General features: G+C 47.3%; 2 protein-coding genes and 2 long non-coding RNA genes across 4 annotated transcripts; 1 reads left to right on the top strand and 3 right to left on the bottom strand.

Moving 5' to 3' along the window:
* Window positions 1-41476: 41476 nt before the first annotated feature.
* Window positions 41477-59400, bottom strand: LOC148002649 (uncharacterized). Its single transcript, XR_015633557.1, has 2 exons — window positions 58898-59400; window positions 41477-42779 (listed from the first exon to the last, which is right to left on the bottom strand). It is a non-coding gene; the product is annotated as an uncharacterized LOC148002649 (long non-coding RNA).
* LOC120095681 (uncharacterized) lies at window positions 47387-51739 on the top strand. Its single transcript, XR_015633554.1, has 3 exons — window positions 47387-47446; window positions 49501-49603; window positions 50467-51739. It is a non-coding gene; the product is annotated as an uncharacterized LOC120095681 (long non-coding RNA).
* A 10019-nt stretch (window positions 59401-69419) lies between the features above and the next one.
* Tmem44 (transmembrane protein 44) lies at window positions 69420-105120 on the bottom strand. The gene is given in 11 exon segments (NM_001447343.1): window positions 69420-70259; window positions 73173-73205; window positions 84424-84582; window positions 92144-92248; window positions 94755-94904; window positions 96221-96391; window positions 99203-99289; window positions 99461-99627; window positions 100516-100609; window positions 102281-102407; window positions 104881-105120. Coding segments are annotated over 11 exon segments (1428 nt in total). The 5' UTR covers window positions 105108-105120; the 3' UTR covers window positions 69420-70151.
* A 13081-nt stretch (window positions 105121-118201) lies between these two features.
* Window positions 118202-142814, bottom strand: Lsg1 (large 60S subunit nuclear export GTPase 1). Its single transcript, NM_001013421.1, is given in 14 exon segments — window positions 118202-118651; window positions 120989-121162; window positions 121643-121722; window positions 123859-123982; window positions 124727-124870; window positions 124952-125053; window positions 126596-127000; window positions 128720-128896; window positions 130047-130107; window positions 137200-137286; window positions 138341-138427; window positions 138818-138938; window positions 141171-141297; window positions 142701-142814. Coding segments are annotated over 14 exon segments (1968 nt in total). The 5' UTR covers window positions 142800-142814; the 3' UTR covers window positions 118202-118471.
* Window positions 142815-144179: the final 1365 nt, after the last annotated feature.

The raw sequence follows: 144179 nt of genomic DNA, 5'->3' as shown, positions 1-144179 counted from the left end.
AACAGAATTTCACAGCAGAAGTTCAGACCGCAGGAATCTCAATGGACTGTGATTTTGGGGTTCAGCAAGCACCTTCTGGAGGTGTTCCAGTTTTTTATGTCCAGGACAAAGATTTGAACAGAGACTTGCAGTCACAACAGAAGCAGGGATGATTTAAATAAGAGATTGTACGCTTCCAAGGGCAGAAAAGGGCCAGAGCAAAGAGAGACAGAGAGAAAGAGACAGAGAGTAGCAGCAGGTCAGTGGTCCAGCCCAGCGTACAAGGAATTGGGATTGTGATAAAACTCAGATGTTGGGGGTCATTTGAATAGCATGTGCCTTTCTGCTCATTGTCTGTTACATGTAGTTCTACATACAACCACATAAAGAGTGTCTCATCGTAAATCTCCACCCAGGAGTGTGCTTTTTACTATTAAGACAAGCCCTGGGTTGTCTTCCACACAGAAGCGTCCCTGTGTCTTCTCGGGGTGGTATTGGTAGGCTTTTAACCTTCTTGGTCAATTAGGTTTATTTCATTTGCAAATTTTGTAAGGCTCTTCACAGGGCCTTGCCAAGGACCAGCATGGCTGACAGGGGTTCTAAGAAAAGGGGTGTCCAGGAGTGACGGAAAGAAAGACTCGAGTCAAATCGTGGGTCCAAACTGGTGGCCTAGGTTCTGCCGAGATATGGCTTTCCAGATTGCTCTCTGTGTCTGTCTTTCTCTGTGTGTCTGTCTGTGTGTCTGTGTGTCTGTGTGTCTGTGTGTCTGTGTGTCTGTCTCTCTCTCTGTGTGTATGTGTGTGTGTGTGTCTGTGTGTCTGTCACTGTGTGTGTGTATGTGTGTGTGTGTCTCTGTGTGTGTGTGGTGTGTGTGTGTGTCTGTGTGTCTGTCTGTGTGTCTGTCTCTCTCTCTGTGTATGTGTGTGTATGTCTGTGTCTGTCTCTCTCTCTGTGTGTATGTGTGTGTGTCTGTGTGTCTGTGTGTCTGTCTGTGTGTCTGTCTCTCTCTCTCTGTGTATGTGTGTGTGTCTGTGTGTCTGTCTGTGTGTCTGTCTGTGTGTCTGTCTCTCTGTGTGTGTGTATGTGTGTGTGTGTGTGTCTCTGTGTGTGTGTGGTGTGTGTGTGTGTGTGTGTGTTCTGCTCTACTCTGCTCTAGACAAACTTCTTGCTATTCTAAAACTCTCTGGTTGAGACAACTCTCTCTGCTGGTAAAAATTCTAAAAGCTCTCTGCATAGCTCAAGGGTTTTCTGACCAAAAAGTCAGAAAAGCTGCTCTAAAAATCATTGGGTCTTCCAACCGTGTCAGAAAATCCTGTTAAGAAAAAAATTCTCGGAGTGCTGTTTTGCTCTCCAGAGATCTTCAGATAGCTCAGCTTTCGCTAGTGAAAGTTCTAAAGAATTGCCATTGCTAATTCATCTCCTGCAGACCGAAAATCTATGTATCAATTCAGGTTCCCTTCCGATTATCCTATGAATCAGCATCTCATGAGCCCAGCCCTTTGATTCTTAGGAGACAGCGAGCACACATTTTCTTTTAACACTGCAGAAGAATTCAGAGAGCTGCCTGCTTCTGTTACACACAGATGCTAAACTAGTGGAGTGGGACCCAGTTCTGAAGTCACCATTTCTACCACATCAGGGCCTGAACTCCCTGTGTCCCAGGCTGACCTTGAACTCAGGAATCTGCCTGCCTTTGTGTCTTTCTGACAAGCTGGCTCATTCATGCCTGTGCTCCTGTAGATCGTGAAGCCCCTCGTAATTCATATTGATCCTTATATTTTTAGATAACTGAGAAATTATGTATTTTTGAACTCATGTACCTAGAGCTCTTTCCCATAGCCTTAAGGGCTGTCCTGAAGGTCCCAACGTTTACCATTTTGCTGAGCCATTAGCCACACCTTGGCCTTCTGGACTGTTTCTCATTCTCATGGAGTCATTAACATTAAGAGGGAGGACATTCCTCAGAGGAATGTAAAATATGTACATTATTATACAAACAAATCTTACACCCACAGCAGCCATCAACATCCATGGAGGCTCACACCAGGATCTTGTCCGAGGGCCAGGATCCATGTCATAGTCTCTACCAGGGCCACACCGGGCTTGGCAGGGCCTAAAGTCCTGCTTCAACCAGGTTTGGCCACTCTTTCCAGTACTAAAGAGGAAATGTGGAAAGGAGAGAAAGAAGTCATTAGGAAGCACAGATAAAGAATTTCAGTGGCTTTCAAGGGTCTCTGCAACACAATGACATGAATGAAGTCTGGGTTGAAATAAAGATTTGGGTCAAGAGGCATAATTAATCATAAAAATGCATAATTAAGCATAATCAATGAATGCATAATTAAGAAATATTGGATAAAGTGTGGTCTGATTAATCATGACCTCAGTTCTTTTATACGAGCAAGTTTAAAGATGTCTTCTTTTGCTTCACAAGGGGCATAGTAAGATGATTGGTCCTGTCTGGGGAGGTAAGTTCTTCAGGGGGGATAGGTCTAGTCACAGGGACAGTAGACTTAGACTGGTGACTAGAGATTTTTTTTTTCCTGTGCTATGATAACTTCACTGCCAACTTGACTAGATTTAGAGTCATCATAGAAACACTTCAGGTTGTGTCCATCCGGGTGTAGCCAAAAAAGTCTGATCTGAGGAGGGAAGACCATTCTGAATGTGGGTGGTACCATCCCCATTGGCTGTGTGTCCCAGAATGAATAAAAAGAGAAAGTGAAGTTAGGCAATGGTGGCAGTGGCTTGCAAAAACCCCACACAGACCACCAGGAACTGCAACTCCGATGTAAGCACATGAGAGTCTTTATTCAAGCTCAAGCTTGGGCTGCAAACCTTGGTGCAACAGGATAGGAGAGCTACCCCGAGATTGAGGGGAAGAGGGGTTTTAAAGGGAAAAAGCTCAAGCAGGGTTTTCCTTATATGATTGGGTAAGAGGATTATGGGAAGTTGACTTTTTTGGGGGGGGGGGGGAGTTGACTTTTAAGATGATTGGTTTGTTTTAGGTGCCAAGGCTGCAAACAGCTCTGGCCTGGCCATCTGGAGAACATCTGGTTATTAATTAACAGCTGCTGTGAAAGAGGATTGATTAGCACCCTTTGTGGTATTTCTAGGAACAGTGCTACGTGACTCCCATGGGCCATTGCTAGGGTTGCAGCAAGTAAATGGGATCTCCTGGGTGCAGAAAGGAATGCAGAAGGACTGGTGAATCCCAGCAGCTGCAGTTGGTTGGATGTGTTTCACCCTGGGACGTGGGGTTTTTTTATGTTTCTGGTCTCACCCTTAGATCTCTCATAGGGAGTTCCAGTACAGCCAGGGCTACAGAGAAACCCTGTCTTGGAAAATAAGCCATCTTTTTATTTCCTCCTACCTAATAAAGTCTTTGTCCACTTAAAAGTCTACTGCTTCATTCTCGGAATTTGGTGTCCTAAAGCAGCGACCCTTCCTTCTTGGAGCAATGACCATTTTCCCACTGCTAATTTTCTGTGAATCAGTTCTTCTCAGACTAGCTAACTGAAGAGGATTCCGAGGTCACACCCCTGTTGCCCCAACTTGGAATAAAAACCAAATGTACTTCTCGTCTATGTGTGTGTGTGCTCTACCCAAGCACACCCTCTGAATCAAGAGTAGTTTGCCTCATCCAGACACTTTAGTTGGAATGGTGGTTGCTTTTTGCAAGGGCAAACTTATTTCTAAACGAAAGCCAACACAGAATTATACTACCGTGTAAGAGAAAACCAGAGAGGTAGGCAAGCTATAAGTCTTGGCAGCTGCGTGGAGGAGGGAGATGGAGAAAGGGAAGAAAGAAAGCTATGCCGGTTACAAGCATCCACAGGGTGGAAGGGAAATGCACGTGGTGGTCTTATGCGGTCTTGGTCCGGTTAGTTCTTTCTGTCAGTTAAAGAACTGAAAGGCAGAAAAAAAATCTCTAATGCAACAGGTAGCAGTGGAGAAATCTCAGACAGCATCAGACAGAATAGACAGTTGAAGCGAGATTTTTATTGGTGAGGAAACATGCACAGGCATGCAGCAGACACACAGAAAAAGACTTCCTGCTAGACAGAGAGTGGACTCAGGCAAATCCTGTTTCTTAATGGCTGAGGTTGCTATGGTTATTTTTAAGCATCTGCAGAGTTTTCCTCCCCTAATTTTGGGTTGGTCAGTTCGAAGACAGCTAGGATTGTTGACTGTCTCACAACCACCCTGGTTTGGGCTTGAACTTGATGAGCCAACCTATTCAACAGGGCCTTAATTTAACCTGCAGGGCTTTTGTCTCGAGACTGGAGGGTGAAGAAGATGCCAGCCATCTTGGAAAGTCAGAATGTTTATTATCTACCCATGGCCCTTTTCCATCCCTATCTGTGTGTCTACCAGGGAGTCTGTTTAATTCCTAGTCTCTCATCTTAGTACCTTCAAGTGAAAAGAGATGAGACAGATAGGAGAACCTAGGAGAGTGTGCCCAGATTGGCTTAGTAGCCAAGAGAAAAATGGAGAACATAACACTAGTAACACTAGTGCTACAAGGGAAGCTCTGCAAGCATCCACCCAAGGCAGGGAATTCTGGGAAGGACAGGCACATTATCAGGACGTCAGGTGATTCATGTGGTTGGGATTGGACTCCTGGCTACATGATTGATAGGTCTAGCTGGACTAACTATTAAAAGAAGGACAACAGTTTGTACTGTTTTGGGGCAGCTGAGAATGACAGGTCGCCACCCAAAGCCAAAGTGGAGTCTGCCCTGTTGATCTTAAAGAAGTAGCTTTGTGTTGTTGGGATGAAGTGGAAACTTATGTTTTTTTTTTTTTTTTTCTTTTTTTCTGCAAGTCAGTTGTGTTGAACGGTGTTTTGCTGGGACAAACACGAGAAGGATCGTTTCGCTGAAGCAGGCACGGGTGAAAGACTAAAGCGGACGTGTGAAAGGAAGGTTTAGCTGAAGTAGATACAGGTGAAAGGATGCTCTGCTAAAGCAAGCGCGTGGAAGAACCCACGATGGAGTAATGACATCATCATTAGTGAATAATGACACACATGTGTGGTCTGCCTTACACTGTATAGTTGAGCTCCTTTTTCAGTTGAGACTCCATAGAGAGAAATGCACCAACAACAAACAAAACCTTCTGGTGGTGTGCCGCAGCTCCTGCAGACTCCGGCTGACTGGCAGAGAGATATCAGCTGAGACAGGCTCACGTGGAGTTTTGCTAAGTCAGACTGAGTGCTAAGGCAAGACACATGGTGAGTCAAGGCCCGTGGAGGACACAGGACAGTGGAGGAGGCTGAGCTTGGCTTGCTGATACAGGTAGCTGTGTAATGCTTGTTGGTCTCGAATCTTTGCCAAGAACTTTTCCGGAGTTCCTGTTGGCATTGATCCCTCCTGCTGACTCATGCCAAGGTTAAGGCCTGGTTGTTCCTGCTAGGATATGCCACGGCTGCTGACTCGTGTTTGCTATCCCAGCTCTACTGAACTGGACTGCTGGTACACCCATGAAGTGTCTGCGACTGCTATGAACTGAACTGTTGATTTGCAGACCACACAGACAGGAGTTGCTCCAAAGAACCATTTCTAAACAAGTCCACTTCCCCAGTATCCTTTCTTTTCCACTGCCTCTGGTGGGTGATGGGCTAAAAGGGAGGTTAAAGCATTTAAAAACCATCACTAAAAATAAAACAGGGCTTGAAAAAATTAAAGTTATAATGGGACTCAACCAAGCCCAGACACTCCCACCTTTTCATATGGTAATGTATCCCCTGAGAAGGGGCAAAGCTAATGTTTACCTTCCTAGTGCTACTAGGGAAAGGGAGAAGGTCCTCAATGGTCCTAAGGGCCACCATTCAGGGTGACACTAAGAAGCCTCTACTACTTTCATCTTGGGGCCACAGTTTAGAAAAGGAATAAGTTAGGTATCACGTGTGCTGTGCAAATGTGCAGAAGTGGATATGAACAAAGGTTTATTGATTCCAGGTGGGGTTCCGGTGACAGACAGAATGACAGATAGACAGACAGGCAGGATGGTTCCAACAAAGTCCAAGTTAGTGAAGCAATGAGTTTATTAGGCTTGCTTACAAAATGGCGTTGTGGTAGTTGGTTGATCTGCTCTAATCTCCCTGGGGGCAGCAGGACAAGTTCCTTGCTACCGGCTCCATCGTTCTGGACTCCCAAATAAAAGACACACATACGCAGCCTTATATTTAAATATGCCTTGAACAGCTCAATGACTGAGCCACGCCCAAACTTCCATGTGGCTAGCGCCTCCTCTCTGCTACTCCTGAGGTCATTACTGACTGAAATCCATATTCCAGCTTTGTTGCCGTAGACCCTGTTGGGGGCTCCTGGGGCTGCTCTTTCCCAGCTCTTACATGATTGGCTGCCTCTCTCCTACATGATTGGCTGCACTTCTCAGGCCTGGTCTTTCTCCTTTCCCAGCATGCAAGTTCAATCTTTTTCTTCCTCTTCCCTCTGTTCCCTTGCCTGCAAATCCTAAAGTTCCACCTCCGTCTCTCTATCCAGCCACTGGCCACTGGCCACTTTATTTACCAGTTGAAACCAACTGGGGGCAGGGACCCTCAGTGTCTTACACTTGGGATTCTTGTGCAATTTTGGGAACCCAATTAACGTAATACAAGCTTTAACCCAAATCTACAACAAATGGAGATGAGCCCTTCCTTCACTGGATTGTGGGTATTCCCCAAACAGCGTCATCACCACAAAGCCCGTCACATCGTCACATCGTAGATCCTCCTGGAAACTGTGTTGTGGTGTCCTCCTTTCAGTTAACCTCCTACCTTTAAGTACTCTAGCATTTCCCAATAGCACTTGCAGCTGAAGAGGGCCAGACAGAATAATGGCTGGACTCCCGAGTGAGTGGCCCTCCCTTCTCTTTCTACTGGGAAGTATGAATCCGTGGCCATTCCCTTAGACCGAGCCACCTCTGTATTGTTCCTCTCAATCCATTGCCCAGGTTCCTGGACAAGTAGTCACTCTACAGTGTAATAGAGTAACCATTCTATGCCCAGAGGGGTAAAAAGGTCATACCACAACACTCCCCTCCCCGTCCCCATCTCCTTTCCACCTTCTTTCCTCTTCCTTAATATGTTCTCTGAGACTAGGGTGGGGTGATATGCTCACGGTGTTTTTGGTAAGCATTGGGCATCCCTGCCATCTTAACAGTCACCTAAACAGGCTCGAGTCAGTTTAATCAACTCAGCGTCTCTTAATTAGCACCCACCATTCACTGTAAGAGGTTCTCCTACAGACAAGGCAGACAGCAATGCCTCTATGGGCACACTTGCTAGATTTCTGAGAGAGTATAACGAGACCAGAGTTTGACCCTCAACAGACGGGACCGTGTTGATTAGTGAACACAGTGAGGGGCAGCCTCTCTCCCAAGGGAAATTGTAGAGTCTGCAAGAGGAAAAAGCTGGCTGAGACCCTCCGTAGGGCAGAGTGAGGAGCCTGGGAATGGGAAGGTGGCTGCAGCCAGAAGGGGCCTACACGTAGGTGTCTGTTTCTTCTCTCCTTTCTGAAACTGTTTGCCCAGGGTGAGACAAACTACCTCGGAAGGCAGACTGTCTCTACAAACATTCCTTTCTGTGCTTGAGCAATGTCATCTGTGATCTCACAGCAATCTTATTTTGGTTCGTTTTTTCAAGACAGGGTTTCTCTGTGAAACTTTGGCTGTCCTGGAACTCACTCTGTAGACCAGGCTGGCCTCGAACTCAGAAATCGGCCTGCCTCTGCCTCCCAAGTGCTGGGATCAGAGGTGTGCGCCACCTGGGCTAGGAATTCTGTTTTATCACAGAGGCACTCTATCATTAATCAATAAATGTTTAGAAGGGAATTTGACAAGCAAATCAAATCCATTCAATAAAAACAGTTGTAGTTGCTTCTTCGTGGAGCCTATGACTTTTCATGGACAGAATTCTATTCTGGTTTATACGTGAATTCCCTACCTTAAACCCAATCAGAAAGTCGCTGGTTGCACCCAAAACAACCCACACCACTATTGCACTGGTTGGTACCTATTTTCTACCCTCTTGACCGTGTAGCTCACAGGGTCCGTTACAAAGTAGAACTGTTGGCAATTCCTTTCCTTCTGCAGTCTGCATAGTGACTTCCAACCAGTAAAGAGGCAGCTTCTGATATCTCCACATCTGGACATTACTATGTATGATATGTTCAACGGTACGGTCTTCCCATCTAGTTACAGCAAGCGACCAACGGTGGCTGTTATGATTTTGGCATCACTAGCCAGAAAGTCATAAGGAGTTAGCCCACTCCGAGCATGGGGATCTTCCTTAACCAAACTATGGCTTTGGAGCGTGTCTTTTCCTTTTCGAGTGGAGTCCCTTCTTTTAAACTCTAACTACAGTCTTTATTGTTCTTCAGTTGCTTTTCTAAAGCAGAAAGACACCCAGAGGTTAGCATTAAAACACTCATGTAATGAAACCTTTTCATGGAGAGTAGACAGGATCTCTGAAAGCCCTGAATCATCTACTACACGCTAAGATCAGCTGATCTGGGACAGCATCAGCTGAGAAGATGGTAAAGGGGGAAAAAACATTAACAAGGTCGTGCAGAAAATGGAAAGATTCCATTGTGGTATCAACCGTTTCCTCAAAAGAACTATGTCAAAGACAACAGTAAATATTAGAAGCATTATTTTATCCAGTTTTCTATAATTTACGATCATATTCCATGATTTTCCCTGATTTCTTATCCTGGAACACTGCTGTGGGCCTGCAATATGTCCTCCCACCCACGGTGGGCTCTGTGAAGCCATCTTAAGCGCTCTGCCTGGCCCAGGGCCAAGGGAGAGGGAGACCATGCCCTGCTTTGCTCACTGCTCACAGGGGCTCCCTAGAGATCCTGTCAGGGGCTGCAGGTGCTAATACTGCTTTTCCTTCAGTTTTACCTGCTTGCTGGGAGAGACCTGACTTAGTTTAACAGTTTCTATTCCCAGGATGCTTTTCTAAATGACTCTTTTTATTATGTTGTGCATTGGGGTTGGGGGTTCACACCTGCATGGCTGTGCACCATGTGCCTGCAGAGGGCAGAAGAGGGCATTGGATCCCCTGGGACTGGAGTTACAGATGGTTGTGAGCTGCCCTGTGGGTTATGAGAATCTAACCCAGGTCTTCTGGATGAGCAACCAATGCTTTTAACCACTGAGCCATCCCTCCAGCTCTCCAGGAGTAAAAAGTACACAGCTTCCCCGCAGGAGATAACTGTCAGGTCTTTTACAAAACTGTCAGGTCTTTTACAACGTTCACTTTGGAATGACCCAGACAGATCCCTTTGCTTTGTGTTGCCCTTCCCTCCTCCAGATTGTTTTATTGTTTTATAGGCTTGATTTGCACACTAGTGGCCTAAGTCTCTCAGCTCCTTCAGAGCCTCTCCTATCTCATAAACATCAGGTCACGCCAAGAAGCTCACCAAAGCCAAAGCCAGTTTCAAGATCAGGGGTTCTAACAGCTTTACTTCTGGAGAACATTGTCTATCTGGCCCAGTGAACTGGGCATCAGAGAGAGCCTGTCTCATGCTGTGGTGGTTTGAATAAGAGTGGCCCGCATAGACTCATAGACTTGAATGTTTAGTCATCAGAAAGTGGTACTTCTTGAGGATTAGGAGTTGTGGCTTTGTTGAAGTGTGTTTGGCCTTGTTGAAGGAAGTGTGTCACTTGGGGTTGGACTTGGGGGTTCAAATGTTTAAGCCAAGTCTAGTCAGTCTCTCTCTCTCTCTCTCTCTCTCTCTCTCTCTCTCTCTCTCTCTCTCTCTCTCCCCCCTACCTGCCATTTTGGATGTTGAACTCTCAGCGACCTCTCCAGCACCATGTCTGCCTGCCTGCTGCCATGTTTCTCACCCTGATGACAATAGACTAAACCTCTGAACTGTAAGCCAGCCCCCATTAAATGTTTTCCTTAATAAGAGTTACAGTGCTCACGGTGTCTCTTCACAGCAATAGGATATTAATTAAGGCACACACCCAGTCTTTTTAGTGACGTCTATCCCTTCCAGCCCCTGGTATTCATGGAGTTCTCAGCAACTGGTACTCGGATACCACTCATGTTGCAGCCGTCCATCAGAGAGTGACTTTTCTCACACTGTCTCAGTCTGGACAACCTTTGTCTCAATGAAGACGTCGTCATTCAATTACTCGACCTCCCTGCTTCCATAGCACAGGCTGATTCCATCTGCCCCATGACCTACATACAGCCTCCCAAGCCAGACCATGAGAGGCTGTTTCATTTCTTGCTTAAAAGTCCTTTCCGACCCAAGCAGTTCAAAGACAGAATGTTCCCAGACTATTATGGTTTCCTGAACGGGAACGTTATTAAAGTCCCCATGTGCTCACTGAATCAGATTCCTCTTCCTCCGTGATAAAGGTTAGGCCCGCGGCAGGGTCTGTCATTCAGCCTCATTTTCTCTCTCCTTGCTATCTGACTCTTTTCATAGGTCCAGGGGTTTGGACCCCGGAAGGGGCTCCTTACAAGAGATCTAAGATGTATTCATACCCCATTCCCTTCCAGCCAGAAGCAGTGGCAAACCAGGACCTCCATCGCATTCTCTTTTGTCCAATTTTGATGCCAAATCAGAGACTAATATGGAGGGCATCGCCCACACATCTCCTTTCTGTTGTGATTATCCCCTTATACAAGCACGTTTTTGCTAAGCGAAAGTTTGGGCCACAGGTGTATGTCTTATTGTACTAACATGAAATCTTGTCTCATACATGCAGCTGACAGGGACTTCAAGGCACGCTCCAGCATTTCAACTGTCTTCAAGGCGTTTTAGGGTTTTACTGCTGTGAAGAGACACCATGACTATGGCAATCTTATAAAGGGAACCATTTGATTGGGGCTGGCTTACAGTTCAGAGGTTTAGTCCATTATCTTCACAGTGGGAAGCATGACAGTGTGCAGGCAGACATGGTACTGGAGAAGCTATGAGTTCTACATCTCGATCCACAGGCAGCAGAAGAAGGCTGGCTCAATTCTGGACGTAGCTTGAGCATATGTGTGAGACCTCAAAGCCTGTCCCCATAGTGACACACTTCTTCCAACAAGGTCACACCTTCTAATAGTGCCACTCCATGAGGGCCAAGCATTCAAACTCTATTCAAAGTCTATGGGCCTGTACTTATTCAAACCACCATACAAGGTATCCCTATACTGTTACGTGGGTAGGGATGGCAGTGACGGGGGCGGGGGTGTCCCTATAGATCCTCTACCCTTACATGGTTCAGCCTTAGTTACATGTCTCAAAAGCCAAAGCAAAGGCCATGTAATCACTCTACCCAAACTCATGTTTTGTTCTGTAGTGTCCTGTGACCAGGCACCAGTTCGATGCATTAACTATTCTTGAAGAGAAGAGAACAAATGTCTGTTGAGGTAAGGCTTAAACCAAAGCAAGAGATAGCATGCCCAAGAATTCTGGCTTAGGCGTGTTCCTGTCTCCTAGCTGCCCACAGAAGAGTCTCCTCCTGGCTGCCTTCAGATCAAGATGTACAACTCTCCTTCCTGTACCATGTGTGCCCAAATACTGCCACACTGTGATACTGGACTGAACCTCTGAACCTGTAAACCATCCCTAATTAAATATTGTCCTTTATATGAGTTGCCTTGTTCAAGATGTCTCTTCTTAGCAATGGAAACCCTAGCTTAAGACACAGGATTTCAGTCTTTTCTCCTCCTGGGTCGCTCCTGGGGGACGTCTAATATCTCTCTCCCTCTCCCTCTCCCTCTCCCTCTCCCTCTCCCTCTCCCTCTCCCTCTCCCTCTCCCTCTCCCTCTCCCTCTCCCTCTCCTTCTCCCTCTCCCTCTCCTTCTCCCTCTCCTTCTCCCTCTCCCTCTGTCTCTCTCCTTCTCCCTCTCCTTCTCCCTCTCCTTCTCCCTCTCCTTCTCCTTCTCCCTCTCCCTCTCCCTCTCCTTCTCCCTCTCCCTCTCCTTCTCCCTCTCCTTCTCCCTCTCCCTCTCCCTCTGTCTCTCTCCTTCTCCTTCTCCCTCTCCTTCTCCTTCTCCCTCTCCCTCTCCCTCTCCTTCTCCCTCTCCCTCTCCCTCTCCTTCTCCCTCTCCCTCTCCTTCTCCCTCTCCCTCTGTCTCTCTCCTTCTCCTTCTCCCTCTCCCTCCCTCCCTCCCCCATCTCCTCATGTGTTTTTTTTTTTTAATTAGGAGTGTGTATCTGCCTGAGTGAGTTTATGAACACCATGTGTGCAGGTGCCAGTGGAGGCTAAAGTGCATCAGATCCCTTAGACCCAGAGTTGTGAGCCATCTGATGTAGATGCGGAGAACCAAGCCCAAGTCCTCTGCAAGGACAGTTAATACTCTTTGCCACTGAACCATCTCTCCTGCCCAGAATTTCTGATTTCTTGCGGTTCATTGTTTCAATGGTTTGATAAATAAAGGAAGGGTCCTAAGTGTCTCTTTAGGGTGGCCAAGTTTCACCAAGTCATGCTAGAATTTCCCAAGATCACTTGCAGCTGGGGAGGGCAGAAGCTGGGTAGGGTCTCATGACTCATTCCTTCTTCTAAAGAGTGTCAATAGCTCTGTTTACCATTACCACAGACCTATCTACCTCTGTGCTGTTCTGCTCAGCTAATTGGCATGGCCAAGTAGTCTCTACTCCTGGGTATTGATAGGGTGGACATTTTACACCTGCTGAATTGGGGGATTCCACATTACAGCACCTCTGCGTGCAGAGTCAAGCAGGTGACTGGTCCAAAGTGAAGGAGATGTGCACAGAATGAAGGCACAGGCCCTAGGCCCCTATTGGGCTTTTAGTTACCTTATAGCTCAAGTGTTAGAACAGAGTGTAAGTCACAGAGGCAGATGAGTCTTCAGAAGGAGCTTTCTTAGGAAAGAGGCTCATGACCTTGGATGGGAAGTGTGCTATGGCCTTGAAATGGGTTAGTACTCAGAGCAGTGGTTCTCAGGCTTCCTAACACTTCCACCCCTTAATGCAGTTCACGTTGTGGTGGTCCCCCAACCATAAAATTATTTCCCTTGCTGCTTCATAGCTGTAATTTTGCTACCGTTATGAATCATAATGTAAATCTCTGATAGGCACAGGGTCCTAGGTGACTCTTGAGAAGGGATCAAAGTGGCCCCCAGGTTGAGAATCACTGATTCGGAGAGCTCTACGAACATACTAGAGCAGCACAATAGGGCCCTGAAGGGAGGGGGAGCTTTGCCTTCAAAACCCAAGACTAAGTGCTGCCCTAGGAGAAGTGACTCCTGCATATGGCATGACAAGGGCCTGAAGGAACACTTTCAAGATTCCCTCTGGAGCCCTAGGAGCAAAGGGGATTTCTGACATTTAGAGCTGTCCAGGGTGGAGGCAGGCAGTATCACACACATGACACAGTCTGGCCTACTTTATGGGATAAAGGGCAGAGGACATAAATTTACCTTGTAGTTGCACGAGGTTGGGGTGATTGAGCCTGTTTTCTGTTCCCTACTGAAGCCTGCGTGCTCTGTAAGGCTCATGGGTCTCTGTCTTAGGGAGAGACTGGATGGTCTGTCTTGAGTTCTAGGAGAGGAAAAACTAGAGGGCTTGTGATTTAAAAGGGAGGAGACAGTGCTTGTGTCAACACAGTCTCTAAGTACTGCTTCAAATTGTCTTAAACATGATAGGGAATGTGGGGGATTGGGGAGATGGCCCAGCAGGTAAGAGTACTCCTTGCTCTAGCAGAGGGCCTGGGTCTGAGTCCCAACACCCACAGGGTGATTCATAACTGTTTATAACTCCAGTTCCTGGGGCTCTAACACCCTTCTCTGGCCTCCCAGGACAACAAGCACACATATGGGCACTCACACATATACATAAAATAAAGTAAATGAGTATGTCTTACACAGGAACAAGTGAGGGAATTAAGATCAGGAGGCGTCCTGAGCTAAGTGACACCATATCGTGTAGACAGTGGTGTCCTAGTTTACTTTTGTAAATACCATGAACAAACCTGACGTGGTGGCACACGCCTTCAATTCCAGCTCTCGGGAGGCAGAGGCAGAGGGATCTCTATGAGTATGAGGCTAACCTGGTCTACATAGTGAAAGAGTGACTGAGTGGTAAAAACATTTTTCCTATGAAATTACTACAGATGACCTTGCTCAGATTCAACTGAAAGGAGTGTCTGTAGAGACAGCCTGTCTCCCAAGGAAGTCTGTCTGGCCTTGGACAATTTCAGGAAGTAGAGACTGAAGGAGAAAAAGGTGGGCTATGGCTGCCACAATATCCCCGTTCTCAGCCTCCACACTCTGCCCTAGAGTATTTGTAGGTTTGTATTTGTTTGGCCCAGGGAGTGGCACTACTAGGAGGCGTGGCCTTGTTAGAGTAGGTGTGGCCTTGTTGGAATAGGTATGTCACTGTGGGCATGGGCTTAAGACCCTCACCTGTAGCAATAAGTATTAAAAAAGGAATCTATCATCCCACACTAGTGCCGGCCCCAGTATGCCACATGGCATCCGCGGGGTATTTTCATATTATTCAACAAAGCTTCTCATCCGCTAAACTCCCAGGCTCCGTCCTACACTACCTCCGGCTACTCTCTGAGCCCGGCAGCAGCTGCCCTCTTGAAACTCTCTTCCTGCAGACTCTGCTCATATTCCCAGCATCCGCTCCCCATGGTTACAGTCACAACTCCCAGTAACCCATTTAAAAAAAAAAATCAAAACTCAATAAGCTTGTAATTTAGCAACCAGATGTATATCCTAAATACCCATTCCACAAAACGTCCACACAAAGACTCACAACCAATTGATAGTGGTATAAACTGGCCACCTAGATAAGACAAATTGTCCTATAAAATCCCATCCCTTATGAAATATTCCTAACTACCCGGGGCCCCTTAAGGCCACACAGGTCTGGGTGGTCCTTCTCTTCCTCTGTCTTGGTTCTTTTCTTCTTTTTCCTCTCTCCTTACAAAACCCTGTCCCTGCCTTACTCTTTCACTGCCCGGTCACAGATGTTGCATTGTCTTGTGCCTGCTGTTACGTGCATGTAGACATCAACTACACTCAACTACAACCGAACTGCCTGGAAGCCATCTTCCACTAAAGGCCTGCAGATGAAGATGTAGAACTCTCAGCTCCTCCTGCACCATGCCTGCCTGGATGCTGCCATGCTCCTGCCTCGATGATAATGGACTGAACCTCTGAGCCCGTAAGCCAGCCCCAATTAAATGTCCTTTTAAGAGTTGCTTTAGTCATGGTGTCTGTTCACAGCAATGAAACCCTAACTAAGACAGTCACATTAATCAATCAAAAAAAAAAAATGCCTCACATGCTTGCCTCCAGGCCAATCTGATGGAGGCATTTTCTCAGTGGAGGCTTCTTCCCAGACGGCTCTAGCTTGTGTTGAGTTGACAAATACCAGCCCACAAAGGTGGTTTACCAGATTATCCTGAGTTCCTAAGTACTGTTTGAGTCCAGTTGAAGAATGAAAAAAGACTATACTATTGTGGATGTGTGAATGGTACCATCTGTCCTATAGCAGCCACACGGCACAGACTGATAAATGACTTATTCCTAAGAGTAGAAAAGGTGTCACCTATAAACCTCTTGTGGTATGAGGTGGAAATCTCTGGTTTCTTTGGAGACTCGGGTGTGTCATGTGATTTTTTTTTCTTCTGGAAACGATGAGAGGGTGTTTTTACTGAAGCAGACACGTGGGAGAATGTTTTGCTGAGAACAGACACATGGTGTTTTTCTGGAAGCTGCCTGGGAAAAGGGCATGTGATGTTTTGCTAGAGTGTATGCTTGAGAGAACACATGGTGTTTGAAAAGGAATAGATATAACCCAACAGACAGTGGACGATGCTGGATGGTATTGGTACGCCTTACCGTGCTTGGCTCGTCATCGTTTGTGGTGGCTTAGTAGACAGAAATGCACCAGAAAACTTCCGGTGGTGTTCCAGCAGTCTCTTGCTGCTCCCTCCCTCAGACGAGGGCCAGTGGGCAGAGCCTCGAGGTTTCTTCTGGATCAAACTGCTGTTTCTGATTCGTAATTGGTGTTTGTAAGTGGATGGAGCTCCCACTGCTGATTCGTGTGAACTCAACTTCTGATATCCTGACAATGAAGACTGGATTCACGCCAAAGAACGACTTCTACCCAGTCCACTCCCCCTTTTCCCTGTTAGTCTTTCCTTTCCTGTACCCCCAGTGGGTGGGGGGCCAGAAGGGAAGGTAAAGCAGTTAAGAACCCTCATTAAAGTAGGTGTTGAACAGTCTACAGCGCTAAGTCAGGAGCGTGGGATCACATGGGCTTACTAAAATCACATCAGGAAAAATAGGCCTGAGAACCTATCAGACACACCAAGCCCATAAAGAGATCTTCGCACTTAACATCGCATAGGAAATAGTCCCACTAAGCACCTGTCCTCTAACTACCCAGTGTGTGTGACAAGGAACTCATAGACAAAGAGGTCCTACCTACCCAGGGGCCCAGCTCAGTTCAGTGTCTACTGCTGAGCTGGCTTACTTAAACTGCCTTTTGCCCACTTTCCTGTTTGTACTTCTAACCTGCTGCTGTTCATCCTTCTGCCCAGGCCTGGTTCTACCCTTTCTTTCTAAAGCATCCAAGGCACCTCCCTCCAGCCGCTTGACCTGATCCTACAGTTTAACTCTATAATGAGGGCAGCAACTGCGGCCTCCAGCAGACGACCTATCTTATCTCTAGAAACTTGCTATTTGAACCTCTGTCAGCTTCCCGGACTCAAAAACCTCTGGAACGCCTCCACTACTACTGTTTCTAAACTTTTTACAGTCATTCTCTCTCTCTCTCTCTCTCTCTCTCTCTCTCTCTCTCTCTCTCTCACACACACACACACACACACACACACACACACACACACACACACACATTCTCACAAGCACACAGGCATGCTTAGCAATTAAGAGAGAGCTAAAAGAACTTGTGTTTTCCTTGGCAAAGGGTCCTCGAGGAAAGCAAGACCGCTTGGCAGATGACTGCAGAGTGAAACCACGGCACCTTGTGAATTTATCATCATTCAGTATGCTGGCATTGTGGGAAGATGCAGGTGTGTTTGTTTATGATTCTGACAACACAGTCTTGCAGTCTTGAAGCCAGAGAAAGCCCTGGAAAGGCATCAAACCAAGGCTAGTTTTCCTCGCCTTCACAGAAAGGAAGGTGTGTGTCCCCTTCGGGGGGTCAGGGAGAGAAAGCTGGGACTTGGCAGAGCACTTACACTAAGTGCTCCCTGAGGAGCACCGCACTGCCTGGGAGCCTCGAGGATCAACTTTCTCCAGTCTGAACATGTTGCTCAAAGCAAAAAAGCTCTCATTTCCCATGCTTTTCACAATAAGAAGTAACGCCAAGCCCATCAGGGTCTATTTTCCACCTAACCCAACAGCACCCGTATCCGCATCAAAGAAAACGTTGCCAAACAAGATGTATTTAGCACTGATCGGGAGATAAGCCATTTTAATCATTTCAAAACAAACACTGTTTAGTGTTTCTGGTTTCCTTTGCTCATCCAGCAACATTTGAAAAGGTGAGTAGTTAATGTTTACAGCTTCTCTCTCATTTGCTAGGTTTCTATTCATTGGAGATCCCTAGAGGTCAGCCCCTGGGTTTCTTTCAATCTGCATATCATTCTCCAAAGTATGCATGGGAAAAATGAGGACATGGTGTGGACAAGAGAAGAGAAATTACTGAGACCAAATATGCCAGCACAGTTAGCGTTTGCTGTGAAAGACGCTGATATAGCAACAATATTTTTTTTATGTAAAGGCATAATAAAAATTGACTGTTAAAATATCAGTAACTCCTGTTTAAGGAGTAAATGTGTATGGCTTTTCTTCTTTCTGTAGTGTAAATCTACAATTTTCTAGGAATCTTACCAGAAACACCATATGAGTGTGTGAGTGTATGTGAGCGTGTGTATGTGTGTCTCGGTGTATGTGCATGACTGTGTGTGTTATGTGTGTGTGAATGTGTATGAGTGTGTGTGTGTGTGTATGTGTATGTGTGTATGCATGCATAGGTGGGCACACATTGAGAGGTCACGGGACAACCTTAGGCATCAGCCCGCACCCTCCATCTTATTTGAGGCAGGATCTCTTGTTGTTCACCCTGTATCTGAATGGTGAGCTGGCCATGCACCTCTGAGGACTCCTCTTTTTCCCATTGTGTGGTAGGGTGTGTGCTGCTGACCTTACATGGGTACTGGGGGTCTGAACACTTTATCCACTGAGCCATCCGTCCAGGTCCCTGAAGGTCATGTCTTAACCCCACCCTGTGCTACCCTTATGACCCAAGGGGATATATATTGCATGTGTGTGTGTGTGTGTGTGTGTGTGTGTGTGTGTGTGTGTGTGTGAACATAGCATTTATTCTCACCTGATCATAACATAATGGTCATCAAAAGAATATAAAAAAAATGTTTCAGAACGATGCTCCCAGAAGACACCCTTTAAAAGCACAAACTCCATTGCCTTTTCAACTTCTTCCTTCCTTGACCATTTCTAGTTGGACACATTTTGTAACGGAGGGATGTTACCTGCTTTGTAGCATGAACTAACCCCGTTCTTTTCTTTTTAGCTAATTTTTAAGACAGGTCTCGTGTCTCACTAGCCCCTGGCCTAGAACTTGGTATTATAGGCCAGGATGGTCTCAAACTCACAGGTAGTTGCCCCCGTCTCCTGACTGCTGAGATTAAAGGTGTGTGCACTGCTCTTGCCCTTGACTTTGCTTTAGAACAAGGCTCTTGTGTTTCATCTAAGAAGAGGTGCAGGTGCTCATCAAAGCCAACGACACAGCCCTGCACTACAATGTCCACTTGCTCCTAGAGCTGCAGTTGAATCCGAGACCCATTTTGCAGAATCTATAGGTGAGACTGAGGCTTGGCTACTGCCCTCTGTACCTCCTGGCCCATACCACTACAATCCAAGGTAGAACTCACAACTACCATCACCCAAGGTTTAATTTTGTCAGGTTTCAATCTCATCTAAGCCACCTCTAAAGACATTGAGGAGGCAGAGTCTCTTAGAAACTTGTGTGATGAAAGTCCCAAAGCTTTGAAAATCCTGTCCCCCTTTGTTGCTATGGCACTAAAGAGCTCTGAAGAGAACCCCTCCTCCGAGAAGCCCGCAGTCATGCTCTGGGGCTGGCTTTACTCTTCCCTGAGTTCCTGTCAAAGGAGCCCCTGTGGGCTTTCTTGTAGTTTTGTTGTTTTGTTTTGGTCTATTTTTTTGAGACAAGGTTTCTCTGTATAGCCCTGTCTGTCCTGGACCTCACTCTGTAGACCAGGCTGGTCTCGAACTCAGAGACCTGCCTGCCTCTGCCTCCCAAGTGCTGGAATTAAAGGTGTGCGCCCAACTAAGATTCTCTCATTCTACCAGGTGGATTCTGGGGATCAAATATAGGTCATCAAAGCATTGATTTGACCCACACTGAACTCTCACTGGCCCATGATATTCATCTTTCTGAAACTACCTTAATATAATTCATATTCAATTCAATATAGTTATCTTAACTCACATTAACTTTCCTGTAAAGGACATAACTTTGTACTCTTTTACAGCTGAGAAATATTCAGATTTTATTTATATATATATTATATATAATATTGTAGTTGTGGTATATAATATGATACCATAAAATATATTTATTGCATATCATATTAATATAACATAAATATGAATATATCGAGTAATATATTTATATTAATATGATATGATATGATAATGGTGTTATATATTATATATAATATATCTATATTGATATTATTAATATATAATATAGTGATATTTATATATTATCTATTTATATAATAGATTATATTATTGTATTATATATAATATATAGTATTATGATACTATTATATATTATTTTCTTTATCCTTCTCTGTCTGGATTAGGGCTTCAGCCTCTCCCTCCTCCAACATGAGATCTTAAGGATATTTTAAGCCTTCAGATTCCATTCTAGCCCTTAAAGTGTCTTCTCCCTTGGCAGGCTAAACAGATACATATTGTCAACATATCTTCTGTTGATTTCTTTCTGTCTGTCGCTGCCCCTCTACAAGAGTAGAAGGTCAGGGCATTCGGTTTTATGGCGTTTATTTGTGCATTTGTTTGCTTGTTTGCTTGTTTGTTTATATGTATGTGAATACATGGCACAGTGACTGTGTAGAGGTCAGAGAACGACTTGCAGGGGTTGGTTCTTTCTTTCTACCATATTGGTCTTGGGGATTGATCTCAGGAGCGACATCTTGCTGGCCCAGGTCTTAATTTTCTAGGCTGCAAATGCTTGACCACTGGTGCATAGGCATCCAATGCATAAATAAGAAACAGGAATGAAAGGTACTCAGGGCTCATTTGGTGCAAATGTGTCCCTTTACACAGGAGGGCTTCGAGTCCAGAGAGGACACTTGTCTAAAGGAAATCATTAAAAGATTAATAGCTATGATGGTTTAAGTGCCCGGTGCCCCAAGGTCCACCCAGCTCTGGTACACCAAGGTCCATGTGGATAAGAACATCTTACATCCAACCATTAGCTTGTGTGAGGCATGTGTGATTCAGCACTCAGTTTTCTGAAATATACTCTTGTGCTTATATTTGACTCTATTGTTTTTTGGGGTTTTTTTTCTTTTCTTTTTTTTTTTTTTTTTTTTGGAGCTGGGGGCCGAACCCAGGGCCTTGCGCTTGCTAGGCAAGCACTCTACCACTGAGCTAAATCCCAACCCCTGACTCTATTGTTTTTTAATTCTGACATTATGCTATTAAATTACTATCCTGAATTAATAAGTCTGGAAATAATATATTATACAATGGGTTTTTTATTGCTTTCTGTTTTTGACTTTTGTTTTTGTTTTTAACGAATCTCATGTAGTCCGCTGGCTTTGAACTTACCACATAACCAAGATTGGTCTTGAACGCCTAGATTATCCTGCTTCTCTCTCTCTCTCTCTCTCTCTCTCTCTCTCTCTCTCTCTCTCTCTCTCTCTCAAGTGATTACAGGCCTGTGCCATCAAACTGAGCTCTCTCTTCCCGCCTTTAAACAAAGTACTAAAAGGCTGGCCAAAGCACATTTATGTAAGCACCTTTTAAAATGCCTGAGTAAAGCAGTCTATTGAGAACAATTCTATGTGGCGCTCAAGTGTGCAGATGAATGAGACCGGCTAAGGTCTGATCGCCAGGCCCTTGGCACGCACATAGATTAATCTTGAAGTGTCGTTTCATTTCTGATCATCTATCCCCCACCTGCAATGCTGATTTCCATGCTACGCCATGTCATATTCATTTTCTTGGGTTCAGAGTCTTGTTTTCCACCCCAGTTCGTGCTTGTAAATTGCTGCTTTGTGCTTCCAGTCAGAGCCATGCATTCCAGGAGGAGGCAGGAGGAGGCAAGGGTTTTCACAGAACTGACTTTGTTTTGACAGTGATGGTATCGGGCAGAGTGGGAACTGATTACAGCCCAACACCCAGCGCCATTGTGCAGAACAACTATTCATAGCTGGTGGGGGTGGGGGGCACACATGAATGGGAGTCAGACTGAGGTCCGAGAATGTGTGTGGTTATGCAAGGATGGGGGTTTAAGGTCATGCTAAAAGTCAAGTGTTTAAAATATTGGCAGAGGCACAATAACTCTGGGGTCTAATTTTATCCCACACTAGCAACTCTTCCAGGACTGAGAGCGGCTAGAGTTACCACTCAGGACAAAAAGCAGACCAGGCTCCAAATCTGTGTGTGCAAGATGCAGAGACCTTGATCTTTCCCCTTCAATATCGCAGCTACAGAAATCTAAGATAGTATCATTACTATTATTGCTGCGTTTGACCTGGTTGGGGCTTTCACTGACTGGTATGTGTGACTTGATCCAAGCCAGTCACACTCCGCTGTCACACAGAAGGGGGAAAAGACATGGTGAGACAGGTCTCATGTGCTTCTTTCTCCAGGGCCTCCCCATCCGTTTCCTTCTCTGCGAAGTGCTTTCTATGTGCTGTGCTCCTCCTCTGCTCTGTGCTCTCTCTGTGCTGTGCTCCTCCTCTGCTCTGTGCTCCCTCTGTGCTGTGCTCCTCCTCTGCTCTGTGCTCTCTCTGTGCTGTGCTCCTCCTCTGCTCTGTGCTCTCTCTGTGCTGTGCTCCTCCTCTGCTCTGTGCTCTCTCTGTGCCTTGCTCCTCTTCTGCTCTGTGCTCTCTCTGTGCTGTGCTCCTCCTCTGCTCTGTGCTCCCTGTGCTGTGCTCCTCCTCTGCTCTGTGCTCCCTCTGTGCCTTGCTCCTCCTCTGCTCTGTGCTCTCTCTGTGCTGTGCTCCTCTTCTGCTCTGTGCTCTCTCTGTGCTGTGCTCCTCCTCTGCTCTGTGCTCCCTCTGTGCTGTGCTCCTCCTCTGCTCTGTGCTCCCTCTGTGCTGTGCTCCTCCTCTGCTCTGTGCTCTCTCTGTGCTGTGCTCCTCCTCTGCTCTGTGCTCTCTCTGTGCTGGGCTCCTCCTCTGCTCTGTACTCCCTCTGTGCTGTGCTCCTCCTCTGCTCTGTGCTCTCTCTGTGCTGTGCTCCTCCTCTGCTCTGTGCTCTCTTTGTGCTGTGCTCTCTCTGTGTCTCATAGCAGCATCACTGGGTTCCCTGCTCCCCTGACTTCTTAGTGGGCTCAGTTAATGGGAAGCCCTGACAAGAGATTGAGAGATGACACCTTTCTTCTCTCCTGTACCATCCACCCGTCTCCATGAATCCCTGTGTGCTGGCGTTATGTTCTCTGTAAGGCTCTCTGACTTCTCTAAGGAGGCTCCAGCTTTCCCAGGCTCCCATTACACCTCTTCCTCCCTTCCTCTCAGGTTGGTTCCTTAATAAGAACCACAGCTTTGCAAACAACCTCTTCCTCTGGCTTTTACCTTGTAGCTCCCAAACACTTGAACACGTGTCTGTAATGGTTAACTCAACTGCATTTAGAATTATTTAGGAGATTGAGTTACGACTCTGGGTGTGCCGGTGAGGGTGTTTGCAGGAAGGATTAAATGGGCAGGGAAAGGCCCTCCTTGAATGTGGGTAGCAGCATCCTATTTTCTGCTTCTTGGCTCACTGTAACGTGAACTACTCCATTTGGCTTCACCTTCCCTTCCAAGCAGGGATTGACTCCTCTAACACCGTGGTCTAAAATAAAGTCCTTCCTTTAAGTTGTAGCTGTTGTTTGAACAGGGTTAGCCTGGCCTCAAACCCACCATGTAGCCAAGGGTGACCTAAAACCTCTGCCTTTCCCGCGTCTACCTTCCACATGCTGGGTTACAAACACACAACACTATTGTGAGTTCAAGTTGACTTTCTCAGGGTTGTAACAACAACAAACGTGGTTAACACCGAAAACCGGCACTAGAGGTTGATACTCTGGAAGTGTTCAGATGTTCTCGGGCCTTTGGAAGTGGTTTGTTTGTGGGAAGAATTTAGAAGAGTTTGGAGACATTAGTTAGAATGTTCTAGACAGGATTCTATCAACAGAACTCAGTCGAGGAATCTGGTGGAACCTGGAAGTTGAGAACTGTGGTAGAAATGTGAAGAGTGCTGTCTCCTCATGAGCTTTCAGGTCCGTTGGGAAATGGACTTGAGACCATTTGTGTCACCTTCTGGCAAATAACTTCTGGCAAAAAAAACCAAAAAAACAAAATCATTCGATTCATGTCCAGAAACTATGGGAAGCTAGGTTTAACGGTGACAGGTTAATCTGGTAGGAAGAATGTCAAACAGCACAGGGTTCGGGCTCTGAACTGGTAATTGTTGGCTGGTTTTAGTCAGATTCATAGGGAGAGCCTGGAGCAAAATGCAGAGCACAACCATGGGCGTTGAAAGTGTGACTAAAGAATCAGGAACATTGTAAAGAAACCAAGGGCCATCAGGATGGTTCTGTCATCACTCAGGGTGGTGACCTGAGTTCAAAAGCCAGAGAGCTGATTCCTGACCACTGTCCTCTGACTTCCAGATGCGTGCATGCTCATGTGTGCACACGTGCACAAGTGTGCAAGCACGAATGCACACACACACACACACACACACACACACACACACAAAGAGAAAATGATGGCTCCATAGATTAGATACACACAGAGAGAGAGACAGAGACAGAGACAGAGAGACAGAGACACAGAGAGAGAGGCTAGAGAGATTGCTCAATGGTTAAGAGTACTTGTTCTTGGGGTTGGGGATTTAGCTCAGTGGTAGAGCGCTTACCTAGGAAGCGCAAGGCCCTGGGTTCGGTCCCCAGCTCAGAAAAAAAAGAACCAAAAAAAAAAAGAGTACTTGTTCTTGAAGAGAGCAGTGTTTGGTTCCCAGTACCTACATAGTGGCTCTGTAACTCCAGTTTCAAGCACCCTCTTCCAAACTCCGAGAGCACATACATGGTGCACATCCACACATGCAGGTAAAACATTCACACACCTAAAGTAAAAATAAAGAAATCTTAAAATCTGTCTACTTATTTAAAAATAAACAAAACAAAAAAAATTTTTAAAGAACCCAAACACGTTTGGCTGAGCCAATAGGATCAATGCCTAGGGGGCGCTTCTTAAATTGGCCAGATCATTCACCAGCTCCAGGGTCCAAGACTGTAAACACATTAGGAATTTTCCCCTCGAGAAACGAGAACTACCGGTGTACTTTGCTTGCATATATCCCTCTGGGGAACTATTTTTCCAGGCCAACTCCCCACTTACTCATGGAGTACTGTGGTGCAAGTGAGTCTACATGTAGGGTTACGTGGGTCCCACGTCTGCACAAGGCTCGGCTGCTCGGGAAGGCAGAACACAGGAAGTTGACTGGGCTTACCCTACGCTGTAGCTGGGCGGATGTTGGACCGTAGGGCAGCTCCCGGGTGGGGAAGCACAGTCTGAGGCATAGGACAGCCAGAGCTGCCTTGGTTGTCCCTGGTTCTCAGGCTCTTAGGCATCCAGGTGCCCCTCGAAGCCACAGAAGGGCCGAGTGGGGACCCACGGATTGGATCTAGCCTGGGGCCGAGGGGAAAAGAGGGGGAACTCCAGCTGGTTCTGCACAGTCCTTGGCTTGGCAGTGGTAGCGGTGGTGGTGGTGGATGTAGCTGGGAGCGCAGGGAGACCTTCTACAGGAGATTAGACTGCCGCCTTTTAGGCGAAGGCCTTCTCTGTGGCTTTCCACAATGGATCCCGACGAAAATAGGCAGTCCACAGTTTTAAGACATTTATTGTCATGGCAGAAAGTGGATAAGTAAAACCATACCCACTTCTCAGAGTGGGCCTGAGATTAAATACCTTTTGCAGGGAGGAGTGTATGGGAAAGAAAGTTCATTAAGTAAGCATCCAGGCCTTTGGGTACCTCATTAAAACGGAGATCTATCTTGAGCCTACATGATCACATCCTCTACTTGTGGAGGGGCTTGGAGTGTTGCCCTTACATGATTGATGGCCACAAATCTATGGAGGCCTGGTTTCCTGGGAGTCAGGGGAAACACCTACAGGATATCCCTTAGGGTCAGCAGCGTTTCTAGCCTTTGCTCAACCAGGAACCAGGCTGCCTTACTGCTCAAGCTGGTAGCCAGCTGTGACACTGTTGATGTTACTGGGTTTTGCAGGCCTATGATGTGCCTAGTTTGGGGTCAAGGAGGGACGTTTCCACCAAGATTTTTGAGGGAGGCCTGAAAGTTAAGAGTGTTTTGAACGGGTTCCGATTCCTTGCTACAAGACCCTCAGAGGATGGTGTATAAAGCCTCAAGAGAGGCCATGTGGCCTGCCAATGGGCAAATCATGAAGGCACAGCTGTTCCAGTACACTGAAGTGCATCAGGACACCACAGGACTTGAATGCCAGACGTAAGGCTATAGGATTTAATGTTTGTCCTGCTAAGTTTCAGTCTTACCTTGATCCCATCCCTCTCCTGTAACCTCTTCCTCCTTTTTGGAATGTTCGTTTCATGTTTGGAATGTATGTAACTTGTTTTTATTCCATAGGAATTCCATAGCTAAGGGAGTGTGGACTCCGATGTTTGAACAGCTGTTGTAACTATTAAGACTTTGGGACTCTCAGACACGGACTGAATGTGTTATTTTCATTGCGAGAGAGTCAGGCGGTGGTGTGGGTGGGATATGAAGTGAGACCTCGGTTAGTAACTGCCGACCCTATTTTGGGAGGTGGTGAACTATCGAGTATCCTGAGGAAGTAGGTCAGTGAAGAGGGTTGTTGGGAATATATTTCCCATATCCCCGCCCTGTCATGTTCTCTGTTTCCCTCTGCTACGATGTGAGTAGCTGCCCTTTACCACACTGTGCCCCAGTACTGTGAGGTCCTACACCAATGTGAGGGAGTAGGTATATGACCCTGCATTCTCCCCCAACTCCACTGAGACACTTTTTAAAACTGTGTTTTATATCTCTTCAGGGTTTTTCCTCCTGTGTGCTTTCCTCTTGTTTCTTTATGGTCCATGATATCAGCTGAGGTTGTCAGTGAAACAAAGGGAGCATGTGCACACACACACACATACACACACATATGCATACACACATATACACCTACACGCACATACACTCACACACACATACACATATACACATACACACATGTACACACACATACACACATACACACATACACACATATGCACATACACACACTTATGCACATACACACATACACACATATGCACATATGCACATATGCACATATGCACATATGCACATATGCACATACACACATATGCACATACACACATACACACATATACATACACACACATGCACATACATACATATACACATACACACACAGAGACGCACATACACACATATACACACACACACAAACACACATACACACACATATACACATACACACAAACACATACACACATACACATATGCACATACACACATACACACATATACATACACACACATGCACATACATACATATAAACATACACACAAACACATACACACATACACATATGCACATACACACATACACACATATACATACTCACACATGCACATACATACATATAAACATACACACAAACACATACACACACAGAGACACACATACACACATATACACACACACACAAACACACATACACACACATATACACATACACACAAACACATACACACACACACACACACACACACACACACACACACACGTACATTTTAGCCAGCACTTGGGAAACAGAGGGATGCAGATCTCTGAGTTAAGTCTAGCCTGGTCTATATATAGCAAGTTGGAGCTGCACATTAAATTAAGAGCTAATCACCCCACACTGATTCGACCTGCTTGTGAGGTTCAGAATAATTTCCCCAGGTCTATGATTATCAGTGATTTCAAACTGGCCAATGCAACGAGACTTCGTCATCATTCAGGAACCAAAGAGTGACTTTGCAGCATGGTCTGACACGGACCTGGCGTTTGTCTCTCTTCCTGGCACTGTTGATGCTCCATCTGCCAGGATGTTCAAGAGCATCATGGGGATGGGGAAGAAGGGTGACAGAGACACCACATGCTCTCACACTGAGTCAAAGTCACTCTTCCCTCCATTACACTGTCTGTCCCACACTTGGTCACAGTGACACAAAATCAATGACCTCATCAGTACCTGATGCCTACTGGGATTTGTCTGATAAAATCTGGCCTTGTATCTAGAGAGTGCAGGGCCTACTCACACCCAGACCTCTCAGGGGGTCTGGAAAGGTAGAGTGTTTTGCTGCTGTGAAATCTAATCCCACGAGGTCTTAGGCTTCTCCAGTTTCCCACTCAGGATCTGCTTTGTCAAGATTTTGGCTAACTGTGGAAAACTTACAGCTGCCAGAAAGGGCTTATGGATGCAATTTTAGACCAGATTAGGTAAAAAAGTGCACATTAGTAACTCCAAAAGGTTGTTGTTCTGTCGTTTGCTGCTGCTGTTTTTTTTTAAATAATATTTTTATTGATTATTTGGAAATTTCACATAATGTATCTTTTTTTTTCTCTCTTTTTTCTTTTTTTCGGAGCTGGGAACCCAGGGCCTTGCGCTTGCTAGGCAAGCGCTCTACCACTGAGCTAAATCCCCAACCCCACTGTTGTTGTTTTAAGACAGGTTGTTTACAGATACTCTGGCCTTGAACTCACTCTATAGCCCAGGCTGGCTTCAGACTCGCAGCAGTCTTCCCACCACAGTCTCCCAAATGCTAGGATTACAGCCAGGAGTCACCCAGCCTGGCCAACCAGATTTGCTGTGCCTTGCTCGTTTCTGAGGGGAGGGGTTAGGAGGCAGAAAAGGGATGGTTTGAGTTTGTCTCTAAGAAGAAATGATTCTAGGGCCTCAAGGGGACATTAAAGGTCACTCAGACCAGTCCACTGCTTTTGCACCAGAGGTGGGGGTGGAGAGGGAACTCCCTGAAGTCAGAAAGTAAAGTAGGGGTAGAGCCTATGGGGGTCTAAAGCTGAACCTTCATCATCAAAGGAGCATCAAAGGAGCAAGTTGGAAGAGCATCAAATGCCACACCATAGGACCACCATGAACAACGAAGATGTCACACCATAGGGCCACCATGAACAACGAAGATGTCACATTATAGGACCACCATGAACAACGAAGATGTCACACTATAGGACCACCATGAACAACAAAGGAACATGGAGGACAGGGCTTCTGATGATGGAGCCACAGAGGACCCTGGTGCCCTCCATACTGTAACCCAAGACTGCGGAGACATCGTGGCATGGTGTGAGCAAGAGCGAGGAAGCACCCAGGAAAGCTCCCTTCCACTCACACCGACAAGAACCTGCCACACTGGTGAGATCCAGGACCTATAGCCTGGCCCAGGAGGACCAGAGGCCACCTCCTGGGTACACACTCAAGGCCTCCGAGGCCCATGATCAAATCCTGTGGTAAATGCTTGCCTCTGCATAACTTACCTACATCCTCAAGCACAAGCCTATGTTATGGATCACCCCATCGGGGTGATAAACAGTTGTGCTTCCTCCTCTGGTCATCAGGCTGCGAACAAATGATTCTATAACGCGAGGCTCAAAGGATATCTGCACAGAAACACCACCCCCAGCTCCATTCATATCCTCCCTTTAAGGAGTAAGTAACCGTCTCAGTTAAGGTTTCCATTGCTGGGGCTGGGGATTTAGCTCAGTGGTAGAGCGCTTGCCTAGGAAGCGCAAGGCCCTGGGTTCGGTCCCCAGCTCTGAAAAAAAGAACCAAAAAAAAAAAAAAAAAAAAAAAAAGAAAGAAAGATTTCCATTGCTGTGACAAACACCATAACCAGAACCACGTTTGGAGAAAGGGTTTATTTCAGGTCACGCTCCCAGGTCACCCTCCATCTCTATGAGAAGCAGGAACCTGGAGCAGAAGCCTTGGAAGGACGCTGCTCACTGACTTGCTCTCTCCATGGCTTGCTCAGCCCGCTTTCTTATATGTCCCAGGACTACCTGCCTAGGGGTGGCACCGGCCTCAATGGTCTTGGCCTTCTCCATGCATCGTTAACCAGGAGAACCCCACAGGATTGCCTACAGGTCACTCTAATGGGGACATTTTCTCAGTTGAGGTTCCCCTTTCTCACATGATGCCAGCTAGTGTGTCCAGTTATCGAAGGAACCAGTTGTTTGGTCAGCTTTTGTTGCTGTTGTTGTCTTGACGCTGGCTAGAGTCATCAAGGAGGAGTGACCTTGATCGCATTGTCGTAGCATTTTCTCTCCCTCTTACCTTTACCAGGCGCTGTGTTGATTGATGATATGAAAGAACACAGTGCACATGGTGAGTGGGGCCACCCCAGAGCAGGTAGGTGGTCCTGGGTGATATAAGAAAGAGGTTGAGCAAGTGGGACAGCACTCTCCACGGATTCTGCTTCACTACGTACCTCTAGACTCCTACTTTGGCTTCCCCAATGACCAGCTATGTAACCTGTAAACCAGATAACCGCTCCTCCCTCAGTTGCTTTTGGTCCTGGTGTTTTATCACAGCAGTAGATACCCAAACCAAGACAGTGAGCTCTTGTGAGATGAGGGACAGTGGGCATCCACTAGTGCTGAGAGCCCTGGTTAGTGAGGAAACTCAGTAACTTTTCACATAATTCCCATTTCCCAAATATCATCACTCAGGTTTAGTAGTACAAAGACAGCTTGCAGCCCTCTTCCTCATCCCTCCTCCTACATAGCTGGCCATCCAGTTCTATGCCTATAGCGTCTCCCATCCTCCTTCTGGTCCTCTTTCCTTTTCTTGTCACGTGGCACCTGACTCCTAAAGTAGCAGGTTCCTTCCCTTGCAAGTACGCTTCCACTGTGCTAGGTCATTTCTTGAAAAAGCCCGCTGGCCATCTTCGTCCCTCAGTGGATCTAGTCCAGCCCTTTCCTTGGCCCCGAGATGGCTGGCATTCCAGTGACAGTGCTCGATTCTCAGAGCCAAGCTGCCAAGGAGCAATGACGTTCTCCTTGGGTTTGCCATGTACCACGATGTCTGTTATCACCTTTATTGTTCTAGAGGGACAATAATTCAGAAGCACTATTTACATGTTTTTGATAACAACAACAATAATAGCAAGGTCAGAGATGATAACCCAGCCTCTTTTCCATTGTAGAAACGTCCAGCCATTCACCCTATCAATCCTTGGACATAGTCTTTCCTCTCTCAACTCTTCCCTGCTGGGACATGACCTGGGTTTCTGTGTCTAATCTCCAAGATCCTGGGCTGGTACATCACACAGAGGTTTTTTTTTTTTTTTTTCTCCTGGTTACTTCAGGCTATGGGAGATTTTTCTGCCAAGACAATGACATCTGTGTTCTTTCCCACCCTCTTGGAGGAAGAAACATTTCAGGGGCCACCACACCTAAACATCCTGGGTGTGTCGAGAAAAATCTCAGTATTGACAAGAGAGACAGGGTTGGAAAAGAATTGCAGCTGGGCCCTGCATTACTCAAGGCAGGATTGAAATTCGACTAGCCTATGTGCACTTGGTCTCCTGGAGTTTAAAATCTTCAGTGAGATGGATGTTGCCGTGGAGGGCGACTTTAGTGCTTCAGTGATTGGTGACTGACACTGTGACTGGGTGATGGGTGGAGGCCATTGCTATTACCATGTATGGATGGACCTCATCAGCATGTGAGATAATGTGGTAAAATGGAAAGACAGCTCTCCAGAGCCAGCCCGGGGGCTAGCCTGGGCTTTTAGCTCAGGGGGCTAGCCTGGGCTTTCATGATGCTGATCTTCGCTGTTATAATTTGTGCCACCTATGAGATATATTTCTGGGTATGTCTTGGAGGGTGTTTCCAAAGAGGCTTAAGGGAGAAGGAAAGGCCTGCCCTGAATGTACACAACATTATCCATCCCATGAACGAGGGCCTCAGACTAAATATAAAGGGAAAGAGAAGAAAACCAGTGGAGGACCAGCATCTCTCACCCTATGTGTCCTGGTCCATGAAGATGTGAGGAGTGCTAGCCTCATCCTCCTGTCTCCACGACTCTGCTGTGTCTTCCGCACCATGGTGTACTTAAGCTATGAGCCGAAGCAAGTCTTTTTTCCCTATAAGCTGCTTCTTGTTGCACCAGTGAGAGCAGAATAGTGGTATGGCACTGGTGTGGACATGTTTATAAAAGCAAGTTGCTTCTGAAGACTGATGTTTGGTTTTGCTATTCATATAGGATGGCATGTATATGCATGTTTCTAGTGTATGACTTTGGGGGACGCGTTCAAGTCTAGTAAAGAGACTACATTAGGCCAGGGCTCGCCATATGTGAACATAGATTGCTTGGAGATGGGGGTTGGGCTCATTCAATGAAGATTCTGACTCAGGAAATCTAAAGGAGAAAACCAAGATTCTTTGGTTCAGACCTCAGTGTTCTATTTAGCCAGACTACTAGAGTTCGCCACCCTATCCAGTTAATTCTTTTGGCATTGTTTTCCCTTTATAAATTTTGTTTTTGTCCAAACTAAAGTCATAGTACAATACTAGGCAAATGCTCTGCCCTTGTAAATGCCCAGCCTTTAGTTGTTTTATTTTGTTTGTTGTTTTCGAACCAGGTTTTGGGGTTTTGTTTGCTTGTGTTTTGTGTTTTATGTAGCTGAGACTAGTTTTGAACTCACGATTTTCCATCTCTTCTTCCTGAGTGGTGGGTGGACACGTGACACTGTGACAGGCCCTCTCTTAGTCATTTGTTCGTATGTGTAGGTGACGTGTGTACTCGAGTTAGTGTGGAGGTCAGAGGACAACTTGTAGGAACTAATTCTCTCCTTCCACCGTGTGGGTTCTAGGGACTGAGTTCAGGTTGTCATGCTTAGTGACAGGTCCCGTTACCCACTGAACCATAGCAAATGACACCATCTAACAGGTTCCTCAAAGAATTTCACAGTTAGCAATTGTCCTACTGAACGAGGTCATGCTTACATTAAGAGAAATGGAAACACCATGGAAGAGCTTGCCCAAACGGAGAAGATTCCAGCCATCTACACTGTGAACTTCGACCCCCCTCTAGTCTTGTCCACAGGCATCTAGAAATCTGACTGACTAATCTCGGTATCAGGACAAGTCCACCAACCAGGCATTTCAGTTGCATGTCAAGAAGTTATTGAAGTCTCCTTTGGTGGGCATTTCCTTTCTGTTGCTCACTGGCCCTGGTCCTTAACCTAGAGTCTCTCATCTTTTTGGCCTTCCTCACAACGCTGACCCCAAGCTACCAAATCCTGTCTCCTGAGATGCAGCCTGTAAGACCACAAATCACAACTCTTTTCCTTTTAAAGATTTATTTATTTATTTCATGTATATGAGTACACTGTTCAGATAGATTGGAAGAGGTCATCGGATCCCATTACAGATGGTTGTGAGCCACCATGTGGTTGCTGGGAATTGAACTCATGACCTCTGGAAGAGCAATCAGTGCTCTTAACCACTGAGCCATCTCTCCAGCCCCTCTTTTCCTTTTGAACTTGGGTTGATCACTTGTTTCAATGATTGTGTTTTAATTTTAAAAAAGTATTTATTCACTGGGCTTGGGGTATGTGTGTGTGTGTGTGTGTGTGTGTGTGTGTGTGTGTGTGTGTTTGCCTGCATATGTTTTTGTGTACCACGTGCATGCAGGTGCCCTCAGAGGTCAGAAGAGGGTATCAGATCTCCTGGAACTGAGTGACTGGTGGTTGTGAGCCCCCTGATGTGGGTGCTGAGAACTGAACCCAGGTTCCCTGTGAGAGCAGCCCTCACTTCAGTGCTGAGCCTCCTCTCTATCCCTCCATTTCGTTCGTTTATTTGATTGAATCTCCATGCCTTTCTCTCCCCACTGGAACATGAACTCGTGAACTGCACAGTAGCAAGAACGTTGCCTTTTGTTGACGTCTCTCCCCTCAGAACTGCACACTTGTTCCACTATTGTATATTAAAGGAGTGGGTAAACAGAAAAAGAAGATACAGTGAAACCGTTTTTTAAAATAGGGTTTGTTTTCCAACCTGTGTCTAGAACAATGGCTCCTGTGAAGAGGAGTAGCAAGAAGAGCCACTCTTCAACGGGATAGCGTGGCCATCCAGTGGTCTTCAAGACACATGCCCGAGGGGTTGGGGATTTAGCTCAGTGGTAGAGCGCTTGCCTAGCAAGCACAAGGCCCTGGGTTCAGTTCTCAGCTCCAGAAAAAAAAAAAAAAAAAAAAAAAGATGCATGCCTGAGAGGTCGAAGGCAGTGGGAAACTTGCCATGAAGGAGATCGGGACTCAGACATGTACTGGTACCAGGCTTGACCAAGGGGTCTACACCGAAGGAGGGGGTGTCTCCTGCCTGTGAGGAGTGGTTGTCCAGGAAGCACAGAGACGAGGGAGTGTCACCAGTAAGCTCTATACTTGGTCTCCTTGTGCCTTCCTTTCCACATTCAAAAATCTATAGTTTCTGAGTGTGGCTGACAGCTCAGGTTGTTCAGCGTGGCTGAGTACTGACAACAGGGTATCAAATTAAGCTGTAAACCTGAACAAGGACAAAAAATAAACCAACAAACAGGAAGGAAGGAAGGGAGGGAGGGAGGAAGGGAAGAAGGAAGGAAGGAAATCAGACTCTAGGGTGTGATCTGACCCAGTACCTTGCTGATGTTCAAGAAAAGCTGTGCACCTGTGGTCCCTAGAGGCTGCCAGAGAGAAGGGTTCTACAAAAGATCTAGGCCACATTTTCCACTTACCATCCGTCCCTTTTCACTCAGGAAATTTTTATGTGACACTTGGCATACAGATTTATAAGACATAAACAAATCAAATGTTTACTGATAGTAAATCATGAATAATTTATCTAAAAGCTATTCTTTATATACCTATAATTTTCCCACCTATGGAGTTTGAATATGCTTGGCCCAGGGATGGCACTATCAGGAGGTGTGGCCTTGTTGGAGTGGGTGTGGCCTTGTTGAAAGTGGGTGTGGCCTTGGAGTGGGTGTGGCCTTGTTGAAGTGGGTGTGGCCTTGGAGTGGGTGTGGCCTTGTTGGAGTAGGTGTGGCCTTGTTGCAGGAAGTGTGTCTCTGTGGGGGTGGGCAATGAGACCCTCCTCCTAACCACGAGGGAGCCGACCTGCCAGTCTTCTGATTGCTTTTGGAACAAGTTGTCGAACTCCAGCTCCTTCTCCAATGTCACGCCTGCCTAGATGCTGCCATGCTTCCTGCCTTTATGATAATGGACTGAACCCCTGAACCTGTAAGCCAGCCCCAATTAAATGTCCTTTATAAGAGTTGCCTTGGTTATGGTGTCTGCTCACAGCAGCAAAACCCTAACCAAGACAGGAGGACAACATAGATTTGTGTATTCATGAGTTTCATGTGCCTTTTTGCATAAAGACACAGTACACATTAGCAAAGGTATGTTAAGGCCATTATAGAAAGTTCTACCCTGTTCCCTTGCCAAAATTCACTTAATCTTCTTTGTTTAGGACCTCAAGTCAGTGACTCAAACAGCAATAGTTATGGGTTGTTTTTTAAAGACATTCAGTGTCTTTCAACAAAACACAAGATACAAGGAGTTCACACTTATATGCTGAGGAATGATGTCAGTGTGCAGTCCTAATTAAGTTTCTACTGCTATGGTAAACACCATGACCAAAGCAAGCTGAGAGTTTATCTCAGAATATAACTTAGAGTCCATCATGAACGGGAGTCTGGGCGGAAACTCGAGAACCTAGTGGCAGAGGCTGAGGCAGAGGCCACAGAACAACTCTGCTTACGGTCTGCCCCCACCTGCTTTCTTGTACAACCCAGAACCAACTGACCAAGGCTGGCACGGCCCACAGTTGGCTGGGCTCTCCCACATCAATCATTAACCAAGAAAATAGCCCTGCAGACCTGCCTGAGGGCCAACCTGACGGAAGAAATTCTCCTCTTCCCAAATAACTCCAGCTCGTGTCAAAGTGTGTCAAGCTAGCACAGATCTTCTTCAGAATTAGATTTCCCAAAAAAGGACAGAGACCTTTGCACACTAAAAACACTGCCATTTAAAACACACAGTGGTCTCGGGTCTGAGCTGAGATCTCAGGCAGTATCTATTAGTGCACCGTGGCATCGGTGCCGTGCGCCGGGTGCAGCTCGTTTGTTGTCTGTGCAGAGCCAGGGCCACAGAAGCTGTGGGTGAGCTGTTCGCCTCAGCTGTGGGACAGCTTCTAGGCTTACAGACTTGTAGCCACTGTCACCTGAGAGGTATAGCTCACTCTGATAAGGGCAACCGGCTCATCGTCTTTCTGCTCACTAAACTAACTCCCCTTGCTTGATTCTGGGGCCACTGTTACCCCCTGATGGCTACGTGGCTTCCCATGGCCTTCTGTTTCAGTCTCCTCTGCATGAGTCAGCTTCCAAGGTCCCATTAACTTTGAGGCTCTACTAGGATCACATTTCCCAACCTTCGAGGTTGCACTCTGGACGTGGGTACTTTTACACTTGTCGCTTCAAGATTTAACATTCTCCTAGATGCAGCATTGTCACTTAAAGGAGACCTTTGAGCCAATATGCAAAGTCATATGCATAAAGGCATTCACCACAGCCATTCCTATTTTTCCTCCCTTTTCACCCAGAGACAGTGGCAGTGGCAATTTTGCCTCACAGACTGTCCCCCAGAATTCAGGTGGGTTCCAGAGACTGAACCTCTTACTCTGAACTATAAAGGGGAAGGGTCATCCAGTTGGTTTGGTAATCTGCTGAGCAAAAAAGTGAGCAAAGATTTGGCTTCAGGGAGTGACCAAATGATTCCATTAGACAGCTGTGTCTCCTGCTGGAGGGAGGCACAAGTAGAGGCTACTTGGGTGACTAAATCCTGCACTGGGGGAGGGGTTGGGGGATGGCTGCTCCTATCCTGTCTTGCTCTTGCCAGGGGTAGCTTGCAAGCTGACTTAGAAATCACACACAGGGGGGCTGGGGATTTAGCTCAGTGGTAGAGCGCTTACCTAGGAAGCGCAAGGCCCTGGGTTCGGTCCCCAGCTCCGGAAAAAAAAAAAAAAAAGAACCAAAAAAAAAAAAAAAAAGAAATCACACACAGCCAGGAGAGGAGCCACACACTGACATATGCTTGCAGCCTTACCCTAGGGTATGGCAGCTACACAGTACCACGCTGCTGACTTCCCTTTCTAAGAGGGGAGGAAGGACTTCTCATAACCTACTCTTTCTCCAGGAGGTCCCATCTCCTAGTCAACTCCTGACCTACCCTGGCGGAAGCAGGCTACTTCCTCCCCTCTAGGGGATAACTCACCCTGTCAAAGATCATCAAGGAGATCTTGAAGGGAAAAAAATCAGGAACAACCTTATCCATTCATCATAACCCAAAAGATATTAAGGTCTAATCATGCAATGGGCCAATATGCAACCGTTAAACTGGGAACTATATAATTATACAAAGAGTGTATTTCAAAAAAGATGTGGAAACTCCGTTTATAATCATGCCCAGTTTTATTAAACCATAGACATGTAGCTATGAACATATATGTGTGTGGAGAAATGATTGAATGAGATTCATCTAAATGCTAGCAAGTTGTCCCCAAGTGGAGGGATCTCAGGTAAAAGCCCCTCCAAGTTCCACTGTATTACCCAGAGTTTTAAGATGAGCATATGTATCTTCAAGCACTCGGAGCAATAAACTTCCCTTTGTTACCCTTGAACATGCAAAATACTGGGGTTCAGGGCACTGCTGAGTCCTAGAGAAACCCAACTGAGAGCAGCAATGATTCTGCCCAAGATTAGGGTCACCCTGGGCGAGATGACTTCCACAGTAGGTCTTCCTATTTCAAGAGTCAATTCTTAAGACGCCAAATGCTATCTCCATATCAAGACTATTTATAAGAATCATTTCCTTCATGATGAGCTGGAACTTCTACTAAGCACTTGTGTGTTTAGATGACATCACCCCTGACATTTATGAGAAATGATTCCTGCCCTCGATGTTATCAGGGGCTTTAGTACTTGAGTTCCTTATGGCTCTTTGTGTTTAAATCCTATCTGAAGAAGCGGTCATTTGTCAAGGTTTAATTGTTTCCATTATCCTCCCTCCCCTGGGAACGTTACAGACTTCGTTGGGCAGAACTGTTAACGAGTCAAGCAAAGACCACGGAGCATGTCTGCGAACTGCGTGTTCGAGGCTGGCTCTTTGCACATTTTAGCTTCGTTGTCTTGAGCTGGGTGTGTGTGTGTGTGTGTGTGTGTGTGTGTGTGTGTGTGTGTGTGTCTGTGTGTGCGTGTGTGTGTGTGTGTGTGTGTGTGAGTGTGTGTGTGTGTAAGATTTGACTTCTTTATAGGAATTTACTGAGTCAGACTTTCTTCAGGAAATTCTTGCCTCTTATTGTAAGACCCTTGACTGACTGACTGACTGACTGACTGACTGACTGAGCTAACAATGCCCTCACTGCATATCTGCCATGGAGGGACTTTACAGTGAAAACACTTTAGACAAAGTGACTTCATAGCAACATTTAGATTCATGTCTGACTAGATGGCTAAAGAACGTAGCCCAGCCAAGTGAAAGCACAGAAAACATGGTTCCCCCACCCCATGGTTGCCTTGGGAACATGCAATCATTCATCCTTTATGTACATGATTATACATTTTCTTTGATCTCTTCTCAAGGCTGATAGAAAGTGTGCTGGTATGATCCACGCTTCTTTAGACATGTCTACACTCTGTGTCCAGAACAGAAACCCCCTATCTGGAGACAGATGGAAGGCTGTGGAAGACATGGCCCATCTACAAACCACAGACAGACATCTCAGGAGAGACCGACCTTGCTGCCACCTCAGTCTTGGCCATGCCCACTTCTAAAGCTGTGAGAAGATAGCTTTCTGATGATTAAGTAACGAAAAGGCAGGAAGGGAATGGAAGGGAAGGGAAGGGAAGGGAAGGGAAGGGAAGGGAAGGGAAGGGAGGGAAGGGAAGGGAAGGGAAGGGAGGGAAGGGAAGGGAAGGGAAGGGAAGGGAAGGGAAGGGAAGGGAAGGGAAGGGAAGGGAAGGAAGGATAGGTGTGGGGGAGGGGAGGGGAGGATTGAGCCAGCCAATCCCCTGTTTTGCATATTCTTGGAAAGGCCCAAGGGACAGACTGAATAAAGCAAATTACCTTCCCCAGTGTGGAGGGCTTACTTCAATCAGCTGAAAGCCCACTTATACAGAGAGCTGAGCTCAGGTCTGCAACCCCAGTTACATGGGACACTGAGGATCCTAGATTCAAGGTCAGGGTGAGCTACACTAGGAAGAGCACACCTTAACAGAAGAAGAGGGGGAAAGAAGGAAACTCTATGACAGAGCCCTTGCCTAGTTTGCATGACACCCTAGGTTCAACCACAGTAGTGGGGCTGAAGGGGACTCTCCCCTAGTAAGATAGTCTTCTACCTGTCTGCCTCCTGGCCAGGACTTGCTCTCTTTCCTCCTTCAGACACAGAGTAAAACATAATATCCTCTAAGGAGACTCATCCTGAGTGTTTGGGCCCTTGCCAGACTCCAGCATCTCTAAACTAATTCAGAACAATAGATAGATACAGGTGTATAGAATCTTCTTGTCTGTTAAAAACCAAACTTTTGGGGTTGGGGATTTAGCTCAGCGGTAGAGCGCTTGCTTAGCGAGCGCAAGGCCCTGGGTTCAGTCCCCAGCTCCGAAAAAAGAAAGAAAAAAAAAAAAACAAACTTTTTTGAGTCAGTGTTTCTCTGTGGCCCTGACTGTCCTGGAACTCACTCTGTAGACCAGGTTGGCCCCAAACTCACAGAAATTCACCTGCCTCTGCCTCCTGAATGCTGGGATTAAAGGTGTATGCCACCTCTTCAGCCAAAAAATATAAGACACACACATTTATCTTGTGTGTGTGTGTGTGTGTGTGTGTGTGTGCGCGCGTGCGCACGTGCGCGGGTCACAGTACACATATGGCAGTTAGAGGACAACCTGTGGGAGTAGGGTTTCTCCTCCCACCACGTGGATCCCAGGGATCTAACAACTCAGGCTCAGTGACGATGCCTTAACTCACTCAGGTATCTTACTGGCCTTGGTTTTGTTCTCCTGAAGACTCTGACTAATAGAAGGGCGGTAGCATGGGCACATAGCATGGGCACAACGCTTGCATACATGGGGTCCTGAGTCGGGTTCCCAGTACAGCAGGAAATCACTAAGGAAACAACTATAAAAAAAAAAGTCAAATCTCATTCACACGCACATGCACACACACACACACACACACACACACACACACACACACACACACACACACCAGCTCAAGAGAACACAGCTAAAAGGGACAAAGAGCCAGCATGGTGACACAGACCTCTAATCCCCACACGTGGGAGGTAGAGGCAGAAGGATCCAAAATGCAAGGTCAGACTTGACTATGGAGTGAGTTTAAGGCCAGTCTGGGCCGCATGAGACCTTGCCTCAAAAATAAAAACAAAAGCAGAAGGAAAGAATGAGCAGTCATTAAAGAGAAGGATAGATAGTCTTAGACATGGAGAAAATATAGATTGGAAGATATGGGAATGAAATGAGAAAGAGTCCAGTGTTCTACTCTGGTTATACCTGCGCAGAAGGAGGAGGAAGAGAAGGAAGAAGAGGAGGGGGAGGAGTGGGAGGGGGAGGGGGAGGAGGAGGAGGGGGATGAGGAGGAGGAGGGAGAGCAGAGCATGTCTGATGAATGAGAAAGTTATAAACACATTGACAAGTTCCTGCCGTCTGCATGTGCCCCCCACAATCCAGGTGTCCCCCACAATTCACAACCTCCAGGTGGGTATGATAGCTCACGCCTGTAATCGCAGCATTTGGGAGGCAGAGGCAGGAAGACTGATGCAAGTTGCAGGCCAGGCAAGGTTATGTAGTGAGACCATATTTCAAGAACGGCACAAAAGGAGGCTGAGTGGTGAAAGGGTCTGCGCACTGATCTTACAGAGTCCTGAGTTCAGTTCCCAGCACTCACACGTTAGGGGGAGGGCGTGGTGGTAACTCCAGTTCCAGAGGATCCAACACCCATTTCTGGATTCACATATGTGTACACATCCACGCCGAAACATACCACCCCCCCCCCATGATTTAAAAACCCAAAACAACCCAAGGTAAATTCTAACCTCCAAGGTGATGCTATGAGAGTCGAAGTGATGAATTAGTATGTTATGAGTTAGGAGAGTATTCAGAGCTTTTGAGAGGCCCTCCGGAGAGCTGTAGGCCACATGAGTGTACAGTAAGAAGCTACTTGTCATCACTGTCAATGAACCAGGAAATGGTCTTCACCAGACAGAGAGAACTTTGACCTTAGACTTGCCAACTTCCAGAACTGCAAGAATTAAATTCACAGTTAACGAGTCACCTAGTTTATGGTGTTTTATTGTAGCAGACTGAATACACTGGGATATGAAAGAAACTAAGGGCTTACTCCTGGAGGCCAGTCTCCAGCTTTAGGAGTCTGAGACAGGAAGGTCTTGAGTTCAAGGTCAGCCTAGGATTGATAGAGACCGCTGTCTTTGTTTGTTTAAGACAAGGTCTCACTATTTAGCTCTGGCTGTCCTGGAACTTTCTATGTAGACTACAATGTAGGCTTGGTTTTGAACTCATAGAGATGCGCCTGTCTCGGCCTCCTAAGTGCTGGGATTAAAGAGGCATGTTCTACTCTGACATTTAATGTTACCACAACATTCTACCATGACTGGCACAAAAATAGGTAATACTTTAAAAATATGTACTTTATATCTCTGTATCTATCTATCTGCTTTCTATCTGTCTGTGTATGTATACATGCACACAAGTGCTGCCCATGAGGCCAGAAGAAGGCATTGGGTCCCTGAAGCTAGAGTTGCGTGCCGTTGTGAGCCACCTGACTTAGGGCTAGAATCTGAAGCCTGGTCCTCTGCAGGTATACCAAAGGATCTTAACCACTAGGCCATCTCGCTAGCCTTGTAATAATCTTTCTAAAGATCCAAGTATAGTGATGTATGTCTATAGTCTATAACTTGGGAGGCTCAGGCAAGAGAATTGCTACAAGTTTCGGACCAGCAGGAGCTAACAGCAAATTCTAATCTGCCAGGGCTGTCTAGGAAAATCCTATCTCAAGAAACAAACAAAAAACCCAACAACAGCAAACAAACAAACAAACAAAACCACAAGGCAAGAGGGATCAGTTTTAATCACAGTCATCTCTTGCAACACACGGAATCAAAATTTTTACAATGGATAAGAAAATATGGATAATTTCAAAGCTCTTTGCCACCTTTGACTCTTCTATGCTCAGAGAGTCATAGTAGGCAATTTCTTGGCTGTTTCCAAATATTTTTTTCTTCCTGAGATTTTTTCCCCCTAACCTCAACCTCTTCTGAGTGCATGACTACAGGCATGTAGCTCTAAACTGTCTTAAAGCTGTCTTCATATCTAAGAATTGCAATAATTACTCATATATATATATATATCTTATTTATTTATTATTTTATGTGTCTGTTTTGTCTGCATGTATGGGAATGCACTACATAATATATGGCCATTTCCCATGAAGATCAGAAGGAATCAGATCTCCAGGAACTAGAGCTACAAGTGGTTTGAGTTGCCATGTGGGAGCTGGGAATCAAAGCAGGTCCTCTAGAAAAGCAGCCAGCACTTTTAACTGGTAAGCAACAGTCCAGCCCAGAATGCATAGTTTTAATTTTAAAAATTGTATATGCTTGTGGGCAGCATGAATGTGTCCCTTGTGGAGGTCAGAGGACTGTAGATACATTTTTTAGGGGTTTGCTATACCAGTTTAGCCCGTTCTAACTCCCAAATAAGTGACACAGAGGCCCATTAAGTTTATTAGCAAGCTTTAAGCACTGTGACTGGCAGGTTCTAAGCTATTTTAACTCTCTAAGCCACCTACATCCCAGCCCCAGGCACTGTTTTACTTGCAAGTTGAGTCACACCCTGGCTTGCCTTGCTTTATATGTCCTCATGGTGAATTCCTTGGTGACCTGTTCATTGGGACTGCTCCTGGATCATCTGCCTCATGGTCACCTCTTCTCTCCCTTCTTCGTGATTCTTCTCCTCCCTCTCTCTCCCTGGGACCCCTGATGGGGCAGTCTAGCCTTGTTATCTCCTCTGCCCAGTCTTTGGCTGGTCAGCCTTTTATTAACCAATCACGAGTAATTTGAGATCATTTTTTGCACCACTTTGAGACAGGAGAGTCTTCAATATCCATGACAATGCCAGTGTCCAGACTGTAAGTAGATCTCTGGGCACAGAAATCAGCATCGGACTACACAGTACTCCAGAGCCTCCTCCAACAGACGAGAGCCTACAGGATCCAGTTCTTTCCTCCCACCATGTGTGATCTTTGGTCATTAGGCTTGGAAGCAATGCCATCTCACCAGCTCCAGAGTTGTATTTTCAGCAGAATTTCACAGGCCTGGGGGTCCTTCCATGCCACTCCTCTTTGACAGCCACTTTCTGTTGTTGTAAAAATATAAAAAATAAAAAAGTAAGGTTGTCTTTTATCCCTGCTAGATCCGACACCGTGGTGCCCCCAAGATACCTGCTGGATGTCTTAATTCTCAGTCAGCAAAGCCTGTCACCTGCTCTGATCCATCACCTATCACACTGCCAGAGGCCTCTCTCTGAGCCTGGCAGCAATCTCTCTACCTATCTAGTTCCCAAGGCAGGTTTCCATCCTTGGGACACACATCCCAACTCCATGGTGGCCCAGACCAGCCGCCCCACACTCCATTACACTTAAATCTACACATGAAAGAACACACAACACAATAACCTTTGGCCCATTTGATGAGATATAATTGCCCACCTACACATACAAAGCCCAATACACATCCATCCCTTAAGAACATTCGTAACAACCTGTAAAGGTACAGTGTGGAATCTTAACGTCACCCACCATATTGTCCTGCCACGGCTTCTCTCCCTCTCCCTCCTGTCTCTTCCTCCTTTCCGTTCCAGTCCCCTCCTCTTCCTTCAAACTTTTCTCCCACCCATCCTTCCTTCTTGTCCAATGACAGGCTTCCTTCTATCTTGCACCTGCCTCACCTGTGACATCATCCCACATTTCACCCTTTTTTGTCCAATTTTAAAAAAAACAAACCTCTTCTCTCAAATATAAGCTGAGCACAACTATTATCACTTTGTAATTAAAAGCATAAAATATGCCTAACACCTAGTCCAACACTCTATCAGTTAAACAGAACATTTACCTATCCATTACAGCTTAACAAAGGGTTAAATATTTATATTATACCTTTGCTAGCTTGTATACTATCTGATAACTATCCAATAAAATATGTACTTTCAGAGTTAAGCAGCCTGATAGGCTATGAGACTATATCCAGTCTTGAACTCCATCAGAAATCTGAGAATGACCAAATATCTCTACACATAGAAAGCCTAACACGGCTTCTAGAACAGAGAGGTTGTAGAGACAAATCTCTACCAGCACAGTCTCCTGTTAGCAACATGTGAGTGCAAGTCTTCAGCCTTCTGGCCCAAAATCAACTGACAGACTCTTGAAATGCAGATTTTGAAGGGCCGATCACCCTGTCTTGGCAGGGTTTATCACCCAACTATTCTGCATAATTTGTCCTTTTCTGGACAGCATTTGTCTGCAGATGAAACAAGCAGTTTCTGCCCAGGGGCTGCCTAGCCACAAAGTATTGCCTCACCTGGAGTTAGAGATGCCCAACTTCCTCATTAAATCCGCCAAAGGGGAACTGTTAGGAGTAGATATGTCTCAACAAAAGATAAATAACTTTAAATCTCAAATTTTGTGGATTTCTGACGGTTTTGAAAAACATCTATCTATATAAGGTAACTGAACTGTTGTCTTTGTATCTTAAAAGTATCTTGAAAGTTCTCTCACAAAGTCACAGCCATGAATTTGCTATTTGGCCCTTAACTCACAGGTGCAATCAACTCAGAAGTTCGTAATGACACCATTAGGACTGGCTCTAAACCTTGTACTTTTAAACTCTTTTAACAAATAATTTCTATATCAAAACAAAGATATGATTTTAGCTTAGTTACCAAATGAGATTGTGACTGTACAACTCAATCTAGCTAATTCCTCCCTGTTAAATTACAACCATTTCTAAATTCCTCATACAAACAACTTTACAATAACCACTTTCAGCCCCCCCAGGAGATTGGGGCGACGACTCCTCCATAACTTCTTCAAGCTGTACATGGGCGTTGAGATATCCTTGGGGGTAGGGGGGAGGAAGAATGAAGCAAATGCTATAGCGGGATTTGTCCTGACTGGACCCAGCTGAAAGTCCTTGAGACCAGGAATCCAAGTAGGCACATTCTGCAAAATACAGCTCTCAAGACAAAAATTTAGAATCGAGGTATCTTTTTGTTTGATTATCCTGAATCTAATTTTTCAGGTGGTCTACCTCTATCAAATCTGATCAGTATGACTCTGTAATGTTTCCAGAGCCTAATCACACTTTTTGAAAACAAAAGACAAAATCTTTCTCCCAAAATACTGTGTTCCTTAGTCTGTAACCAGAAAAGCTTGTATCTTGCACTCTTTCCCAGAGTAATAATATAACCATAAAACTCAAAGTCACACCCATTATGAAGATTAAACAATTTGTTAAAAAAAGGAAGTAAGCTAAACAATGAACCTGATAGGCTTTTGTACTGTATGATATCAGGAAATGAACCCAAAATTCCCATGGAGCCCACATTTAGAGAATCCAAGCTTCCTGTTGTGGTAAATATCAAAAGTAACCACAAACCCTCGCTAGCCGGCATCAACAAGCCATATGGCCTTTAGCCGGGTTATTTGTAAAACAAACTAAACACCTTCTATCAACTCTAATACCAATAAGCAACGTATCAAACCAGGTCTTTAGCCCAAAATATATCCATTTGTTAAGCTCTCTACCCGGAGCCACAGATTTTTCTTTAACCTTAATAACTTCTATAATATATGTCTGCATTCACTCTGCCTGGTGTTACAGACATTTATCACAACTCTCTACTTGGAGTTAGTGACTAATTTTTCCCTAAGTTCTGAACCGTGGATGAAAATCACCACCTGATTCAGGTAATCTCTTTACTCTCTCCTTAAAAAAAAAACTTAAATGACCTTCTAATAATACCTGCAATTAAGAAGTAGCTTGTCTAACTAGGATTTCAACCCAAAATTCTCGTGGAGCCCACATTAGAAGGAATATGAGTATCCTGAAAGACTTTCTTAACAACTTTCTTTAAAAAGCAGCTTTTAATCTATAACTCTGATCTGCCATTACTTATCACACAGCAGGGGACCTACAGCCAGCACAGTTTGCTTTTGTGTTTGTTTAAAGTTCCCATGCTAGAGACATCATGTGACTCAACATGGCGCTGTCCTCCTTTTAGAAAATAAAACTTTCTCTCAACTCTTAGGATTACTAGTGAATGCTTGCCCATCACATTGGTTCGCCATCTGTTGTTGTAAAAATATAAAAAAAAAAAAAAAAAACAAAACATCGGCTACAGCATTTGCTACATTCTTCCTCCCCGCTACCCCCAAGGATATCTCTTTTTTTTTTTTTTTTTTTTTTTTCTGGAGCTGGGGACCGAACCCAGGGCCTTGCGCTTGCTAGGCAAGCGCTCTACCACTGAGCTAAATCCCCAATCCCAAAGATTTATCTATTTATTATATTTTAGTACACAGCAGAAGAGGGCATCAGATCTCATTACAGATAGTTGTGAGCTACCATATGGTTGCTGGGATTTGAACTCAGGACCTCTGGAAGAGCAGTCAGTGCTTTTTTTAACCACTGAGCCATCTCTCCAGCCCCCCCAAGGATATCTCAACGCCCATGTACAGCTTGAAGAAGTTATGGAGGAGTCGTCGCCCCAATCTCCTGGGGGGGCTGAAAGTGGTTATTGTAAAGTTGTTTGTATGAGGAATTTAGAAATGGTTGTAATTTAACAGGGAGGAATTAGCTAGATTGAGTTGTACAGTCACAATCTCATTTGGTAACTAAGCTAAAATCATATCTTTGTTTTGATATAGAAATTATTTGTTAAAAGAGTTTAAAAGTACAAGGTTTAGAGCCAGTCCTAATGGTGTCATTACGAACTTCTGAGTTGATTGCACCTGTGAGTTAAGGGCCAAATAGCAAATTCATGGCTGTGACTTTGTGAGAGAACTTTCAAGATACTTTTAAGATACAAAGACAACAGTTCAGTTACCTTATATAGATAGATGTTTTTCAAAACCGTCAGAAATCCACAAAATTTGAGATTTAAAGTTATTTATCTTTTGTTGAGACATATCTACTCCTAACAGTTCCCCTTTGGCGGATTTAATGAGGAAGTTGGGCATCTCTAACTCCAGGTGAGGCAATACTTTGTGGCTAGGCAGCCCCTGGGCAGAAACTGCTTGTTTCATCTGCAGACAAATGCTGTCCAGAAAAGGACAAATTATGCAGAATAGTTGGGTGATAAACCCTGCCAAGACAGGGTGATCGGCCCTTCAAAATCTGCATTTCAAGAGTCTGTCAGTTGATTTTGGGCCAGAAGGCTGAAGACTTGCACTCACATGTTGCTAACAGGAGACTGTGCTGGTAGAGATTTGTCTCTACAACCTCTCTGTTCTAGAAGCCGTGTTAGGCTTTCTATGTGTAGAGATATTTGGTCATTCTCAGATTTCTGATGGAGTTCAAGACTGGATATAGTCTCATAGCCTATCAGGCTGCTTAACTCTGAAAGTACATATTTTATTGGATAGTTATCAGATAGTATACAAGCTAGCAAAGGTATAATATAAATATTTAACCCTTTGTTAAGCTGTAATGGATAGGTAAATGTTCTGTTTAACTGATAGAGTGTTGGACTAGGTGTTAGGCATATTTTATGCTTTTAATTACAAAGTGATAATAGTTGTGCTCAGCTTATATTTGAGAGAAGAGGTTTGTTTTTTTTAAAATTGGACAAAAAAGGGTGAAATGTGGGATGATGTCACAGGTGAGGCAGGTGCAAGATAGAAGGAAGCCTGTCATTGGACAAGAAGGAAGGATGGGTGGGAGAAAAGTTTGAAGGAAGAGGAGGGGACTGGAACGGAAAGGAGGAAGAGACAGGAGGGAGAGGGAGAGAAGCCGTGGCAGGACAATATGGTGGGTGACGTTAAGATTCCACACTGTACCTTTACAGGTTGTTACGAATGTTCTTAAGGGATGGATGTGTATTGGGCTTTGTATGTGTAGGTGGGCAATTATATCTCATCAAATGGGCCAAAGGTTATTGTGTTGTGTGTTCTTTCATGTGTAGATTTAAGTGTAATGGAGTGTGGGGCGGCTGGTCTGGGCCACCATGGAGTTGGGATGTGTGTCCCAAGGATGGAAACCTGCCTTGGGAAATAGATAGGTAGAGAGATTGCTGCCAGGCTCAGAGAGAGGCCTCTGGCAGTGTGATAGGTGATGGATCAGAGCAGGTGACAGGCTTTGCTGACTGAGAATTAAGACATCCAGCAGGTATCTTGGGGGCACCACGGTGTCGGATCTAGCAGGGATAAAAGACAACCTTACTTTTTTTATTTTTTATATTTTTACAATAACGACTTTGTTTTGTCCAACGGAGCCATGAAACATCCTTGCTTCCCAAGATAACCAATTCTTTTCATTGGAAGGGATTTGCCAGTTTGATAGAGGTGTTTATGGGAGAACGGGAGGAGGCTGATGCTGGAAAAGTCAAGGAAAGGTGAAGCACACAGTTTGGAAAAGTGTATGGGGGGCGGCGCTCAGTGGTTAAGAGCACTGACTGCTCTTCCAGAGGTCCTGAGTTCAAGTCCCAGCAACCACATGGTGGCTCCCAACCATGTGTAACAGGATCTGACGCCCTCTTCTGGTGTGTCTGAAGATAGTGGCAGTGAACTCGTATACATAGAATGAGTAAATAAATCCTTTTTGAAAAAAGCAAGGAAAATGTGTTTTTTATATTGCTGCAGTTGGAGAAGAGAGACAATGGTTTTAAAGTGTGGTAAATAAGCCAGGCATGGTGGTGCACACCGTGAATCCCAGCACTGAGGAGGTAAATGCTGGTAGATCTCTTGAGTCTGAGGCCATCCTGGGGTACAGAGAGAGAGTTCCAGGACAGCCAAAGCTACACAGAGAAACCCTGTCTCTAAAAACAAAGTGTAGGAGCGACCTAAGTCAGATTCTGAGGAAGCAGGGAGGTATTGGCTGCTTGGTAGGACTACGCAGGATTTCTTTTCTTGATTTTGCCTGCGTTTCCAACAACCCGCGCCTTTCAGTCCTCTTGGTGCCTGGCCCAGAGGACCCACCTCTATTATGAACACTCAAGATGAGAGGAGTCAGCATGGTGGTGGCTCATGCCTGTAATCCTTGTTCTTGGCAGGCTGAGGTAGGAGGATGGCCGTCAAGGATTCCGGATCAGCCTTACCTACATTGTGAGTTCTAGGCCAGCCTGGGCTAAGAGTAAGAACCCACCTAAAAGTAAATAAATAGAGGTAAAAGGAGTAGGAAGCTGAGCATGAGGACAAGGTGGGACTTAGTGATGACGACAGCACAGGACAATTAGGACACTGAGAGCTTCTGGAAGACAGGATCGAGGCCAGAACAAGTTCTTTCTGCATGTCCCTGGCTAGCCTGGAGTTCTCTATGTAGATCCGCTGGCTTAGAAATCACAGAGATCTGCCAGCCTCCGGCTCCCAAATGCTGGGATTAAAGGTGTGGGATGCACCACGCCTAGCTGCGTCTTTTGTTTTAAGACACCAGATTTGAGGTCATAGAAATGAGCACAGTCTCCCCAGGCAGAGTCCTTTCCCCTAGGAAGTTTGTCATTACACCCGAGGGTTAGAAGCTGGAGTGGCCTGCCGTAGCCAGACCAAAAGCACAGACGTCTGAAAGAGGTTGCGTCAGCTTCTTTATGCTGCTGTAACAAATTGCTACCGACCCGAAGGCAGAAACAATTCATTCTTAATACCTTACGTAGTTCTGAAGCCAGAAGTCCACTGGGCCAAGATCAAAGTGGCAACAGGATGTGGAGTTTAGGCCCAGGAGGGTAATCTGTTCCTTGTCTCTTCTGGTAGCTGCCAGCTCTCCTTGGCTTGTGACCACACCATATCCATTGTTAGGCCCGCATCTTCAGATCTCTCTATTTATCTCATGCTGCCTTCTCTCCGTGTACCCTTTGCCCCTCTCTCTTATAGGGATGTATGTGGTTGCTTTTAAAGCCTCCTTGAACCACGCGAAACTGTGATCGAGCTAGAAATGATGGCTCACACCTGGAATGCCAGTACTTGGAAGGCAAAGGTAGGGTGATCGCTACGAGTCTGGGGCCAGCCTGTCTAGCACTCCAGAATAGCCAGGCTAAGTATTAGTTAGTTTTCCATTGTTGTGCCAAAGCACCGTGATCAAGACAGCTTATAAAAGAAGGCATTTAGTTTGGGGTTCATGCTTGCAGTCCGTAGCCATTACAGCAAGAAGCATGGCAGAAGGATCCATGGCCCTGGAGTAATAGCTGAGAGCTTATATCTGAGCACAAACGAGAGAGAGAGAGAGAGAGAGAGAGAGAGAGAGAGAGAGAGAGAGAGAGAGAGAGAGACTAAGAATGGAGTGGGGTGGGGTTGGGGATTTAGCTCAGCGGTAGAGCGCTTGCCTAGGGAGCACAAGGCCCTGGGGTTCGGTCCCCAGCTCCGAAAAAAAGAAAAGAAAAAAAAAAGAATGGAGTGGGGTTTTTGAAACGTCAAAGCCCACCCCTAGTGACACATCTCCTCCAACAAGGCTACACTTAATTTGTCCCAAACAGTTCTATCAACTGGGGACCCAGCATTCAAATATATGAGCCAATGTGGGCCATTCTCATTCAAAACATCACATCAGGACTATACAGTGAGACCGTCTCAAACAAACAAACAAATGTATAAGAAAGATATTTTTAATTATACAGGACAATATAGTAAGACCCTGTCTCAAATAAATAAATAAATATCTTTAATTATACTTGCAAATTTTTTCTCTAAAGGAAGCATGTCTAACCTGTGACCCATGGGCCATATACTTCTAAGGATAGACATACATGTTGCCCAACTATAAATTATAAACTTTAAAGTTATAAATTTTCTTTTCACTCTCTCTCTCTCTCTCTCTCTCTCTCTCTGTTATTCTCTACACAGTTCTCCAATGGGTCAATTCCAGACACCGAACTTGGACAGCTGATACACAGTAAGGGCCTTTGCCCTCTGAGTCTCGGCAGCCTGAAAACAGTCTTCACCCCCTTTGTAAACAGAAAGGCTGAAATGGACCTGCGCGGTGGTGAGACACAGCCCTGTAAGCCACAGGGCTTTCCACCCTGGCGAGCCTGCTCTCAGCTGGAACACCTCTGCAGCTATTCCACTGACCCACAGGACAACTGGAAGCCAAACATTTGTCCTTCTCATCACCTCCTCCGCTCCCTACCGGGAGGGAGCTTTCCTGCGGTTCCTGCGCTCTGGATGGAATGGCGCAGCCGGGATGGGACACTCGTGATATCTAGTGCCAGGACAGAAAAGCTGGCTAAGCCAGTGGTCAAAATGAGAAAGAGTTTGGTAAACATGTGAGGGAGACTGGGGCGGACAGACAGGTCCAGACCTGCCCTATTAGGCAGGAAATGTTGCGTAGGATGTCCTCTCTTCTTCCGCAGATGGCGAGAGGGCAGAAGCCACCTTAGGCAGCTGTGACCCTGTGCTGGATGGAACTGCAGCTGACACAGGCTGCTTCAGGGTATTTAAGTCACTGAAGAATGAAAGGACTTTTAATTCCGGAGAACAGGGGCCTTGGTTTCTATGGTGTAGCTTCTGCTCTTTTTTTTCACAGCCCCACCTAGGCAAGCCTCAACCTTCCTACCCATAGTTCCCTTGTCTGTATTATAAAGCTTGTCTTTCAGCAGCAGTGGGGTATTACCTGCTGTAAACTGAAGAGTTATCGTTAGAGATCTCAGTGCTGAGGAAGCCGGGACTCTTAACTTCGCCACAGAAAACTGTTTTGGGATGAATCAGTATGAAGCAGAACTGGAGTTTACTCAGAAGGGAGAGATTTTAAAACTATGTGAGTCAGCGTGCGCATACGTGTGTGCACGTGCGCGCGCGTGCCTACGTGCGTGCAGATGAAAGCCAGAAGTCTATGTAAGGTGTTTTCCTTAGCTCTCCATCTCTTTTTTGAGACAGGGTCTCTGACTGAACCCAGAACTCATCTTTTCAACATGGCTAGCCCTCCAATAGGCTCTACAGACCTATTTGTCAGTGTACCCTGCCAGTAGTGTACCCCTGTGCCAGGCTTTTACTTGGGACTGAGGATCTGAATTCAAGTCCTTCATGAATGCATGACAAGCCTTTACTAACGTAGCCAGATCCACAGCCCCAGCTCCAGAAAGAGTTTTTTTCTTTTCTTTTCTTTCTTTTTTTTTTTTTTTTCAAGGCAGGTTTTGTCTGTATAGCTCTGTCAATCCTGAAACTTGCTCTGTAGACCAAGCTGGCCTAGAACTCAGTAATCTGCCCATCTCTGCCTCTCCAATGCTAGGATTAAGGACACGCACTACCATACCTAGCCAGAAAGAGAATTTTATCTTAATTAATGGGATTAACAGAACGGTGTTCAGGGAAAGAAGGAGATGGATACCCAAGAGCATGGATATGCACTTCCCAGGATCATCCCAGTTCAGGGCCTTTACAGTAGCCATATATACTAATTTGGTGGCTCCTGAAATTATGTCTTTAAAGTTTGCTAAGGGGCTGGAGAGATGGCGCAGCAGTATTCGCTGCTCTCGAAGAGGACCCAGGTTTGATTCCCAGCACCCGGGTCACATGGCTCACCTGTAACTCCAGTTCCAGGGTGTCAGCACCCTCTGGCCTCCACGGGGACCTGCTTACATGTGGTACATACAAACTCACACAGCCTCACACACACAGAGACATAACTTAAAAGTATGATGGGCATATGACTGTAATCCCAGCAATCGGGAGGCAGAGGTAGACAGAACTCTATGAGTTCAAGGCCAGTCTGGTCTACATAGTGAATCCATGTCTCAACAAACAAACAAAATTGCTAGGAATTTTAATAATTGATTATCAGCTTCTTAAAGGAGCAGGGTATCAGGACCACACACTGACCCTTATTTCCCAATAATCACCATGTTTTAAAAAAAGATTTATTTATTATATATAAGTACACTATAACTGTCTTCAGACACACCAGAAGAGGCCATCGGATCCTGTTACAGATGGTTGTGAGCCACCATGTGGTTGCTGGGAATTGAACTCAGGACCTCTGCAAGAGCAGACAGTGCTCTTAACTGCTGAGCCATCTCTCCAGCCACCACTTTTTTTAAAAATGGGGACTCACTATGTAGACCTGGCTGTCCTGGAACTCATTGTGCAGACCAGGCTAGCCATGAATTCATAGAAATTTGCTTGCTTCTGCCTCATAAGTGCAGAATTAAAGGTGTGTGTCACTTGTGTCCTGTGAGGACCACCTTCTCTTGGGCAGTCCTAATAATCAGAGAAGGAAATGTCAAGTGAGACAGAAAATTGTTTCTTTGTTTGCCGTGGTTATTTTGAACAGAGAATTTTGTCTGTCTGTCTGTCTGTCTGTCTGTCTGTCTGTCTTCTTTTCCAGACAAGGTTTCACTCTGCAGCTCTGGCTGTTCCAGAACTCACTATGTAGACCAAGCTGGATTCAGACTCACAGAGACCCACCTGCTGGGATTAAAGGCCAGCACCAAGCCTGGCTAGGACAGAGGACTCTTAATTCTCAGCTAAATACAGCTTTGCTGACAACTGGGGGACAACTGTCGGGAAATGGGCAACAAAAATCTGCTCTCCACAGAGAGAGCCAAGCATCCTGGGAGAATATGGTTCAAGCAGGGGATGGTAAACACGTCAGGATTAGTCACACTCGTCCTGCTTCCTGAGCTCGGGAAAGTGGATGCTGAAAGGTTTACAGCCATGACCTTGGCTCAACTGCCTCTTGTGGACAGTGTGATGATTCCAGTTAGTATATGTGCAGAGACTGGAGGGCAGATGGCCCAAAGTTAGCCTGGAGCAGGAACAGGGACCATATACTGATCTGTCACCTAAATCCTTGTGCTTACACTGTTCAGGATAAATCAAACTCCCTGCTTATAAGTGGCACCATGGAGAACGGGGCGGGGGAGCTATAACATGTTTGGAAGTACCAATATTTATCACGTAGGTGGGACGCACAGACTTTTAAAAAATATTTTATTCGGGGTCGGGGATTTGGCTCAGTGGTAGAACGCTTGCCTAGGAAGCGCAAGGTCCTGGGTTCGATCCCCAGCCCCGGAAAAAAAAAAAAGAAAAAGAAAAAAAATTTATTCTTTTGTTGTTGTGCTTTGGTGTTTGTTTGTTTGTTTGTTTGTTTGTTTTTGTTCATTTGTTTGAGACAGGATTTCTCTGTGTAGTCCTGGCTGTCCTAGAACTTGCTGTGTAGACCAGGCTAGCCTTGAACTCAGAGACTTGCCTGCCTCTGCCTCCCGAGTGCTAGGATTAAATGCCTGTGCCACCACTGGTAGGATTATTTTATTCTTGATCATGTGTATGTGTATATGCAGGTATCGTACATGTGAGTGCAGGTGACCTCAGAGGCCAGAGGAATCAGATTTTTGCGGAGCTGAAGTTATAGGTGGTTACGAGCGGCCAGATGTGAGTGCTGGGAATTGAACTTGGGTCCTCTGGAAGAGCAATATATGCTCTCAATGACTGAGCCCTTTCTCCAGCCCCATCCCTGAAGTTTTTAGGAAAGCAGGAACATGGCGTCGGCGTGATGCTACGAGATCCCTCTGCTGACAACGGGGTGGACCGGGGTTGGACAGAAGGGCTGGAGACTGTGTCTGAGGCACAGGCTCCTGGGTAACAGAAGCACCACTTGCCTCTGAGCTTTGCTGCGCTAGTGTGGTCTGCACAACTGCAGCCTGAGTGACACCCTGGGCGTGTCAGAAACACAGACGTGTGTGTGTGTGTGTGTGTGTGTGTGTGTGTGTGTGTGTGTGTGTGTGAACCTCACCCTGACTCCTGTAAAAAGGCAGGAGACTCTCTCTCTCTCTCTCTCTCTCTCTCTCTCTCTCTCTCTCTCTCTCTCTCTCTCTCTGTGTGTGTGTATGTGCTTTAAAACCTGGACCTGTCATTTGTTTCTAATCACGGATCCTTCTACGAATCTGAGGAAAGTCAAATGTGGCGGGGGGGGGGGGGGGGTTAGTGCATATGTGTACCAACATAGTACCACTTGGAGCAGATCTACAGAGAAACATCAAGGTCTTCTCTTCACAGGGCTGGGTCTGAAGGAATCCCCACCTCTTGATTTATTAGCAGTTTAGATGAGGGAGGGATGGTAAGGGGTTGGCTGTTCAAGAAAAATTTAAGCCTTAAACACAGGCTGTTGTTTTAGGTGTCTGTACAGAGCTCAGGCAAGGCTCCGCCGTGGCCTCGCTGTGAGGGGGGCAGACTCTGTTCCCATAGTCCCCTCACCCCCTCAGCATTGTTCTCCCAAACCTCTGGTGATCTGAGAGATACCCTGGAGAGACAAAACGGGGCCCACCCTGGCTTCCTTGGGCAGGACAGGGCCTGCCTGTATGTTTTTCTTTAGTTTCAGAAAAGCCAAAATTAGCCTCTCTGTTGTTTCTTTTTCTCAGGAGCCTCTAAATTGTATCTCAGGAAAGGATTATTGTGCTCTGGGGACCCTATCTTATCATGGGGTGTGGCGGTGGCAGGGGGTAGGGGGATGGGCACGAGGGAAATGGTCTTTGACAAATTGGTTCAATTTGGACAATTACATGACTTCCCACCACATAATGCCCACCCCAGCTTTAATAAAGCTATTGTGTCAATTCCCAAATATTTAGTCAAGCAGGAGTCCTAAGAGCTGGGGAGCAATGGGGACTAAAGCACAACCACGTGGATGAACCCCTTTGCTTTTTTTTTTTTTTCTGTCAGTGGTGACAACAGGGAGGCTCTGACTCTGGGACTTGTACATCAGTAGCTTTGAAGGATTGGAAACACAGTCAGACAGGCTGTTAGGGGTCTTCTCTTCTTGGGGTGGGCAGTTCTGTCTGAGGTGTGGGCTCTGGAGGCTGGAGCATTAAAGCCAAGTGTGTGTCTCAACATCGGCTGGGGTCCCTTGCTGACCCCTTCTGAGGAGATATGAAACTATTCTCACGGCAGAAACTGCTCAGAAGGCAAAATCACGTGCCGTGAGCCAGGGAAAAAACTGTGAGCTGAACTGTCAGAGCTGAATGTTTCACACAAAGAATTCAAGGCATGACCAGGCGTTTGCCCTTATGCAACCTTCAAACACTCCTGGGTCTGCGGAGAATGAGCGAGCGTGAGTTCCCGCTGACCTCACTCAGCCGGCTTAGCTCGCCATCGGGGGACAAGGCTGGGGATGGGCAGCAACACGTGAGAACGAGCGTTATCGACGGGGAACACTTTTTCCTCGTGCTCATTCGGTCATCTGTCTGATATGCCTGTGGGTGGAGGTGGGCAGGAGGGAAGGGAGTGTCCAGAAAAGAGCCATGAGGTCATCGGAGCACCAGGCTTCCCTGGCCGACCACGAGCCTCTCAATTGTCTTCCTGGCTTGGATTCCCAGGGGCTGTACCTCCGCTCCCACACTTGCTGGGATTCCCGATTCGGTACTACACATTTTCTTCCATCTCAAACTATGACCGGACAGCCAGACAGGCAATATATTATTTGTCACGAGATTTGAGAGTTATCTGAAAACTACAGCTTGTTTTCAGCTTTGCTGACAGCTCGGATGTATTGGACCCTATCTGAGAGCTATTCCTGCGACATAACCCCTGAGCTAGGAGGGACCGGGTAGGCAGCCCTCCACCCGCCCTGCCCAAGCCCTCTCCACCGTTCTGTGCCGTCTAACTAGGATTTGGGGTTTCTCCCCATTCCTCCACTCCTGATATCACTGAATCAGTATTACTGGTGGGAAGCCTAGACCTGAGAGTCGGCTGTGACCATGATACCCTCAGAGACTGCAATGGGAAGTGGGGGTGGGGTGGGGGAGAGTGCAGGGGTGGGGTGGGGGAGGGTGGGGGTGGGGTGTGTGAGCAGCTGATCTGAGAACTGACTTAGAGCCAGTCTGATTAGTTCCACTGTGGACCGCAGCGTAGAAGTGTGCAGGCAAAAAGAATAAGTATATCGCCTCCCCTCTCTACAGGCGACCTTCAATAACCAATAAGGCTCAATCCTCGTGACACACCGATCCCTTTTCCTGGCTGCATAGAGGTTTTTGCTGGGTTTTGAACAACCACCCACCACAAAGTTTCCAAGCAGAGGTTAGGCATGTGGGAGATTTTCTCCTTCCTTACAGAAGCAAACACCTGCCTTGGAGTCCCAGGTATCTGCTTCCTCAGCTGTTGCTAGTCTTGAAGGGGTTCTCAACAGGTGGGTCTTGACTTCTGGAGGGAGGTCGGGGGTCAAACAACCCTTTCACAGCGATCACCTAAGACCATTGGAAAGCATAATTCATAGCAGTAGCAAAATTACAGTTACGAAGTAACAAGGGAAATAATTTTATGCTTGGGATCACCACAGCATGAGGAACTGTATTAAAGGGTCACAGCATTAGGAAGGTTGAAAACCAATGGTTTAGATGCTTGATAGGAACCACTAAATACAGCCTTCTGAGCCGAAGTCAGGACTCAGAGGACATTTTCTTTAAAAGAACAACCTCACTGTCTGAGAATCCGGATGTATTTTCACCCTAAGGTTCCAAGGTAGTCAAAGAAAAGCAGCAGCCACCTCAGGGCTCTGTGGAGGGGAAAGCCTGCAGTGAGGAGGTTTGACTCGGTGACACGTTTGGAAGCAGCTGGAGGACAGGTAGACAGAGAGGAGCCTCTGCAGGTGAACTACTGTGTCACTCAAGTGTGAGTTCCCTTAGCCAAGGCCAGCAAAGGCCAAAGCTGCCCTGACAGCCTGGGGGGGCCAGCTGAAGACACAGTAGGACCAGTGTCCAACAGTGACACCGTGAGGCAGCCAGCAGTCACAGCAGAGGTAACGACCACTAATGTTTGTTGGTTTTTACTTAGCCATCACTGGTCTCTTACTATTCTTGCTTCCTATGTCCCGCTGTGTTCTATGTGCCTTTCTGTTGTCCGTTTTTATTTATTGACTCATTGTGTTTGGATGCATATGCTTGTCAACAGACATACTTTATATGGCTTATGTAGTCATTTCCTAGAAATATTTGTGTGCAGACTTGCTATGCAGCAGTCTGGCCTTGAACCTCTGATCCTCCTGCCTCCACCTCCAGTGTGCTGGGGCTATGGCTTGTGAACATGCACTACCACACTGGCAAACGTCCAGGCTCTACTGTGAAACTAGAAAAACAAATATGAAAAGATATTTCTACCCTTAGAGTTTGCAAAAAGGTGAACGCAGTTATGGGGTCCCAAACCCAGTCCCTAATTCAGACTACATGAAGGGTTGGGCCAGGAAACATGAATGAAATCTAAACCAAGAACAAGCCACAGGTAATTCTGGTGCAGGGCCAGGGTGGAGGACGATTGCTTTAATTCAGTCACAACCCATGACAAATAGGCAGTCCCATTTCCAGGAATGGTCTAGATTGCTTAGAAGCTTCTGGCAGAGTGTGGCTGAAACTGCCTTTCTGTCATAAAGGGGTGGGGAATTGTGCTCATACATGTGTGAAACATGTATGCACCCATGTGTGAGACATGCATGCACCCATGTATGAGACATGTTTGCACCCATGTGTGAGACATGCATGTACCCATGTGTGAGACATGTATGCACCCATGCACTCTGGGCTCTTGACTTTTCCTCTTGCTGCCTCTACTTGGGAGATCACGATCTGTTTGTTCTTCAAAGACAGACTCAAAGATTGTATCCTTGGTGAATGCCTCCCTGCTCTAGTTTTCAACTGCCCCACCTCTCCTCAGGGTACTATACTCTCATATCCAGACAACACAGCCCAGCACTGGGTGTTATTTATACTTCTTTCAGCCCCAGCAGGGTGGCCTGGACACACTAACTCCTCAGAAAGTGTTAGTTGATGGCTGGAGAGATGGCTCAGAGGTTAGGAGCACTGGTTGCTCTTCCAGAGGTCTTGGTTCAAATCCCAGTACCCACATGTTTTCACAACTGTCTGTAACTCCAGTTCCAGAGGACCTGGCACCTTCACACACACATACATGTAGACAAAAGCATCAATGTATATAAAAATAAATAAAACTTTAAAAGCATTAGTTGAATGGATATAAAGAAAGGGGAGAAACCAAAGAATATGAAGGGATAAGAAAGGCAAAAGGGCTGAAATGTGACACCATTCCTAGCTAGCCAGAGAAGCCTAATTTAATGTTGGCCCCTTGAGAGAATTCGACCTTTGTTCTGCACTGTGACAGCCTGTTGGAGCACTGGCCTGCCTCCCAGTAACTGAGTACAGGGAGAGGTGAAATTACAGTTCTACTAAGCAACATTCCTTGTCTCACAACCCTGTGTGACAGGAAGATATTAATGATCTCATTTTACAGCCCAGGAACAGAGGAAGGTAACAAGCAGTGTAGCTCAGGGTAGGGCACTTACCAAGCTTCCCAAACACCGGTTCCCGTTCTGCTCAGTGAGATCGGTTCTGCCTCTCTGATTCAGTCGTTAAGGCCAATATCTCAGACTGATGGTTCTTCTTTATCAGCTTGACTGGGTTTAGAAGTGCAGCACACCTCAGGGAGAATCTGTGAGGGTGTTTCTAGCAAGGCTTAACCAAGGAGGGCAGACCTGCCCTGAGTGTGGTTGGCTCCATCCCCGTGGGCTGGAGTCCTGCACTAAATAAGAAGAAATGGAGCTGAGCTCAGCATTTACTTCTCTGGGCCCCCTGACTACAAGGGGAGCAGTTGTCCTGCTGCCGTGCACCACCCCCCTACAATGAGGAACTGCATCCCTTCAAACTGTGAGCCTCCCAAAAAAACTCTTCCTCAAGTTGCTTCTGGGTGGATACTTGGTCATAGCGACTAGAAAAGTAACTGATCTAGTCCAGGTCTAGCCCCCGCCCTCCATCTTCTCTGACAGGCCAGGGAGGGCTCCCTTGGGACACTAGCTCACTTGGGACCGTAGGCAAGTCACTAGATTGACGTCAGAGATTTCCTGCCTAAGGCTGCTCAGTGACTGGGGTAACACAACGTGTAGCTCTGCCCCCACATCTCAGGGTCTCCTCAACCATGTGTGCTCACAGTTTTAATTGTACATATGGCTAGGTATTAAAAATGCGCTCCAGCATTAAAAGACAGCAGCCCGGTGAGTTTCAAGGAGAAGCGGAACTGGCCCTGAAAATGGGAAAACCTGATAGAAGGAAAGGCTTTGTGCTGCGGGACAGTGACGGCAGACTTCGGTTTGTGACACTTTGGGGGTTTAAGGGGTCCTTTCATTGCTTCTTAGGAGTCTTTGCATATCGTAGCAGGCAGAAGTGGACGTACATGAGGTTAGTAATGACAGCCACGCCCAGTAGCTCACACTTAAAATGTCAGTAATGAGGAGACTAAAACAGGAGATTCAAGAGCAGCATGGGGGGGTTGGGGATTTAGCTCAGTGGTAGAGCGCTTGCCTAGGAAGCGCAAGGCCCTGGGTTCGGTCCCCAGCTCCGAAAAAAAGAACCAAAAAAAAAAAAAAAAAAAAAAAAAAAAAGAGCAGCCTGGGCTACATAGTGAATCTGAGGTCAGCCAAGACATAGTAAGAGTCTGTCTCAAAAACAGAGAGAGAGAGAGAGAGAGAGAGAGAGAGAGAGAGAGAGAGAGAGAGAGAGAGAGAGAGAGAGAGGAAGAAGAAGAGGAAGGAGGAGGAGGAAGAAGAGAAGGAGGAGGAGGAAGGGGAGAGGAGGGGGAGGGAGGGGACGGAGAGGAGGGGGAGGGGAGGGAGCGGGAGGAGGGGAGAGAGTGGGAGAGCGAGCAATCGAGAACCAAAGGAAATCAGGGTCCCACAAGACTTTCCCTCTGGGTCCAGCTGGAGCCCCACTAGGTCCTCACCCACCAGACAGTATTTTGCCTCAGCCAGGCCTGCATCGGGCTGCTCTGCTGGGGTTAGAAGCTGCCCTTCCATAGCCCTGTGTTTTATTGTATATTATCTTATCTCAATAGGAAAAGGCAATTCAGGGAGAGAATTTCCGTGTCTGGACGCTCCAGGCTTTCCGTTTGTCCTGCTTTCCTAGAACAGTCTCTCCTCATCACTCACAGCCACAGAGGAATCTTTATGCGGCTCTCATCAGGCACTCATCCGAATCACAGGGCCTGGTGTTTTCTCAGGCCCCCAGCAAACTGGGATCTGGAACCCGTCCTGGCTGGGCGGTACTGCTTTGCTTGGCACCCAGCCACACATGGGAAGCTGCTAAAAAGTGGCCCCTGGTCACCTCGCTCACTCTTTCCTTCGAGGAACCTGAGGACTTTAGGGCGTCACTGGCAAGTGTGATGGGTCTCCCGGAGAGCCTTCTCAATAGGGCGGGCACTGAAAGCCCTCTGTTAAGTCTTTACTTTCTCCACAGCTTCCTTGGAAAAGAGTCCGTCTATAGGAAGAGCTGGGTGAGCGGGTGTGGCGTGCACACCTGTGAGTGGCCACACGCATGCTGGAAATTGAACTTGGGTGGTCTGCAAGAGCCCGTAAACGCTGAGCCGTCTCCCCAGCTCTGCTGGTGGTGGTGGTGGTGGAGGTGGTGATGGAGGTGGTGGTGGTGGTGATGGGTGGTGGTGGTGGTGGTGGTGGTGGTGGTGGTGGTGGTGATGGGTGGTGGTGGTGGTAGAGGTGGTGGTGGTGATGGTGATGGTGGTGATGGAGGTTGTGGTGGAAGTGGTGGTGGTGGTGGTGATCGTGGTGATGGTGGTGATAATGATGGAGGTGGTGGTGGTGGTGGTGATGGTGGTGATGGTGGTGGTGGTGGTGGTGGTGGTGATGGTGGTGATGGTGGTGGTGGTGGTGGTGGTGGTGGTGGTGATGGTGGTGATGGTGGTGGTGGTGGTGGTGATGGTGGTGATGGAGGTGGTGGTGATGGTGGTGGTGGTATGGAGGTGGTGGTGGTGGTGGTGGTGGTGGTGGTGGTGGTGATGGTGGTGGTGGTGGTGGTGGTGGTGGTGATGGTGGTGATGGTGGTGGTGGTGGTGGTGGTGGTGGTGGTGATGGTGGTGATGGTGGTGGTGGTGGTGGTGGTGGTGGTGGTGATGGTGGTGGTGGTGGTGGTGGTGGTGATGGTGGTGATGGTGGTATGGAGGAGGTGGTGGTGGAGGTGGTGATGGTGGAGGTGGTGGTGGTGGAGGTGATGGTGGTGGTGGTGGTGATGGTGGAGGTGGTGGTGGTGGTGGAGGTGGTGGTGGTGGTGGTGGTGATGGTGGTGGTGGAGGTGGTGGTGGTGGTGGTGGAGGTGGTGGTGATGGTGGTGGTGGTGGTGGTGGTGATGGTGGTGATGGTGGTGGTGGTGATGGTGGTGGTGGTGGTGATGGTGGTATGGAGGTGGTGGTGGTGGTGGTGGTGGTGATGGTGGTGGTGGAGGTGGTGGTGGTGGTGGTGGAGGTGGTGGTGATGGTGGTGGTGGAGGTGGTGGTGGTGGTGGTGGTGATGGTGGTGAAGGTGGTGGTGGTGATGGTGGTGGTGGTGGTATGGAGGTGGTGGTGGAGGTGGTGGTGGTGATGGTGGTGGTGGTATGGAGGTGGTGGTGGTGGTGGTGGTGGTGGTGGAGGTGGTGGTGGTGGTGGAGGTGGTGGTGGTGGTGGTGGTGATGGTGGTGGTGGAGGTGGTGGTGGTGGTGGTGGAGGTGGTGGTGATGGTGGTGGTGGTGGTGGTGGTGATGGTGGTGATGGTGGTGGTGGTGATGGTGGTGGTGGTGGTGATGGTGGTATGGAGGTGGTGGTGGTGGTGGTGGTGGTGATGGTGGTGGTGGAGGTGGTGGTGGTGGTGGTGGAGGTGGTGGTGATGGTGGTGGTGGAGGTGGTGGTGGTGGTGGTGGTGATGGTGGTGATGGTGGTGGTGGTGATGGTGGTGGTGGTGGTATGGAGGTGGTGGTGGAGGTGGTGGTGGTGATGGTGGTGGTGGTATGGAGGTGGTGGTGGTGGTGGTGGTGGTGGTGGTGGTGGTGGTGGTGATGGTGGTGGTGGTGGTGGTGGTGGTGGTGGTGGTGATGGTGGTGATGGTGGTGGTGGTGGTGGTGGTGGTGGTGATGGTGGTGATGGTGGTGGTGGTGGTGGTGGTGATGGTGGTGGTGGTGGTGGTGGTGGTGGTGGTGGTGATGGTGGTGATGGTGGTATGGAGGAGGTGGTGGTGATGGTGGAGGTGGTGGTGGTGGAGGTGGTGGTGGTGGTGGTGGTGATGGTGGTGGTGGAGGTGGTGGTGGTGGTGGTGGAGGTGGTGGTGATGGTGGTGGTGGTGGTGGTGGTGATGGTGGTGATGGTGGTGGTGGTGATGGTGGTGGTGGTGGTGGTGATGGTGGTATGGAGGTGGTGGTGGTGGTGGTGGTGGTGGTGATGGTGGTGGTGGAGGTGGTGGTGGTGGTGGAGGTGGTGGTGATGGTGGTGGTGGTGGTGGTGGTGATGGTGGTGATGGTGGTGGTGGTGATGGTGGTGGTGGTGGTATGGAGGTGGTGGTGATGGTGGTGATGGTGGTGGTGGTGATGGTGGTGGTGGTGGTGGTGATGGTGATGGTGGTGATGGAGGTGGTGGTGGTGGTGGTGGTGGTGATGGTGGTGGTGATGGTGGTGGTGGAGGAGGTGGTGGTGGAGGTGGTGGTGGAGGTGGTGGAGGTGGTGATGGTGGTGGTGATGGTGGTGGTGGAGGTGGTGGTGGTGGTGGAGGTGGTGGAGGTGGTGCTTTTGTGTGTGTGTTTCTTTAAGCCATGTGAGAATGAGGAATTCAACTAGTAAAATTAAACTTAGAGATTCGTGTTATGAGAAGAGACAATCCACTCAGGTACAAAGCCCAAATGATTTCAAGGTAATCTAAGTGTGCTCTTCAGTTACAGTTTTCTTTCTTTCATTTTGAGATGTGCTCTCACTATATAGCTCCGGCTGGCCTAGAACTCACCATGCGTGCCAGACTGGCCCTGCCCTCTCAGAGACCCACCTGCCTCTTGCCTCCTGAGAGTTAGAACTAAAGGCCTGGGCCAACATACCTGCCATGCTTTATGACTTTTTAAGGTTAATGCAAAATATCATGTCTTCGTTAAAGTTCAATCGTTAATTGTTCCTATTAGGTAACTTTGTGTCCTACCCCAGAGTGCTAAGGATTGAACCCAGGCTTCATTCTGAATCATTTAAATGTTGTTATCTGGTGAAGTATGATCATTCCTATAATCGAAAAACTCCAGCGATTGGGACAGAAGGATTGACTTCCAATCCAGCCTGGCTGACATAGAAAGCCACAGGCTAAGCTATTTAGCAAGATCCTGTGGCACAAACAAACAAGGGAAATGTGCTGAGAATACAATGTCTCTCAGTGTCCCTGGGTTGCCTGTAGGGAAATCATTTGTGCAGCTAGAATCACACAGCCCTGTCCAGACCTAGGAAATCATCAGGGAGGAGGTTAAGAGCCTGTATCTGAATGTCAGAACTTTAGAGAATACACATTCAATGAGCAGTGCTAGCTAGTCAGGACCTCCAGACCCTGCTCTTGTCATATGCAGCCTGGCATCCTGGGACGCAGGGTGGGAACGAGTGCCTGTGAGCTTTTGTTTTGGTTGTGGCATTAGAGGATCCCCTGGCTTGCCTAAAAGGCTCCATGTACTGGGCGCTTGCAGGATGAGAAGAATGGAGGAAACCATCAAGGTCAGGGCAGAGCAGTAGAGATTGCCAGGCGGACGATGGTCAGAGGGGGCTTAGGTCCACGTGACCCTAGAACTCAGAAGCTGGGGTCTAGCTAAGGAATTACCAGCGGGTCCTGGTAGGAAGCCTCCACTGTGTGCCTGAATGTGTAACAGGTTGATTGTACTTTTTCCATCCTCCAACGTCCCTGTCTAACTGCTGGGACTCCTTAACCTGTGCTTAATGGAAGCTGGAGGTAATCTAGCTAAGAAACTTACAGCCTTGGCAGCCTTGTTGCTGGAAAGCAGGTTGACGAACCTTCATCTGGGGATGAAGCTAAGTAGCATTGTGCTTGCCTATCAGGTGCATGAGTGGAGATCATGCTGTGTGCCCTGCTCTAGGTCACTCCACAGTGCGAGAGACAGCGGCCTCCAGGCTGTGCCTTGCCGTATGGAACTCCACTTACCAAGCATCACTGTCTCCATTCTGACTGCATGCGCAGAGAGGCAGGGCGACCTGAGAACACCAGCTTAGTCCAGCAACACCCATGAGGCACAGACTTAATCAAGAACTTACACTTACAAAATGTTCAACGTGGGGCTGGAGAGATGGCTCAGTGGTTAAGAGCACCGACTGCTCTTCCAGAGGTCCTGAGTTCAAATCCCAGCAACCACATGGTGGCTCACAACCATCTGTAATGAGATCTGATGCCCTCTTCTGCTGTGTCTGAAGACAGCTACAGTGTACGCATATATAATAAATAAATAAATGTTCAACATAGGTTAGGAACATAGGATCGCTTGGGTGTGATTAAATCCTTATATGGAAATCCAGGCCCAATAACTTTTGAAACACAATAGACCGACGAAATATGCACCACTCTCACCCCCGATTACAGAAAAAGGACACCCAATGGGGCAATGACTCCTCTTCTGGCCCCCCACTCCTCACTGCAGGATTCCTCTATGTGGTCCTGGCTGTCCAGGAACTAACTCATCTACCTGCTTCTTCCTCCTGAGTTAAAGGATGTACCACCACCCAAGTTTCTGCCGTCCCCAGGGTTTCAGCTCAGCTTAGTCTCCACTGCTAGAATCGCCATTGTCAGCCCACCTGTTCATCTGTCCAAATCAGGCCTTTCACCTCACCTCCACAGTTCTGAGCTGAGCCTCTGCAGTGAGGCTGGACCCTGTGACCCTATGGCTCAGCTCTCTGTCTCTAGCCTAATGTTCAGATTGTGTTTCTTAGCATCTGTCTACCACCTGCTATAACTGCTGTACTCAATCTCTGCCTCCAGTAAAACCTCTGACTCCCTCCGTCCCCCCCCCACCCCACGCTGTAGCTGTTGTGTAAAACCCACACATACAATATACATACAATTACATGGTGGTGTGGGTGTGTGGGCTGAGAGCTAGTACTAGCAACTAAGATCCAGATAAAAGAACTTGGGTTTGCCGATTGTCCGCTACCAAGGGAAATCTAGACTTCCAAGTAGCTTTTGAATTTACTGTTAATACATTTTGACCTTGTGCCAAGACACGAGTATCTGTCGCTGGAGGCAAAACAAAATACCCAAAGGAAACTTAAAGTGGAGTTCTTTGGGATGTGTGGGTAGAGCGCCGTTGTTTTCCTTATAAACTTTGGCACGATCTGATTTTCTTTTGTTAAGTCATACACTTGCATTTTTGTTTTTAAAAAGAGTTGAACGCGGTACAACTTCGCGCTATTGGCCAGTCGCAAACACACAGAAATAGCCTTATACTATATAGATATATAAGTCTCACATGTACAGAATAGCCTTGACTATCTTTTAACATCTTCTGCCCCCCAGCGGGGAGACACTTAAGTCAGCGGTGCCCAGGCTGAGAAGGCCAGGAGCTTCGGAGCTAGACGTCCAATGGGAGGAGCCTGCGCTGCACGCACAGGCGGCGGCGGCAGCGTGGTGCGCGTGCACCGGCCCCTTCCCCCCACCCCCTTTCCATTCCCTTCCCGGAAGTGCCCCGCGGTAGAGCAATGGTCCCAACTGGAGTTTTTCGGGCTCGGTCTGGCTTTGTGCGGCCCTGCTGCTGGAGGACACAACTTGCTATCCCCCGAGGTCTGTCGAGGTTGAGCCTCGGAGTCAGAAGACACGCAGCGACCCACAGGGGAGAGAAGAGCCCCTCAGCCAGGCCCTGCGGAGTAGGAAGAAATGCCCCGGTCTCCGCTTCCAACGGCGGCCATTGCCCGGTTCTGGTGCGACTGGAGCAGGAACCCAGGAGTTTAATGTCGTGCCTTGCTCAGAAGCCGTAGTTCGGCGCCGTTCTGGCTGTCAGGTTTAGGCAAACAGAAAGCAGACGTTCTTAGACATTCTTCGGCTCTGGAGATTGAAACCAGAGCATGACTTAGGCTCGCGCTTTGTCTCTGAGAATAGCTCCATCCACTTGGTTTAAAAAAAAAAAAATCCACCTTCGAGACCGGGTTTTTGCAAAAATTACCCAGGCTATCCCGGAGCTTGGGGATCTTGCCAGAGAGCTTCCTGTCTTGGTCTGGAGTAACTGGTATTACAGGCCAGTGCTACCAGTCCCTACTCCTTATTAGGCTTCTCTTGAACCAGTCTTGAACTTGTCAGAGATCATCTCTCACTAATTAAAGAGCTTTGAACACTGCGGGGCATCTGGGTTTGTTGTAAGCAGAGCCCCCTCTACCCATGCATAGTCTTTTAATTTCAGAAAAAGGTGAGAGGGTGGAAGAGAGCTGGTAAGTGTCTACACAGGCAAAATGTGGAGGAGCAGGGACCGAATGTGTAGGGAACTTGGAAAGTGTCATGAAGGTTTTGACCCTTTTTCGATACTAGAATTTGAACCGGGGATTCAGTATTTACTAATCCACTCAGCAATATTTTACCTTTAGAGTATTTATCTCAAACAGGTAATCAAATTTAAGAAGATTGGGGGCAGGGAGAGTGGGGTGGGGGTGGGGTAAGCTGGTAAAACCACTTGCTTTCCCAGAACCCACATGGTGGAAAAAGAGAACTGACACATGCAAATTGTCACACTGACCTCCGTATATGCTCCGTGGTGCAGGTGCAGCATATGCAAGTTGTTAAAAACAAACAACAAAAATAAGCCGGTGGCTTTAACGGAGGCCATATAGACCGAGTTCCAGGACAGCCGGGGCTACACAGAGAAACCATGTCTCAGGAAACCAACCAATTAAAAATAAATAAGTTGAAACAGTTTTTCAAGGTGTTTATGAAATTCACCTTCATATAGCACGTCTTTCCGGGTGTTTATAAAGATGCCAGTCTTATGTGTGGACTGCTGACTGGCATAGTCATGAGAGAAAAAAGGAAGTCTAACTATTTTCATGTCGTGGATGGAACCCAAGGGTTCCTGCATGCTAGGCAAGTGCCCTACCATTGTACTGTAGTTATAGCCCCAGCTCAGTGCTGGTTGTTTCTTGTTTTGTTTGACATAGGATCTCACTATGTTGCCCTGACTGTCCTGGAACTCACTCTGTACACCAGGCAGGCCTTGAACTCACAGAGATCCTTCTGCCTCTGTCTCCCAGATGCTGGTATTAAAGGAATGAACCACCACACCTAGCCTGGTTTGCTGGTCTTTTTTTGAGACTGGGTCTCAGTAGACAGGCTGACCTTGAACTTGTGGAAGCCCTCCTGTCCCAGCTTCCCAAGAGTGAGCCACCAGGCTTGGCCTTTCTTGTTATAGACGGGAAACTGTGACTTGGACAGGGGAAGGACAACACACTTATTCAGACCTGGCACAGGAGACAGGCCATGCACCTTCCTGCACCCAGAGTCTCCTTAGCTGAGTAACTCATTCCTCAGTGTAAGAGCCGTGCATATATCATCAGATGGTCCTCATGACCTCTTTCTGGAGTGACTGGATGGATTTAAGGGGATTAGTTCAGGGTCTGTACAGTTGTTCTCTTCCCCCATCCCAGGGTCTCATATATATCACGCCAACCTTTGCTACGGAGCTAAAAAGAGATGACCGTGAACTTCTACTGTTTCCACTTCCCAGATCCCAGGTGTCTATCATTCTACCCCAATTATGCTGTACGAGAAGCCAGGGCCTTGTACAGGTCAGGAAAGCATTCACCCCGCTAAGCCACAGCCCTCCAGGCAACCTTTTAAGAGAACTTAGTAATGAGAGCTCTCCTTAAATCATACAGACTTCTCGGGCGGGTAACACACCTCAAACTCCAGGAGTTTTAAGCAGGGCCTTCATTACCATATATTATCGCTACTTCTTGTGATACTGTATTTAAACATGTTTCCTCATCTGTAAAGTGAAAGACTGGGCATGGTTGCTGGGACCTGTAAATCCCAGCACTTGCAAAGCTGAGAGGTAGGAAGGGCATGTTGTTGAGGTTATCTTGGCCTTTTACGGTCCCTGTTTTTTTCTTTTTTCTTTTTTAAGGAGCATTCTTTAAGCACATGTCTCACGTTTGCTCCATGCCCTTGACTTCATTTCTACTTCATGAAAAACCAGGGATGAGAAACTCACTAGTTGCGGTCTGCTTGAGCAAGTCAGTCACCTTCCTGCTTTGGTGTCTTGCCTGGCTACAGAATTCAGCACTAACTCCCTAATCTCCACACAGCCTGGTCTTTGCCAGCTCTCTCCTTTCAGAACTACGTCGCACCAGCCATTCAGGCCACGTCAGGTTTCTCCTTCCTTGACTAGATTTCCACCCTTCCCTGCCTCTAGTTTTGAATGTTCCGGGCTGGAATCTTCCAGACTGGAATGTTCCACTTCATCACATCCTCCGGGGTCCGTCCGCTCCTCACAGTGGTTTCACTGATTAAAGATTACAAAGCAGGGGCTGGAGAGATGGCTCAGTGGTCAAGAGCACTGACTGCTCTTCCAGAGGTCCTGAGTTCAAATCCCAGCAACCACATGGTGGCTCACAACCATCTGTAATGAGATCTGATACCCTCTTCTGGTGTGTCTGAAGAGAGCTACAGTGTACCTATATTATAATAATAATAATAATAATAATAATAATAATAATAATAACGACAAAGACTACAAAGCAAAGCTGACTTCAGCAAGCCACCTCACAAGAGAGCTGAGGACCCAAAGCAGATAAAGTGGCTTTGAATTCTAGTTTAGAGGTCACCCAGGGAATTAGGAACTATGCAGAAACCTGGACGACCAACCAGTCTCCACTGGCACCCCATTCGTCACACTGCTGGGACTTGCACTGGCTCTCAGGAGAAGCTGGGCAGCTGAGGCTGAGTCACGGACGGCTCACGGGCCAGCTGGAGGCACAGCTATGCTCCTTGGCATTTTCCTCAGGTCCCCTTGTGTCCGCCCTTTGTGCTGGGATGCAGACTGACTCCTGTTCTCCAAAGTGAGACATTTTAAATTTATTCACCCCCCAGTGCTCACCCCAGCCAGGCCACTCCCTTTACTCTTCCCCTCACTCATGGTCATGTTATTAAAATCATCCTCCAGTAGCCAGGCCGGGCTTGGAAGTGCACTTCACATTCATTGTGCCCTTATGCAGAGCGTGAGTTCTGCTACCTGCTAAAGCACGTGAGACCCCGTCACCCAGCCCCCTCGTACACTTTCCCAGGCTGGAGGGAGTCCCGATACTCCAGAGCAGGTAGTGGTTGCCTTTGTCCTGCCCATGATGGGTTGACTGGAAGGCAGAAGCCAATTCCCATACATATGCCCAGGTCTCCGAGCTGGTGGACCCAGTCTTTCACCTGAGCTCAGCTGAGTCTTGAAGATGCATTCTGCTGAGATCCAAATAGTAGCTCTTGGTGAGGTCGATCCTGTTATTAAGCAAACAATATTTACGCTTGAAATCTCGTGGGAGTAGATCCCACGTCGTTTGGAAGAAAGCCTTACAAACAGGATCCGCCTGTGAACTGGGCATGTGCAGATCTGTCCACAGGGTTCTGAGCTATGGTGTAGGTTAGCCAAGCTAAGTGACAGCTCAGGGCGCCTCTCTCCCTGGGAAGCTTCTGGAGCAGCTTCCGTTCCTGATGTGGGTGGTGTCGTCGTCCATCTAGTCCATGAGAGATGCCTGACTTTGAGTTCCGACCTGATGACCTGGCTCCTGAAGATGTTAGTCATCAGAGGTCAAGTCCACTGGGCTCAAAGAGGCCCTGTGCACCTGGGATCTAAGGAACTCCGTGTCCTTTCTTCTTTCCAGGTTGACGTCTTCAGGGTCCCACTATGGGGAAAGACAGAAAAGGTTTCTTGCTATAAACAGATCCTTTCCAACTTTTACAGCCCAACCATCCCAAGTAGCACTCCAAATCCTGGGTCTTGTGACCACAGCAAAGACAAGGGAAAGTCAGTAGGGACAAGCCAGCCAGGCCTGCGTTCTAGGGTCTAGAGAGATAATATAGCTTTATTAACATCACTGGTGCTGGGGAAGGATCCCAGGGCCCAAGCATGTGAGGCGAATGTTGTACCACTCAGTTAAATCTCCTGCCCTCACGCTGGTTTCGCCCCCCACACAGTGGAGCTTTCAGTCAGGGATTGACAGAACAGCCACCATGAATGGAGCAACTCCACCTCCCTTTCCATCTCCCCCACTTCTTCCCTCAACAATCCCTGTCCTGAAATCTCCTCAATGAATAACGTTCATGAAAAAGAGCAGTGGCCGTGGACTACATCGGCTTGGGCTGTAAGACCTCTTTGGGCAGGATCCTAGACCCAGACATGCATATGCACTCAGAGAAAAGACTGCTGTCACAGGTCACTTCTGAGAAGTCCTGCAGAAGACCTTCAAGGCTCTCATGTAATGCCCCTAGCTCTAAAACACAAATGTTGGCTTTGTTCTGAATAAAAAGCCTAATTCAATTAATGATTCGCCCAGATACGACAGCGCCAAGATCTACTTCTTGGTGGTTAAAAACCCCACAATGGGCTGGATGGATGGCTCAGTATGTCAAGAGTGTTTTCCCCACAACCACAAGGACTTGAGTCTGGAACCTTGCGATCCCAGTGATGTCAGGGGCAGAGACAGGAGGATTGCTGGGATCTGCTGCCTGCAGGCTAACAGAAAAACATGAGGTTAGTGGAGAGACTGTGACTCAAAAGAATAAGGCGGAGAGTGATAAAGGAGGACATGCTCCTTTGGCCTATATGAGTGCATGATGTTCTGCACAACCTTACATGCACACACACATTCACGCATGCATGCATACACAGGTGTATGCACACACATATGCAAACACATGCACACACACCCATGCGTGCACATGCACACACATATGCATGTGCACATACATCCCTGCTTCTTCCACTGAGTGCATGGCTCTGAGCACGGCCACTGCTCTTTTTCATGAACGTTATTCATTGAGGAGATTTCAGGACAGGGATTGTTGAGGGAAGAAGTGGGGGAGATGGAAAGGGAGGTGGAGTTGCTCCATTCATGGTGGCTGTTCTGTCAATCCCTGACTGAAAGCTCCACTGTGTGGGGGGCGAAACCAGCGTGAGGGCAGGAGATTTAACACACATGCATGCATACACATGTGTACACACACGCGTGCAAAGAGAGAGAGAGAGAGAGAGAGAGAGAGAGAGAGAGAGAGAGAGAGAGAGAGAGGAGAGACCCTGCAAACCTGGCATTGACATAACTTGGTTCTCTGGGTACCTGTCTGGGGTTCTGCAAACTTTCTGCATAGTTTGCACACTTGGCACCTCTAACCAAACTCTTTCCACACATCAAAGATTCTCTGTAAAATAACTCAGCAGCCCTTAGCCTCAGAGCCATGCACTCAGTGGAAGAAGCAGGGACCTGTTCTGTCCTCTGAGGATGGCCTGGACATCTTTTATGAACATAGCACAGACCCGAGTCCTAGATCAGCGATCTCAGAATGTTCTCTGGATGTTTTGACAATGTCAAAAGCACCACACCACCAGGCATTGGGCTGATGTTAGAGGCTCTGTGGACACTGGAGGTGGCATGAGACAGACAGTTTGTCATCCTAACAAGTTATAACCAAACTTCTTAGATGCTCTGATGTTTGAAAGCCACTGTTCCGACTCCTCAAACGCCTCTTACGTTATCAGTGCTAACCCTGATGGATTCACCTGCCCACAAACAGAAACAGCCCGACCTCGAGCAGGTGAACCCTTTAACGAGGATTGAATCTTAGAAGGCGTTTGAAGTCTCGGACATTGGAATCTGTAGGGTAACATGGTGAGATGCTCTGAGCAGTTAAAAAAAACATAATTAGAAATAAGGCACAAATTAATTCTGGTGAGTGACGATGTACTCTTGTGTCACAAACACTCCTGAGGGACAGGCACAGGTGGCTGTCAGGAAATCTGCTCATCTGGTATTGCAAGTGAGGAGACTGCCAGCTGCCTGAGGATGCAGAAAAACGGCAGAGTGCGTGGCTGTTTCTCATAATCGCCGCCCGGCCGCAGCCACACCCCCACAGACCACTTGTGACCTGCAGCTCTTCCACAGCTCACAGACCCGCCCCAACCGTGTCTCTTCACTGGGTTACACATCTCCTCTGGGCTCCTCCCTGGTTGTCCCAGTCTACTCTGAAGACTCTCTGGTACGGCAAAGACTTTGAAAGAGAGCACCTCAACGCCCCACAGGTCCCGCATTTGTGTGCCTCCTGATCTTTCTTTCTTTCTTTCTTTCTTTCTTTCTTTCTTTCTTTCTTTCTTATTTATTTATTTATTTATTTATTTATTTATTTATTTATTTATTTATTTGCAGTACTGGGACTTAGCTGTCCTGGGCTTACAGCTGTCCTACACTTCTGAGCCATATCTCCAGAATGCATTCCCTTTTCGATTTTTTATTTATTTATTTATTTATTTATTTATTGAATATAAGTACACTGTAGCTGTCTTCAGACACACCAGAAGAGGGCATCAGATCTCATTACAGATGGTTGTGAGCCACCATGTGGTTGCTGGGAATTGAACTCAGGACCTCTGGAAGAGCAGTCAGTGCTCTTAACCTCTGAGCCATCTCTCCAGCCCCCCCCCCCTTTTCAATTTTTAAACCAAAAGAATTGTCATGCCCTCCATCCACAGAAGCCTGACAAAAACAGAAATTGGAAAAGGAAGCTGTGAAAGTCCCTCCCGAAAGAGACCAAACACTCGTCCATACCTGCTCCGAGTTTAGGGCTTCCCAATACTTCTGCTGTGGGATAAAAAAGAGACAGACAACAGGTTGGACAGATGGCGCCCCTGCCACCGAGCAGAGTGCAACCTCAGCTCCTTGGTGAGCTGAGAGCCAGAGCCTTGGCTGGCCTGGGGGTGGGGGTTGGGGGAGGTGGGGGAACACACTCCAGCACTCCAGCAAGCAGGAAGGCGGCTGCTATTAGCAGAGTAGTTAATTTAGTAAGTTAGTTAAATGAGCAACAACAACAACAACAACAACACACAAAACAAATACCATGATTGCTAGGCAGGACTGTGGGTTCTGGGAGAAATGATTTACAGAGACATAATAATTACTATGATTAGAAATGATGGGTGCAAGCGGTTCTAATAATAGTAGTAATAACAGTAATTCTTCTATTCATTAAGGGCATAGCTGAGGTGATCCAAAGCAAACCCATAAAACGAAGAAAGAGGTGCTCATAAAATCTCATCCTTGAGGTACGGGCCTGCCAAGCAGCTTGGGTTCACTCAGTGTTTACTGCGAGGCTGGTTCCACTCCAAGCCTCGAGTATGGCCGACTCAAGACCCTGAGGGGCAAGCGCAGGCTGCCCCATGCCTCTGGCTCTTCCTTCGGTGCCTGGGAGACATTTCTGACCCAAGAGCTGAAACCTAGGCTGATAGGCTACTGTGGGTGTCTGTGAAACTAACGGGTTTAAGGCTATTGGCACATGAAAGCAAAGTTTCTACCATTCACATACTTTAGAAAGTACCCGTACATAAGTCCTAACTGTGACATCATGACTAAACCTAATACTATCTCCAAGCAGCCCCAGCCGACCTCTGCAGAATCCTTAACCTCCTTCTCACTCTGCAGGGAGGGGTTCTTGCCATGAAACCCAGGGCCTTGGACCTGTTACAGTTTTTGCTATAGCTCAGGCTGGCCTTGAATATGCCGCAGCCCCAAGAGCTGTGATCTTTAAGTGTGAGACACCAAACCTGGCCCAAACATTACTGGTTCTACCAGAGCCTAACCTTAAGTTGCCATTTTTTTTTCTCAATCAATTGATCAATCAATTTTGTGTAATAGGCTCTCAGTATGTAGCAGAAGCTGGCACGAAATGTGATCCTTCTGCATCAGTCTCCCCAGTGCTGGGATTATGGGCATGTACCCCCCCTTCTTTTTTAAGCTGAAATATATATATATATCATATATATTTATAAAATATATAAATATAATTATATAATATAATTTGTGATATAATTTATTTATATATACACATATATGTATATATATGTGTGTGTATATATGTGTATGTATGTATATATATGTGTGTATATACATACATAATCGTTGCTCCTATTTGTCCCTTCCTATCCTCCCCTGTCTCCTCCCTGATCACCTTTTCTTTTTCCTAAGAGGAGAGGAAGCATTATTCAGAAGCAAAGTGACAGCACAGATAGCTACAGCCAGGCAGTGGCTCCCAGGAAGAAAGCATTCAGCCACATTGGTCTTTTTATGGCATTCTTCTGGGGAAGCAAATGTGGAAAATACTCATAAGAAGGGGTACAAATTATTAAGCTGATGTAAAGTAGGGGCCAAGAATACCTTATAACTTTAAATTGTGGCGGAAATAAGAAGAGAAGTTAAATTCCAAAGCACCTTGCTTTTCCTTAGAAAATACAGGTATTCGTGCAAAATGTAAGTGGCAATTTGCCCCCATTCGTTAGGATGCACTTGTTTCTTTAAGGAATGTTTCGGAGTGCAGTGCGCTATCCTGGACCGGCTCCAGCTGGTGGAGAACTGCTGAGATCCAAACAGAGCCGGAGTCCAGCTGGTAGAAACGTACTGAATTCATTTCTCAGCTTTGCTAAATGTAGCACGTTATGTAAGACGTGAATAGAGCAGCTGGGCAAAGGGCAAACGGAAAATCGGTACTAATTTTGAAAAAAATCTGTACATCCAAAATTATTCCAAAATGAAAAGTTTATTTCAAGCCAAGCAAACCAATAAGTATGCTTGAGTCTCCCAGGCTGAGTTGAAGTGAAACTTTATAAACAGGCTTTCCAAGCTGCCAACGCCAGGGACAGCTTGAGAGTGAAGGAGAGCGCCCTCTGCTGGAAGGATTAAATAAGGTTTGTTGTTAATTTAAGAGTCTCTGTGTAGATCAGACTAACCTCAGACCAGCACCCCTCCTCTCTACCTTGTTCCTGCGGTGCTGGGATTCCAGGGAAGCACCATCTGGCCTTTAAGTTCTCATTTTAAACCACTGATGACAGCATCCTAAGAAGCTCACTTAATTCAAATCTTTGTAGTAGAGCCCTCTCCTCCCAAAAGACTAACAGTAAATAAAATGTTTTAGGTCTTTCTCTGTTTCAAGAACAAAACAGAAACAAACAAACATGTTTTTGTTTGTTTGTTTGTTTTTCACAGGAATAATTTAAAAAAAAAATAGCATCCCAGCTGGTGTTAGGGAGGCAGAGAGCAGGAGGCTCTGAAGTTTTCAAGGTCACTCTCATCTACATATAGATTTGAAGCTAGCCTGGGCTACTTATGGCTCTGTCCCACAAACACACACACACACTCTCACATACACTCTCACACACACACTCTCTCTCACACACACTCTCACACACACACTCTCACACATACACACTCTCACACACACTCTCATACACACACCTGGGACTGGAGAGATGGCTCAGCAGTTAAGAGCACTGGCTTCTCTTCTAGAGGTCTCAGGTTCAATTCCCAGCATCACATAATGGTTCATAACCATCTGGAAAATAAATCCAGTTCTAGGGGATACAGAGCCCTTTTCTGGCTTCCTCAGGCACTGCATGCATTAGGTACACAGATATGTATGCAGGAAACACTCGTACACATACAGTAAAAATAAAGTACACACACACACACTCACACACTCACACACACTCTCACATACACTCTCACACACACTCTCTCACACACACTCTCTCACACACACTCTCACACACTCTCACACACTCTCACACACACACTCTCACACACACTCATATATACACACTCAAACACATTCACACAACTATCACACATACTCTCTCACACACACTCTCATACATACTCACTCAAACACACTCATACACAAACTCTCTCACACACACTCAAACACACTCACACACTCTCTCACTCACACTCTCACACACCCTCACACACACACTCTCATACATACACACTCAAACACACTCATACACACTCTCTCTCACACACACACTCAAACACACTCACACACTCTCTCACACTCTCACACACACTCTCTCACACACACTCTCATACATACACACTCAAACACACGCACTCTGTCTCTGTCTCTGTCTCTGTCTCTCTCTCTCTCACACACACACACACACACACACACACATACACACACACAATGTTTTATCATCCTTGGGAGAGAACTGAATAGCCTTCTGAGAACAGTTTTCATTGTCATGAGGTACCTATAATGATGACATATGCACACACTATTTACACTGCACTAAGATCAAATTGTGCAAATGCCTTTTCCCTTTTACACTCAACAAACATCTCCACAGTCTTTATCCTTTGGGACAGGCACTTGACATGTCTGTCATTCAAGCCAGCCTCCAGCTCCCGAGGACTGGACTCCAGGTGTTGCCACCACACCTGGCTCTGTGCATTCTTGAGTTCTTTTCCAGGCCACGACTGTGTCACGTCTGTGAGCCATAGCACAGAGTTTCCACTCATGGGCTTCCTACAGCATGCTTTCCCATGCTTCTGAAATCAAGAAGCAAGCACCAGTTTTCCTTTTACACAGCATGTGGTAGTATTTCTTTTATTCCTGGGGAAGTGGAGATGGCTAAGCATTGAGGAAATAAGATGGTATTCTAAGCTCAAGACAGACTGTGGGAACTGGGGTGTCAGGACCGTCTGCCCAACGACTTCCTCTTCTATGTAGGGAGAAGTGACTGTTCCCAAGACTGGGGAGGTAAGGTGGTACTGGACTTGGCAGGGGTCACATTTTCAGACTGTCCATAGAGAGATAAGATAGGTTCATCTCCTCTAGATTGGATTAAATGGATTTCCCTTTTTGTCTCTTGCAAACCTTAAAATCTTACACCATATTTCCCCAAACTCTCATTCTTTCTGTTTCCATACTGTTATGTTCATTGCTGGGGACTGAACCTGAGGTCCTGACCAGCCTACAAAAGCCACATCAGATCTATGTCTGTTTAAAACTCACACAGCATTCTTAACTATGGTGGTTTCCATGAGAATGGTCCCAATTTGGTTCAGACATTTGAATACTTGGTTCCCAGTTGATGGAACTGTTTGGAAAGGATTAGGAGGTGTGGCCTCATTGGAGGAGGTGGGGCCTCATTGGAGGAGGTGTGGCCTTGTTGGAGGAGGTGTGGCCTCATCGGAGGAGGCGTGGCCTCATTGGAGGAGATGTGGCACTGGTATTGGGCTTCTGTCTCACTCTGCCTCGTGCTTGTGCCTCAAGATGTGAGCTCTCAGCTGCTGCTCCAGCACATGCCTGCCTGCCTGCTGCCATGTGTCTCATTACAGCAATAGAAAAGAGACAAAGATGACAAAAAAAAAATAGCCAATTGTATAACACTTACCCCAAGCAGCTGACATTACAGTCCCTCTTCTCTGACTGCCTCACGCTCCCTGCCCTGCCCTGCCTTCCTGGGCTGTGACGGAGGGAAAAAGGATCTGCAGCCTGGAACAGTCCATAGGACACGAAGTGCTGTTCCAGTGAGGCCTGACTGCTCTGGGTGGTCTGACCGGCAGACATCTCCAACAGGACTGGACAGGCCCAGTGGGCTGGATTAGAGAAAGCAAACCTCAGCCCGCAGCGGATGGGCTTCCTTTGTGAGCGTGACACAGCTTCTTCAGAAACAGGCTAAGGTTGGAAGGAAAGGGCCGTCTGGAGGGGGTTACTGTGTGTGCAAATGTGTGTAGAATCCTACGTCTCTAGACTCGAGTCGTACTGATACACAGATACCTTGGAGCAAAGGGAGGGACGTGGTACACAAGGGACATGCTCATGAGAATTTGCAGGCAGTGCTGCTGTTCAAATGCTCCTCTGGTCATGGTCAACCTACAGCTTCTGGGGTTTGAGCCACAGGAATGGAAATGTTCTAGAGCAGGTGTGTGTGTGTGTGTGTGTGTGTGTGTGTGTGTGTGTGTGTGTGCACATATGTGCATAGTGGTGTGTGTGTATGTGTCTGTGTGTGTCTGTGTGTGTGCATAGTGGTGTGTGTGTACATAGTGGTGTGTGTGTGTGTGTCTGTGTGTGTGTGCCTAGTGGTGTGTGTGTACATAGTGGTGTGTGTGTATGTGTGTGTGTCTGTGTGTGTGCATAGTGGTGTGTGTGTGCATAGTGGTGTGTGTGTATGTGTGTGTGTGTCTGTGTGTGTGTGCATAGTGGTGTGTGTGTATGTGTCTGTGTGTGTCTGTGTGTGTCTGTGTGTGCATAGTGGTGTGTGTGTACATAGTGGTGTGTGTGTATGTGTGTGTGTCTGTGTGTGTGCATAGTGGTGTGTGTGTGCATAGTGGTGTGTGTGTATGTGTGTGTGTCTGTGTGTGTGTGCATAGTGGTGTGTGTGTATGTGTCTGTGTGTGTCTGTGTGTGTCTGTGTGTGCATAGTGGTGTGTGTGTGCATAGTGGTGTGTGTGTGTGTCTGTGTGTATGTGCATAGTGGTGTGTATGTGTGTGTGTCTGTGTGTGTGTGCATAGTGGTGTGTGTGTGTGTGCATAGTGGTGTGTGTGTGCATAGTGGTGTGTGTGTATGTGTGTGTGCATGTGTGCATGCAAGAGAGAGAGAGAGAGAGAGAGAGAGAGAGAGAGCGAGAGAGAGCACATGTCTAGGCTGCCACTGACACAGCAATTACCAAGGACACCGACCCTCTTGGCTGGTGACTTGCCCCCTAAGCTTTCCTGAGGGAAGTCTTTCTAGTTTGGGAAACTGGCTGTCTTAGTTAGGGTTTTATTGCTGTGAAAAGATACTATGACCACAGCAACTCTTATAAAGGAAAACATTTAATTGGGGCTGATAGTTTAGAGGTTTAGTTCACTGTCATCATGGCTCCAGAAAGCATGGCAGCACTTGGGCAGACATAGCATTGGAGGAGGAGTCAAACATTCTATATCTAGATCTGCAGGCAGCAGGAAAAGAGAGACACTGGGCCTGGCCTGAGCATCTGAGACCTCAAAGCTTCTCCCATAGCTCCTCCAACAAGGCCACACCCACTCCAACAAGGCCACACCCACTCCAACAAGGCCACACCTTCTAATGAGCCTATGGTCACTCTCTTTGAGCCTATGGGGGACATTTTCATTAAAAACAAACAAACAAACAAACAACACCACAATGGCCTAGAGTAAACAGTCTTCGCCACCTCGTCCAGCCGTACACCTCTACAGCTATACACAACGTTCTCTTCCAGCTATACACCTTTATATCTGGGATCTCCATTGTGAGGAGGGCGTGGCGGAGGCGCAAGAGTGCCCTACAGCATCAAGACTCCGTCCTGTTCAACTCTGGCTGGACTTTTTGCCGTCCCATTATTTCTGATCTTAGGGCAGGCCCAGTGCTTTCAGATGGTGCTATCGTGTGTCGCTGCCCTTGTACCTTGTACTGAATGGGCTCCATGAGTAATGTGTGGATTCGCAGTCTGTGGAGTGCACTTTCCCCTGGAAATTCTGAAAGTCGACATAGACCATGCGAATGCCCTTTCTGAACGGCCATCAGGCATGTCAACGTTTGAAAATTGGTCATCTGCTCCCCCGAGTGCTGCACTAAGAACTGGCAAATAGGAGTTTCTACACATCCTGGCTAGTTTTATATCAACTTAACAGAATCTAGAGTCATCCGAGAGGAGGGGACCTCAATTGAGATATTTCTATAAGATCAGGCTACGGGCAAGTTTGTAGGGAATTTTCTAATTAATGATTGATGGGAGAGGGCCCAGCCTATTGTTGGTGGTATCACCCTGGGCTGGTGGTCCTGGGCTAGTAGTTCTATAAGAATGCAGGCTGAGAAAGCCACGAAGAGCAAGCCAGTAAGCAGCACTCCTCCATGGCCTCTGCATCAGCTCCTGCCTCCAGGTTCCTGCTCCATTTGAGTTCCTGATTTGACTTCTCTCAGTGGATTATGATTCAGGATACATAAGCCGAATCAACCCTTTCCTCCCCAAGTTGCTTTTGGTCATGGTGTTTCATCACGGCCATAGGAAAGTGACTAAGCACTATGGTTTTCCCGGGGGAGTGTCCATGGCACATGTGGTCTTGTTGGCCTCATGCCTTCTGCCATCGGTGGGACTCATGTAGATCCCAATGTTTCATCCTGAGCTGGAGAAGACACCATGTGAGGACAGTGGCAGAGTACACATGAGTAGAAAGACTGAGGCGGAAGTCAGTTTTATCATCTATGCAAGAGCAGAGGCTGAACAGCCTTGGTCCTGCCAGTGCTGTTAGGGGCCATCTCTGCCAGCACAGCAGTGAGCAAAGCAGGCTTCAGGCTCTAGGTTCGAATCCTGGCTTAGCCTCCTCTTCCTCTTCTTTCTTATTCCTGCTATCACTGCACAGGGAGGGAGGGACGGAGGAAATTGATAAAGGTGACAGGAACTGAGTATCTCCTTGGCTCACAGGCCTGGACAGTGGGAGGGTAGAAGCATCCACTGTCTCATCTAAGGGGTTCATCAGAAGCACATGTGGTCAGTGACAGGTTCAAGCCACAGGGATCAGGGAAGTACACCCAATTACATGGCTTCAAGTATGCGAATGATGCCACCTTAGTGACAAGAGAGGTTAAAGGCAGGATATGATCTCTGAGGCCTGACTCTGACACACACACACACTCATCTATCTATCTATCTATCTATCTATCTATCTATCTATCTATCTATCTATCTTTCAGGCGAGAGTTCCAAAGGTGTGTGCAGAAGATCTGAGTCACCATGGCCAGGAGGCACTACAAGTTCAGGCCTGTCCCTCTGTCCTCGTGTATTTTCCCTTCAAATGCCCACGCTCAGAAAATGTTTGCTGAATGACTGAGCGGCTGCCGAGGGGAGGTATATACAGTTACACCATCTTTCAACAGACACCTCCTGATCTCACTTAGTAGCAAACAAACCAAGAAATTCAAGGCTCGTGGCTCTCAAAACCAACGGCTCTGAGGAAGGGAGCACCAGTTAGTGGGCCTGGTGCTTGATCTGAATTTTCCTCTTTACCCCTTCGTGCTTTCCAAATTTTCTGCTCCACAAAATGCATAACATTTAGTGCGTTATGCTTATTCATTTATTTAACCTTTTAAGGTTAGTTCTTGCTATGTTTCCCAGGCCGGTCTCAATCCCGGGTTCCAATCCTCCCACTTCAATTTCCAAGGTAGTTAGTTGGGACTGCAAACATATATAAGTTTTGCTTGTTTTGTTTTGTTTTGTTTTGTTTTGTTTTGTTTTGTTTTGTTTTGAGGCAAGGTCTCACAGTAGCCCAGGCTGACCTGAAACTGACAATATAGCCCCAACTGGCCTTGAACTCATTGTAATCCTCCTGTCTCAGCCTCCTGAATGCTGAGATTTTAGGCTTGAGCCACCAGACCCATTTTTTTTTTAACTACTTTTAAAAAACTAGAAATGTAAGCCAGGCACAGTGGCACATACCTATAATCCCAGCACTTGGGGGGCAGAGGCAGGAGAGTTGCCTCAAGTTCAAGACCCATAACTATCAAGTGCTGGGGCCATGCATGACTACACTGTGAGTGCCTGTCTCAAAGAAAGCACAGTATAAGCGGCCAGTAAGCCTGATGCACCACTCACCTGGAGACAGTCGTGACCCCTGTGTGTTCACTGCTATGGGAGCTCCCAGCCCCGTCTGACCCGAGAGTGGGGTTAGTCCCACGTTCACTGTCTCTGTATAGGACCTGGCAGTTGTGCCATTGGGTGTGTGTAAGCGGGGATAGGAATCCTGAGCTGGGGCATCTGAGCTTCTATACCTTAATCCCGGAGGTGGGCAGAAGCAGCCAGAGCCACTTGCTTAGTTTGGACTCGTGAAATGTATACATTATTAAGCTTTTGTTTCGTTTTGAGACAGGGTCTTACTGTGTAGCCCAGGCCAGTCTTGAACCTTCAGTGAGCCTCCAGCTTTAGTTTCCTGAGTGCTGGGATGACAGGTATGAGACACCAAGCTGGCAGGGATGTGTGTATTTTTGATTTGTGTGTTTGTTTCTCGGTGTAGCCCTGGCTGTCCTGGAACTCACTCTGTAGACCAGGCTAGCCTCGAACTCACAGAGACTCACCTGCCTCTGCCTCCTGAGTGCTGAGATTAAAGTGGTTGGGCCACTACGGCCTGGCTGGATGTACATATATTTTTAAAAAGATTACATTTATTGTATGAGTGCACTGTCGCTGTCTACCAGAAGAGGTCATCAGATCCCATTACAGAGGGCTGTGAGCCACCATGTGGTTGCTGGGAATTGGACTCAGGACCTTTGGAGGAACATCCAGTTCTCTTAACTGCTGAGCCATCTTTCCAGCCCTTGGATGTACATGTTTTTCAATAATGGATTTCTTTTAAAAGGTGAGACTATAAATGAGGGGAAGAATGAAAATCGCAGAGCAGAGGAACAGCCAGGACCGGCTGCAAGGGCGGGCTCTGGCGATGCTGGAGACTGCCACCGCCGCGCTGCCGCCGCCACCTCGTGCTTATGGACAAGCAAGATGCCTCCATTTCCAGAGAGTGAATATTCCCTTACACCTCCCCCCGGCCCTCCAGTCACTGCTCTGCCCTGACCTCTCTCTGCAGTCCCCTTAGCCACAGGCCTCAGTGGAGACGGCCGGCTCCAGGCTTCTTGGTGTCCCACACATTCTCAGACTCTGTTTAGGAGCACAGCCTCAACAGGTGGACAAGCCCTAGCTCCAATGCAGCTCTCAACCATCAGCTTTTAGGGCGTGAGGGACACCAGGTGAGACACCTGCCCTCACCAGGCCACAGCCACCTGTGGCAGGTGGGCAGGAAAATGGGCCACAGGGGGAAGGAGCCGCTGGTCCTGAGGGGAGGGTCACAGCAGCCCGCCTCTGGATAGAATTCTGACCCATGGAAATGGGGCCAAATAGGACCCCAGGAAGGAAGGTCCAGATGCCTAGGACAGGAAATGGCCAGGACAGAATGGTAGACATAAGCAGAGATAGCAGAATGCGCTGGCTGGAAACGCCTGGAAATCAAACAAGGAACCTGGTTTACCCATCCCGCCTCAGTCAGAAGTTCTGAGGTTTGGAATTTTTGAGTCCTGTATAAGTCTGACTAATTTTCAGACTCTGAGTACATAATGATAATTCTGCCAAATAAGGGCATTAAAAAAATCAAGCCAAACCCAAACCACAGATCAGTGTTACATAATGCTTACTAACATCCTTCCACACTTGGGATTTTAACGCAAAAGGCCGGAACATAAAACTCAGCAGTTCCTTCACCAAAAAACACCAGACAGCATCCTTCTCCAACGTGTGTGTGAACCTGTGTTACCCTTCATCTCCTCTGTCTTCAGACAAATGGAAACTCCCTTGCTGAATGGGGTTGAGAGGGGCTGGGTGCTCAGAGCGACAGGACACATCGGAGTCTGTGCATCCCCAATGTGGTGAGCGTTTCATTTAGATACAAAGACGGAGGCTGGGCGAGCTGCTTCCTATAGGTCCTGCCTGTGTGGGTCAGCACTGTGTTACAGGTCTCTGTTTTTTTATGGTCAAATGGGCTGGGGAACACTGATACCAAGCTTCCTGCCTTCCTTTCTCCCTTCCTCCCTCCCTCTCTCCTTCCCTTCCAACACATTATTATATAGCCCAGGCTGGATTTGAACTCATGATCCTCATGATCCTCATGACTCAGCCACATGAGTCCTGGTGTTACAGCCTAAACCATTAGTCATAAACTATAACACGAGGCTTTTTGAGAGATCTATTACTCATGCTTTCTGTTTTTTTCTGTAGGAAGGACCTGACTGTGCAAGCCGTCTGTGAGAACTGGACCCCAATATTCAACCTTCCCTTGACCAGCCCAGCCATGAAACTGAGTCCTGCCCCAGTTTGTGAAGCTCCTCCACAGACTGTGGGGGCCATCCAGAGAGCTTCATTTATGATTAGCAGTCTCGAGGTTAATAAGGCAGGGTTACAAAGCAGCCCAGTCTCAAGGAGGCCCCAGCAAGGGTTGGTAGGTGACACACCCATGCACCCACCCGGAAGGCAGGCCCTGTACCTCCAGGTCGGAGTTAATGGAGGAGACCTCGGAGGAGCTGCTGGAAGACACTCTGGCCTGGATGACCTGAATGGGAGGGTACGAGGGAGGCTCCTCCAAGGAGGCGTCTCCAGTGTTTGTCTGTCCATCACCGGGTAGCCTGGTGGCGCTGCAGCCTGCCTGCAGGGAGAGAAGGAAAGAGAGGCTGTGGTACTTGGTTTACTTCACTTCTTAGCATACAAAGCGTTCGTACACGCACAGCATTCCACAGGCACAGATGTGTGGGGTGCAGTGTCCCCTGGACCCCTTATTCCTCAGCATCCAGAGGGGGTAGCACTCATGGTCCCTGTGTCCTTCCAGACATTCCGCGTGGACACACTCAAATGCACACATATGTGTGTCCCCCCTACTTCCACAAACAGTAGCACGCACGCTATCGTCTCTTACGGGTTTTATTTCCACTTAACAATATATGCCTTAGATGTGGTTCTATATGATAAGCTATCGGGGGTTGTTAAGAGGTAGCATTACAGATGCTCATAATCCATTTAACCCGTCCCTTACCGAAGGGTACTCAGGGGTTTGAAATCTCCTTTTTCCAGTCTACGCTGACCTCGGTAGGTCATACCAGGGGAGTGGTTTGAATGAGATGCTTCTCACAGTCTCAGGCTTTTGAATACTCAGTTCCTAGTCGGTGACCCCGGGCAGTTTAGGAGGGGTGGAATTGTTAGAGGAAGTACATCGGTGGGGGTGAGCTTTGAGGGTTTAAGATTCCTGCTAGTGTTACTTTCTTCCCCTCTACCATGGGTTTGCAGGTCTGGCCAGATCCAGTTGTAGAGTCTGCCCTCACCATTATGGATCTGGAAGCCTAAATCCATCGTCCTTTTCTACCTTGCAGTAGAGAAGTAACAAACACAGCCGGACATCTGAAATTTCACGGTACACATAGAATTGCCAGGACGTTCTGGATTAAAGGGGGCAGTCCATTTGTCACCTTGACAGCTATTGTCCCTGAGGCTTTATCAACTCACACCAGGGCGGCATTTGATAGAGTGGTGGGGGAACTGGGAGACACAGGAGGAGGGTGTTTGTGACTCGATCTGTTATTTATCTTTAACCTACTTAACCTATCCTTCCAGAATAGGGTTCTGGAGAATCCTCAGAGATCAGGAAAGTGCCATCTACTGGACTTTCACAGTCATGCAACGTTCTGGGTTTTGGTCAGAGTTGGGAGAACGCCCTCAATTCCAGCCCTTGGGAGATGGAGGCAGGAGGACCAGGAGTTTCAGGTCAAACTCAGCTGTGTAGGGAATGACAGGACAGACTGGTTACAAGAGACCGTTTGAATAACAGCAACAATAACAAAAAGCAAAGGGTTGAGGTGGTGCACTGGTAGGATACACTAAAGAAGAAACAGCGAGAGGATTATGAGTTCAAGGCCAGCCTGTGCTATACTTAGGGTCTGGCAACATGGATCAAAAGGTGCTTGCCATCAAGCCTGACAACCTGAGTTGGATCTCCCAGAACCCACGTGGTAAAAGGACAGAACATGTACTTTATGTCATGTGAATGACAATGACCCCAACACACACAGCCTACACCAAAGCTTTCTGAAAGGCCATCTTATGCTGACTGTGTCGCATCTCCGTAGGAGACTTGTCCTCTTTGGGTCTCAGTTTCCCAGCCAGTCAAAGAGGCTGGTGAGCACAGTAATGGAAAAGGATCACGATGTAAGTGCCCTGACCCCAAATACTGAGGGTTTGGCCCTAGGTAGGCTGACTGCTTGCACCAGATTCCACATGAGTCAGTGGGGCAGGTGGAGAAAGTCCACAGAGAAACAAAGGCAGGGCTCCGGATGCAACCTTGGAACATAGGTCAGGGGCACCCTGCTGCCCTCAGAGGAAGGGAGCTGAAATAGAACCTGTGGGTGGAATGGGGAGGCAGGTGGTTCCTAGGCAACGAAATAAATCCTATAACCCTCAGCGTGAATTACACCCCAATCGACAGATGAACAAGTGTTTTCCAACGTCCCTGTTGAGGGTGAAGCTGTTGGTCTTCTATGGCCATGGCCCCTCTGCCCATCTCCAGGCTGTCCTGAACCTCCTGAGTCCTGGCTCTAACAACTGGCAAGCCATATGACCTTGATCAGTTACTGAAGTCCATCCCCCTGCCCCCCCACCTCCATCCCTGCCTCGTGTTTCCCAGGCTGTAAGATGTCGGCACTGACCTTAATCTATGGCAAGGGCTAAAGGGGATAGGTAAATGCTGATTGTGCTGTTCCTTCAGTTAAGGTCAGTCAAGCCGGCTGCTCAGCAGGGCCTCAGGGCCTCAGCAGGGCCTCAGGGCCTCAGCAGGGCCTCAGGGCCTCAGCAGGGCCTCAGGGCCTCAGCAGGGTCTCTCGCCCTCTGGTGACACAGGTGGAAGAGGCTGGGCAAAACTCGCTGGTGGGTGGGCTTCTGTAGGGGAGAATGAGGGAGGTACACATCCCTCGTGTGTGTGTGTGTGTGTGTGTGTGTGTGTGTGTGTGTGTGTGTGTGTGTGTGTGTGTGTGTGTCTGTGTGTCTGTGTGTCTGTGTCTGTGTGTCTGTGTCTGAGTGAGGCTGGGCAGGGTGGTTCACAGGGTGGTTCACAGGGTGGTTCACTCGAAACTGAGCCATGAGGTGACTGAAGATGAACACAGTTCTATGCTTCTCGTGTGTGTGTGTGTGTGTGTGTGTGTGTGTGTGTGTGTGTGTGTACTTGTGCGAGAGCATGTGCGTGCTCTGGGGGGGGGGGCGTGGAACCAGGGCTTCAGGTGCATGCTAAGCAAGCAATAAGCCAATCACAGCCCAGGGTTTTTTTTTTTTTTTTTTGTCTCATAACTGCTGTGATTTAAAATCATCAATCTTAAGTGGGAGCAGGGGCCACAACACTGATCAAAATGCAGCTGAGGGGTTGGGGATTTAGCTCAGTGGTAGAGCGCTTGCCTAGGAAGCGCAAGGCCCTGGGTTCTGTCCCCAGCTCCGAAAAAAAGAACCAAAAAAAAAAAAAAAAAAAATTCAGCTGAACTGAGGGCTCACAACTACCTCAGAACTTTAGCTCCAGGAGGTCTGACACCCTCTTCTGACCTCACGGGCTCCTGCTCACACGTGTGGTGCACAAACATACCTCAGATGCACACACATACACATAAAGAAAAACGTAAGTTATATTTGTAAAAGAGCGCTCCTGCCTAACGGGAGGGTGCACACCTGTAATCCCAGTGTCTGAGGTAGGATCTGAGGACAGCTTAGCCTACAGACACCCACCTCCCTCAAATACACAAACAACAACCAAACCAAACCAAACTGACAACAACAAAATTCCTCAAAAGCAAAGCAAAGCGAAACCAAAAGCAAAGCAAAACCAAACAAGCCCTCGGTTTGCTGGTGTAGACAGCAGGCTGGACCGGGAGTGGTGGTAAATCGCAGCCAGGGGACATCTGTTTGCTGGAAGAACACGCCCTCCTCCCTTTTGAGACAGTGTGTGTGCAGCCGGGGTTGCTGATAGACAGCATAGGCATTATTTTTGTTCTGTTGGCTGCAGGGTTTCACCTGTCCCTGGAGTTGGACTCACTGTGTAGCCCAGGCTGACTATGGAGCAGTCTTCTGCCTCACCTCTCCAGTACAGGTTTCATTAACTATTTTTTAAATATATTTTATTTCATAGGTACAAGTATGTTGTCCGCATTCATGTCTGTGCACTGCTTGTGTGCCTGGAGGCCAGAAGAGGGCATCAGGTCTCCTTAAGTAGGGATCACAGACCATTACGAGCCACCACGTAGATGCCCAGAGTAGCTCTGGAAGAACAGTCACTGCTCTTAGCCACTGAGCCACCTCTCCAGGTCTCTCGTTGGCTATTTTAAAAGAAGCATTTGCAGGACCAACAAATGGCCTGGGTGGGAAGAGGATGGTGCAAGGGGAAAAGAAAGGGGATCTGGTCTGCACTGATGACGGTTCACTGGTAGAGTTCTCTCCTGCCACTTGGGAGGCCCAGGTAGGCCTGGGTTCGATTCCTGGTCAATAAAAAAAAAAGAAAGAAAGGGGAATCTGGGGCTTGAATCACTACATTGATAGGGACAGCACTTCCTGTGGGGACAGCACTTCCTGTGGTACAGTGGGCGCCTATCTAGGCAGGCAAAGCCTGAGCGCTGTGTGGATGTGGTAAGCGTGAGACACCATGTGGTGCATCTGGGCGTCTGGGACTGGAAGTAAGGGGAGAGGACCAGAAACCTCCTGAGAGTCAGTGTTGGGGAGAACTGGGCAGTGGAACTGGGGTCTGCAGGAGCAGACCAAGAGGAGAGAGCACTCCCCCATCAGGGTTGAGGCAATCCCGCTCTAAGGGCAAGTTACCACTGAAGCTCGCCCTTAGTGAGAAGTGACAGAAAACAGTGTTGGGGCCACAGAATCAGGTGTGTGTGGGGGGTCAGGTTGGAAGTCACTTGAAAGCTCCTTGGAAGTCACTGGTGAACTGGCTAAGACATCTTAGACTAGTGGGATAAGGGGGTGAACTTTCTGTAATCTCTTTCCCAACCCTCTTCCCCTTGAGGATCCTGAAGAAGCCCCACAGTCTCTTCCCCAGCTCTGCTTGCTGCCTCAGCTTCAGCCCAAAGTCTCGCCGCCTCTTCTCAAGACCACCTTGCTTCTAGTGACGTCTCCCTGACTGTGTGCTGCCTAGCGAGGCTTCACACAAGCACGGGTGACCTTGAGCTTAGCCCCGAAGCCTCCCCAGCAGTCTCTACCCTTAGACTGACAGCTAGATACTACAGCTGATGGTCCTATCCTTGTCTCGTCTTCATCTTTCACACGCACTGCATGCTGGGAGGGACCAAACCATGTCTCTCTTGTATGTAGATTATTTTAAATTAAAGACGAGTAAAAGCCAACAGAAACAGGGCAAACCTTTTGCCATCTTGTAACTGCTGCAAATTATAGTTGCTCCTCAGAGCTGAGGGGACTCTTTCTGGGACTCCCATGGATACAGAAACCTAGGGCACTCAAGTCCCTTGTGTAGAATGGTGTGGATTTGGGGGAGCTCTGTGAGTTCCAGGTCATCTGGTCTACCTAACAAGTCTCAGGCCAGCTACAGCAGCTACACAGCAGGACCCCACACCCCAAAGCGGGGAAAAGCATGAAAACCAAACAGCAGGATGAAGAACTATGCCTTCAAATGGACAAAAAGCCTTGCGGTAAGATCTGAAACTGGAATTATTAGAGGAATTGTAGGTAAGGTACTTTAAAATACAGCATAGGCATGAATTTTCTGAACAGGACTCCTGAATTTTCTTTTCAGGGGTTGATAAAGGGAACCCCATGAAGTTAAAAGGCTTTTGAACCGCAAAGGAGATAGTTAACCAAGAAAAGAAACAGCCTACTGAGGAGAAGAAACATCTTTGCTAGTTGACGTTACAATCTGGAATATATCATGATGGTATTAACAAGTCTATACATCTGACATTAACACATAAAATAGACAAAGACCTGAAAAAAAAACAAACAATAGGAAATCAATCCACTCAGTCAATAAGTATTCTAATGAAATGTGCGGCCCATGAAGGATGAAATATAAGTGATCAATGGATAAGAAGTGCTCAACCTCAGAGAAATCTTAATTAAAAACTACACTGAAAGTCAGTCAATCTCACCCCAGTCAGAATGGCAGTCATTAGGAAAACAAACAGTAGGTCCGGGAAGGGGAGACGGCGCGATGGCTAAGGACGCTTGCTGCTCTTTAGAGGACCTGAGTTCAGATCTAAAGCACCCACATCACACAGCTCACAAGTGATTATAACACAGTGCCTTTTTCTGGCTTCCAGTGCACGCGCGCGCGCGCGCGCACACACACACACACACACACACACACACACACACACACACACACACACGAGGGATGGGGAGAAACAGAAATACACACACACACACACACACGAGGGATGGGGAGAAACAGACAGAAATACACACATACACATACACACACACGAACACAGAGAGAGAGAGAGAGAGAGAGAGAGAGAGACAGAGACAGAGACAGAGACAGAGAGACAGAGAAAGAGAAAGAGAAGGAAAATGAAAAAGAAATTCTAACAGAGTCATGGACTAAAGGGAACCTGTATACATTTGCTGGTGGTGATATAAACTAGTCTAGCCACCAGGAAATCAGTCTCGGGAAACTAAAAACAGATCTAGCACATATCCAACTAAAGCACTCTTGGTGCTTATTAAGTCTTGAAAGACTTCTGGTCAACGAGTCACGGAGATACCCGAACATCAGTGTTTGCCGCAGCTTAGCACTATGCCCAGGAGCTAAGCTATGGAGCCAGACTAGCGGAATGGGCATAAACAGATACTGTGGGGTCTCGGGTCATCTTCAGGAAAGCAGAGGCAACTGGAGAATTTAAGAGAATTAAGATCAGTCTCAGAAAGGTAAATTGTTACACTCTCCCTCTCTATGAGGTTCCTTGACTTTATAAAGACACGTGCAGTTGTGTGTGTGTGTGTGTGTGTGTGTGTGTGTGTGTGTGTGTGTGTGACAGGAGCATATAAATAAAGCTGTCCCGTAGAAGTAAAACTGCCCAAGGAAACAAACATGCCCAAGGACTCAAGGGCATGGGGGAGGGGAGGAGGAAGAAAGAAGGGGGTCAGGGAGCAGGGGACCATGGGATAGCTAATATCGACTGTCAGCTAGGTGACAGGACCTAGAAAACACGTCCCATGGACAGGCATGTGAAGGGTAGGTCAGTGGGAAGACCCACCCTGAGAGTGGTCAGCGCTATTCCTGGGGTGAGTCCTGAACTGAGGGAGGGAGCTGGGCGCGAGCATCCATCTCTCCCTGCTTCCGGGCTGAGGATGCAAGTGACCAGTTGCCTCAAACTCTCCATGATGGACCGTATCCTCAAACTCTGAGCCCAAGTAAACCCTATCTACCTGAAGTTGTTTATTTTTGTCTCAGCAGTGCATCAAGTCCTAATACACGGAATGGAGAACATACAATACAGACACAGCACACATACAGCACACACCGGTATGAAAATACCTTTAGGTGGTAAGGCAGCATCTCTGAGGAATAGATACAACGGAAAACATTTAAATAAGGAAAAACTAAAATCCCGCTTTGTTTTTCAAGACAGGGTTTCCCCGTGTAGCCCTGGCTGTCCTGGAATTCACTCTGTAGACCATGCTGGCCTCGAACCCAGAGATGGCCTGCCTCTGCCTCCTGAGTGCTGGGACTAAAGCCGCCTGGCAAAACCATTTCCCCTTCTGTGTAGTAATCCACGTTTGTGGAGGAAACTTCTGGTTTTCCCCCACAGGCGCAGCTGTCACTGGAGGTTCTCACTGTGTGAGAGGACAACCCTGAACTGCCACATGTCCCTCTCTCTCTCTTGTTTTCTAACATTCCCCCAACTTCACAAGGCCTGGGCATTTTTCCTGAGCCTGCAATGGTTTAGAATCCTCGCTTCCTTGAACCACATTTTTCCTCGTAAGCTCCCATGTCTGGGTAACCGAAAGGTTTCTTTCTCTTTCACCCGCTTGAGTCATAGTCCTCAACTATGGTACCTGAGAGAGTGCAGGGAAAAGTTCTTTTCCCTCCAATCAGCACCCCTCCACTGCAACTCTGGGGGAACCCCAAATGGGTCCCGGCAGCTGAAGTGCCGCCTCTTTCAGGAAGCCTTCTGGGCTTGCTTCTCACCATGCTGGATACCCAGTTGCAACCCAGAGGCACTCACCGGCTGTGCAGGCTCAACGGTCAGCTCCAAGTAGCGACTGACTGCTGTCATTGTCTTCAGGGGCTTGCAGTTTGACAAGCTGGTCAGAGGCACCCAATCTGAGTTCTTTGAAAAGGAAACAGAGGGGCAAGGGGGAGAAATTGTAAAGCCCAAGGCACCTTCTAAAGGGAAGGTCTCAGATTCAAAAGAACCATTAAGCTGGACCTGGTGACACACGCCTTTAGTCCTGAACTCAAAGAGGCAGAGGCAGGTGGGTCTCTGAGAGTTCGAGGCCAGCCTGATCTACATAGTGAGTTCTAGGCCAGCTAGGGATACACAGTGAGGCCCTGCCTCAAAAAAAGCTGCTTCCCAGAGATTCGCATGCTCAGAATTTGGGAGCCACTCCAGCAGGCGTGGAGTAGAGTCTGATTCAAGGCAGTGGTTCTAACTTGAGTATTAGCTTGGGAACAGCTTGCTAGAAGCCAACGTTGGTTTTAGAGGAGGGCCATCCGGTCCAGGGTACACACTTTTAGAACTTTTGCTATCAGCAGCTATGTTCTGTCCATAGCTTACCAGCCGGGCACAGTCAACAGTAACGGGAAATGGGCATAGACCAAAGGATACATCACAGGACATACACCACAGGATACACCACTGGATACACCACAGGACATACACCACAGGACATACACCATAGGACATACACCACAGGACATACACCACAGGACATACACCACAGGACATACACCACAGGACATACACCACAGGACATACACCACAGGACATACACCACAGGATACACCACTGGATACACCACAGGACATACACCACAGGACATACACCACAGGACATACACCACAGGACATACACCACAGGACATACACCATAGGACATACACCACAGGACATACACCACAGGACATACACCACAGGATACACCACAGGATATACACCACAGGACATACACCACAGGACATACACCACAGGACATACACCATAGGACATACACCACAGGACATACACCACAGGACATACACCACAGGACATACACCACAGGATACACCACAGGACATACACCACAGGATCTAGACCTTACTTAAACACTGTTAGGTTTATTTTGTGTGTGGGTTTTGTTGTCTTGTTTTGTTTGTAATTTAATTGTATGATTCTCAAGTGTGAACTTTGTGGATAACAACAGGGGGAGACAATGTCAAAATGTTGGACACACACCTACAAGGGTCATGGCAGATACTCAAAGGCTTCTTGTTGCCTGCCTAGAGTCAGATAGACTCTGTACTGCAAGCTCTCTGGTGAGGCACAATTTTACCCCAGTTGCTAGAACGGGGGAAATAAGTGTCCCATTCTCTACTCCTGGGGCGGGGTGGGGGGACTTTACCGCAAACTCAGACCTGGGAGTCTAAATAACCCACCCTCTTTTTTTGTTAAGTACACACCAATCCCTTCTATTTTGTCTGCTGAGGCTACGTTGTTGGGGAGGCTGGAATGTCCTAGGGAGTAGTCTTACTTTTTATTTGTTTACACACACACACACACACACACACACACACACACACACACACACGCCCTTTCTCCTTTTCAAGTCCTATAAGTAAAGGAATCCCAGCCTCCTTTGTGTCCTCGATCTGTAAGAGGGGCCTGAAGTGCTGAGGGGCCCAGGAGCAGGTAACATCCCTTTAGCCCCCCAAAATTAGTAAAAGGGAGGTGCTTGTCTTAAAATTCCTACGAGTTTCCATAATGACTTGGAATGCTGGTCTTCTGATGAAGATGCATTGCCCCAATTAGAGTAAGATGTGGTGTCTTAGAAATCATCGGTTCGGGGGTTGGGGATTTGGCTCAGTGGCAGAGCGCTTGCCTAGGAAGCGCAAGGCCCTGGGTTCGGTCCCCAGCTCCGAAAAAAAGAACCAAAAAAAAAAAAAAAAAAAAAAGAAATCATCGGTTTGGATCAAGCATTAAGGGACAAGAGGCTCAAGTACAGCGCAGACCCCAACACTGAGAAACCAGGGTGGCAGACACTCTCCTCAGACCTATGGATTCTCACTAGTGGCGAATTAGAGCTGTAAATGTTGGACACAATCACAAGCAAAACTTCCTCAGACGTTAGCAAGACCAGCTTCCAAGCAGCAATAGTTAAACAGTCGTGGTCTCGAATACAAATCGGTCCTTATGACCTGGGACAATTTTCCAGAGACAGTGTCACACGGATGTGCAAAGGCAGGGATGAACATTCCGCGTGCCAATACTCTGGAATTGTCAGGGCGTGGTGATGACGTCAGAGACACGCGAGAAAGCGGGAAATCGACTTTACGAATGAAGCTTGGAAAACGCACATTGTTTTAAAATTCAGATGCTCACTTCGGCAGTATGTAGGTCTGTGAGTGAGTTACTTGAACAAGACTGCTTGACAGAGGCAGGAATGGCTTCAGTAACAGAAACAAAACAACACCAAGCCAAATGGGGAAAAGGAGGGCCCCATTGTACTCGGGATCGCGTGAGCTTTGGACACAAAAAGTAGTTTTTAAGAGACCAAGAAAGACTTCTAGGAGCCCCTGTCCCCAGTACTTCCCTCTCTGCGCACCCTGCCAGCCCACCAGACATTTTCTACCCAGAGAGACCTTGTCCTCAGTCCGGGCCTCCTGGTTTTCTTCTTCCTTCTCTGCACAGGTCAAAAGGGCTTGTGTGTCGGCACTCTCTCTGGCTTCCACGGTAGCAAATCCGAAGGCCCGTCTCATTCTGCTCTTCATCACACAGGACAGAATGATGATCTGAGGTGGGGGGGTTAAGGTACACGGAAGTGGAAGTGGAGAGTTTCAGCCTCCAGGGGGCGCCCTTCACGCTCTTGCCTCCTGAGCCACCTCCCCTGGTGCCCCTATCCCCAGCGGACGGAGACTATCTTAAAAACAGAGCCTGATCAATTTTTCCTCTCTGTTTTCATTCCCTGCTAAATGCTTGTGAGATGGAAACAATTAGAAAACATGACTTACAGTGGTAGCGCACGCGGTGGGGAGGAGAGTGCGTGAAAACACAGATTGTGACCTTATTTGAAAGGACAGCCTAAGGGGATTATTGCTACGGTGAGCCATACGTGCGGTGCCAGGAAGACATACAGAGATGCACTAAAGGAGCAAGGTATCGAAGACCAGCAGACGCTGCCGTTATGAGGCAGTGCCGGATGTGGTAGTACACACCTGCCATCCCAGAACTTCCAAGGCTGAGGGAGGCATCTGGAAGTTCGAGGCCAGCCTTAGCTGTGTAGTTAAAAAACTTGCCTCGAAAAAGAAAAAAAAAAAAACCAAAAAAAAAAAAAACAAAAAAAATATATATAAAGCCACAGCTAGAGAATTTTGGAAGTCATAGGTGATCAGAAGAGAGGAGGGAAGCTTCTCAGGCAGAGCCTTTAAGACTGCTTGGACTTCTGGGTAATTTAAACTCTCCCACCACAGTAGCAGGGTCACATTCAGAGGCTGTCAGCACCTCTGACAGTCTCCCCCAGCCACCAGCTCAGCTTTGAAACACTTGTGCAAGGTCACTTGGGTGACAGCATATCAGGAAGCACCTCTGGGGCCCCAGGAGTCAATTAGGCTCAGCAGACACCAACTGCAGGCATTGAACTGTCACCTCTGTCACCAACTGTCAGCTCTGATCTCTACACCAGCCAAAGAGAACCAGAGCAGAGGGCTGAATGGGCCTAGGTGGCAGGCCAGCCTGCAGCGTCCTCTCAGAAAGCCAGGCAGGAAAGGAGACATGGGCCTCTTCCTCAGGAGGGCACGCTCCATCCAGAGAAGCCTGGTGGGATACAGAATGGAGCCTGGAGCTAGACCCACTGACCCCCAAGGCTTAGAGACTCCCCACTTCCCTTGCTATTTCAGAGAGCTCTGGGCCAGAGAATTTTCTTTTTGGGAAAGCACTGAACTACGGATCACTACAGTGGTGTCTGCTTGTCCCAGGTCTCTAATGACTGGACTGCTGGACCAGCATGCAGCCCAGCAAGACCAAAGGAGGGCATGCCAAGTGGGAGGCGGGACAGAGCCCCTGGCTGCAGGCAACCCAGCCTGCCCGGCCACTGGGCCTGGGAGGATACAGCAAGGTCCAGTGCAGCTCGGCCCAGTGAAATCAGGAACCAGGGTGTGGCCTGAAGGAGGTATTCAGGCTGCCGGTCATGGGCCACAATGGCTGAGGCGTAGAGGAGACCAGCCAGAGCTGACAGGAAACGGGTCCACAGGTGGATATAGGAGAGTGACTTCCCCCGACACTGTGCAGAGAGAGGAAGTGCAGGTCAGGAGGACAAATGCATATGGTGTATGACAAGCCCTCTATAAGCGGTCCCTTAGAAAGGATGCTCCTCCCACTAGGCATCGAGCAGTTCTTCAAGCTGCTACTTTTGCCTGGCAAACTCCCCAGAATCCGGCTTAATCTTAACACGGGAAACCTTTTCTTACTGTTTCTGGCCTATGGGGTACTGATTCTCTTCTGGACCCTGTAACACCCGGCACCTCCCGTGACACGGAGGGACTCGTGAGACTCTTTCTGCATTTGGAGCAGACCTGGAACCCTTCCTTCTGACAGGGTAGAAACTTGGAAATGCCAGCAGGGAAAGGTAAGGGAGAACGAGTGGCAATGAGCCGCACTGACCAGCTATTCCCCTGTGGAACCACGCCACATGGGGAGATCAAGGGAGAGGTGACACTATGAAACTGCGAAGCCAAGGGGACACTTTGAGAGGACAAGCAATGGAGAGGTTGACAAAAGGGACATATGCAATGTTTATGCCAGCAGTTGTCTACAGGTCACTTTAGGACTAGTGCGATGGCTCAGCAGGTAAAGACACCTGCTGTTGACAATTAAGGTTCGATGCTGGAGCCCACATGGTAGAAAAAAAGAAAGGACTCCTGAAAGTTGTCCTGTGGTCACAAAACCCAGGACATGGTACACATGTGCCATGTCCCCAACAATAAATCCATAAGTACACATTAATAAATTAATAAGTGTAAATTAATAGATTAATATTTAAAAGTTATTTTATATATATATAAGTTTATATGTGCACACACAAGACTATGTACTAAACTGCATGATCTATATTTAAGTACACACACACACACATATATATCTATGCAAGTAGAAAACATGTATAATGTGGTTTTTAAATTTTGCTTGCTAAGTGGTGGTATTTAGAACTATTTAGGTGTTGGCTAAGGAATGGGGAAAATTTCGGGAGAAAGGTATATTTTGGCTGGTTTTCTCTCGCTTGTGTTTTAAATCCCCAGGATACACAAATGGAGTAGGAATGCAGCTCTGTGGGGGGCTGGCTGCCTAGTCCATGTGAGGTCTGGGCTTAAATGCTCGGCACAGAACAAGCAAACAAGACACTGTCGGGATGTTACAGTTTCCCTGTGTCTCGGTTAGTTTTTCCCAGCCGTGGGCCTCGATCTGCTGAAGGCCTGGGAATAGAGGGACCCAGTAAAGCACCTAACTGTGGAGTACCTGGATGTGAGTGTGGGTTTGGTCCCTGGTCCCAGAGTCTGAGGGTAATGGTGCCCCTTAGCATGGTTCCCACAGTACTTGGGAAGCTTCTCAGTGCCATTAAGGACCTATGAGTTCCCAAGCCTGACCCTCCCACTGCAGGCCCTAGGGAGCTGGAGCAGGCAGTCAGGACTCTGCCCTTGTTGCATGGAAGGTCTCCCCACCATGTGGTGCTCCAGCTCCTCCCGGAGGCTGACCCAGAGGCTGCTGCAGCCAGGCCAGGACTCTCTGTCCCCTCCTTTAGTCTGGAGACAGGACTGAGGACTTCAAGGCTCAGGCCTCAAAGCATAGCCTGGCTCTTCATGCACACAGTCACAAGCCACCTGCCTCCCAGCCCTTGTTCTTCTGAACCTGCTACTGAAGCATGGTGTTCCTGGGAAAGTACTTCTCTTGGGGCTAAATGACAGGCCTATTTCACTGTCTAGTGTCAGGGATGGTGCTGGTCCTGTCACCGAGGCAGGGGCATTACAGTAGAGTCTTCTATGGAGAAAACCTGGCAGGGCAGTTTCTTTACCAACCCCAGAACGTACTCAGGCACTGTCCTGTATGGCGGCTTCTCCATGCCCTCCCCTGTGTACAGACAGCCCCTCCTTAGCTGCTGTCTCCACTGGTCCCACTCACCCTCTGAAGCACAATGGAAGACTGCCTGCAGCCTGGCACTGGAATGGTGTCTGTTCTCACTCCCTCACAACACAGGGTCTTCTCTCCTGCTTTCCACCCCGAACACTTGCTTCCACTATTCGGAGAGTGAGGAAACCTCCCACTATACCATCTGCGTCTTCCAGGGGACTGAGAACTCCCAGGGACAGGTCCCATTAGACATCAACAGGCCTGGCTGGTAGGCCTTCCCTCAGCCCAGATATTCGGAAATATCTGCCAATAAGACCTTGGGTAGCTAACCGTGGTGGACTTCCCGTGCCCTTCTTGCTCTCTCATGAGCCTCTAGTTTGTTCCACCCCATGACCTTTTTCCTGTAAGGAGAAACACCCAGCCTTCCTGGAAGGTTACTGTAAGTCTCCCGGACTCTACTGTTCTAGCCATGGCCCTTCACACACACACACACACACACACACACACACACACACACACACACACACACATTACACCATGCACACACACACGCACACACACACCATGCACACACACACGCACACACACACCATGCACACACACCACACTACATCATGCACACGCATGCACCACACACACACACACCACACCATGCACACACACACCACACCATGCACACACACCACACCATGCACACACACCACACCATGCACACACACCACACCATGCACCACACCACACCATGCACACACACACCACACACACACACACACACACACACCACACCACACCATGCACACACACACACACACGCACACGGACACATGCACTTACACCCCTCACTGCTGTCATACACTGGCTCCTCAGAAAAAAGTGTAAACACATGTGTGCCCCACACAGGGACATCACACCTCCAGGACCTCCCGATGCCTCAAGATGCTCTATAGCCCCAGCCCCAACCCAGTCTCACGATATTGGAGAATGGAGGGATCCGGGATGCCCAGGAGCCAAAGGCAGCGACGGTACCCAGCAGGTAGCCAAAGACTTCCGGGTTCTCCTGCAGGAATGGATGCAGAGACTGTGTGTATGTCCCAAGGAGCATGGGGCCTGATGCAGAAGGTTCCTCCTTCCAATGGCAAGAACCCTCACCCTCTCCCAGGGCTCCGAGTACACATACAAGGAGGGAAGTGACCTGTACCACCCCATATCTTCATATATCCAGCCTTACCTGCAGAAGGCTTCCCAGCAGCCTCCGTTGTGGCCCTCGAACTGGGGCTGAAACCTTGGGGATAGCAGTCCAGACAGCCCAGCCTGGACCCAGGCTCAGAGGCAGAGCCAGGGCAAACACACTGGCTCTAAGGTGCCTCCTTCTCCTTCTCTCCCTGCTGCTCTGACCTGCAGGAAACATCAGACCCCCCATGAAGCTCCCGAGAGAGGAACTGGTGTACTCGAGCCTCTGCTCGCCAGTCTTGCTGTAGCAGATCCTGACTCCCTTCAAATCCCCGTGGTCAAGTTTCTCTTCCAGAACTTTCCTCCCACCCACAGAGGGTGGGTGCTGTTCATCTTTCAACGCTGGTAGGTAAACCACTGTACCTCTCCTAGACTCACTTTCCCAATGACCACATTCCAGTCATCTCTGTCCCTGACACAGATAAGTGACTGTGCGTCAAGCCACCTACTCTGTAAGTGGGAGAAACAGTGACGAGAGAGGACATCCTTGCAGGCTTCCTTAAAACACAGCCTTCTGAGCATTTTAAAAAACATTTCTCTTCTGAACTACATGGACCGGGTTGAGGACATGTTACATGACCCACTGATGTCACCATCCTGCTTTTGGACAAAAGTCTAAGAACATTGCTTTTTTTTTTCCTCAGGAACCCCCATTGCTACGTACTCAGGGCCGTTCACCCTGTCTCAGTCCCTCCAGCCCTGCTCCTACAGAGGTGATCCTGTCTGTTTCTGCCGTTCGTTTCCAGATTTTATGGAGCTTGGCTTGGTCACCCAGACTTGCACACTGTCCCCCGAAGCCATCACTTTTCCTGGCCTTGGCCCATTCTTGTTTGCTCGTCTGTATCACCAGGCCTGGTGTTGCAAGCTTTCTTATCTTTTAAGCTCATCTCTCCCTGCGAGTGACTGTTTAAGGCCCCATCTTTCTCATGTGGCTGAGGGCAGGCGCCTCATTCTTTTGCTGTGTCCTGAGGGATCTGGTTCCGGAATGGGCACTGAGCATTTGGCTGGATGAAAGAATGACGGCGAAAGGGATGGCCACGTACGCACACTCACCGGACTTCGACTTGGATTTGGATCCACAGACAGGAAAGAGAATGGAGATGAAGTTCATGAAGTCGACAACTGCTAGGTAGGCCCCAGTGAACACCTGGAAGCAAATGGAGACAGAGATCAAGCACATAAACACACACACACACACACACACACACACACACACAGAGTAACCACAGCACTGCTGACCTAGGATCCCCTCTACTACGAGGGCTACACAGAGGCACCATGTCCATCTATATCATGAGCTCAGCAATGCCTTCCACCAACCCAAAGAAGGATCTTTGGACGGGTCAGGAGGCAGGTTCCCAAGTGCCTGGTTGCACAGCCGTTAGGCAGTAGAGATGGGTTGAGAACCCATCCCTGCGTTTCCGATTCTACATTCTTTCTATGGCACAGGCAGCCTTCTCTGTGGAGCCATATCCCAGACACTGACACTCCCTGAACCTCAGTTTCCCCATCTGTAAAACTGGCACACAACAAGGTCTCCCTCAAAGACTGGCATGTAGATTTCTGGAGACGGTTCATGGCAAGTGTCTGGACCAGGACCTGGAGAGAGTTAACTTTAGTATCAAAGTCAAAAGCACATCAATGGCAAGAGTGTGCATTGTGACTTTGGAATCCCCAGTACTTATTAGAGTGACCTTACAGAAGCTTCTCTGGGCCTCAGTTTCCCTATCTGTAGCAGATGGACGATGACAGGGCCCATATCATAGGAGAGATTCAGGAGCAAATGAGTTAATACACAGGGGGGCCTTAGTGCCAAGGATGCAGTTAAATATTTAACTGAACTCCAGCCAGCCATTGCTGTAGGACATAAACAGAGCCTCTTCCTTCTAACCCACAAGCCAGAGGGGAAGGGTGTCTGTTTCAGAGACAGCACAGCACTGTTCTAAGCAGGTCCAAAACTCTAGACTTGTGTCTCGACCATGATAATGACTGTTTGTTGAGCATTTACTCTGAGCTGTGTGAAGTTGACAGTCCAGCAGTGAGCCCGTGTTCTTCTGACTCATCTTCTGATGAGAGTAATTCACTGTGGTGGTGGCTTGAATGAGAATGGCCTCCCGTGGGCTCACCTTGGTCCCCAGTTGGTGGAACTGTTTGGGAAGGATTGGAAGGTGTGGCCTTGTTGGAGGAGGTGTGTCACTGTGGGGGTGGGTGGGTCTTGATATTTCAAAAGACTGATGCCCTTCCCAGTCTCTCTTTCTGCCTCCTATTTGCTGACCAAGATGTGAGCTCTCGGCTGTGGTGTTTTATCACAGCAATTGAAAATTAACTAAGCCATGTGGTAAGCTAAGAAAAAACAGCAGGAGACGGGAGCTTGGAGCACTTCTGGAAGAGATGGATTACAATTTCACACAGGGGAGGGTTACTTTAGTTTTTTTTTTTTTTACATGTGTGTGCTTGTGTGTGTGTGCATGCCACATGTGTATAGGTATACTCGGAGAAGCCAAGGGATCCCCTGGAGTTGGAGTTCACATGACATATGTACTGTGAACCAAACTTCAGTCCTCTGAAAGAAAGGTGTGTGCTCTTACCCATTGGGATCGCTCTAAGCCCCAGAAGCCTTGTTTTAGAAGGTGACTTTGAACATGTGTTTGAAGGAGGTGATGACATTGAGCCATGTAGACACTGAGAGAAAGAGCCCTTCAGAAGCAGAAAGGCCAAGGTACAGGTTCTGAGAGGAAACTGCTCTGCCGGCTGAGGGAAAAGACAGAGGCGCCCGAGACTGCAGCAGAGAAACAAGCCAGGCTTGTGTGGGACATACCTGGATCGTGAGTTGTCTGGCCAGAATCGCCCCCACAGTGTCACACAGACTCGTCAGGAGGCAGAACGCAGCACACAGTGTCGACTGGTCTTGGCCACACTTCTTTGTGCATCTCAAGTAGAGAATCCTGAGGTGACAGGGGCGTGAACAGAACACAGGGGCTGTGAGGCCAGGCAAGAAAAGACACCTGGAAAAGGCAGCTGCCACCTCTGTTCTACAAAACATAGCCCCTCCCAGGTGTAGCACATGTTTCTGGGTTTGGTTAATGGGGTAAGGCTCTGCCAGAAACCGAAGGTCTCCTTGCAGAGATGCTGTCCCCTTCTACAAAAGGGGGAGACGGAGACAGCTGGGCAAGGGTCTGTACCTTGGATTCTTACAAGCCTCAGCATGTTTTGAAACACTTTAATACAGGGCGTTTCTGAGTTCGAGGCCAGCTCTCACTACATAGTATTAACTTTAAGGAAAGATTTGGGGCTCGTCCTTTTCCTCTTCCAAACCGGGCCGGGTCATTGTAACAATCCCTCTCCTCCTTACAAGCTGGCCGCCAGTCAGGTTTTATCTTCTGAAAGGGAAGCAGGTTCTAGCACCACAGCTAACTACAGTGGCAACTGCCTAAGTTTAAAAGGCGATTTGATTCTTTGACATAAGCGTCGGATCTGTCCAACCCATCTGGGCAGTGGGTGGCAGCCTCTTCCTGCTGAGCGATTTTGAGCATATTCATAAAGCAGGGGAAGCCAAACTGAATAACAGCACGGTGCTCTGGGCTCCTCCCCCCGGTCTCCAGACCGCTGGGCTTTTCTCCTACAGACCTTCTCCCTACCTTCAGCACTTGGGTCATACAGAGAGAAGGCCTCTCTGGCAGTATCACCAATGGCGTCACCACCACACTGAGTCTTAGCAACCCCGCTGGACTTCACAGAGAAATGGGCTGAGAGCGGCTTCATCTTCACCACTCAGGCAGAAATGGTTGGTTCTGACTCCTTAGATTGTGTCAGTCCCAAGGACCATCGTCACAGAAGGATGGCTGTCACCCAACACTGTGAATATTTATGGCTCTGCCAGCCCCAAGCCTGAAGCTCAGGGTGTCACCCATCAGTCATAAACCTAAACTCTGGGCTGTTAAAACCAATGCAAGCTCAAGGAGTAAGGACTGGGTTGGCTAAGAGATTTGGCAACCAAATTAGCAACACTTTATTTCAACCTTTGCATTTGAGAGAGGAGACCCTGCAGCCTGGGGTGATGTGAACCTGTGACAGGACTCTGGCTTCATGCTGGGGGCTTTGCCCTATGCCCTGCGCTCTCAGACATGCCCTCTAAGCTCTCACTGGCCACGACTCCCGGACTGACCTTAACCTAGGCTCCCCATGCCCACCCCAACACACACCATGGAAGACCCATTCTTTGCAGACAGACATGAGAGGGTTCAGGAGTGGTGGGGTCCTGAACAGAGGGGCGGGGCAAAAGACAGAAGCCTTCAAGCTTGTGAAGTCAGGCATTCTCAGTGCACCGCTTAACCTCTGTAAGCCTTGTTCCAGGGGCAAGCATACCTACCAGTGTTGGCTGCATCGGGAGGCTATGGAACAAAGGAGACCATGCATGCGGGGCCCTCTTACTCCTCACCCTCTACCTCAGAGAGCTCAACCCCTGAAGCCTGCCTGTGTGACAGGCAGGATTATTATTTTCTCAGGAAGCATCGATAACAGAATCTACCTTAGGGACTGGGGCAGGCAGGGAGCAAGAGCGTAAAGAAATGCCACTCAGGCCCAGAGTGTCTTTACTGGACTCCAGTCTCTAGGCAGTGGACTACAGACTCTCTGAACCACTATGGACAGCCTGAAGGGGTTGTCCACTGAGCGCTAAGGTGAGCCGGTTGCAGCGAGTGGGGATAGAGGGATGTTGTACACTCTCTCCCGCCTGGGTATACTTGGGTGGCACCACGATGGAAACTGCCTCTGGATTTCTGTGCGAGGGGACAGGGTTGCTGAAGACCTGGAAGCTACATTCTCACAGAACCAGGGCTACAGGGATTACCTGGCCAAACCCCTGCGAGACAGACAAAAGCAAAAACTGTGGCCAGAGTCGGATCACCACTGCCACACCTATTGTCAGCTTTGGATAAATTAAATGTAGAAAACATCAAGGGACTTGCGAGGGTCCCTAAGGGTGAGTCGCAGAGCTAGAGAGGTAATGGTGTTTAATGAGCACTTATTAAGTCCTTCGCCTGCCATGCCTTATTTAATCCTCATATTCATCTTATGAGGCATATCCTCATTCACAGGAGACCCAAAGGCTTACACTTGCTCCCCTCACACCGCCAGCAGCCAGGAAAAGGCTGACAATAGAAGCTAATCCAAGGCGCATCCACTGCACCACCCAGCCTCCTGCTGCCGGCTCACAGCCCAGCTTCCCCGATGTGCGGAATCCAGAAAGGACTCCAGTCCACAGAGCAATGTCAGATCCGAACCCGGACTCGAGCTACCTGCAGGTCGCCCCCTTTGCGCCCCTTCCCCTCTAGGCTTCCTGGAGAAGCCGAGGCGAGTAGCGCCCAGTCTCCCCCGCGGGTGGCCCGCCACCCCTCGCGCGGGTCCCGTCCCCATTACAGCGTGTGGGCAGCGATCCAGCAGCAGGCGGCGCAGATCCACAGGCCGAAGGAGATGCAGACGCGGCGGCGGGCGAAGCAGCGCTCCAGGTAGTCCCAGTTCCAGAGCGGGGGCGCGGTGCTAGCCCCCTCCTCCATGGCCCGGCCGAGCCTCCGCCGACCCCGGGGAAAGTTCCGGGACCGCGAGGCTCCCCAGCCTGGCCTATTGTCGGGCTCTGCGTGGAGCATGCCGCCCCCTAGCGGTAGAGCCGCGCTCGGCCGCAGCACAAAGGAGGGCCCTGCCAGCACCCGGTCCCTTTGCGAGTTCGCCCCGGTTCCCAAGCCAGACAATACTCTGGCGCGGCCAAGCGCTCGTGGGGGGATGGAGGGAACCCCGAGGCGCGCTGTCCCTGGATGAAAAGGTGCAGCACAGAAGTGTGGGGTTGGGGACGGAGGGGGCACACATCGCCTCTGCTTCCTCCATTCCCTCTGAATGCTCTGAAGCTGTCAAGAGCACGCCTAACGCCATCGCAGCTCCGTAGACCCAGCCAGAAAGGGGTTAATTTTGAAATGTGCCGCCCCCATCCAAACGCAGCGCCACACAATTCAGGCTGTTTTTCACTAAAGCAAACCATTAGAGTATATCCAAATCGTCTTCGATTTCAGTAAGTTTTTTTAAAGCATCCCATGACTGTGGCTTCCCTGTTTGTTTGTTTGTTTGTTTGTTTTATTTTTTTTAACTTTTGAGGCAGGGTTCAGCCAAGTGGTCCAGGCTAACTTGGAACCCACTGTGTAGCCCAGGTGGGCCTCCTCTTCTCAGACTTCCGGCTTCAGCCTCCCAGGTATTGGGAGTGTGCTACAGCCATCCACAGTGATGACTCCTGCTAAGAAACGCTGTGGTCTAAGAAACGCTGTGGTCTAAATGTTCATGAGCACTCCAGTTCCGTATACCGAAACTTAATCACAAAGCCAGGCGTGGTGGCGCTTTGATCCTGGCACTAGACAGGAGAGGCAAGAGGATCTCTAGGTTCGAGGCCAGCCTGGTCTACAGAGTGAATTCCAGAACAGACAAGGCTACACAGAGAAACCCTAGGCGCACGCGGGGTGTGAGGGGTCCGGGGAGGAGGAAAGAAACATAACCACCAATTTGGTGGTATCACCAGGGAATCTTTAGAAGGGGTTATGGTTATGACCGTGGAGGACACATCAAGGCAGTATCATTCATGACCCAGGGAGCGGGCTCTTAACCAGACACCACACTTGTTAGTTGCCTTGATCTTGGACTTCCGTGTGAGAAACAAAATTGCCTACTTTAAAAGTTATGGGAGGGGGCTGGAGAGATGGCTCAGCGGTTAAGAGCACCCGACTGCTCTTCCAGAGGTTCTGAGTTCAATTCCCAGCAACCACATGGTGGCTCACAACCATCTGTAAAGAGATCCGATGCCCTCTTCTGGTGTATCTGAAGACAGCTACAGTGTGTACTTATATATAATAAATAAATAAATCTTTAAAAAAAAAAAGAGTTATGGGAGGGCTGGAGAGATGGCTCAGCGGTTAAGAGCACCCGACTGCTCTTCTAGAGGTCCTGAGTTCAATTCCCAGCAACCACATGGTGACTCACAACCATCTGTAAAGAGATCTGATGCCCTCTTCTGGTGTGTCTGAAGACAACTACAGTGTACTTATATATAATAAATGAATAAATCTTTTTTAAAAAAAGCTGACATAAAAAAAGAGTTATGGGCTAGCCTCGGCTACACCTGTGTCCCCGAAAACCAACTCGCCAACTAAGCAACCACATGTACATAAAACAGTTACTTTCACCTGACTTCCTGGGTGCCGGTGCTCCACCCTCAGAGTCTCTGGGGGAAGCCACACATCCTCCACTCACTGTCTTCCAGAGCTGGGACCCCCCTCCTCATGTCAACCATCACACCAGGCATTGAGGTAGGGAAGCCTTGTGCTCTCGGTTCTATATCCTTACCCACCACTGTTGGTTTTGTTTCTGTTGTGGAGACAGGATCACGCATAGGGCGGGTTAGTGGCAGTTTGTTAAATGGCTGGGGAGAACCTTGAACTTTTGATCTTTCCGACTCCACCTCCCAAGTGCTGGGCTAACAGGCCTGCCTACAGCAACACATCAGCTCTCAATCTGATTTCTCCTGTATTACAATTTTCCCTCAGGCTTAGCATATACCCCCCCCAAGGCTAGACCAAATTAAAAATTGTTTTAATTTAGTTATTGTGTGTGTGCACACATAGGTATAAATAGGAGTGTCACCCTAAGGTACATGGTTGCATAAAACTAATCCTAGTACTCAGGAGGCTGAGGCAGGAGGAGGATCAAAGGTCCCAGGTTAGTCTGGGCTATGTAGCAGGATTCTGATAGAGAGGAGTGGAGGGGAAACTAAAGGGAATATGAATCAATTTGATTGTAAAAAAAAAAAAAAAAAAAAGCAAACCAGGCCAGTAAGTGAGACCAGGCTCTCACTGGGCGAAAGTGTTTGCCACGCCTGAAGACCTGAGTTCAATCCCCGGGACTCACCTGATGGAAGGAAGGAGATAACTGACCCCACATATTGTTCTGAACTCCATACTTGCCGGCACCCACACAAACACACAGGCGTGCACACACAAATACACGTGTATGTAGGCGCACACATGCATGCAGCTGTCGGTGCGTGGCTGTGCAGCTCCATCTATTACATCCCTGCCGACATCATGGACTGGAATTCACCCTCTGCTCCCTGAGACTGGGACTTGGAGAACTGAACCTATCTTCCAAATGTTCCTATTTAAAAATGAGACAGGGGCACCTGCTTTCATGTTGCTGTGACACTAGAAACTCTGTGGTTCAAGCAGTGACACATACTACTGATGGAAGTTAATCTTACTGTCATCCTAAAGAAGCAGGGCTCTAAGACAGTGAAGAAAACTCAGCTGACGGTAGGAAGACTCAGGGCTCAGTTCTCTGTTCCCTCCCTCCCTGTCTTGGGCTGTCTCTCTTTCTTTCTCCTACGTGCTTCTTCAAACTTTCCTACCGAGTGTGCGCGTCTCTCTCTCTCTCTCTCTCTCTCTCTCTCTCTCTCTCTCTCTCTCTCTCTCTCTCCCTCCCTCCCTCCCTCTCTCTCTCTCTCTCTCTCTCTCTCTCTCTCTCACTGGCTCTAAGACAGTGAAGAAAACTCAGCTGACGGTAGGAAGACTCAGGGCTCAGTTCTCTGTTCCCTCCCTCCCTGTCTTGGGCTGTCTCTCTTTCTTTCTCCTACGTGCTTCTTCAAACTTTCCTACCGAGTGTGCGCGTCTCTCTCTCTCTCTCTCTCTCTCTCTCTCTCTCTCTCTCTCTCTCTCTCTCTCTCCCTCCCTCCCTCCCTCCCTCCCTCCCCCCCCCCCCTCTCTCTGGTGTCTCACTATGTAGCCCAGGCAAACCTGGAACTCGCTATGTAAATCAGGCTGGCCCTGAGCTCTGAGTTCTGCCTGTCTCTGCCTCCCAATGCTAGGATACTAAAGACTACTCTACCTTTGCCAGGCAGTGACGGCACATTCCTTTAATCCCAGCACTCTGGAGGAAGGGGCTGGTGGATCTCTGAGTTCGAAGTTAGCCTGGTCTACACAGGGAAACCTTGTCTCAAAAAACAAAACAAAAAGCCCCCCCCCCCAAGCATACAAACATTCAAAGATGTGCTCCACCACACCCCAGCTTACTCTTTGCTTGTTTTAGGCAAGGTGTTACTATGTAGCCCAGGCTGACCCGACTCTTGCCTGTGGTAGGACTCGGAGTGGGTTTGTAACTGCTGCTCATCAATCTCTTTGTTACACAGGCGTTCTGTTTCTTCCTGATTCAACCTTAGCAGGTTGCATTGTCTAGCTTGTCTCTTTCCTCTTATCCGTCTCTCATTCTTTAGACTCATTTGCTCAGCTGGCTACTTGCTACTTCTGCTTGTGTCTAATTGAATTGGTCAAAAACCGGACTCTTGGTTTTCCTTCCCAAAGTCCAGCACTTGGTGTCAGCTGAGGGTAAAAACTTACACCTGCAGCCAGGAGCTGTCAGATTGGCCCGAGGAGAACACCTCTGAGTGTTTAGACCAACAGTAGTAGAATTATACCATCGTCCCTCCCTGGAAGCTCCTCTCAGAGCTTCCTTTTCCAGGCCACTCAGAGCCCAGCAGCAGTCCAGGAGCTTAGACCCTGCCTTTTGGCCATGATTCAGACTCTGCAGAAAAGAAAACCTACCAAAAGCCCTGCAGCTCTTGTCCCCCTGGGCATTGGGCCACAGGGCTTCTCCCAGGCATTTCCTGCTGGCAGTGGCAGTGCAGTCTCAGGCATTGTCCTGCTAAGAAGGAAGGGCTGAGCCCCGGCCTGAGCCCCGGGACTTCTGCCTGAGCTTTCCTTTGGGTGAGGGCCCAGTGCAGTGGCACACGGATTCTGACAGCCTCTCACAAAGTACAGCCAGGGAGAGGAAGGGCTGTGGCTGCAAACAGCCTTTTGTGAACACTCAGGGCAAAAATAAAACACCCCACACCAGTCTGTTCCCTGCTTAAGAGAACCTGGCTCTGAGAGAAACCTTTGGAAGCTATACATTTCCAGTCTTTTGTTCTATGTTGCCACTTTTCAGAGACACAGACTTGAACTTGTGATCTTCCTGCCTCAATCTCCCAAGTGCTGGGATTTCAGATGTGCACCAGCATGCCAGGGGTTCTAGTTTTAAAGACGGCTCCCAAGTTCTTCTGGTAGTTTACTATATTCTTTTACATTCTCTCTCTCTCTCTCTCTCTCTCTCTCTCTCTCTCTCTCTCTCTCTCTTCTCTCTCTCTCTCCCTCCCTCCCTCCCTCCTTCCCTCCCTCCCTCCCTCCCTCATTGGGATTGCTGCTATCATGACACTTCAGCTCAAGCTTGGCAGTGTGTGTCTGCAAAGACATCCCCTTTTTTCAAGCCCCATTTAGAATATTCTATGAGTTCAAGACTCCTCTTTTAAAAGTTCAGTACAAGCACCTGTAGTTCCAGCATGTGGGAGGGTGAGGCAAGAGACCATCCTGAGTGGAGTTCTACTCAGCCAAGTAAGGGATGGAATAACATGGTTCCCACTCCTGGAGCAGAGCCAGCAAGGCATGGGTCTCATTAGTGTTGATGGTTGCTGTGGGCATAAGGCTTGTTTGTATAATAATGTACATATTTTCATGATCCTCCTTTGAGGAATATCCTCTCTGCCAAGGTTAATGACTCCATGATAATCAGAGAGAAACCATGAGGAAGGTGAGGATGTGTCTTAATATCTCAGAAAAATGGTAGAATGCTGTAACCTTCAGGACAGCCCTCAAGGCTGTGGGCAAGAACGCCGGAAACATGAGTTCAAAAAAGATAATGTCTCAACTATGTAAAATATAAGGACTCAATATGAATTAATTATATGAGGGGCTTTGCAAACCTGGAAAAATAGAGGCACCTGTGCTGTGAACCAGCTTGTCAGAAAGATACAGAGGCAGAGGGATTTCTGAGTTCAGGGTCAGCCTGTGACAGAGGGAGTTTAGGTTCAGGCCCAGGCATGGTAGGAATGGTAATTTCAGGGCACAGTCCCACTCAGCTATCTTATTATCTGTACTGGAGCTTGCTGGCTCTTTCTAACAATCAAGGAAGGGTCATGGGATGCTGATACATGGGATAATCAAAAAGAATCTAGGGTAATGATTGAATTGATATGTAAATAAAAACTGGGCTTTTGATCTGCAAATGATGAGTGATCCAGAAAGATTTTAGAATAGCAAGAAAAAGCAGAACACACAGAAAGAGCTGTCTGAATGCTGTCTCCAGCAGGATATAGGCTATTAGCTTGTAACCTGTGTTATGACTTTGAGTCATTTATTTTGCCGCTCCTAGACATCCCTTCTTTCAGGACCCCTCTCCAAACCGAGGCTTCTGATCACACCCCACAAAAATGCAGAGTATTTCCTTCAAGTCCGGTATGAGGACTATGCTGATGTGGTGGATTCAATGAAAACGGCCCCATAGGCTCATATCTTTGAATACTTGTCCCCAGTTGGTGGAACTGTTTGGAAAGGATTAGGAAGTGTGGCCTTGTTGGAAGAGGCATGTCACTGGGGGATGGGCTTTGAGGTTTCAAAAGACTCATATCATCCCCAGTACACTCTCCGTCTTGTTTTTGCAGATAAAATATGTGAGTTCTCCTCTGTTCCTGTAGCCATGCCTTTGCTCCACTGTCATGGACTCTAACCCTCGAAACTATAAGCCTAGTTAAATCCTTTCTTTTATAAGTTGCCTTGGCCTTGCTGTTTTGTTACAGCAATAGAAAAGTAACTAAGACACTGGACAATTGGCAGCCAGTGCCCTGTGGGGCTATTTATCCTGAAGATACTTAAGTACAAACAAAAATTCAGCTCCTCAGCCACACTGGTCATACTTTAAAGTGCTGAATAGTCACAATTACTCTAGTAATGTTGGCCAGCACAGGTCATAGAACATTTCCATTACAGCAGGGAGTTCAAACAGACAATAAGCTAACTGGGTGGGATCCTGCCCTGAAATTACTGTTCCTGTACTCCAATACCTGTGGCGTTGAAACCCTGAGCCTGAACATGTACAATACTATCGAGCAGTGGTTATCAGCCACTGCTTTATCAGTTCTCTATCAGTAGAGAACACGTTGAACGACCTTTTCACAGGGGTCATATATCGGATATCCACATCACAATTCCTATCAGTAACTAAGTTAGGGGTCACCACATGAGGAATTGTATTAAAGAGTCACAGCATTAAGAAGGTTGAGAACCACTGCTCCAGAGTAATGAAAACTAACGGTCATCACTGTTGCAAAGTCTGACTTAGCCATGTAAGAGACAGTGTGACCCAGCTTGTCAGAAAGCTACTAAGGAGGGAGATAAAGAGATTTAGGAGTGGTGATTGTAGGGCAAGATCCTACCCAGCTAAGTTTTTGTTTGTGCTTACAAAGGCAGGCAGATTTCTGAGTTCATGGTCAGTCTGTGACAGAGGGAGTTTAGGTTCAGGCCCAGGCATGGTAGAAATGGTAATTTCAGGACAGGATCCCACCCAGCTAGTTTATTGTCTGTGCTTAACAAAGGTAGGCAGGGGTTGGGGATTTAGCTCAGTGGTAGAGCGCTTGCTAGGCCCTGGGTTCGGTCCCCAGCTCTGAAAAAAAAAAAAAGAGAAAAAAAAACAAAGGTAGGCAGATCTCTGAATTCTTTTGCAATGTTAAAAAAATGCATGCTGTTTCTAAGAATCAGGGGGCTGGGGTCATGGGATGTTGATATGGGATAATCAAAGGGGGACCTGGGGTAATGACTGAAGTGATATGTAAGTAAAAGATTGGGTTTTTGATCTGCAAGGAACAAGCTATCTCACGAGTTTTTGGAATAGCAAGAGAAAGCTGTCCCAAGCAGAACACAAAGAGAGCTTTCTGGAAAGCTGTCTCAAGCAGCACATAGGCCATCAACTTGTAACCCATGATTTGACTTTGAGTCATTTGTTCTCTCAGAAACTCTCTCCAAACTAAGGCTGGTTCTTGGCAACATGTACTATGGATGGCTCCCTCAATGTAGGATTATAGAATCCAAGAACTCAGACTCCTAAGGGCATGTACTGTAGATTCTTTTTCTCTACAATATAAAGCAGGGGAAAGGTCAGAAGAAGAAAGCTGCTACCTTGGCAAGTAGCAGCTAAAATGAAGCATAAAGGGGGAACCTGGGATGTGGGTCAATCTTGGCACCATGATCAGGATGCTCTTTGTCTGTACACTGTGGCTTGTGTACTTTCTGTAGACACTGTACACTTCAGTAAAACATTAAAAATCCAGTTGGCCAGGTAGGTAGTGGCCAAGCATTACCTTTAATCCCTGCACTCAAGGCAAGCAGACCTCTTGAGTTTGAGGCCAGCCCGGTCTAAAGAGCAAGTTCCAGGATAGCCAGAGTTACACAGAAAAACACTTTAAAAATGTAAGAATGAAGTCTAAGGGCTGGAGAGATAGCTCAGCAGTTAAGAGCACTGACTACTCTTCCAGAGGTCCTGAGTTCAATTCCCAGCAACCACATGGTGGCTCACAACCATCTGTAATGAAATCTGATGCCCTCTTCTGGTGTGTCTGAAGACAGCTACAGTGTACTTATATATAATAAATAAACCTTTAAAAAAAATGAAGTCTAGTGACTAGAGAGAGGTTAAAAGCACTGACTGCTCTTCTAGAGGACCAGAGTTCAATTCCCAGCGTCTAAATGGCAGTTCACCCACCTATAACTCCAGTTCTACGACATAAGATGCCCTCTTCTGGCCTCCAGTGGCACAAGGCATTGCAAGTGGTACATAGGCATGTTTCCAGGCAAAATACACACATAAAAATAAAAATAAATCTCAAAATAATTAAAAATATCCAGTCTGTAATGGGACACACTTTACACAGATATTGTCATTTGCATATTGCGTGTTCTCCTTTTATCAAGGTAGTGGATGGAAGGCAAACCCCCCCTTCACGCGTCTTCCATTCTTAACATGCTGAACACAGCACATGGCAAGTGGATACTAACTGAACTTTTTGAATGGTTTTCCTCACTCCGAACCAAACAAGAGACAAAGCTGTTAAAGCAATGTGTCCTTTAGCAGACCTCCGGCTTGTTGACAATTTTTCTAGTTTATCTGCGCACACAAAACCCCATATGTGACCACTGGCTTCTCGGGAAGAACCTCAACTTCCTCCTAATTTCCTGAAGGTAAACAGATGACAGATGCAAAGCAGGTTCCCATTCATAAAACGTTGGAAAGTGATAACGACGACGACGAGTGATTCATAAAGCTAGACCATAAACCTCCACATGGACGGACATGCACGGACATCAGAGCATCCGGCAGAGGTCGAAAGGGGAATCCCAGTATCAGGATGGCCTCGCTCAGGATCCCCAGACCCCAAGCAAGGACGTGGGCTCGGGTTCTTTACCGTAGAGCAGAGGAGAGGAGCGTGGAGATGAGGAAGGGGACAAGACTTGCAGGGTTGATAATGAGCTGCCTCCAGCTTGCGGGCCAACTTGCTCACTTCCATTAGCATCCTTTGAAGAACAAACAATGAACTTACCTTGCTAAGTTTCGTTTATGTGAAGAGCCAAACCTGGAGTTTCTACCCCACCTTTGACCATTTAGTTCCCAGATAAAAGACACATACAGCCTTTATATTTACAATAAGCCTCAAATTGCACAAGAGCCGAGCAGATATCTACCCTCTGTTATTAGAATCTACCTTCGTATTGATAACTCTGAGTTATTATTTACGATGTTTCACCTGGGCTGCTCTTAACTCCAATGGGTCAGCCCTCAGGGCCACATTCCCTAACCTATGGCAGTTTTTTCTCCCCCTCCACTTTGTTCTTTCTCTGGTGCTTCTCCTCTGAACCCCAAAACCAGAAACTCTCAACCCCACCTATGTCTCTTCTGCCCAGTTATTGACTGTTGGCATCTTTATTACCAGTCAGAAATAACTTGGGGCCAGGGTCACATAGGCTCTTGGGGGCCTGCACTTAGCATTCCAATAGACAATGAGACCAAACCTTAACAGTGCCCAGAACAGAAAACCTACATACAACATCGATGAAATAGGCAAATGGTTGCTTATGGCCAAGAGGAGGGAGCTGGGACAAGTAGGTCTTAGGGTTTCTGTTACTGTGGTAACAGCATGACCAAAAGCAACATGGGGAGAGGATTTCTTTTGCTTTCACTTTCACATCATGGCCCACCCTCACAAGAAGTGAGGGTGGGTCCCAGAGGAAGGCACCAAAGCAGAGGCCATGGAGGACAGCCTCTTATTGCTTTGCCTGCCTGCTTTCTAGGACCACAGCCCCAGGGTGCCACTGCCCACAGTAACCTGGTCCCCTCTACATCTATCAAGAAAACGTACCTCAAGTTTGCCTAAGCTTGTGGGGACATCTTCTCAATTGAGGTTCCCTCTTCCCAAACGACTTTAGCTGGGTGGTCAAGTTGCCACTAGCCAGCACAAGTGTTGAGGACTGATGGCTGCTTGGTTTGGGCTCTGTATAGGGGGTGGGAGGGTACACGTTCTAAGTCTTATTATGGCTGCACAGCTCTATATGTGCTAAGCCCGAATGTTGTTTTACCAGTGAACTGCATGGTGTAGACTTACTCCACACTACAGGCTTGCCCATCCCTGTCACTCTCTATTCGTCCTTCAGCAGATGGCTCAGGATGACTCTTGTTCCCCTTCTAAACAACAAATGGGTGTGGCGGCTTATGACTTAATCCCAGCACTCAGGAGGCTGAGGCAGGAAAATAGCCATGAGTTCGAGGCCAGCCTGAGCTCTACACAGTGAGCTCAAAGCCTCAAGAATGGAGACTTTCAAGAGACGTGTTCCTTCCGGGAGATGGATACCACAGCATTGGTTTGGGCTTAAATCTACTTCAACTTTGAAAGGAATTAACTTTTACTGCTTTCTTTAAGATGGGGTCTTGTTACCTAGAGTTCATCATCCACCACCCCCCCCCCATCTCAGCCTTCTGAATCCAGGATTAGAACATACATATTTTAATTTCTGAGTAGCTAAGATACCTTGAGCTTCTGGTTCTCCTGCTTCCCTGTTCTGTGTGTAGATTACAGGCGTGACCTACTCTGCTCAGCCCTTCACTGTTTAAATGAAGACTGTACTTCACTGCTCACTTACGTAACACTATCTTATTTTAGCTTCCGGAATAGTGCTAGCTCCCATTTACCGGGCCTTCCAACTCTGTTTTCTTTATGGATTGTTTCCCTGCTACCGGTGGCTGATTGATAAATATTTGCTAAATGTAGTTTCTTGCTGGGCGTGGTGACTTCCATCTGTACACCCAGCTCTTGGGAGACTGAGGTGAGGACTGCCTGAGTATGAAGGTATGTCCTGGGCCCTTGACTGAGGCAGTGAGGGAATGAAGAAAGGACAGATACATGGACACACAGAAAAGCTGGGTGGATGAAGCTCTATGATGGAGAAACCACAACACATCCTGTTTGTTGTATGGAGTTAAACAGAGGCAGGGGTATGACACACAGCTGAGTGAGGAGGCGGGGCTTATCACACACACACACACACACACACACACACACAGCTGAGAGGCGGGGCTTATGACACACACACACAGCTGAGAGGCGGGGCTTATGACACACACACACACACAGCTGAGAGGCGGGGCTTATGACACACACACACAGCTGAGAGGCGGGGCTTATGACACACAGCTGAGTGAGGAGGCGGGGCTTATCACACACACACACACACACAGCTGAGAGGCGGGGCTTATGACACACACACACACAGCTGAGAGGCGGGGCTTATGACACACACACACACAGCTGAGAGGCGGGGCTTATGACACACACACAGCTGAGAGGCGGGGCTTATGACACACAGCTGAGTGAGGAGGCGGGGCTTATGACACACGACTGGAGCTAGAAAACAGGTTCAGCTGGTCGGTAGGGCGGTCTCTGTAAGGGAGCAGCCTCCGACTGTAAACTGTCCAGGGAGAAAGCTACTGTGGACATTTTCTGCATTGCTATCAACAGCTCCACAGGACCGGAAGGGAAATCTTTGCCATTTCCCCAGGGGTTGGGGAAAGGCTTTGAGGTCCTTGGCTGTGTGCACATAAACAGCACACATTTACTCAGGATTCCAATCACCCTAGGCTTCCTCTGCTCCCTAGAGGTTACCTTGAGTAGTGGTTTGAACGAGAATGGCCCGCACTGGGCTTATATATTTGTACACATGGCCTCACCACGCCCCCCCAGCTGGTAGAACTTTGGGAGGAATTACCTGGGTGTGGCCTTGTTGGAGGTGTGTCACTGGGGGTGGGCTCTGAAGCCCGCCCTAATCCCAGTTAGTGCTGGCTGTCCGCTTCGTGGTTGTCCTCTCAATGTGAACCCTCAGCTTACTGTTCCAGGGCCACGCCTACCTGCCTGCTGCCGTGCTCCCAGACATGATGGTCATAAACTTACCCTCTCAAACTGTAAGCCCACTAATTTCTTCCTTCTATAAATTGCCTTGGTTATGGTGTCCTTCACAGTAACTAAGACAACTTGTCTCAAAAAGTCCAATTTTTTTCCCCCTCATAAAATAACATTTTTACTGGGTATGGGATTTTTTTTTCTTTTTGAGGCAGAGTCTTGCTATTACAGCCCTGACTTCTGCCTCAGCCTCCCAGATGCTTTCTGTAGGTTGGCACCACTATGCTGAGGTAAGCTATCCGCTGCTTCAGAGACATGAAACGCACTCCAAGTTGGTTCTGTCTTCTTGTGAACATCAGATGGTTGATCTATCAATAGAGGGTGTCTTATAGGCTCATCTGTGGTTGAGTTAAACATTACTGGGGTTAATGTGACCAGTTAGAGAACAGCCTTAACTGACTTCATGGCTGAGGAAAAGGCGTTAATGAATTTTAGTTCATGAAACTGTCTTTGCAGGAATGCTTGTCTGTAGCACATTCCCTCCAAACCCCTAAAACATTCTCAGAAATTCATGTCTGAAATAGCATCTGGCAGCTGACAGCCTCGTGCTGCTGCTGTGGGTCTGCTCAGTAGGTGAGCTTTGAGCAAATGCTCCCCATGGGGTGATGGCAGTGTGGGAGGTGAGCTTTCCCAACTTCTCATTCTGTAGTGTGTGGCTGCGTGGTCAGAGGTCCTCCTACCTTAGTACAGGTTCCAGAGCTCAAACCAAGGTTAGCAGCTGTGTGACAATACCATTTACTCAGTGAATGGTCTCACCAGCCCAGCCCAGAGCTCTTACCAAACCACCCCACCCCTGCTAGCCCTCTGCCATATCAGGATGTGCTAGATATGTGTGTCTGGAAGTTAATTCAAATCCTAGTCATATTTATTTATTTTTATTTTTTCTAATTTATTTATTTTATGAATATGAGTACCCTGTAGCTGTCTTCACACACTAGAAGAGGGCATCGGATCCCATTACAGATGGTTTTGAGCCACCATGTGGTTGCTGGGAATTGAACTCAGGACCTCTGGAAGAGCAGTCTGTGCTCTTAACCGCTGAGCCATCTCTCCAGCCCGTCATATTTGTTTTAAAGCTTTATGTGTATGGGTGTTTTGCTGCATGAATGTCTGTGTACCACGTGTGTGTGGTACCCATCACAGCCAGAAGAAGTCGTTGGATCCCCTACCACTGGAGTCACCAATGGTTGTCAGCTGCCATGTGCGTGCTAGGAACCACACCTGAGTCATCTGGAAGGACAACCAGGGCTCTTAACTGTTGAGCCACCTCCAGACCCTCCCTAGAGGGTCAACATGGAATGTATGAATGGCAGCTTATCTAGTTAAGCCAATAAAAATATCAATTAGTGGCAAATTAATTTTAATAACAAAACCTCAAAGTTATTATGTATCTGTATGTTTATACACACATCCATCATCCTCCTGCAGGAGACTTCTGGGGCACCTCATGACTACTGTAGCCACCTCAGGTGCTTCCGAAGGTGACTTCCGGGGGCGAGTGCTCCACAAGAGCAGGGTCCAGTCCACAGCGCTGTTGTCTGGGGTGCAGCACAGGCAGCGGTGGCCTCAGTCCTTGTCCACCCGCACAGTGCAGCTGCCATTTCTCTTCAGCCAAGCTCACACATCCAGGTGCCTGTAGAGCCTGCGGCTTTTCTCTTTTTTGTTTCTGTTACCGTGTTTTTTCCAGGGCTTCCCAGGTACGTTCTCAGCACTCGCAGCAGCTGCAGTCACCAGGCCACTCCCGGGCTTGTAACCCATGACAGCCTGGACCCCTTTGGTCAATGCTCTGACATTCTCCTGGAGAGAGGACACGAGACATGAACACACTATCTCCTTTAGGGCATGTGCACTGTGCCGCTGGTGCATGGCTTCTGAGGAACAGGAGCAAATCCCTCAAGCACACGGCCTCCTCTGGCTCTGTCTCACTCCTACGGGCTCATGCTAGGCTTTGCTGTACTCTTAGAGTTTGTCTTTCCCAGCCCTTCTTGTCTACACTTTAGTAGTTTCCAATGTCTAAAATCACTAAGAATGCAAAGTATTTCCTAAAAGTTCTATTTTTTCTTTCTTTCTCTCTTTTTTTTCTTTTTCTTTCTTTTTTTGGGGGTGTGTGAGGGCGGGACGGGGGTCAGGGTCTGTCTTTGCAGCCCAAGCGAATTTTGAATTCATGACTCTCTGCCTCCTGAGCGACAGCATGGCAGACGTGTATCACATGGAGCCTTGGTCTCCAAGCTGCTTTGGCTCACCTGACACTCAAGAGATATTACGTTTACTTAGAAGTAGGAATAAACATTATAAAGTAGTATTCTATGACTATCATATGCAGTAAAACATTACTCTTAGGGGTGAAGGTTTAGATACAGACATTAAATTAAGGTGACAGCATTTTCCCCCTTTATTGAAAATAGTAGGTCTTTTCTCACATAATGCAGCTTTCAGCTTTCTCATGAAATGCCTTCAGAAATCTCTTCAGACTAAACAAACTCAAATTGTGTCCTGTATGACAGCTGTGGATGCTGGGAACCAAAGCCAGGTTCCCTGCAAGAGCAGCATATGCTCTCGGCCTCCACGCCATCTGCTCCGCCCCTATTTAAGAACATTAAAATGTTTATTAAACACAACCAAATGACTTCACTTTTGTACTTAAATTTGACACTGGAAAATGCTACCATCTATGAAGAAGTGATTTTTTTTAAAAGATTTATTTATTCATTTATTATATATAAGTACACTGTAGCTGTCTTCAGATACACCAGAAGAGGGAATCAGATCTGTTTACAGATGGTTGTGAGCCACCATGTGGTTGCTGGGAATTGAACTCAGGACCTCTGGAAGAGCAGTTGGGTGCTCTTAACCGCTGAGCCATCTCTCCAGCCCTGAAGAAGTGATTTAAGTTACTAATATTGTACTTACTTATGATTTTATGTGCCTGCGTACACATATATGCATGTACACATGCATGCATTGTGTGTGGAAGTGAGAACATGTATGTATATGTAATGTGTACGTGGATGTCAGAGCAGCGTGCTGAGTACTGGGGCCAGGAGTGTGCACCTCTGCACCTTGCAGTCTTCAGCTTGTGCGCGTGTACAACTATAATCCTTGTCTATGGGATGTGGGGGTGGGAGAATCAGGAGTTCAATCAGTTGGGGTCAAGCCAGCTCTGCAGAATGTCACTCCTGAGATGTAAAAACACAAATATACACATGCACACCTAGCAACAAAATTAGTCGAAAAACAACCCAAGTGTCTAACTGGTCAATGGGAAATGAGCCACGGCACTTCTTCACATTGATTTGTTTGCAGTGAGGAGTGATATATGGACACACACTCCACAGGCGGACCCTGGAACAGTTGCGCAGAGGCAGGACTACACTGAGGTGAAGCACCCAGAGCAGACAGCTCCATAGACAGAGAAAAAGCAGTTGGTGGTTGGTGGGAGAAGGAAAGGGAAGGTGGTATGGGGTTTCTTTTTGGAGTGATAAAATCCTAAAACTGGTTGTGGTAATGGCTGTACAACTCTGACTACAATACGAACTTCTCTATACTTCAAAACTGTTTGGAGCCAGATGTGGTATCGCACATCTGTAATCTCAGCACAGGGGAAGCTAGAGTTAGCTTGAGGCACAAAGCAAGACTCAGAAGGAAAAGCGCAGGTGCTAGGGAGATGGCTCAGCGGGCAAGCTGTTGCAGAGGACCTGGGGTTTAATCTCAGCCCCCACTTGGTGGCTCATGACCATCAGTAACCACAGCTGCAGGAGACTGGACACCCTCGACTGACTTCCACAGGAACACACGATACCGGCAAAGTAACCATACACAGATAAGAGTGTGCTGTGGGAACTCATGAAGTTTGTTTTGCAATTGTGTGCGTGTGTGCGCGTGCGCGCGCGTGTGTGTGTGAGTGACCTATGTTGCATCAGTGCCCAGAAGAGGATGTTAGATCCCCTAGACCTTGAGTCACAGGTGGGACTGTGAACCTTGTGATGTGGGTGCTGGGAATGAAACTCAGGCCCTCTGGAAGAGCAGCAAGTGCTTTAACCACTGAGCCACGGCTCCAGTCTACTCGATGTTTATAGTAGTAAATATTCTTAAATGTATTCGATGAGAAGTTAAATGCAGACTCTTAAATCTTACCTGATGGAAAAAAGTCTTGTCGACTACATTTTCAACCTGTTTGGCTTTTTGGGTTTTGCCTGGCTGAAGCCTCAGTTCTTCACCTTTTATTTTGTTCTCTAGGAGTTGCCTGTGTTGATGCTGGAATGCCACAGGGTCTTTTCCAGGAGGAGGGTGACAATACAGAAGTTTACCCTGCAGAGAGAGCAGGAATGACACTGTGCCTGTGTTACCCCAGGGGGGCAAAGGTCCTCAAGATGATGTCAAGCAGGTGCAGGCTGAAGCAGCTCCCTGTGGTAAGGAGCCTCGGTAACTGCAGAATCCCAGTCTAACACACTAGGCCGTCCAGGGCCCAGAGCTTATGTTCAACCTTCCTTCTGTGGCCTTCCTTTTCACTGTACTTCATTCCTACTAAGTATTCTTCAGTATTCTTTTATGTCGGACACACTAACTCTGGGAATACTAGGTTAGTCTGAAATCAAGATCGTTTTTGAGAGTTGGGGCTGGGACTCAGTGGTAGAGAACCTGTCAGCTTGGGTAGGGCCCACAGGTCAGTCCTACCTGGGCATCAGTCTATCTCAATGGAAGCCATCTTTTTTAACAGGCTGACATTACTGAGAACACAGCACAGGGAAAGGCAACCTGGCTCATTCAGTCAGGATCTGGCTCACTCACTCTGACGTAGTCCTTCAGGATGTATCGTGCAGACCGAGGCTGGTCTGGCTGTCCGTGTGCTGTCATGAATCCCCGCATGCCTATGAGAGGAAACAGTGTGAAGGAGCGCTCAGAAGGGGTCGGCGCGACAGGGAGCACGGGGTGAGATGCGTTTGGCTCTTCCCACAGCGCTACAAAAAATTAATTTCCTTTCTCAACATTTCCTAATGCAGAGCAGACCATAAAGATTTACTTAATCCTTTGTTTGCTTGGTTTTTGAAACCAGGTTTCTCTGTGTAGCCCTGGCCATCCTGAACTCTTTCTGTAGACCAGGCTGGCCATGAACTCAGAGGTCTGCCTGCCTCTGCCTCCCACATGACCACAGGCACGCGCTGCTACTGCCCGAAGCCTCTCTGATACCTGAGCACCGCCCAGCAGGTGCCAGGCTCCAGCTTCCTGGTTATCTGTATCCCGTCTCAGGCATTCGCTCAGAGGCGTCTTGCAGGAGAATATTTTCTACAAAACAAATGGCCACACAGAGAACATCCTAATTTAATAATCACACCTGTTTTCAGCTTCCCAAACATTCCAAGACGACTGCTCCAATTCTCCATCAGGAGCAATGGGAGAGCACGGCTGTCTTGGCAGGAATGCTGGGTTTAAAACTCAGCTCCTGTAAATACTAGTTATGTTGGCCTTTTCACTTTAGAGGAAAATATGCAAAATCCTAATTCCTATCACACACACACAAAATAAACTTCGATCTAGTAACACCCTAAGTGTTGGTCTGGAGAGATGCTCACTGGGCAAGAGCATGCACTGCTCTTGCTAGGACCCAGGTCCAGTGCCCCACAGCTGTCTGTAATTCCAGACCCAGGGAAGCCACCCCTCCTGACCTCTGAGAACACTGCAGTCATGAGTACAACCCCTACAGAGACACATGTATCCCCACACGCACACACAACTAAAAATAAAATCTTAAAAAACAAACAAACCCAGATGTTAAAGTAAATATTATAGAACTGCACTCTGGGAACAAGAAAGGCTCTACACATAAAAGATCAAACCCAGGCTAGCCCCAAAGGAAAACACTGCCGTGTAACTGGTAACTTTTACAGTGCTCAAGAAATCAAACATAAGTGGGGTGAAGGTGGGGGTTAGGGAGTGGGGAGGATGACAAAGAAACTACACTCAGAATAACAACAAAAGCTTTACAAATTAAGAAGATTTAAGAAAGAATGCACAGGAGAAACCAACCAACCATCACCATCACCAGAAACAAGAGAAGAGGGTGGGGAGGGGAGGGACTGGAGAGCTGGCTCAGTGGTTACGAGCACTGGCTGCTCTTCCAGAGGTCCTGAGTTCAATTCCCAGCAACTACATGGTGGCTCACAACCATCTGGTGTGCAGGCATACATACAGGCAGAAATCTGTGTGATGTATACACATAAGTATTATACATAATAAATAAATATTAAAAGAACAAACAAAGGGGGCGGCGGGGGATAATGATGTTCCCACTTCTTCACTGGCATTTGCATCAGCAGTTAATAGCGTACACAGGCTGGGCTGCCCACAAATGTCTAACTGAGCACCCACTGTTTCCTCAAGCTCCAGACACACACAATGCATAATGCATAGACATAGACACACATGTGGGACACACATGTGGGACAAACAGTCATATAGAAAAAGAGAAAAATAAACACAACGTTTGGGAGCGGGAAGGCAGGCAGGCAATCTCTGCATGCTTCCTGCAGACTCCAGGCCAGCCAGGGTCACACAGTGAGACCACCTTAAACGAAACCAAAGAATGCTCTGGAGAAAGGGCTCAGTAGAGAGCACGAGGCTATGCAGAGGACTCAGGCATTCAAGTACACTGCCCGCACCCACACAGGGCTCACAACCACAGGTAACTCCAGCTCAGATCTGGTGCCTCTACTGCTGTGGGCAGGAGCACTCATGTCATAACCATGCAAAACACAACTTAAACTACACAAACTGATGTCTTAGAGTGACGTGACAGTGCCCTTAAAGCCTGTGGCCAGAGGCTTTATCCACAGTCTTGTCAGCGGTCTGAGCCGACTTGGTAGGAAGTAGTTGATGAGAATCAGCACTTATGCTGCTAAAATCAAACAGCTGGGAATGCATCTCATGCTTGTCCTGGGTTTGATGCTGAGCGACCCTCCCTGAATCGCTATGAACCATTTTGCTGGGGATTACAGGAGGCAACTCACATCCATAAGCTGTCAACAGCTCTTCTGAGGTCGGAGGTCGGTAGGGGTCTTCATCTTCTCCAGGCTTTATAATGTTAATGCCATAGGTAGCTTCTAAAACTCGCCTCGGGATATTCTGGCAAACGTAGACTTGTTAAGGAATCCTCCTGAACTGACTCCTACGCTCCCACGCATCTAAGACATACTGCTTCACTGCTGACCTTGCACAGCTCCTCCAACCGCCCAGCCCCTCCCAGCACTCCCTCCCCAAAACAACAAATAAAAAACCCCTGAACCAAACCAACCAAAAACCAAGCCAGGCACGGTAACTTATACCTGTAATTTCAGCACTAGAAGGTTGAGGAGTCTAAGGCTAGTCTGGGTAACACAGAGTGTTCTGGGCTAGCCTGAGCAACATAGTAAGGTCCAGTCTCTAAACATACATAAAACAATCTGGGGGTCAGAAAGATGGTTCACCAGTTAAGAACACCTGCTTCTCTTTCAGTACCAGGGTTCAATTCCTAGCACCTACAAAGCAGTTCACAACTGCCTGTAACTCCAGTTCAGGGGATCCAATGCTCTCTTCTGACCTTTAAGGGCAACAGGCATGTACGCAGTGTACAGATATACATGCAGGGAACACACACATTAAACAAAAAAATCAATAAATCTAAAAGAAAGAATTTATCCAAAACAATCTAAACAACATTACCTTAAGGAATAATATTATAAACAAACTCTTAACTTTGAGACAATCCTAAGGGAGATACCAAGGACCATGCCTTGTTCCTAATGCCTACCACTATGCTGTGTGAGGGCAGTGCCCTGAAAATCCCCAAAGCCCTCACAGACATTAACACCCAGAGCAGAGCTGAAACAGAAAGGATATTAGTGATATAGGCGGAACGTGATCTCTCATCTGGTCGATAGGGAGGATCCCACTGCAAATCATCTCTGCTTTGGTAGACACAAAAGATGGCATCACCAGGCCGGGGCAGTCACACAGACAGAGGCCTGGCTCCACGTACAGGGTCTGAAAGTCACAAGCCAGGTTATGACAGCACATGGCAAGCAGAGGAAGAGACGGAGCACAGGACAAAGAACAGGGACATACCTGGAAATGCTTGGTGTGGCCTGGCGTGGCAGACACCGATACTTTCTTGTTGCCCATGATGGTGTTGATGGTTGAGCTCTTACCAACATTAGGGTAGCCCACCTAGAAGAGGACCACAAGTCACTCGAGTGGTAGAGATGCTATGTAAGTGCCTGGTTGCTCTGAGAGATTATTTAACAGATGCTCTGTCTGTCTTTGATTTCTTGGCTTCATACACTTAGCCTTATATCTGACACGTGGTTTATATCTTATTTCTGCAGGCTCGGCTGTTAGCCCCATAGCAAACCTCACCCTTATGCCCAGCACCTCCCCATGAAACACTTCACTGTTTCCACTGCATCGTCAACAAGGGGGTGAAGCCAAGCACCAGACAAACAACCCTAACTTCCGAGCATCTAAAAAGCGGCAGTGCTTTTCAGTCAGGGCTCAGTGGAATGTGGCAGGTAATTTCTGTAGAACACTTAAGCTTCTCTAGATATACAGAGTTAAGACTTCAGAAAGCAAGGGAGGCCACTTTATTTTTATAAATCAAAGACACAGGTAGAGAAACCAGGCTTCCCAATACACGTGGAAAGTAATTTTTGGAATAGAGACTATACACAGCCTTAAATCTCAGAGAAATTAAAAAACCTTCCATGTTCAGGCTAGTTGATTGTGGGATTAAGAATTACACTAGTCTGACCCCGGAGGCAGACCTTCAGTCAGTACACTACAGTGAAATGCCACTTTACTTCAGCACTTTTTTAAAAATGTTCTGACTATGGGGAAGGTGCTGTGTGTTCATTTACGTGTGCAGCACCTGCAGATAGTGCTCATGGAGGCCTGAAGAGGGTGTCAGATCCCTGTGAGCTGCTGCCACGCGGGTGCTGGGAGCCAAATGCAGGTCTTCTGTGAAAGTAGCCGGCACTCTCGACTGCCAAGTCACCCTTTAGACCCTACATTCTAAGCCGCCTTCTGTTGCTAAGGTGGTGGACAGATGCAGGAGAGAAAGAGCTAAACACAATGATGAACCCACGCCTAACCCTAACCGAAGAGCTGAGAGACTCGCACTGCTGCCACCTCTCTCTCCACCCTGGTTTGCTTCCCTGGAAAGGTCTTTCTTATGCTACCCCTTCCATGTCCTTACTTAGCTAAGGCTGGGCCATGTAGAGCCATGCTGTATCCTTTAGGTAGGTCATGTGGCTGGGATGGGAGCTATCTTTTCCCATTTTGTTATGTTTACACAATAAAAGTATCTGTCATAGCTTGTCTGGCCAAGACTGGGACTCTCCCGAATGGCATCTGAAGCAGCATAAGCTGGCCAGGATCCCAGGATGTCTACAGAACACCACACTGAAGTCTGGCAATATCAAAACCTGCCTCATTCTCATCTCTCATAATGGATGTGACAAAGGTCTGGACTGGAAGATTTTAGAAAGCACTTAGTATAAACATGTGTAGCAACAATGTAACTCTGAGATATTTCCTTTGAGCCCGACCCTGCCCCTCCACTACTACGTCATCCCATGATGCCAGGGGCAACAAGAAGGAGGAATGTGTTCCCTCGGGTGCAGACGCCTGACTGTGTGGGTCCACCCGTAGCTACAGAAGGATGGGGACTGCAGGCTCTCTCTCACGTGCTAGCTTCAGTGTCGCTCATCTTACCAGCCCTACAGTCAGCTGTCCGTCTTTCACCTTCTTCCCAGTGTGGAGTTTCTTGAAGAGCTCTAGTAACTCCTGCTTCGAGACCAGATGGCTCTTGTTGCTCATCTGTGAATTTTCTGGTGATGCTCTGCTCTGAGCCTCAGAATCCTCAGGACCGTGTTCCTTCTGGTCCCGATCACAGCCCCCTTCCTCCTGCCCCTCCTCAGGATTGCTATCTTCTTCAGAACACGTCTGCCAATCTTCCTCCTCGTCCTCCTGACAGTCCTCATACTCACTGTCGTCATCGTCACTTTCGGACTCCTCACTAAGCAAGAACAAGTCTCTGTGTGGAATTTCATTCCCGTCCAAACTGGAGTCTTCAGACTCAGAGCTGTTGGCTTCTCCAGCAACACTGTTTACTTCATCCTGGTAGTAACAGAAACCACAAAACTTCAGACAGCAGACTAGTAATGGAAGGAGAACGAGGAATACTATGCTGGGGACAAGCATATGGCAGAGCAAGCACACAGGTGGGTCTGAGCAGACTGCCCTAGGGAGGGCAGACCTTCACTTTTGTTGCTGTTTGTGCAGTGCTAAGACTGAGCCCAGGGCTTTGCATATGCAGCAAGCAGTACACCACTACCAACCTTGCTTTGATTTTATAGCTGCTCTAAATAAGTCAAAAAGTACCAAAGGCTTTCTGACCTTAAGTGAGTCAAAACAGACCCCTGTGTGTAAAATTCAGAGGTTGCAAAATTTCATTCTAGATTGGATGTGATGATAATGATGATGATGATGATGATGACAAGCTCACTCTGTAGACCAGGTTGTCCTTGAACTCAGACATCTGCCTGTTTCTGCCTTGTGAGTGCTGGGATTAAAGGCAAGCACCAAAACACTTGGCTGGCTGAGAACAGCACTTATTTGAAGACAAGCACTTTAACTCACTGAGTTAAGTTTCTAGTTATGCTTCCAGCTCTACAAATTGGAATCTTCCTTATGTACCTTAGCAGACATCATGTGGAATAAATAATGTATTCCATTAGAGTCCATAATTTTAGTGATAATCCCTACAGAAATAGGTAAGCACCAAGCTGAGATCCCCCAAAACAGTGTCTATGAGATATCCGAAGGCAAAAGATGAACAACAGTACAGGAACCAAGGAGACAAAGAATAAATCCTCAAACCAAAGATTAGGAGCTAACCAAGCTTTACCGAAGGGAAGAATTTTCTGAATTAAGAGATTAAGAAGGAATGAGCTGCCTGGTGTCATTGCTGGAGACAGACCTTGTGCATGCTTGGTAAACACTGTACCACTGTCATATCCTCAGCACTAACTAGTCAGCGACAGATAACGTGACCATCTAACAGGGAGATGGGAGAAGGACTTCCTTTCAGTTGGGACTTAGAGCTCAGTAAATAATGAGCTCGTCCAGGAGAGGGCGCTGTAGTCACAGAACCCACTTTTTGAGCTGGGTTCTCCTTTGTAACTGTATCTGCCATGGAACTCCCAATGTAGATCAGGTTGGCCTGGAACTCATAAGAGATCCTCCTGCCTCTGCTGAATTAAAGGTGTTCTCCACCATGCCCAGCCTGCATGCCACCTATATTAACACCCATCAAATAGCCAAAAGATAAGGATAAAAGAGGAGGAGAAAATATTACCTCTAAGTGTATTCTAAATATCAAAGATGCCACGACTAATTTTTTAATAGACTTCAAGTTTTAGTACAATTTCGGTTAAAGATAAAAGAAATAGCATAATGTGTCTTAATTCAAGTTTAGTTTGTTTTAAAAACAAATTCAGACTTAGACAATTACAACATCCTTCAGTTGTACCCTGTATACTGTGAAGTTTCTCAAAAGCAAATACAAAACCTTAAGAAACTTCTTAGACGACTTTCCAAAGGTAAAACAGTCAAGGTCCCAGATGTGACACGAGGCATGTTAGAGTACATGAAATCAAAGTACCTGTGTGATCTGATTAAAGATTCTAGTTTTATAGACTATCCTGTAACCACTGCACTGTGGGGAGGGGAATCTCCAAACAAAATTAATCCTCACAAATCACCAATACAAACAAAGCACATTAATCAAAAATCAAAGTAACCCCGAAACCCACCTTGAGAAACCCAGCCCATTACCTTAGAGTCACCATTTAGGTGAACGGTTTCTGCCAAAGCTGACCAGAAGATAACCTTCACACCTTCTTTCTCAAAGTGCACAGCCCAGGCAACCCTCTGCTCAGCAGTCAACAAGTCTGCCTTGTTTATCAGAATCACATTCTCCTTGGCAGCATCTATCTCCTTCACGTAACATTCCTGTAACGACAGGCATTGCCGGTCTCCTCAAGCAACAGCTGGGTCCATCATCACCACAGATTCCCAAAGTTGTTATCGCACCCCCCTACCTCAAATCATTTTCTTTTTCTTTTTGTTTTATTGAGATAGGGTCTCTCTGTGTAGCCTTGGCTGTCCTGAAACTCACTCTGTAGACCAGGGTGACCTTGAACTCAGATCTGAGTGCTGGGATTAAAGGCAAGCGACCCCATTACTAGGCTTAAATCACTTTCTTAAACAAAGTACTGCGTGTGAACATGAGCTGCGTGCATGCCACATCATGAATGTAGAGGTCAAAGGAGGTCTCTGAGGATTCAGTTCTCTTGATCAACTTCTGCAGGGGCCCAAGAGGTCAAACAGGTCACTGGGCTTGTGCAGCAAGTTCCTTTAACCTGCTGAGCCATGTCCAAGGAGGCCCTTAAATCACTTTCTAACTCAAAGATTAGAACTTTTGATGCACTCTACTAATTGATCCTTTCTGTGAGCTCTGAAAAGAACTTCTACCACTAATATTTTTGGTATTCATGCATTCAGAGAAACCAAGATGGTCTTCAAATGGGATTGTGTACATCACACACAGGCATGTATCATGTTTCATGAGTTCAGCTGGACTGTGTCATTTTCAGTAATCCTTACACCTCAGTACTACTGAATATTTTATGAGTTTAGTTCATTTGTAAAATAGCTCAGGTGTAATAAGGTGTGAAGAGAGAACTCTGGAGTGAATTAAACCGTGACTGGAATATCCTGAGTGAAAGCAAATGCTATGGGGCTGGAGAGATGGCTCAGCGGTTAAGAGCACGGACTGCTCTTCCAGAGGTCCTGAGTTCAATTCCCAGCAACCACATGGTGGCTCACAACCATCTGTAATGGGATCTGATGCCCTCTTCTGGTGTGTCTGAAGACAGCAACACTGTACTCATACATAAAATAATCTTAAGAAAAAAAAAGCAAATGCCATTTTGACTTGTCTCCTGAAAACAAGAAACCAGGAAATGGCTAGCAATAAAGTGCTTTCTAGCCCAGCAGCTAGAACATGGCAGTCAATGTATGCACTCTACAGATGGGAACAACTGTTGGCATAAAACTGTCTGAAGAAGGCTGCCAAGGAGACAAGACAAACTTCACTTACCAAATCCTCACATCTGAACAGGAGCGGGTTCCGAGCATCTACTATCTGGACCACAATATCACTGGGGGGGGGGAAAGTGAGACAACGCAGTTACCGTAGCGTAAAGGGGACCACTGCTGGCACAGCGGTTAGCACGAAGCTCACAACTATCTAATGTTCAGGAATAAGTGTCTGGGGACTGCTTGGTCAGCCACAAACAGTGCGTACCCCACTTCCTTTCCTCAGTGTCCAGAGACCCTTGAGCTCACAGCTACAGCTGCCTGCACAAGACCTGAAGAGGATCAAGCCATCACCATCCAGCCCGGAGTGGGAAGGGGGCTCATGAACTCTTCCCCTAGTCAAGGGGCTACTGACACCTGAAGGCTTCCAGAGAGTCAGTTTTCTTTATGGTATGGCCCCCAGTCCATCTAGTCTGCTTCAGTGGCGGTCCCCACACCCATGAACAAATAGGAAATGAAAACTGGACCCAGCGGGTTATGAAGATTTGTGTATGCAATTCTTAAGTTAGTGAGGTTTAGCAAGTATTCAGCCCTGGTCTCAAGAATCCTATTAGGGTCTCCACACTGACCACATGTAGGCAGCTCCATTACAAAAGCACTTAAACCCAAGATTGCCAAAGAGGAGAGCTTACAACTAGCCAACAGTCACCTATGAGTTCCGAGAATGCATTGAAACAAGAAAAACAGGACTAAGAGTCAGCTTGTGGTGCCTCAGTGAAGCATGGATGTCAAGTCAGATGTCAGGTCACATGGACGATGTGACAATAAGGTATCTTTCTGCAGCAGACAGCAAGCCCCTCCAATCCAGCAAAATGGAGACGAGGCATGCAGGTCTGCATGGCACTGAACACGGGGGGCACTTTCCTCCTTAGAATACCTACTTCCTTCTTTCAGAGACCCCCTTCCTTCCTTCCTTCAGCCTTTGTGGCTAGGGAGATGGTGGGTGCCACGTGGCTACCACTGCAGAGATTCACTGAGGAGGCAACATGGCTGCCGTGTTCCCTCCAAACCCTAGATAGTCATGGAACTCACTCTGCTCCAAGTGCTGGGATTAAGGGCATGCCTAGCTTAAATCTACTCATCTTTAACAAACTTTTAAACTTCTCTAAGTTAGTTTCAGAATTTCCTTTTTCATAGTCACTTTCAAGTCAAACTAAGCTAAGTGACTGCAAAACCTGACAGCCTAAGACAAACATTAGTGGGCTGGAGAGATGGCTCAGCGGTTAAGAGGACCGACTGCTCTTCCAGAGGTCCTGAGTTCAATTCCCAGCAACCACATGGTGGCTCACAACCATCTATAATGAGATCTGATGCCCTCTCCTGGTGTGTCTGAAGACAGCTACAGTGTACTCATAGATAATAAATAACTAAACCTAAAAAAAAAAAAAAAAAAAAAAAAAAAAAAAAAAAAGACAAACATTAGCTCTGTCTAGCAATGCAGCAGGGAGAAGACGCTGCAGGCCAGCCTGCTGGAGGTGTAGACGACAGTGGCCTTGCTAGGACGGAGTGGTGTTAGTCTCACGCCTCAGCACTTTCCTGCGGTTTTATATGGCAAATCGTTTTTGATAACTGCTGTTGAATTAAAGAGACAGATGGCTTAGTCAGCCTGTTAGCAAACAGGGACATCTGTCACAGGGAAGACATCAATAAAATATTTCCTATTAAAGATGTGGCGGGTTGGGGATTTAGCTCAGGGGATTTAGCGCAAGGCCCTGGGTTCGGTCCCCAGCTCCGAAAAAAAGAAAAAAAAAAAAAAAAGATGTGGCAATAGTCAGTTCACTAATATTTCTGGGTAACTCAGGTCTCTTCCTATGTGACACAAACCATACTGTGTGATTAACACATACTGTTGTATTGAGGAATGGGTTGGCAAAATGAGTCAGCCAGTAAAGGCTCTTGCTGTCAAGTCTGATAACCTGAGTTAGACCCTGGGACCCACATGGTGAAGGACAGAACCAACTCTCACAAGTCATTTTCTGATTTCCACAAGTATACATGATGATACAGACATATCTGTCCCCGTCAGGTGTATATTCAAAAAATAATTAAATATAATAAAACATGGTAAGTGGCCAGAGGTGACCTGTGAAGATGGTTCGCTACTCCCTTGACCCAGAAAACCCCACAAAATCATGCAAATCAAGAGGCTCAAACCTTCGTGTTCACTTTAAGAACACCCGGGAAACTGCCCAGGCCATCAAGGGTATGCATATCCGCAAAGCCACCAAGCATCTGAAGGATGTCACTTTAAAGAAGCAGTGTGTGCCATTCCGGCGGTGTAATGGTGGAGTGGGTAGGTGCGCCCAGGCCAAACAGTGGGGCTGGACACAGGGACGATGGCCAAAAAAGAGTGCTGAACTTTTGCTGCACATGCTTAAAAATGCAGAGAGTAGTGCTGAACTGAAGGGTTTGGATGTAGATTCTCTGGTCATTGAACACATCCAGGTGAACAGACTCCTAAGATGCGCAGATGAACGTACAAAGCTCATGGCCGGATTAACCCATACATGAGCTCCCCCTGCCACATCGAGATGATCCTCACTGAGAAGGAACAGACTGTTCCAAAGCCAGAAGAGGAGGCTAACAGAAGAAAAAGATATCCCAGAAGAAACTGAAGAAGCAAAAGCTCATGGCACGGGAATAAATTCAGCATAAATAAATGCGGATAAAGTAAAAAAAAAAAAATCTATATATCTATAAATAATAAAACACTTTAACAACAGCTCAGCAAGTCCTAACTGTGCTCCAACTGACCTGCAATCTCTAACGTGTACAGGCTCCCTTTGGGGATCCGAGGGGCATACAGAGCAAAGACAGTGCCTCTGTCAGTCACGGAGGACTGAACATATACGGTTACTTCTGCCCCCTCTAACAATCCACAAGAACAGAAGTAAGTAAAGTCCTCGTTACAGAGCAAGAATGACAGGCACCAGAAACACCAGTCAGTGAACTTAGACTGCTTATGTCCCAGGCAGTTGGGGGCAGAACTGTAACGTGTCTGAACAGGAAGTTCCCAGGCTGCCTTTGCTGTTCCAACTCGGCCCTGGCAGCAGAGGGCTGGGGTTAACTATGGCTAAGATGAACCTGACTGGGGCTCAACTGAGACTCTGGCCTGGGAGCAGACGGGCGAGGGAGTGTTGCTATAAGGCGGACATTAAACATAAAGCAGCCTGTGAGGACGCCTGGCCCCCCTGCCACAGCGTTCTGAAAATTCCTGGTTTTAGATTTTTCCAATTTGTTGTGGCAGATTCAAGGCGTGTTCTAAGAATTTTCTACATTCCATCACTATCTGTCATTACGGCTCCCCCTTTCCTCTAATCTGATTAGTAAGGCGTCTCTCTCTTCGTTCAGACAAGACTTTGCCCACCTTTATCATTCTCAAGTATTCAACTTTGTTTCGTTGATTTTTTCCTGTTTTCTTTTCATTAATTTTGGCCATAATATTGTATCTTTCCATCTACTGATTTGGGGTTTGGTTTGTTCTTTCCAGCACTGTGAGGTGTACCTTTAAGTTATTTGAGATTTTTTTTTTCTAGGCAGGACTTGAAGTGCTATGTAGCCAGGATGAACCTGAATCCTTTTGGAAAAAAAAAATAAGGCTATACGTGTTGTCACAGGTCTTTAATCCCAGTACTTGGGAGACTGAAGCAGGCAAACCTCTGTGACTTCAAGTTCAGGCTGGTCTAGAGTTGAGTTCCAGACCATCTAGGGATACGGAGAGAGACTGACTTTTAAGTTATGCATCTTGTGTGTGTTTATTGAGTGTGTGCACGCCACAGCACACACATGAAGGTCGTAGATAACTTTTCCTTCCCACCTCTACTTTCTGAGTGCCAAGGTTACAGGCAGGCATTACTATGCTGTGGTAGTTGAATGGCCCCACAGACTCGCACATTTGAATGCTTGGTCATAGGGGAGTGAACTACTCGAGCGGGGTTAGGAGGTGTAGCCTTACTGGAATAAGTGTCACTGGGGGCGGGCTTTTCAAAAGCCCAAGACAGCCCCAGTGTCTCTCTCAGCTACCTCTCTAGCACCAGGTCTGCCTGGGCGCTGCCATGCCTCCCACCATGACGAGATCGGACTAAATCTCTGAACCTGTAAGTCAGCCCCAATTAAATGCTTTCTTTTATAAGAGTTGCCATGATCATGAGGTCTCCTCATAGCAACAGAATACTGGCTAAGATACGTGGTCAGTTCTATGTGATGCTGTGGGTCAAACCCAAGACCTTGTGCACAACAGCAAGCACTCCTACCAACTGAGTTATAGACTCAAGCCCCCGCTCAGGTTTTCTCTCTCTCATTCATTCATTCATTCATTCATTCATTCATTCATTCATTCATTCAGAGACAGGGTCTCACTTTGTAGCTCTGGTTGACCTGGAACTCTCTGTGTAGACCAGGCTGGCTGTGAACTTGGAGACCCACCTGCCTCTGTTTCCCAAATGCTGGGATTAAAGGTCACTACCGTCCAGCCTCTTCTTTCTAACGTTAAGAGACAGACAGAGGAGGCCTGGTGAAGTGGCTCAAGGAGTAAAGGCTCAGCTTGCCGTCAAACCTGAGTGCACAAGTTCAATTCTCTAGACGTCACATGATGGAAGGAGAGAACCAACTCCCTAAAGTTGATCTCTGACCACACATACATGTGACACACATGTACAAAATAAATGCAAACAAACTACTCTGACAGGTGCTAAGACAGAGAGTATTCCAAACAAACACAACCGACCCCTCTCCCGTCTCCCTGTATAAACTACATCTAGACATGCAGGGCTGTCAATCAGCTTTGCAGTGCTTCATTCTTAAATATGAATGGACAAAAGTGTAAGTCATTTAAGGAGGTTTCCTACGGAAACAGCAGAAGCCAGGATGAGCAGAAAATGGAACAGAGGAAAGACCGTTTGAAACTAAACAAGAACTGTAGGAAGGCGTGTGGGTGGTGTCGTCCATCAAGGTGTGGTGCTGCAGTCTGTGACCACTTTGGAAGTAAGCAGCGCACACCCTCGAACGCTACTGAAGCTCTGAAGGAGACATGAGCCCGCCTGCTCCACTCAAGTTCCCCAGGGGTAGAGCGCAGGCTCTCCAGGCTCCAGCAGAGCGGAGACTTAAGGGATGCCTATGCAGAACCTGCCTCTGCCAGCAGAACTTCTTTCAGAGCCTCCTCCGACCTCCCACATCCCAACAGCCTTCCACCTGCCGGAGGGAGATGGCTTTAAAAATCGGATGTGTACTAATCCCTTCTTCTAGTGGTGAGAACATTCACAAAGGTCTGCCACCAGCACTAACTCTTAAATGTTTTCAATACCATAAAAAGAAATGTGTTTTCTTTTACAAGTTAAATTCAAGCCCCACGTAAACAAACCTGTTTCTGACTGTTCTTCTGAGGTATATTTTATGGATTTCAAATGAACACAACCCTATCGTCTCTTACTTAAAACTACCATTTCGTGGATAAAGTTTATTTGCTAAATCCTTGAAAGCTATTCAGAAACTCTGAGGAAAGCACGGCTTTCTAACCATGCAGAAGAGAAGAAACAGAGAACAAAGATTCAGAAAGTCTCTTTGGTGGCAGATGGGAAAGAACCAAAGTCTTCCACTCCAAACTCAGCAAAAAGACCAATTGAAAAAGTGATCTGGGCTGGACATGGTGGCTGATGGCTTTAATCCCAGCACCTGAGGAGCAGAGGCAAGCGGATCTCCGGGTCCCAGGTCAGCATGCTCTATAGAGCCAGCTCCAGGAGAGCCAGGACTACACAGAGAAACCCTCTCTCCAAAATCCAACCAACCAACCAACCAACCAACCAACCAACCAACCCGGGTTGTCCTAATCTTCACCAGTCCTCTCTTCTCTGCTACAACGCCCAAGGCCTGGCTATCTGCAACCAACTGCGCTGCCCCGTCCTTGACTAGGCACCTTGTGCTCTGAGCTCAAGGACTTTGTCTCACTCCTCCATGTGTCCTTGGAGTTAGCAGCCCCCCCTACAGCACACACCTCAGAAGCTGGGCTTTTCTGTGCTTGTTTTCCACATTACCAGGGCGAACTTAATGAACATGTGCTGAAATAACGACAGCTGCTCCAGAATTTACCCTATACAAACATTTACTCTGCTTTTTAAAAACTTATTTATGTTTGCATACAAGTGTTTTGGTAAACGTGTGTGTGCACAAGCATCTGCCATATCTCCCATGCCTTGGAGCCCAGGAGAGGGTACAGGCTCCATTGGAACTGGGAGCTGAACCCAGGTCTTCTGTATGAGTAACAACCACGCTTAACTGCTTAGACATCTTTCCAGCCCCATCTTACATACTTGTCAAATGCACGCATCTAACACACGCACACACACGCACACGCACGCACGCGCACGCACGCGCACGCGCACGCACACACACCCTTCCATCCTCTAGTACTGAAGAACAAACTTAAGATCTCAAACATGCTGGGTAAGTGTTCTACAACTGAACCACCTCCCTAGACCTAAAAAAAAAAGAACCCACTACAATTTCAATGGAATACAGTATACATTCAGGTCTCTTTTTCCCCCTCCGCACAGGGTTTCTCTGTGTAGCCTTGGCTGTCCTGAACCTCACTCTGTAGACCAGGGCTTTCAGGTTTAAAGATGTCTGTGTCTGTGCATGTGTGCATGTCTAATTATGTGCATGTGTCTATGTGAGTGTATACAGGTGGCAATGGAGGGCAGTTACAAGTGGTTGTGAGCTATCTAATGCTGAGTGCTAGGAACCAAACTTGGGTCCTTTTCGAGAGCAGCAAGAGTTCTTACCTATGCATCATCTCTCTAGTCCTATATTTTTCAGTTTTTTAAAAAATTAATCCTGCTATCTGAAAAATTCATCCACACACATAAAATATTCTGATTACATTCTCTCTCCCTCCCCGTCTCCCTCTCAGCTCCATCCAGTGCTATTAGCACCCTCCCCTACACAACAGCTTACAGTCAGTTCCTCGGCCAGAGCCAGACTTTTGGTTTAGTTTTGTGATCTGTTTATAGTCAGGGCTACTTTCTGTTTTGCATAATTCTCAATAGCTCACTGTGTAATTTAGTCTCCCTTCTGTTGGATCCAGTGGTTGGAGATATGTCGACATTTGGTCCAGCAACAACCCTGCAATGTCTTCATCAAACAAAGAAAACGTTTCTTACCTTCTCTCAATGACCCTCCAGAGCTGGCGCCAGAAGTCCAAATTCCGTTCAAAGGGAGTCAATATCAACTTCTGTTCTTCTTCTAGCCTGGCTTTAGAATGAGAAGGTTACATCTCTGCCTGATCATAATAGTTTTAAAGAATTATAAATACGCACATTTATTACATTAAAAAAGACACATTTACGAATACTGTAAATTATTATTATTTATGATACTGGGGGTTACACCTAAGGTTTTATACAAGTCAGGCAAGAGCTCTTCCCCTCAACCACATCCCAGCCCTGTTTTTAATTTTTTGTAGTCTAGGAAGGCCTTGAGAACTCAGCCTTCCGAGTGGCTTCAATTACATCCCTGCACCATCAGACCAGGCTCCACCCGATTACTTCACTACACCTCTTGTTGAGTCAACTCAAGAAAAACTTACTCATAGCATAGTCCACCAATTCAAATTTTATCTTAAGCCCTTGGAGTTTCTCTCCCACAACCCTCACTGGATGAATGCTGGCTCACAGAAGGGAAGTAACGTAGAAAAGACTAGGGCCAGAAAGATGGCTTGGTAGTTAAGAGCAACTGGCTACTCTGCAGGAGTAGCTCACGGCAGCTTTCAGCACAGGTAACTCTAGAGCCAGGGGATTGGATGCCCTTCTGACCACTGCAGGTCACTCTGCAGGCACACACACACACGCAGGCAACACACAGACACACGCAGGCAACACACACACAGGCAACACAGACACACACAGGCAACACACACACGTGTGCGTGCACACACACACACACACACACACATATCAAATAGATAAGAAAAGACTAGCAATGGGGCAGAGTATCTACTAAGCAGCTCTGTGCACAGCTGCACTCGGTGTGCCGTCTACACTCACACTGTATGCGTTGGCAAACACTACCACCCTTTCCCGGTTAAAGTTTTATTAGTTATTTTGTGTGGATATTTAGAGGCCAGTTGACAACCTGCAGGAGTCATCTCTCCTCCCATCACCTGGGTCCTGAGAATGGAACTCAGACCATCCAGCTTGGCCGCAGTGCTTCAATCTGCTATGCTATCCTGTCAGTCTCTGGATTTCTCTGCAAGCTAAAATGCCTGAACCCAGGGCCTCCAGGCAAATCTAGTCCAACACTCACCGGACAAGCTGGCGCCTCCATTTTAGAAAGTTATCTTTCTCTGCTTGTTTCAGTTCTTCAGGGCTAGTTTTTCTGTCCCAATTTGGTCTGAAACAATCATAGAGAAGAAGAAATTTTATATATAAGCTACCAAAATATGAGAGAATCTGAAGGTAAATGGCAGCTGGAAAGGAGAAGGAAGCAGGAAAATTACGAACTAAGAATATCCTTAGTGGCCGTGTCTTTTTTAATTCTTTAAAAATTAATTTATTAATTTATATGGATGACTGTTCTTGCTGCCATGTATGTCTGTGCACTCTGTGCATGCCTAGTGCCTGAGGAGGCTAGAAAAGAGCACGGGATGCCCAAGATAACTGTGAATTCCACATGGGTACTGCGAGCTGGATCTGGTTCCTTAGAAGAGCAGCCAGTGTTCTTAACCACTCTTAATTCAGCCTCATTCTGTCTTATAATGATCTGAACTCTTGTTCAACTTACCTCCTTGGTATACACAGGAACTGTCTGTTTTCTTCATGGAGTCTCTTAATTCTCTGGCTCTCCTCGAAAGACAGCAGTCCAGTTCTAGCCTCAGGGGGCACAAACTTAATATTAAGCTTCTCTGTTCACAGGAAAGAAAAGTACTATTAGTCAAAACGCAATGGTGTCTGCCCAGCAAGCATGAAGCCTTAAGTCTACGCCGAGCACCTGGAAATGTGCTCAGTGGTGCACGCCTGTGATCCCAGCCCTTGGGAATGGAGGCGGGAGGGTCAGGAGTTCAGGACCTGTACTGACAATTCTGGAATTTTGGGTTCTTTTAAAAAGGCAGAAATATTATAAGAATGGTTTCATTTTAATCCCAGGTGTGGGGATTTGGGGCCCTGCAGCTGACTATGATCTGCCTCATGTTCTAGCAGAGGTGTGATTCTGCCAGCTGCAGATCGTTTCTGTGATTGTGTGACGTTTGGAATCCTGGAAGTTTTTCAAAGGGTAAACTCAAGAGCCCTAATAGGGATTGGTGGCTGTTGGTCATTCAGGAAGATTGCTTTTGGTTTGTTAGTAATTGTGTTCAAAGAAGAAAAAAGAAGAAATTAGATTCAGATCTCTCTCCTCTCTCTTCTTTCTCTCTTATTTAGTGATATGGGAGGTGGGGGGGGGATAAAGAGTGAGAAAAAGAGGAACCACTAAAGTAGCACAGAGCAGCTACAAGAAATGATAAGAAATTAGATTTAAGGATCCCCCCCCCCCTTCCTTCTTTCTCTCCTATCTAGTGACAGGGGGTAAAACCGCAGGGTGAGAGATTTAAAGGGTGTGAAAAAGAGAAACCCACAAAGTAGCTGAGATTGGCTAATGTGACCCCAGTAGTATACACAACTGAGAAGGTGGAGCCTACAGAAGCAGAGAGTGAATATCACAAGGAAGAAACAGGATAAAGGCCATCAAAGAGTGCAAAGCTTCAATGAAGCTTGAGAAGGAGTTCTAGACAGTTAATGACCAACATGGTGATGTCACCAAGGGATGCTGTCCATTTGAAATTTACCAAGAGGGTGGACTGTGAATAACCTTGCCACCATCAGAGAGCCATGTGCAGTGATGGATCAGTCAGCTTGAAAGTCACCTCCCATACACTGTGTATGTATATTAAGACATATCGTGTACCATAACTTCATAAAGCTAGGAGGTGGGTAGCATGACTATCCCCTCCCAAACCCCCAAATCAAAACAAAAGCTCCCCTCAAACAAAACCTACCAGAAAATGAAATCTGAAACTATGTCTGTCATTAATTGCCTAAAAACCTATAAAGAACCCTTTATCCCCAACCCCTTAAAAGACAAGTCCTCACTATATAGATCAGGCTAGTCTCAAACTCCCTGACATTCACTTACCTCTGCCTTCTGCACTCTGTGGTAAAAGGCATGGGTCACCATACCTAGCCTTCCCTTTCTTCCTCCTGGGAATATGGCCCTTGCCCACCCCCTCAGTGTCTGTGCTCATTAACACCTGTCCCCTGCACCAGCACAACCAAACTTGTGACAATTTTCTCAACAAAGTAGATTGCCATTTCACATCCTGTCTGGATGCCTCTGCCTGCCTGTGTCTTTTGTTTGGAGATAGGGTTTTGTTATGTAGCCCAGGCTGGGGATTTATTATTTGTAGCCCAGGCTTGCCTCAAACTTAGGGCAAGTGCTGCCCAGGTGCTGGGATCATAGGTGTGCACCAATCTGAACAGTTGTCTCCTGCTCATCACCCAATCTTGTCAGAAACTACTAGGAGCCTGCTGTTTCTTAGACTTCTTTCAAAACATATAAAAGAATATTTTTAAAAATGAATAAAATGTATCTCTTAACATTCTCTGAGTAGCCAGCACAATGAATGAGAGTAACTGATTCTAAATAAAGGCATTTGGAACAAATAAACGAATGACTTTCTAAGGAGCACAACATCTGTAATAGTAAGAGAAATACATAATAGTATCTGTCAGTGACTGAGTGCACGCACTTACAACACAAGGTTCCAGACAGCAGCAAGGATGTTTTGAACTCAATGGTGAATTACAATCTGAAGTGGTATTTGTTCTGTGTTTGAGCCGGGGTCTCACTATGTAATGTAACCTTGGCTGGTCTGGAACTCACAGAGGATCCATCCATCTGCTTCTGCTTCCAGAGTGCTGGGATTAAAGGCATGCACCACCATGCCTGACATCTGAAGTGTTCTTTAGAGGTGAATTTAAAAACCAGTGTTGACTTTATCTTACACCCATGGGACCGCCCCATACTGCTTTTTGGATTCATTTGAAGTGAGCAAGATGGCGGTGTGGCCAGTGTCACAGGCACCAGGTAATAAACAACTCACCAGCCACGAACTCCGTCCCTGCAAGTTCTGCAGTTGCAAGAAAGTCCTCGAGGGAGCTCTGTTCCGTCACTGACTGAAGATTCAGACGTCCCCAATCATAACCATCATTGAGTTCACTCGTATGCAGCTACGAATAAAACAGAGCAAAGAGTGAGGCAGCTCTCTCCTGCGCCTGGCATCCACAGGCTCTACCTTTGCTTTTACTGGTCTATGTTCTCAAGGTGGTTGACTCTTCTAAATGTATACTACCAATACCTAACGCTAGCTAAGAGGGGGGCCCAGCTCAGCAAAATACTTGCCTGTTGCTGTCAATGGTGTTGATATCCGGCAGTACAAAAACCCAAGATCAAATATTTAAATGAACACTTTCTTATCTCAGCAAGAGCATTTCCCTTTTATCCTATAATTTTATTTTCTGACTCTTTTGAAACGAATTTTATTGTGTTCTCATTTTACCATCAAGAAAACAGGTTTAAATAGGTAAAATAATTTGCCTATAGTTGTAAACCCAGAGTTTGATATACACCACCCTAAGTTATATGCTTATATGGGTCAAACATAGTTTTTTAAAAACGAAATTAAGGATTGAAAGCTTAGAATTAACAAAAATCAGGATACAAGTTAGGATTTCTTTTTTTTTTGGTTCTTTTTTTCGGAGCTGGGGACCGAACCCAGGGCCTTGCGCTTCCTAGGGGATTTCTTTAGATTAAAATTAAACCTCTCCACTATTTCCCAAAGGTTAGTACATTGATAGGTCACCACAAAACCAGGTGAGAGGATTAGTCATCAATGTCCAGACTTGAACACTGAGAAGCATGCGTGTATTCCTCACAGTATCTGTTTGGAAATGGGACGGTGTGATGGACATGTACCAGGGACAAACAACTTCAGTACAAGACCTTAGTGAGGACTCAGAATGCCCTCAAATACTCTGCTGGAATTAATTTCTCTATTTCATTTACTTCTTAAGGCTCCTACTACGATCTTTCCTAAGCTTCTAGAGACAATGTCAATTCCTTAAGATAAACTCCAAGGGGGCAAAACAAGGGAAAGTAGGGATCGGATTTATTTGTTCTTCTGATGGAACCAATCACTTCCACTGGATCGATTCTCTGGATAACTAAAAATCTCAGTTTAAAGATCCAAGCGTGGTAGCCACGGCTTGTAAATCCAGGACTCTCCAGGCACAGGCAGGAGGAAGGCAGTTCTGGGCCACTCTTGGCTGCATACGGACACTCTGTTTCAAAATTTTACGATAACACGTAATTTTCTTTATAGAAATTTCCAAGAGCGTCCATGGCATCTAGGGCAAAAGCCAAACACAGGGAAACATTCTAACATGAAAGGCTCTTCATGTTTTCACTCCTACTTTATTACACACTAGCTCTGTTTTAAAGCCTCTCTGCGCCCTGCGCCTTGTCGGTGTCTGCTTCGAATTCCTGTTCAGGCGTGACTTCTAGCTACAACTTTTGTAGCATGGAGGCTCTCAGAACGAGACGGGAAGAATATGGAGAGCACGGACGTTCTTACCCAGGAGTCAGTATGACGGTGACTGCGGCTTCGTTGAGTCTGATGCCGGATAAGTACCCGACCCAGTGACCCACCACCCGGCGCTCTTCTCCGGCCCATAACAGCGTATCAGCAGCACGAACCACTTCTCAGCGCGTGAGGCTTCCGGTTTCCCTGGCTGTGAACCAGGAAGTGACGTAAGAGCGAGTCTAAGTAGTACAGTTCCGAAGTGAAGCTGCAGGGTATTGAATGACTTGCTTCAGGATGATTTTGGTAGAGCCAGAGTTTAACAGTACTATAGAGAAGAAATGTAAAAATCGATCGGGAGGATTCCTTATGGCTACTCCTTCGACTGTTCCCCTTTTGATAGATTGACCGACTTAAGAGAATGGTACATTCCAGACTTGTACGTCACTGTTTAAAGTCCGGCGGGAAATTGGGCCAACTGGAAAATATGACCGCTCACGTTCGCAGCACTTTCGACGGGAGGAGGGCCCTCGGGTGAAGGGGTGTTTCTGTGGCTCTAGGTGGCAGAAGTTTCCTGATGCTGGTTTTTCAGCTCAGTTTTTGTTTTCCTAGCATTCTGTATTTGCGGAGCGGGGAGAAAAGTTCACACATGGTTGAGAGTTTAGAATGGGTATCATTTTCAGAACTTGAAAGTTGAGAACAAAAGCCGGCGCTTTTAGGGGAAGGGAGGGAGGTAGAGAGGGAGGAAGAGAGCGAGGGAAGAGAGAGAGAGAGAGAGAGAGAGAGAGAGAGAGAGAGAGAGAGAGAGAGAGAGAGAGAGAGAGAGAGAGAGAGAGAGAGATTAAGCATTGTATCAACATTTTTTATAATTAAAATTAAAGCTGTCTTTAGTGAGCTGTCTTCACTAATAGATATTTAGTGCCCCAACCGATCGTCAGCTTTCCTCGTAATGTGTATATAAAAAGTCTGGCATGGTGACACACATCTTTAATCCTAGCACTTGGGACACGGAATCTTCACAAAGAGAGCTCCAGGACAGTCAGGGCTACACAGTGAGACCCTGTCTAAAAAAGAAATAAGTGTATAGTAGTTGGTGCTGAATAACATTCTCATTACTGGGGAGACCACTGTAACATGCTGCTCAGCCGTGGAAGGAGTTTTTACCGGCTATAGATCAAAGATAGGCAGTGTCTGGAATTGACCGGCTATAGGTCAAAGATAGGCAGTGTCTGGAATTGACCGGCTATAGGTCAAAGATAGGCAATGTCAGGAATCGACTGGCTATAAATCAAAGATAGGCAGTGTCAGGAATCGACCAGCTATAGATCAAAGATAGGCAATGTCGGGAATGGAACATGAGTCTTGTTACTCTTCCGTATTATTGAGAGGACTCGGTCAACATGTATTTTAGAAGTCATTGTTGCTAACTTGTTTGATTAATCTATGTATAACGCTAAAATATAACTAGGTGGCACATAAATATATATATGCACATGCACATATATGTATACACATATATACATATGTATGCAC

This window comes from Rattus norvegicus, chromosome 11 (assembly GCF_021556685.1).
Source record: "Rattus norvegicus strain SHRSP/BbbUtx chromosome 11, alternate assembly SHRSP_T2T, whole genome shotgun sequence".
NCBI lineage: Eukaryota > Metazoa > Chordata > Mammalia > Rodentia > Muridae > Rattus > Rattus norvegicus.
This window is presented reverse-complemented; position numbering and strand designations above follow the sequence as displayed.